Raw genomic sequence first — 101,176 nt, forward strand, 5'->3', positions numbered from 1 at the left:
GCATCCCAATTACATTGATTAATATCCTCCCAGGTGCCTAAAAGATAAAGGATATGGAGGCCTGTCGGCAAACATTAACTCAACCAATGAATCCCTTCACCAAACTAATTCTTAGCTCTAAAATGGCTCTATATCTTTAAGATGTTTTAAGCTTCATGTCTCTCACGGTTGGGGGGCTGTAAACAATTACAAGTTGTAAAAGAAGTCTCCAGCTGTCAGGCAAGTTAGAGAGCCATCAGAGGGATTTAAGCTGAGACATTCCTTTCATATGCAGGAGGTCAGTTGGAGGTCTAAGTTAACTTTTTCCAGAGAAAGGTGGTGGTATGTGGAAAGCACAGTACAATAAGGCAGGCAGACTCTGGTTTTGGGGGGTAGATGTTCAGGCAGAGGACCCCTTGAGACCTGACTTGCCTTGCTGGTCAGGTCTCTCCGCATGACCTTGTCATGGGTGGGATCTCCTGTGCTGGCTCCCAGCAGGGAAAGAAAAAAGGATTTGTGAAAGCCAAGAGTTGAGGGAGGGTGAGGCTGCACGTGGGAGTTTTTAGATGATGAAAGTATTCTGTACAGTACTGTGGATGTGGATACATGATTCTAGATATTTGTCAAGACTTCTATGGTAGTACACAAAGACTGAAGTTTCACTATATGCATATTTTACTCCCCAAATCTCAACTAGGATATCGGGGAGGGGGGTGTCTCAGGATGGAGTGAGGACTAGGATGTATAAATCTAACTGTATTATAGACGAATTACATAAACTCCCTGAGAGAGAGAGAGGAAAAAGGGAAAAGATGTAAGTAACTTCGGAAAATTGTTTTGTGTAGTGTAAATATCTTAGTCTGTTTGGGCTGCTATTAACAGAATACCATAGACTGGGGGGCTTATTAACAACAGAAATTTATTTTTCACAGTTCTGCAGGCTGGAAATCCAAAGGCATTCAGTATCTGTTGGGGGCTAGCTTCCTGTTTCACAGATGGCTATTTTCTCACTGTATCATCACATGGTGGAAGGGGTAAAGGAACTCTTTGGAAAGAGTGGAATAAAGGAATAGATGTGGAGTCTGAAAAAGGGAAAAAATATTCCCAAACAAGGCAACAAATTCAGCCGAAGCTGTGAGCTTTTATTTCTTGGAAAGGAAGTGTTCCAAGCCAAAGCTTCATGTGTGAAAGGCTGCCTTCCCAACAAGAAGTAATTAAGGTTAAATGAAGTCATAAGGGTGGGGCCCTAACCTGAAGAGAATGGTGTCTTTATAAGAGGAGGAGACACCAAAGAGTTCTCATTCTCTCTGCCATGTAAGGACACAGAAGGTGTTTATCGTGTTTATCTACAAGCCAGGAAGGGAACTCTCACCAGGAACTCAATCAGCTGCATCTTGAACTGGGGCTTCTAGACTCTAGAACTGTGAGAAAATACATTTCTGTTTTTTAGGCCACTCAACCCATGGTATTTTACTATGGCAGCCTTAGCAGATTAATACAGGTACCAAATACCTCTTCTAGTCACCTACCCTTGGCAGCATCCTCTCACTGTCCATGGTGTTTTGGAATAGGGTGGATGGTATCTAATGTGACAGCAGTCACTTATTTTGAACAATGGCTTGGTGGCTCTTGATGCCCAAATTTCATGCACCTGCTCAAAAGGAGGAAGCACAGGAACTGAATCAGGAGCTGACATGGGCTCAGAAGGGCTTATGCTGCAAGTTTCTGACATTGCGTTTCTGACTCTGTGTGACCCTGTGGGCTGTAGCCCACCAGGATCCTCTTTCCATGGGATTTTCCAGGCAGGAACGCTGGAGTGGGTTGGCATGCCCTCCTCCAGGGGCTCTCCCCTACCCAGGGATCGAACCTGCATCTCTTACATCTACCTGCACTGGCAGGCGAGTTCTTTACCACTAACACCATCTAGGAAGCCCCAGATCTGCTGGTGAATATCCCTCAAGTTAGCTGCATCAAAAACAGGCTTAATTTGCTTTTGTTTACCTAAATTTAGGCTCCACTCTTTGTTTTACTTAGAGAAATAAAGTTTAGTAACTTTAGCATCTAAACTATTTCTGCAGGTCAGTCAGAAATGACTAGGTCCTTTGGTTTCGTATCAAAAACACAAACCTATATTCTTATTTTTTTCACAGCTCAAAGTTTGATTATCATAAATTCAACATTTTGAAATTCCTTATGCTAGGTCATAATCTGAGATTAGGGAATTCAACAGAAAGAGATTTGGGATACTCTTCTAGGTACTTTTCATTTGTTTTCTCACTTTTTTTCTAAGAGCAGATAGTGTTGCACCTAATTTATAGTTGAGGAAACAAACTCAGAGAAGTTAAGTAATTTGTCTGGCCTGGCAATGCTAGGAAGAGACAAAGCTGTGAATTAGACTTATTCAGGCTAGGATCCAAAGTGCGTGTTTTTTTGTACAGTGGGATTCTGCCTTACACCCAACTAAACACAGAGTTCCAAAGAAGAGCAAGGAGAGACAAGAAGGCCTTCAATGAACAATGTATAAAAATAGAGGAAAACAACAGAAGGGGAATGACTAGAGATCTCTTCAGGAAGATTGGAAATATCAAGGGAAACTTTTGCCCGAAGATGGGCATAATGAAAGACAGAAATGGTAGAGAATTTGTAGAAGCAGAAGAGATCAAAAAGAGATGGAAAGAAAACATGGAAGAACTGTACAGAAAAGATCTTAATGAACTGGATAACCACGATGATATAGTCAGTCACCCAGAGCCAGACATTCTGGAGTGTGAAGTCAAATGGACCTTAGGAAGCATTGCTGTCAATAAAACTAGTGGATGTGATGGAATTCCAATAGAGCTATTCAAAACCCTAAAAGATGATGCTATCAGAGTGCTGCATTCAATATGTCAGAAATTCTGGAAGACCCAGCAGTAGCCATAATACTGGAAAACATCAATCTTCATCCCAATTCCCAAGAAGGGAAGCACTAAAGAACGTTCAAGCCATCGGACAATTGCACTCATCTCCCATGCTAGTAAAGTCATGCTTAAAATTGTGCATGCTAGGCTTCAACATTATGCAAACCAAGAACTTCCAGATATCCAAGCTGGGTTTAGACAAGGCAGAGGAACCATAGATCAAATTGCCAACATATGCTGGATCATAGAGAGAGCAAGGGAATTCCATAAAAACATCTACCTATGTTTCATCGACTATGCTAAAGCCTTTGACTGTGTGGATCATAACAAATTGTGGAAAGCTCTTAAAAGAGATGGGAACACCAGATCATCTTACCTGTCTCCTGAAAAACCTGTGTGCTGGCCAAGAAGCAACAGTTAGAACCCTGTATGGAACAATTGATTGATTCGGGATTGAGAAAGGGGTACAACAGGGCAACTGAACAACAACAGTTCAACAATTCTGCATTGGGAGTATGGTGACTTTGCCATCAGAGATCTTTTAAGAATCTAGTAGTGATGGACAGGCATCTCTGGTCCTTCCCACTCTTTTTCATGTCTGTAATAACTGTAAGATACTGTTGTTTTTAGTTGCTCAGTCGTGTCTCTTTGTGACCTCATGGACAGCAGCACTCCAGGCTTCCCTGTCCTTCATTATCTCCTGGAATTGCTCAAACTCGTGTCCATTGAGTTGGTGATGCCATCCAACCATCTCATCCCTTCTCTTCCTGCCCTCAATCGTTCCCAGCATCAGGGTCTTCTTTTTCAACGAGTTGGCTCTTTGTGTCAGGTGGCCAAAATATTGGAGCTTCAGTTTCAGTACACAGTCCTTCCAATGAATATTCAGGGTTGATTTCCTTAAGGATTTACTGGTTTTATCTCCTTGCTGTCCAAGGGACTCTCAAGAGTCTTCTCCAGCACCACAGTTCGAAAGCATCAGTTCTGTGGTGTTCAGCCCTCTTTATGATTCAACTCTCACATCGGTACATGACTAGTGGAAAAACCAGAACTTTGACTATACAGACCTTTGTCGGCAAAGTGATGTTTCTGCTTTTAATATGCTGTCTAGGTTTGTCATAGATTTTCTTCCAAGGAGCAAGTGTCTTTTAATTTCATGGCTGTAGTCACTGTCCACAGTGATTTTGGGGCCCAAGAAAATAAAATCTGTCACTGTTTCCACTTTTCCCCCATCTATTGGCCATGAAATGATGGGACCGGATGCCATGAACTTAGTTTTCTGACTGTTGAGTTTTAAGTCATCTTTTTCATTCTCCTCTTACCCCTTCATCAGGAAGCTCTTTAGTTCCTCTTCACTTTCTGCCATTAGGGTGGTGTCATCTGCATAGCTGAGGTTGTTAGCATTTCTCCCTACAATCTTGATTCCAGCTTGTGATTCATACAGCCTGGTATTTTGCATGATGTACTCTGCATTTAAGTTAAATAAGCAGGGTGACAACATATAGCTTTGAGATACTCCTTTCCCAATTTTGACACAGTCCGTTTTTCCATATCTGGTTCTCAGACTATAAAATATAAGATAACTCAAATGCCTTGGGGTTATGAGTGCCTGTGTGATTGGGGGTTAATAAAGATCACTAAGGTGGTCCAAAACCATCAGGAAGTCAGTATGTCCTGTTTAAGTGTTAATATTTGCCACTTGCCAGACAGCCAGACTGGGAAACACAGGTGGCAGGGAGTCCATGTATGGAACACAGGACTTAATCAGAGCAGAAGTCTATCACATTGGGCTGCAGATCCTTAGGCACAGAGGAAACAGAAATCACCTTTTATGAGTAGGAAAGGCTGACCTTCGAGAAAGAAGAATGAAATGGTTACTCCAGGAGAGGTTGCCTCGCGTAGAACCTTTTGTTTCAGTCATAGGGGTCACTCATGCATACAGGCCTCCCTTGAAAACTTCTGAATGAGCACATAGAGTCCATTGTGGTCAGTAAATGTCTAATATTTTGACCTTGAGACAACAGTCTGGGCAGTCTGCTTTTGGAGCCTGCCTTTTGCTGGGATGAACTTGGTTAACACCACAGCCCTGTGCTTCTAGCCCTGAGGAATACAGCGCAGCCCCGCCATCCCTTCAGGTTTCCTGAGCAATTGCTTCTGTCTTCGAAGTACTCCTTTCAGTTCCTGAATTTCACACAGTTGCTGTGGACGTTTTAAGGCTTAGAAGTGAAGTGAAGTGAAGTTGCTCAGTCGTGTCCGACTCTTTGCGACCCCATGGACTGTAGCATACTACGCTCCTCCGTCCATGAGATTTTCCAGGCAAGAGTACTGGAGTGGGTTGCTATTTTCTTCTCCAGGGGATCTTCCTGACCCAGGGATCGAACCCAGGTCTCTCACACTGTAGGCAGACGCTTTACCATCTGAGCCACTAGGGAAGTCCTTTAAGGCTTAGAAGAAAGTCCAAAATAGGATTAAGTGGTTTTTCGGTGGGGGTGGTGCTGGGTGGCCTTTTTGCTAGGTCACGTACAAGGAGAATAAAAGCAACGGGGTTGTTTTCAGATATAAGAAAACACGTCGACTAATTTCAAGTAAGGAAAGATTCAAGGACCAGCCTGTTCTGTGCTCGAGCTTGGCAGATCCGTGAAGGGAACAAAACATTGCGCCACTGAGAGGAAAGACGGCCCAAGTAGGGGCATCTCCAGTTGCTCCCTGGGACACTCTGATGTCCGAAGGCGACAGGATCCGGGTCCCGATAGTGGGCAGAGCTCAGATCAAAGGCGACAGCAGCAGGACGCCCTCGCTAGGGAGAAAAGTTGCAAGGGGTCAACTCTGCGTCTCGGCTCTGGGCAACGCTCCGCGATCCAAGGCTGCGGCTGTCAGTCAGCACCCTCGGCCCCGCCCCTCCCAGAGCTGGACCAATCGCAGCCGGGGGTCGGGGGTGAGGCGACGCAGCGGGGCCAGGAAGCCAGGGCCAGGCGGCCTGGTGCTGCGGCTCTTGAGCCGGTTGTCCCGGTCCCCGGCAGCTGGAGAGCGCCCGGCGGGAGGCCAGACCTGGATGGAGGTGAGTGCGGGCCTGCGGCTTGTGCTCCAGCGCCGGGATGGGCCCCTGCTGCCCGAGCGAACCACTGCCTGGCTCCTCACGGACGCCTCTCGGCTGCTAAGACCCTTTTCTCCGCGCTTTGGCTCCAGAGCTCCCGGCCCGATGCAGACGAGCTGCCGCCCCTGGGGTCATAGTTGGGGTACCTGAGTCTGGTACGCGAGCCTCCGGGCCAAGGCACGGCAGACTTGGAGCTGGTCCTGAGTAGCTCGAGCAGCAGCCGGTCCCGGGGCGGGGCAGGGCGCGAGCATCTCCATCCTCGGCTTTCTAGACTTGCCGCAATACCCGCGGGAGCAGCCGCAGCGCGGCGGAGCCCAGAGTTGGGGGCAGCTGAAGACCCTTCCCCCTGACACATTTTCTGAGCGAGTACCGAACACTTGGAGACGGCTCCCTCCTCAGCCTCTAACTCCAGTCTCATCGCTGCTTTGAGCCCCAGCTGCCTTTTGGCTGGGTGTCCTCTCAGGCGTTGGATTGTTCTGTTTTTACTATCGTTTGGGGACATCAGATTTAGGTCGCTTGGGTCGAGTGTGACTTTTACAAGGTGTGATGTGGAGACTCAGCCTGGCCTGTCTCTCGTCTCTACTCGATCAAAGACCACCAGGGTGGTGGTAAGAGGGATTCTTAGGCAGGATTTATACGAAATTTGTAATTGTAAAATTTCCCTTGTTTTCATTATTTACCCTAGAGGAGGATTGTTGCCGCATTTTCTAAAAATAAAGGAGCACACTTTTCTGATGGGTGCCGCTCCTTACTGTGGTTAATTATCTGTTGGAACATCAGCATGTGTTTGAAGCTGGCAGCACTCCCAGACCGTGATAATCAATTGTCTCAATACACAGAGTAAAACAGCACAATGTTCCTCCGTAGCGTTTGGGCTCCGCTTTCCTTTGACTGTGTTTAATACCTTCTTTGTGCCTGTTATCCTCGCAGTCTCTCTGGGCCTGATACAGTGCTATTATTTGTTTCTGAGAAAGGAAACGAAGGGACATATCACTGAAGTGGGGTTGGCTCTCCCCATTGCCCCAGAATCGAATTGTCCTGGAGGGATGATGTAAGTTACAATGGAAACATCATTTGAGAAAGGCCATCCCTGACCAATTTGTACAAATGACACCCTCTGGCCACTCTGTACCAGTGGTTCCCCTACCTGGCTGTGTATTATAATTATCTGCAGACCCTAAATAAAAAGCTGTTTCTCTGGCCCTGCTCCCATGAATTGTAATCCAGTTGATGGAGTGTTGTGCAGGCATTGGTATTTGTATAAGCTTCCAGATGATATTAATGGGCATGTGAGATTAAGGACTACCATGTTTTAATAGGGCACTAAAAACATGCCCTATTTTCTTCTTACAGCATATATAGCTTTGTGACTTATTTGATTTGTGTACTTCTCTATCCTGTGGTTACTCCCATCACCACCACCCCTCCGCATCCTACCTCCCCCCCGGGAGGAATTATGAAGGAATTAGTGTTGCTTTAAAAGGAGAACAGAAGGCCTAGGTGAATCAGCATTTTGGGCATGTGAGGTGGGGGTACGTGAAAGAGAAGGGGGTCTGTGGAATGAAATAAGGAAGCAAGTCCTGCAGATGTCTGTCCTTGTGCAGACTTCTGTCCCTGCTTCATTTTTGTTCGAGGATGATCTCATTTGGTTGACCCATTATTTTCATGGTCTCGGATGAGTCTCAGTTTTTTCTCTTTTTTCTCTTTCAAAGTCTTACTCAGTACCCTATGAAATACAGCTGCTCTTTGGAGAGTTTGAGCTAGGAGAATTCAAATATAGGTATATTCTGTATAAATTGTCTTTTATATGGGTGTCCTTGTATTCCAAATTCTAATTCCAGATACTTGCTCTGATAAGTACATTTAGGATGAGGACTGTCCCAGAAACTAGATGTGTGGTTTTTCAATAATATACTGTTTTTGTGAAATGGTTGTCTAAGAACATTTGCCCTCTAGAGTGTGGAGTTGCTGCCTCATTTTCTTTTTAGTACCAAACTCAAGTATTTTATTTGTGTGACTGATGATTGTAATTCCAAGTGAGATGGGAGTAGGAAGTCAGATGTCATTGTTGTTCAGTTGCCAAGTCATGTCTGACTTTGGGACCCATGGACTGCAGCACACCAGGCTTCCCTGTCCTTCACCATCTCTTGAAGCTTGCTCAGACTCATGTCCTTTGAGTTGGTGACGCCATCCAACCATCTCATCCTCTGTCATCCCCTTCTTGTCCTGCCTTCAGTCTTTCCCAGCATCAAGGTCTTTTCCAATGAATCAGCTTTTCCCATCAGGTGGCCAGATTACTGGAGCTTCAGCTTCAGCATCAGTCCTTCCAATGACTATTCAGGGTTGATTTCCTTCAAACCTGATCAAAACTGGTTTGATCTCCTTGCAGTCCAAGGGACTCTCAAGAATCTTTTCCAGCACCACAGTTTGAAAGCATCATTTCTTTGGTGCTCTGCCTTCTTTATGGTCTAACTCTCACGTACATACATGACTACTGGAAAGACCATGTTCCTGCTGCTGCTGCTAAGTCACTTCAGTCGCGTCTGACTCTGTGCGACCCCATGGACAGCAGCCCACCAGGCTCCTCTGTCCACGGGATTCTCTAGGCAAGAATACTGGAGTAGGTTGCCATTTCCTTCTCCCGGAAAGACCATATTCATGACTGTATGGACCTTTGTTGGTAAAGTAATGTCTCTGATTTTTAATACATGGTCTAGGTTTGTCATAGCTTTCCTTGCAAGAAGCAATCATCTTCTAAATTCTTGGCTGTAGTCACCATCTGCAAAAATTTTAGAGCCCAAGGAGAGGAAATCTGTTACTGCTTCCACCTTTTCTCCTTCTATTTGCCATGAAGTGATAGGGCCAGATACCTTGACCTTGGTTTTTTTAATATTGAGTTTTAAGCAGGCTTTTCACTAGGTTGGGCTTCTCTTGTGGCTCAGCTGGTAAAGAATCTGCCTGCAATGTGGGAGACCTGGGTTTGATCTCTGGGTTGGGAAGATCCCCTGGAGAAGGGAAAGGCTACCCACTCCAGTATTCTGGCCTTGAGAATTCCATGGACAGTCCATGGGGTTGCAAACGGTCAGACACGACTGAACGACTTTCAGTTTCACTTATTAGGTATCTGACTTCCTAAAGCGGAAGTGGAAGGAAGTCCAATACCTTGGACTAATGGCAGTCAGTATAGGTTTGCCACAGGTCATAAGGAATTTAGTTTGGCATGTAAACAGTCTTAATCAAAATTTGACAAAACAGACCCAGCAAATCATGGATTTTACTTTTTACTTGTTCTTTGAACAGAAATATGAAGCATGAGTAAGTGTGTTCTAACACTTCAGAGAGATTTGAAAACAAAAGTGCTGAAGTTGAGAGTCCTCATGGAGTGATCACAACTTTTAGATGTGTCCAGTACCTCTTGTTTTCGCTAGTGGGAGGATGGAGCATTGAAGTGCATGATTATTCTAATCTTTAAGAAAAATAAGGACCTGCTGTATAGCACAGGGAACTCAGTACTCTGTAATGAGTAAAGCCTATATGAGAATGTAAAGCCTATATATAGTCTAAAGCCTTTATGGGAAAAGAATCTTAAAAGGGGTGGGGGTGTATGTATAACTGATTCACTTTGCTGTTTACCCAAAACTAATATAACATGGTAGATACACTAATACTTCAATAAAATTTAAAAAAACACACAAAAACATATGAAGGTTTTATCTGTGATTTATATATTTTCTAATTATATTGCTATTTATAAGGTTTTGACCTTCAGCTCAGATCTGAGAATAGTTTGCTCTGTGTAAGTTTGTGAATATAAATAGCCAGGTCTTTTTTTTGTGTGTGCTAGGCAAGGAAATGTTCCTATCCTTACTCTACCCACTGCTTTGTCCTGAAATCTTTGTACATCTCTTGCTTTAAAATTGTATTCTTGATTTCAAATATATTTTCCTTTACTTCATTTTCAGTATCTTTAACCTGTGTTTCATGTACTTATCTCTGTTGCAGCAGAAAGAATGGTATAAAAATGAAAACCATCAACGTGTGCTTCAAATGTGACAAGAAAAGAATAAAGGCTATCATGATTGTTTGAGTTCAGACTTTACACTGAAGGAAAGTAAACCCTAATTTCTTAGTTTCAATAAGTAGCTCTTCTTGGGAACTGGAAATTTCCAAAAAAACAAAAAAAGGTAAATTAAACTCAATTATATATTTTTATTTTGGATTTGATCTTGGAAACTTTTTAGAGTCATTCCTATCTAGCACTATTGTTCTTACTCAATTCTAAGGCAATTTGAGATATCAAATAATATTTTCCTGTTCTCTTTGCAAATAGATTTCTTGTTATAATGCCTAGGTTTTATATTTGTAGGAAAACCCCAAAAATCTGTTAGAGATTTCTTTTTTCACTTTGGAATCTTTCATTTTAAATTTGTTTTCTTGTATCTGATTTAATGCCTTATTTCTCCTTATGGCTCCTTTTAAATTATTACTTTTAGAAACCAGCTTGATTCTTTATATTTGTGATTTATATTTCCTGGTGGAGATGAAGGAGAAAAACAAAACCTGCCCAAAGATGACAACTATCAACATTTTAGTATATGTCTTTTTAAAGAGAGGTCTGGCTAGTACACCTCAGGCTGTATCTACTTAGGTGTACAGATGGATCTTTCAGTCTCAGCATTCCACCTACTTGTAGCAGGAAGTAGGTCTTTTCCAGGCATGACCCTCCATGAGGATTTTCATCAGAAGTCCCTGCCTGTGAGGGGCTTCTTGCATATTTGCATTGCTGCCTGTAAGGCCTTTTGTTCCTTTAGCTCTGAGGTCTCCAGGCCTCACCATCCTTCTGCACCATTGCTGTGCTGCTTCTGACCAGCTTGAGCCATACAGACATCCTCTGGACTCCTGGCCTTCGTGCAGTACGTCAACCACGGCTACAATGGTACAGCTGAGCTTCTGTGCAGTATCATCTTTGGTCTTCTCCCTCCGGCCATCAGAGAAACCTATGGTTCTTATGGCCAACTCCTTGAGAAGGGTTTCTGCAGAAGAGCAGTTGGGGCCCTGGTGACAGAGTTATTTCCTTTATCTCACAGTCATTTCCTTCCTAGAATTTTCGGGCATTTCAGGGTGGGTAGGTAGCTGGATCTTGGAGAGGGGCCGGTGTTTTGGGGCCATGAAATGGTTAAGTGCAGTCTTTCACATTACCTGGCGTCTCTGTGGAGGTGGCCAGGAGTGGGAGATTTCTTTCTCTTTAATTTAGGAGGGAAATACCTTTTACCTAATATGAGTGTAAGCTTTGCCAGGAGGATTTTGGCACTTAGTATAGTGTGCAATACAGAGTTGTTGTTTAGTTGCTCAGTTGTGTCTGACTCTTTGTGACCTCATGACCTGTAGCCACCAGGTTCCTCTGTCCATGGGATTTCCCAGGCAAGAAAACTGGAGTGGGTTGCCATTTTCTTCTCTAGGGGATCTTCCTGACCCATGGATCAAACCCGTGACTCCTGCATTGGCAGGTGGATTCTTTACCACTGAGCTACCAGGGAAGCCCCAGGCCTCCGTAATTATTCATTGTGTGGATTGTTGAATCAACATATATCATGCAAAGAGCTGAGTACTGGGAAGGAATCCAAAAGTATGGTACATTGTTATCCTTAAGTCGCTTTTTTTTGATATATAGTTTTTTTTTTTAATATAATCTTTATTGGTATAGTTGGGGAGACTAGCTGCTGCTACTAAGTCACTTCAGCCGTGTCTGACTCTGTGTGACACCATAGACAGCAGCCCACCAGGCTCCCCCGTCCCTGGGATTTTCCGGGCAAGAACACTGGAGTGGGTTGCCATTTCCTTCTCCAGTGCATGAAAGTGAAAAGTCAAAGTGAAGTCACTCAGTCGTGTCCGACTCTTCGCGACCTCATGGACTGCAGCCAACCAGGCTCCTCCATCCATGGGATTTCCCAGGCAAGAGTACTGGAGTAGGGTGCCATCGCCTTCTCTGAAATACATACAAATATAGAGATCAGCTGAGAAGTGGAAAAAGTAAGTGCTGTGGGAATTCTCAGGATGGAAAGCATATAGGAATAGCTTAGCTTCATTTCCTTTATGATGCTGGGGTGAGGAAGGGTTGTTGTCTGTCCTTGTGGTGTGGGAATGGGAACAGATTAGATCAGAGGAGTAGGGGAGTAAGGGAAGAGGGGGCTTGCCAGGTCCAACACAAAATGGGGGAGTGTTGGTGCAGCTGAGGTATCCTGAGGCCCTCTGAACTGGAATTACGCACTCTCTTCATCTTGACCTCTCTACCCTGCTTTCCATGGAAATCGTTGCTGGGAACAAAATGCTAGCATCTTCACTGCTTACCTATATCGTAATAACAATGGGGGAGAGTATTTTTAAAATGATTACATGGAAGAATAGTAAGGAGCAGCCTACTCTCAAGTCCTCTGCCTTCAGCAGGTGTGATGAAGGATTAGGGTGACCTGTACTCCTCATTCTTAGCTTTCATCTCCTGTATCTTTAGGGCAGGTGTCTTTCCTCTTGTGCCTTGTTACTCAACTGAGGGGGCATCAGGGCTGCCTGTGGGGTAGGGAAGCCAGAAACCCAAAGGTGTTTGCTGTCTCTTGCCATACAGAGGGATGGCATTCCTGTTTTCCAGAGGTTATCAGAATGGTATGCACCTAATCCCAGAACTCCTTATAAAATTACAGATTTTCGTCTTGTTGTTATTGAGTCATTAAGTCATGTCCAACTCTTTGCAACCTCATGAACTGTAGCCTGCCAGGCTCCTCTGTCTATGGGATTTCCCAGACAAAGAACACTGAAGTGGGTTGCCATTTCCTTCACCAGGGGATCTTCCTAACCCAGGGATTGAATCCAGGTCTCCTCCATTAGCAGGCATATCCTTTACCACTGAGCCATGAAGGAAGCCCATAATTACCCTAGTAATTATCTAGTAATCTTGAGAGTCCCTTGGACTGCAAAGAGATCCAACCAGTCCATCCTAAAGGAGATCAGTCATGGATGTTCATTGGTAGGACTGATGTTGAAGCTGAAACTCTAATACTTTGGCCACCTGAAGTGAAGAGCTGACTCATTGGAAAAGACCCTGATGCTGGGAAAGGTTGAGGGCAGGAGGAGAAGGGGATGACAGAGGATGAGATGATTGGATGGCATCACCAACTCAATGGACATGGGTTTGGGTGGACTCCAGGAGTTGGTGATGGACAGGGAGGCCTGGCGTGCTGTGGTTCATGGGCTCACAAAGAGTCAGACACGACTGAGTGACTGAACTGACTGAATGTAATAAAATTTAAACTGTAAAGGAAGGGAAGTTATTTATTTAGACCTCTTTAGAAAATTAACACGTGAACTTTGTAATTTCTAAGAATCAGAAGATGTTCTTTTTTGCTTTCTTAAACGTTAAAACATAAATAGGAAGCAGGAGAAATATCTCTATTTACATGGAAACCTGGAGCTGGGTTTGAGTAAAGTGTCCAAATGTGGAGTAGTTCCTACTGTGCTCTGGCTCTTTGCTTTCTCTTATGACTCTGGGCCTTGGATAAGGTTAAGAAAGAGGAAATACAGTGTCTTTCCTTTTACTCCACCCTAAGCTGTCGTATAGATTCATGGGGTCGCAAAGAGTCAGACACGACTGAGTGACTGAACTGAACTGAACTGAAGCTGTTGTAATTGGTGATCTGTTTGCTCATCTCTCCTCTTTGAAGGAATCCTTCGGAGAAAAATGTGCTTTTTAAATCCATACCGGTTGCTCTTCTATACAAAGAACTCTTAATGAAACTAAACAGAAAAGAAGCAGATCAAACTGAAAGCTCATCTGCAGCTCAGAAAAGCAGACATAGAGTTTTTAAAAATTTTTTATTGAAGGATAATTGCTTTTCAGAATTTTGTTGTTTTCCTGCAAACCTCAACATGAATCGGCCATAGGTATACATATATCCCCTCCTTTTTGAACCTCCCTCCCGTCTCTCTCCCCATCCCACCCCTCTAGGTTGATACAGAGGCCCTGTTTGAGTTTCCTGAGCCATACAGCAAATTCCTGTTGGCTATCTAATTTACATATGGTAATGTAAGTTTCCATGTTACTTTTTCCATACATCTCACCCTCCCCTCTCCCCATGTCCATAAGTCTATTCTCCATGTCTGTTTCTCCATTGTTGCCCTGTAAAGAAATTGTTCAGTACCATTTTTCTAGATTCTGTATATATGCATTACAATACGATATTTATCTTTCTCTTTCTGATTGACTTCACTCTGTATGATAGGTTCTAGGTTCATCCACCTCATTAGAACTGACTCAAAGCTGTTCCTTTTTTGGCTGAGTAATGTTCCACTGTGTATATGCACCACGACTACCTCATCCATTCATCTGTCGGTGGACATCTAGGTTGCTTCCATGTTCTAGCTATTGTAAATAGTGCTGCAGTGAACAATGGGATACATGTGTCTTTTTCAATTTTGGTTTCCTCAGGATATAAGCCTAGGAGCCGGGTTGCTGGGTCATATGGTGGTTTTACTCCTAGTTTTTTAAGGAATCTCCGTACCGTCTTCCATAGGGGCTGTGTCAATTTACATCCCCACTGTCAGTGCAAGAGTGTCCCCTTTTCTCCACACCCTCTCCAGCATTTATTGTTTGTAGACTTTTTGATGAGGGCCATTCTGACTGGTGTGAGGTGATATCTCCTTGTAGTTTTGATTGGCATTTCTCTAATAATGAGCGATGTTGAGCATCTTTTCATGTGTTTGTTAGCCATCTGTAAAGACATGGAGTTTTGAGGAGTGAAAGAAGCCATGGGTCGGCCATGGGTGATCAAGACACAGCCAGACAATGTGGATCAACTTCTTCAAACTACGGCTGTTCTGCTGTCTGCTTGCAGTGTTGATGGTGGTGGTGCTGGTCGTCAATGTTACTCAGGTAGAGGTGAGTACTCAGCATGCTTCTTCATAACTAAGGGAACCACATCAGGGGATTTGGGGCTAATGAGTCTGGAAAATATTGATCATTGGGAAACTAATCCTGGTCACAGTTCTTGTTTTCATTTGTTTGGTAAGTATTTGAGTGCCTTCAGTGGTTATATACTGTGCTAGTCACCAAGGGTGCAGTGATTTCTTCACTAAGGAGTTCATATTCTAAATGTGCATGGGAGAAAATATGAGTTATAAGTAAGCATAAAATATAATAATAAATGATAATTAGAAATTGTGAGAAGTATTGTAGAGAAAAGAAAGTGGGTTACTGTGGTGGTGTTCAGTTGCTCAGTCATGGCCCACTCTTTGTGACCCCGTGGACTGCAGCATGGCAGGCTTCTCTGTCCTTCAGCATCTCCCAGAGCTTGCTTAAACTCGTGTCCATTGAGTCATTGATGCCATCCAACCATCTCATCCTCTGTCATCCCTTTCTCCTCCTGCCTTCAATCTTTCCCAGCATCAAGGTCTTTTCTAATGAGTCGGCTCTTCACATCAGGTGGCGAAAGCATTGGAGCTTCAGCTTCAGCATCAGTCCTTGCAGTGAATATTCAGGATTGGTTTCCTTTAGGATTGACTGGGTTAATCTCCTTGCAGTCCAAGGGACTCTCAGTAGCCTTCTCCAACATTACAGTTCAGTAGCTTTAGAACGATGAAAGAAAGCCTTTCAAGGAGGGGACCTTTCGTCTGACTCCTGTTAAAAAACTGAAGGAGATTTTCAGGGGAAGGAGTTCATGGTGAATGTTATAAAGACTGTGTGTGGCTCTCAAGGCGGGGACCACATATTATGGAACCCTTACAGTGCCTGGTGCCAAGAAGGTATTTAGTAATAGTCCCCTTTCCCCTTCTCTGCTAAAAATTCCCTTCATGAACTCACATATCACTGAAATTTATGGAATATTTCCCATCTAAAATGATGCTGTTCTTGTAATTTTGTTGGCTTGTGGTACTTTGCAGGTGGCAGGTCTAAGTTAATTCTGGTATCTCTTAGCTCTTTGGATTTTGCTGTGGACTGACTGGCCAACATCCTGGCCCTGTGGGAGTTCAGGTTATACTGTTCTCTTTTGTCCTTTCAGGTGTTTCTTTCCCCAGCCTCTAGGAGTTTGCTTACACACATATGCTCTTTAGTACTCTGCTGAATACTTATTTAGGACTCTCTGCAGATCTCCTGAATTCTCTTTGTGTGTAGCTCTCTTCTGTTACTGTCCTATGGATTCTAATCGGCTTTAAGACTCTCAGCTCCATCTCCTCAGTTTAGGGGGTTCCCCAGGCTCCTGCTGGGTTCTGTCCTTCTGCTGCAGCCTGGAGATGCTCTCAAGGCTGTCAGCAGAGGGCAAACACTCACAGGACTCATTTTCTGTATTTCCCATCTTTCAGGTTGTCAGCAAAGGGCAATCAATCATAGGAATCATTTCCTTTATTTCCCATCTTTCAGGCATCATTTCTTTCGTTGTCTAACGTGCTGTGTCTGGAGAACCACTGTTTCAGGTGGAAGAGTAAATCTCACCATTTCTCTGTCTTGGTTGCAAGCAGAAGTCTGGGAGACTTGAAACTGAAAGGAAAGACTTAATAGAGAAGCTGGAGAGAAGGTTTAATGGACAAAGGAGAGCTGGAGAGGATGGGACCTAGAGCACAGACGGAGCACATAATGATGTAGGATGAGGGGCACGTTTCATACGTGCGTTCTTGTTATCATCTTATTATTAGTTATGTAGGGGGAGGTGTGCTCCTTCCTCTGACGTAAGAGGGAAAATTGTCATAATGGGTGGTAATGTGGATACATCTACTGCTGGAAGGTGAGACATTGAGGGAGTTCTTGTCTAGACGGGAGGTGGAAGGTGGGAGAAAGGTGGTGCCCAGAAGACTGGTACAGATGGGCTTGAAAGAATGGGAGTGGGGGATGGAGGTTTATCCTGCAGGATGATAGAGGGACAGTGACTTTCCAGATCTCGTGTGTGTGGTGCTTATCTGCATTGGTTTGTGAGGGTATGTATTTTACTGCATTCAACAGTCTGGGTGTAAGAATAGAGAAGATGGTTGTGTATGTCTAGGAGGTCAAGGATGGCTGGGAGGTAGGAAAAGGGAGAAGGAGAGACTTGAGAGGGTAAGCCATTCATTCGTGGGTGCTCAGGCCTGTCCGACTCTCTGCGACCCCATGAGCTGCAACCCGCCAGGCTTCTCTGTCCATGGAATTTTCCAGGCAAGAATACTGGAATGGGTTGCTATTTCCTACTCCATGGGTAAGCCATAGTCCACATCATTAATGTTATTGCAGTCAGGAAGGAATATTAGGAATTATTGTTAGAAACCCTCTTAATAGTCCTGCTGTGTTTCTTAGAAACTTTTGGAGAGTGTCCACTAACAGCTCCAACTGTCTGCATAAACACAAACCAAACAATAATGAAGAAGGGAGGTGGCAAGTAAGAAATGATGCAGGACAGTTTTGATATTAAAAATTATATAAACAGATCTTTTTGTGGAGTGCGGTGAAAACACTTTGCCTTGTCTAAAGATGGCATCTAGTCCAGGCTGAGAATATTGTCATGACTTTTAAACCATTCAGTTTATGACTGTGACATTAATAAAGAAGCCTGGGGTGCGGGGTAGGGAGTGAGAAAGGCTTGGACCTTGGCCGTCTGCCATCCTTTAATCCCTGGTCCATGCTAGGCTTCCGATTGTGACTGTATTTTGCTTGCAATTAGAGTATCTGAGCATTTTCTAAAAAGTCCAGACTCAATTTTTATTTATTTATTTTTTTATTTTTAATGTTAAAATCTTTAATTCTTACCAGACTCAATTTTAATTAAAAATATCACATAAGAAAATTAGCCATTACAGTGATGAAGGGAGAAAAAGCATTTTCAAATGTGCCACATTCAGAGCTGGTTAAGATAAATGAAATAAACACTGACTGCAGCAAATGATCTTTCCATTGGTAACAGGTCTCCCTCATGGTTTTGTTTTTGCGTCTCACTCTCACGTTAGTCTCCTACATATTGTATATGTGGAGTGTTTTGCAATTTAAGAAAGAAGTACTTCCTTTGTCACAATTATTACACTTTTACTTATTTTTCCAACATGAAATGTGATTAGATACTTTAAACTCTTCCAACTTCTGAAACATTGATAAATAGTTATTGAATGAAAGTTGAATATCTTAAAAATAATTCATGGGGCTTTTGAAAAATGCAAATCCTAAGACTTCCTGTCTGCTCCATCTCAGGTGTATCACAACATAATCCCCACATTTCCTAAGATATCGTCAAATTCAGTTATATAAGTAAAGGAACAAATGAAATCCACAAACAAGAAAAACCCCTCTAGTTAGATGATTTTGAATAGAACAACTACTATAGTAAATTCACGGATTTCTGAATTTCTAAAAGTCTCTGAATGTCACATTGGTATAAATGGTAGGCTGAATAAGGCCCCCAAAGATGTCAGTGTTTGAATTTCCAGAACCTATGAATATGTTGTCTAATAAAAGGAACTTTGCAGACAAGTTGAAGTTAAGGATCTTGAGGTAGGGATATTATTCAGGATTATTTGGGTGGGCCCGATATAATCATGTGGATCTTTATAAGAGAGTGGCAGAAAGGTAGATATGGTATGATAGGTAGATACGATAATCTACCTGGATATTAGATATTAGAGTGATGTAGGTAGAAACCGTGCTCTCCTGGCAGAAAGGTAGGTATGATATGTATGATAGGTAGATATAATAATCTACCTGAATATTAGATATTAGAGTCGATATTCAGAGAAGGCAATGGCACCCCACCCCAGTACTCTTGCCTGGAAAATCCCATGGATAGAGGAGCCTGGAAGGCTGCAGGCCCTGGGGTCACTGAGGGTCAGATACAACCGAGCGACTTCACTTTCATGCATTGGAGAAGGAAATGGCAACCCACTCCAGTGTGCTTGCCTGGAGAATCCCAGGAACGGGGGAGCCTGGTGGGCTGCTGTCTATGGGATCACACAGAGTCGGACATGACTGAAGTGACTTAGCAGCAGCAGCAGCAGCAGCAGAGTGGATATTAGAGTGATGTAGGTAGAAACCATCCTCTCATATCATATATGAGAAAGAAGTATATGTTTTGATATCTAGTAGACGGTTGTAGGGAGAATTCCTTGTTATTCTTCTGATAAACTCTTATTGAGCATTGCCTATATTTATTTGTTTTTTCCTTATTTATTGATATTTTAAATATATATGTTTTCTGATTATGAAAACAATGCCAGTGTTTTAGGGCTTTTGGCTGCAAGTAAAGAAAGCTGATTCAATCTGGTTTTGATATTAAGGAATAATATTATAGAAGTCAGGAGGTAGGGTGGGCATAGTTTAGGCTCCATTTCTCTGTAGGTCTCTCAGCTGTGCCCTCCTTCATGCATTATCTTTGGCATCCACTTTCATGATTGGATTTTACGTTGCTACACAGCAGCAGGTAGTTGCTTTCTTACACGTGTCCAGCTTGAGATACAATTTTTTTCATTGGCAAGTAAAATCAGAGAGCTGTTCCCAGAGTGCTGGTGATTTGGGTGCATGTATCCCTCAGAATCCTCCAGCAGCTTTTCATAGAATACAGCTGGGTCACAGGCCCATTCCTGAATCAGTCACTTGGGATTATCCTTTGAACAGTCAGGCCCTGAACTGACAAGTCAGTAAAGAATAGTGAAACGAATGTGGGATGGGCAAGCATAGGGTTCACTCCAGTCCACACCTTACAGTGGCTCCAGGAATGACTGCTGGTGTTTCCTCTGGGCTGTGAATTTTAAAATATGGTAGACCTTGAAGTTGTCCTTGTCACTGACCTAAAATAGAGTTATCATTGGAAGGTTAAGCAAATTGACCTTTTCGCATTCTTTTGTGTTCATCCATTTTGGCCGCACTGGGTCGTAGTTGAGACTTGAGGGATCTTCAGTCTTCACTGTGGCATGTGGTATCTTTAGTTGTAGTCTGTGGGATCTAGTTCCCCGATGAGGGATTGAATCTGACCTCCCCTGCATTGGGAGCTTGGAGTCTTAGCCCCTGGACCACTAGAGAAGTCCCTCTTTTTAAGTAAAATCCAGGTGACTTGGGCTTCCCTGGTGGCTCAGACAGTAAGGAGTCTGCCTGCAATGCAGGAGACCCAGGAGTGATCCCTGGGTCAGGGGAGAAGGAAATGGCAACCCACTCCAGTATTCTTGCCTCGAGAATCCTATGGACAGAGGAGCCTGGCAGGCTACAGTCCATGAGGTCACAAGAGTTGTGCATGACTGAGTGACTAAGACTTTCACATTTCAGGTGAGTAGCACCAAGTGTATGCTGATTCTTGGATTGGGCTTCATGGGTCATTTTTCTGGTCTTGAATTGGTAGCCTGTGGCTACCCAGGCAACAAGAGTGACTGCAGGAGAGGAAAAGAGGAAGAACGGAGGAGAAGGGGGCGTGTTGTGAGCATACAGCACTTGGTTTGGTCCTTAGTGTTTTGTCATAGCCTCCCAAGGACTAAGAAGAAGAGGGAGGCTGGAATATTTCCTAAAAGATACTCAAAAGGTAAGGGAACTTTTCTTGTTTTTAAAAAGTTGAGATATGATTGGCAGACGAATGGATAAGAAAGCTGTGCTACATATACTCAATGGAATATTACTCAACTATTAAAAATAATGCATTTGAATCAGTTCTAAGGAGGTGCATGAAACTGGAGCCTATTATACAGAGTGAAGTAGGTCAGAAGGAAAAACACCAATACAGTATATTAAAGCATATATCTGGAATTTAGAAAGATGATAATGATGACCCTATATGGGAGACAGCAAAAGAGACACAGATATAAAGAACAGACTTTTGGACTCTGTGGAAGAAGGCAAGGGTGGGATGGTTTGAGAGAATAGCAGTGAAACGTTTATTATCATATATGAAATAGATCGCTAGTCCAGGTTCAATGCATGAAACAGGGCACTCAAAACCGGTGTACTGGGACAACCCAGAGGGATGGGATGGGGAGGGAAGTAGAAGGGTGGAGGGGACAGTTGGGACAGCCACACCTGTAGCTGATTCATGTCAATATATGGCAAAAACCACTACAATCTTATAAAGTAATTAGCCTCCAATTAAAATAAATAAATAAATTTAAAAAGAATAAAAGACCTGCAGTTTTAAAAATTGAGGTATAATTTACATATAATGTTGTGTAAGTTTAAGGTGTGCAATGTGTTGATTTGATACATTTGTATTTTGCAATATGATTATCACTACAGTGTTAGCTTGCACTTCTTTCATGTCACTTAATTACCATTTCTTTTAGGTTGAGAATAGTTGAGATCTTGTCTCTTAGCAGCTTTGAAGTTTATTACATAAACTTAATTATAGTGATACAGTAATACAGTTTTGTTGACTATAGTCACTATGCTGTGCCTTCCATGTCCAGGATTTATTTATATACCTGTTGCAAGTTTGTGCCCTAAAGCAATATCTACCCAATTTCCCCATTCCCTAACTTCTGGTAATCACCATTCTATTCTATGTTGTTATGAGTTCAGTTTTTATTGAAAACCCTTGATTCCATTCACACCCCCCACCCCCGCCACACTGCCTTACAGGATCTTAGTTCCCCAAGCAGGAATCAAACCCAGATTTCTGTTTAGAAATTCACTGAGAGCCAAATGGGCATTCTTTTATAGATTACAATTTTTTTTTCCTTTGGCTGCTTTTTTAGGATTTTCTTTTTATACTTATTTTTTGACAGTTTCACTATAATGTGTCTTGGAGAAGATATTTTTGCATAGAGATAATAGGGTGATCTATTAGATTTTTGAGTTTGGTTGTCCAGGTATATCTCTAGGTTTGGGAAGTTCTCAACTATTGTTTCTTTAAATAATCTCTGACCCCCTTTTCCCTCTCTCAAACCATGATTATTCTAATATTTGTACACATGGTGGCATCCCATAGAACATGTAGGCTTTCTGTGCTCTTTTTCATTCTTTTTTCTCTTGTGTTCTCTTCTGATTGGGCTATTTCAGAGTTCCTGTTCCCTTATTCAGTCTTCCATTTGATCTCTTCTGTTATAGATGCTCTTTATTGCATTTTTCATTTTATTCATTGAATTTTTCAGCTCCAGAATTTCCATTTGCTGCTTCTTTACGATTTCTTTCTCTGTAAATTTCTGACTTTATTCATGTATTTCTTTTGTCTTTGTTGTAATATAGCCCATTGAGTTTCCCTGAACAGCCATTTTGAATTCTTTATTTTATTTTATTTTATTTTATTTTATTTTATTTATTCTTGGCTGTGCTGGTCTTTGTTGCGGTGAGAGCTTTTCTCTAGTCGGGGAGAGTAGGGCCACTCTTTAGTTGTGGTGCGTGAGCTTCTCATTGCAGGGACTTCCCATGTTGCGGAGCACCTGCTCTTGGCATGCAGATTTCAGTAGTTGTAGCTCCTGGGCTCTAGAGAGCGCAGACTCAGAAGTTGTAGTGCACGGGCTTAGTTGCTCTGCAGCATGTGGGATCTTCCGGATCAGGGATCAAACCTGCATCTCCTGCATTGGCAGGCAGACTCCACTGAGCCACCAGGGAAGCCCAGCTATTTTGAATTCTTTATCAAAGGCTAAATTCTGTGCCTTGGAGCATGGTTATTGGAGGATGATTGTTACCTCTTTGTGATGACGTGTTTCCTTGATTCCTTACGTTCCTTGTACATTTGCATTGCTGCTTTCACGCTTGAAGTAGCAGACATCTGCTGCTGGTTCCCTTCAGATGGGGTAAAATGTTCATCAGTCCTGTTTTAGCTCTGTATTTTGCTTGCCCTCACATGGGTATACTTGCTTTCCACATCTTGCTTCTTGTGACACAATTCTTAAGCTTTTCTTAAGACCCACCAGGCTAGCCACTGTTAACCTTTTGTTTTCCAGAAAGAGGCAGGATAGCTTAAATTTGTATTTCTCTCTTGCTCAGAGAAACTGGTCTGTTTTTCTGATAGTGTTCTGTTTAGCAGAGTCTCACTTGCTGCCTCATTTGGCAGCATACACAAGGAGCTGCTGGCTCCAGAGTGTGCGGAGGTGTGGGTTTAGCACACAGGGCATTGGGGCTGCCTGTGGGCTCTGTTGCAAGATTGTTGGGTGAGGTATTAGGCTTGTGGGCGGACTTCCTGCCAAAGTCCTGAGCACACTTAGCAGGAACTGTGTCCCTTCAGTGACCTTTAATGTTCTTACCTGCCTCTTTCCTGAACCCTTCCCTCCCTGGGGTCATGGATGTCCCCCTTTAGTACTCGGGGAGCTGCTGAATTAAATGGGTTTCTCTCACAGCTGGGGTCAGTGGGCACTAACTGGTCACTCTCCTCATCCCTCTTGGATGAGGACGCTACTGGGTGCTATAGCCTTGGGCTTGTTATGTTGGGGGAGGGGCAGTGCTGGCAAAGTTCCTCTTACCCTCTCAGTTTCATGCAAACTTGTATTTTTTCTTTCTTTCTGGAATTTCTCCTTGGGAAGGCTGAATTTCTACAGATTCTTTCTCATCCATTGGTATTTTCCTGGGTCACCACTCTCCAAGTTCTCCCTGACTGTGGCCAAGAGGGACTGGGACAAGTTCACTGGCTGTGCTGACAGCACCGAGGTTTATCTGCCTGTTACTAGATACGCACATGGGCGAGACTGCACCTAGGGCCCTGCACATGTGGTGCTGGATCCCACAGTTCCCACAGAGGCAATTTTGTTTTTGGGTGGGTGCCACATTTGTTGTTAAAAAGGGGGACAAAAATGGAGGAATGTCTTATGCCATGTCATGATGCTGATATCAACTCTGCTAGGGAAACATTTTCTTGTTTTTTTTTGGGGGGGAAACATTTTCAAAGTCATTATTATCCTTTTTAATAAACAAATAATACTGTGTATTCTTTTAAAATGAAGGAGCCTAATGAAATTCTTCCAATTGAGTGTCTGCATGTACATGTAGAATGAAAGAGAAAAAGTACAGAATCCAAGAACATCATTAAAAACCCTTCTATATTTTGGGATTATTTTTACCTTGTTTGAGATTATGTTGACCTTGCATAGCATTTTGAAGTGGTTTGGCACAAATGGGGAGCCTGAGGGCTTGAGTGCTTTGTAATGGGTAATAGGTTGAGAGTAATTTTTGATTTTGTTTTCCTGTTTTCTGTTGCAATTTAACTTATTGCAGAACGTAAGAAGCAGTTTCCTGGATTAGGGACTAAAAAGGTTCTGCACCCAGTTTCCAATGTGTGTAGGGTACACGAGGCAACTCTTGGACACCAGCAGCATGACCTATAGTTCTAATCAGTTCTGACACTATAACTTAGCAGGACCCCATGGGGCCTTCCTGGACAGACCCCTCCACCTCATGTCCTCTGCCTACTTTGTGTTTGCAGAAAAGTTGTAGTCTTCCAGGCCTTCCATGAGTCGCAAAAGTCTGACCTAAGAATTAATGATTGAAAGGATGTGAACACATAGTGATAGAAGTAACTGCTGGGCCAGGAGAACTGATAATGGTTTAAACTGTAAATCAGCCACATGGCAGTCAAAGAATTTTTAGTTTCTCCCTGAAATACATGGATAAAATGTATAACAATCTGATAGGCATTCCTGAGTTGTTTTACAGACTGCTTAAAACCCCCACCAAATGGAAGAAGTTAACTATTTGATGACTTACTGGAGCCTGAAGATTGATAATGTTAGTCTCTGTGACACCACCCTGCTATCACACCATCAACCAAGCAGAGAATTTTGTATGATAACATACCCTGTGACTCCCTTCCCCCACTTTGCCTTTAAAAATTCTTCCCTGAAATCCATCTGGGAGTTGGGGTGTCTTTGAGTATTAGCTTCCCTGGACTCCTAGTCTGGCGCCTTACAATAAACACTGCATTTTCCTTCTCCACAATCTCATGGCAGTAGTTTGGCTTTACTGTGAGCAGGCGAGCGGGCCCCTGTTTGGTTTGGTATCAGCACCATCTGAAGATAGCATCAAATCCCACATGTTAAGGTCTTAGTCCTACGAGACTCTCCCTCCACCCCCTACTCAAGATGCCAGTCACCAGTCTAGGTGGTCGCCTGTGCTTCTAAATGACTAGCTGTAGATTAGAAATTCCAATGACTCCTGCCTTGGCTTCAGTTAATTTTGCTAGAGCAGGTCACAGAAATCTGAGAAACATTTTTTAAAATTAATTAATTTATTTTAATTGGAGGATAATTTCATTATAGTATTGTGGTGGTTTTGACACACATCGACATGCATCACCCACAGGTCCGCACACGTGTTTCCCCATCCTGAACCCCCCTCCCACCTTCCTCCCCACCCTACCCCTCTGGGTTGTCCTAGAGCACCAGCTTTGAGTGCCCTGCTTCATGCATCGCTTCATTACACTGGTCATCTATTTTACATATGGTAATATACATGTTTCAATGCTGTTCTCTCAAATCATCCCACCATCCCCTTCTCCCACATAGTCCAAAAGTCTGTTCTTTGCATCTGTGTCTCTTTTGTTGTCTCGCATATAGAATCATTGTTACCATCTTTTTAAATTCCTTATATATGCATTAATATACTGTATTGGTGTTTCTCTTTCTGACTTACTTCACTCTTTATAATAGGCTCCAGTTTCATCCACCTCATTAGAACTGACTCAAATCCATTCTTTTTTATAGCTGAGTAATATTCCATTGGGTATATGTACCAAAACATGCTTATCCATTCATTTGCCGGTGAACATCTAGGTTGCTTCCATGTCGTGGCTATTGTAAACTGTGCTGCACTGAACATTGGGATGCATGCATCTCTTTCAGTTTTTATTTCCTCAGTGTGTATGCCCAGCAGTGGGATTGCTGGGTCAAATGGCAGTTCTATTTCCAGTTTTTTAAGGAATCTCCACACTGTTGTCTATAATGTCTGTACCAGTTTGCATTTGCACCAGAAGTGTAAGAGGGTTCCCTTTTCTCCACATCCCCTTCAGCATTTATTGTTTGTAGACTTTTTGATGGTAGCCATTCTGACTGGCGTGAGATGATACTCTTTGTGGTTTTGATTTGCATTTCTCTAATAATCAGTGATGTTGAGCATCTTTTCATGTGTTTATTAGCCATCTGTATATCTTCTTTGGAGAAATGTCTGTTTAGTTCTTTGGCCCACTTTTTGATTGGGTTGTTCGTTTTTCTAGTACTGAGCTGCATGAGCTGCTTGTATATTTTGAAAATTAATTCTTTGCTAGTTGTTTTGTTTCCTGTTATTTTTTCCCATTCTGAAGGCTGCGTTTTCACCTTGCTTATAGTTTCCTTCATTGTGCAAAAACTTTTAAGTTTAATAAGGTCCCATTTATTTATTTTTGTTTTTATTTCCATTACTCTGGGTGGTGGGTCATAGAGGATCTTGCTATGATTTATGTCAGAGAGTGTTCTGCCTATATTTTCCTCTAAGAGTTTATTGTTTCTGGTCTTACATTTAGGTCTTTAATCCATTTTGAGTTTATTTTTGTGTATGGTGCTAGAAAGTGTTCTAGTTTCATTCTTTTACATGTAGTTGACTAGTTTCCGAGAAACATTTTACTCATTTTACTTACAGGATTACTGGTCTACTAAAGTAGATGAGTAGTTACCTAGGACTAGGTTGGGAGAATAGGTTTGTGAAAATGTGGATTGACCACTAATGTGAACAGCGTTTCTTTTGGGGGTATGAAAATACTATAACTGTGGTGATGACTGTCCAATTTATGAATATACAAAATTTCATGAATTGTTCACTTAAATAGGTGAATTGTATGGTATGTGAATTATACCTCAATTAAACTTAAAAATAGAACAGAAAAAGATTTCTGGTCTGTTATAAAAAACTGTAATTCAGAAACAGTCAGAGGAAGAGATATACAGGGCAAAGTGTATGGGAAGGGCCTAAAGGTGCCATCTTGGTCTGAATGTGCCATTCTCCTTGAATCTCCAAGTGTTCACTAACCTGGAAGCTCTCCAGACCCCATCCTTTTGGGTTTTTGTGAAGCTTCCTTCCATAGGCATGTTTGATTCATTTGTGACTGATTCATCCTCCAGCCACACTCCCTCTACTGGAGGTCCAGGGTGGAACTGAAAGTTCCAACCCTCTTATCACAGTCAGTTCTGACAATCAGTTCCCATCCTGAGGTATTTTCCAAAAGCCACCTCAGTAACATGAGCCCACTTGTGATGGAAAGGAACTCGTTAGGAGTAACAGGACACACATTTCCTTTTTATGACTCTAAAGTGTTTTTAGGAACTGAGGACACAAAGCCAAATATTATAGCAAAAAATGTTCCCATTTCTCTTATCATTAAAATTCTAAGGATTTTGGGGGCTGTGAGCCAGGAACTGTAGATGAAGACCAAATGTATATTCCTTATAAATCACAATATTGGAGGTACATAATTATTTTCCCTGTCCATTTGTTCAACCACCTTCTATTTATTAGGAAAATAATTAATGAAAAGTATAAAACACTCGAAAGAATAGGGAGTACGTAAGTACTTAAGTACATAATTGAAATTCCTCCCTAGTCTTCAGAGTCAGTGTAATTTCTTGGATGTAACTGCTTGTAATTGTGTGGGTGGTTAGCACTGATTACACACTGCATAGTTATATCTTGATTTGTCAGCTTTACACTACCTGCTGGCCTTTCCACATCAGGCAGTGCAGTATGGGTGGTTAAATAAAAACACAGACTGCAGTCAGATTGCTTGGGTTCTAGTCCAGGTTTGCTGTTTATAACCTGTGTGACCTTGGGCAAATTATCAAGTCATTCTTTGCTTCAGTTTCCTTGTCTATCAGATGGCCTAATAATAAGACTTACCTCATGGGATAATTTAAACATTGTATTAAAAGATAAGTCTTTAGAAAAGAGTACCTGGCACTTAGGTGCTTAGTAGCTGTTGGTTGATGTTGCTGTCCCTGTTAAAGATAATGAAAGATGAGGTCTTCTGCTGACTCACGCTTTCTGTCACTCTCTTTCTAAAATTTGTAAAATATATATTTTTTCTGTGTATTAAATAATGTACTTAGGCCTTTTCTTTCCCAAATAGTGTTAGATAGTATATCTTAATTCCCTCCTTTAAGTGAAGAGAGCACTTCTACATTATGCTACCTTTGACTTCTGTTAGCTATCGTATTCAGAGAAGGCAATGGCACCCCACTCCTGTACTTTTGCCTGGAAAATCCCATGGATGGAGGAGCCTGGTAGGTAGGCTGTAGTCCATGAGGTCACTAAGAGTCGGGCACGACTGAGCAACTTCCCTTTCACTTTTCAGTTTCATGCATTGGAGAAGGAAATGGCAACCCACTCCAGTATTCTTGCCTGGAGAATCCCAGGGATGGCGGAGTCTGGTGGGCTGCCGTCTATGGGGTCGCACAGAGTCGGACACGACTGAAGCGACTTAGCAGCAGTAGCAGCAGCTGTCATACACTCTTTATGGATTGATTCTTGTTCTTAAAACAAATATGGTGTTATTATGATCATGTAGATGTTACTCAGTATAGAACATGGTCCTTTGAAACCAAACCTTTATCTCTTGATGGAGACTGTCCCAAGCATCAAGGTCAAATGGATCCTTTTTACACAGTACATCAATTGCTTAATCATGCATTTTAATTTGCTTCACATTTTAACCATGACTTTCTTATACCTCTTCTTGCTTTCTCTGGAGTGCTAATTGCCTTTTTTTTTCCTGATAAGAGAAGATACCACCTCTATAGCATATCATGAGGATCTTCCTTCATATAATTTGTTGAATCCATTTGCTTCTTTAAGGCATTTTCTTTCCCCCCTCCGAGCCCTCTATCTTTCTGTTTCAATGTTCACTGATTATTGTCTTGACCTGTTGCCCAGGTGGTGTTCTGAGTTTGCTTTCCATTAAATTCCTGGCTCATGTCTTTCACTTCCTTGGATTTTTCTTTCCAATTTACTGGATTAAATCTTCAAATAATGTTTTTCTGAAAGGGCACATGGGAACTAAGCTTACATGTCTGAAATGGTCTTTATTTTACCTTCTTTTTTGATTTATATTTGGATTTAGAATGCTGTATTCAAAATCCTTTTCCCTTAGAACCTTACAACTTTGCTCCACTGTCTTCTAGTATCCTGTGGGGTAAAAGACAAGGCTAATGCCAATCTAATTTTTTTTTTTAATTTAGAAGTATTTATTGGTAATGTTCTTCTTTCTGGAAGACAAGAACTTTTTTCTTTATCTCTGAAATTTTATAAAGCTCTAACATGAGGTCTTTTTTTGGGTATAAAACTGTATTGTTAAACAGGCAGATCTGTTCACTAATAAGAAAACAGTTTAAACATCTGAAGTTTAGAGACAGAGTATAAAATTTTGAGATACAAAATATTAGAAAGCCATTGTATTGTACAGTATGTAGAGCAAAATGTCACAATATAAATAACAATTAATGTCCAAGCTAGAAAAGACTGAAGTGCTTTTAAGGTCTTGTCTTCTAAGCAGGAAGGCCAAAGTGAAGATTAAGAACCATTTCTAAGAGAGTGTAAATCATGGTCTTTCGGAAGCACTGGAGTTCTATTAAAGTACTTTCATGTATACTTGGGATAAATCCTACTTGGTCATGGTGTATAATTCATTGTACATATTGTTGGATTTTATTTGTTAATATTTTGTTGATGATTTTGCATCTATGTTTATGAGGAAATTTGTAGTTTTCTTATAGCGTCTTTGTCTAGTTTTTGTGTTAGGGTAATGCTGAAAAGAGTTAGGAAGTACTCCCTCTGCTTCTGTATTCTGACCTAGACTGTAGAGAATGGCTACAATTTCTTTCTTAAATATTTGATGGAATTTATCAGTGAACCCCACCTGGGTCTGGCAGTGTCTATTTTGAAAGGTCATTAATTATTGATCCATTTTCTTTTTTAGAGATTATAAGCCTGTTCCGATTATCTGTTTCTTCTTGCATGAATTTTAGCAGATTGTGTCTTTCAAGGAAAGACACAACTTTCATCTCAGTTATCAAATTTGTGAGTGTAGAGTTGTTTATAGTATTACTTGATTATCCTTCTAATGTGTATGGGATCTTTAGTAATGATAATAACGATTTGTGTCCTGTCTTTTTTCAGGCTTATCCATTTTATTGATCTTTTCAAGAAACTGGCTTTTGGTCCCATTGTCTTCTCTCTGTTGATTACCTGTTTTCAGTTTCATTGATCTCTACCCTCATTCGTAATTTCTTTTCTCCTGCTTGCTTTGGAGTTGATTTGCTTTTCTAGATTCCTAAGGTGGCTGTCTAAGTGTCTGATTTTAGATCTTCATTTCTAATAATGTGTATTCAGTGCTGTAAACTTCCCTCTAAGGCCTACTTTCACTGCATCCACAAATATTGAAAAGTTGTTTTTTCATTTTATTTTAGTTAAAAAGGTTTTAACTTTTTATTGATAGTTCTTCTTTGATCCTTGTGTTATTTAGAAATGTGTTGTTTAATCTCCGGGTATTTTGGAATTTTCCAGCTATCTTTCTGTTATCAAGTCCATCTTTCTTGTTTAATCCCATTGTAGTCTGAAGGCAGACATTGTATGATTTCTATTCTTCTCAGTTTTTTAATAGTATATTTTATAGGCCCAGAATGTGATCTATTTTGGTGAATGTTTCATGTGAGCTTGAAAAGAATGTGTCTTCTGTTGTTGGATAAGTAGTTTATAGATGTCCATCATATCTGGTTGATGGTGATGCTGTTGAGTTCAACTAAGTCTTTACTGACTTTCCGCTTATTGGCTCTATCCATTTCTATTTTTTGTTTGTGTTTTTGGTCATGCTCTGTGGCATGTGGGTTCTTAGTTCTCCAACCAGGGGATGGAACCCATGTTCCCTGCAGTGGAAGTACAGAGTCTTAACCACTGAACCACCAGGGAAGTCCCTGATCTATACATTTCTGATAGTGGGGTATTGAAATCTTTAATTATAACTCTGAATTCATCAATTTTTTCTTTCAGTTCTATTAGTGTTTACCCTACATATTTTGACTTTCTCTTGTTAGGTACAACATGTTAAAGATTGTTATGTCTTCTTGGAGAATTGACCTTTCTATTATTATATAAAATACCCTTTTTTTTTTAATTTATTTTTTGGTTGCATGGGGTCTTTGTTGCTGTGTGTGAGCTTTCTCTAGTTGTGGTGAGCAGGACCTACTCTTCATTTCTGTGTGCAGGCTTCTCACTGGTAGCTTCTTTTGTGGAGCACAGGCTCTAGGCGTATGACTTTCAAGTAGTAGTGGTGCACAGGCTTTAGTTATTCTGTGACATGTGGAATCTTCCCGGATCAGGGATTGATACGCTCGCTGCATTAGCAGGCAGATTCTTACCCACTGTATCACCAAGGAAGACTCTGTAATACCCTTGTTTATCTCTGACTTTCCTTGTTCTGAACTCTACTCTGAGGTTAATATAATTATTCTGATCTCTTTCGATTAGTGCTAGCATGGTATATCCGTATCCATCAACTTTCTTTTAATCTATATATGTCTTTATATTTAAAGTAGATTTCTTGTAGAGCAACGTATAGTTAAGTCTGATAATCTCTGTCTCCTAGTTGATGTATTTAGATCATTGATGTTTAAGGTGATTATTGATATAGTTGGATTAAAAGCTGTCATATTTGTTACTGTTTTCTCTTCATTGTCCTTGTTATTTGTTCCTGTTTTTACCTTCAGCTCTTCTTCTGACTTTTGTGGTTTTAATTTAGCATTGTATAGATTCCATTCTGTCTCCTTTCTTAGTGTGTCAATAACGCTTCTCATTTTACTTTAAGTGGTTGCATTAGAGTTTGCAATATGCACTTATAACTAGTCCAAGTCCACTATCAGATAATACTGTACTGCTTCATGGGTAGTTCAGTTCAGTTCAGTCACTCAGTCATGTCCGACTCTTTGCGACCCCATGAATCACAGCATGCCAGGCCTCCCTGTCCATCACCAACTCCCAGAGTTCACTCAGACTCACGTCCATCGAGTTGGTGATGCCATCCAGCCTTCTCATCCTCTGTCATCCCCTTTTCCTCCTACCCCCAATCCCTCCCAGCATCACAGTCTTTTCCAATGAGTCAACTCTTCGGGTGAGGTGGCCAAAGTACTGGAGTTTCAGCTTTAGCATCATTCCTTCCAAAAGAACACCCAGGGCTGATCTCCTTTAGAATGGACTGGTTGGATCTCCTTGCAGTCCAAGGGACTCTCAAGAGTCTTCTCCAACACCACAGTTCAAAAGTATCAATTCTTTGGCACTCAGCTTTCTTCACAGTCCAACTCTCACATCCATACATGACCACTGGAAAAACCATAGCCTTGACTAGATGGACATTTGTTGGCAAAGTAATATCTCTGCTTTTCAATATGCTATCTAGGTTGGTCATAAGTTTTCTTCCAAGGAGTAAGTGTCTTTTAATTTCATGGCTGTAGTCACCATTGGCAGTGATTTTGGATTAATAATAAAATATTATTAATTCCTCCCTCCTGTCCCTTGTATAATTGCTGTCATTCATTTCACTTGTAAATAAGCACACACACACACAACACACACACACACACACACAAGTGTACATGGTCAAATACACTGTTGCTGTTATTATTTTGAAGAAAATTGTTATCTGTTAGAGTTAAAAATAAGAAAATAGAAGTTTTTTATTTTACCTTCAGTTATTCCTTCTCTGATGCTCTTCCCCTCTTTGTGTAGATCTGAGTTTCTGACCAATATAATTTCCTTATCTCTGAAGCCCTTCTTTTAACATTTCTTGCTAGACAAGTCTACTGGCAACAGATTCTCTTAATTTTTGTTTGTCTGAAAAAGACTTTCTCTTTCACTTTTGAAGGATAATTTTTCTGGGTACAAAATTCTACGTTGATGACTTTTTTCTTTCAATGTGTGAAGTATTTTGCTCTACCCTCTTCTTGCTTGCCTGGTTTCTGAGAAGTTACATGTAATTTTTATATTTGCTTTGCTAAAAGTAAGATGGTTTTTTTTCCCTTTTGGTTTCTTTCAAGATATTTTATCTTTGATTTTCTACAGTTTGAATGCAGAATGCCTGGATATAGTTATATTTTGTATTTATCCTGCTTTATGTTCTCTGAGCTTTCTGGATCGTTGGTTTGGTAGCTCACTTTTTCTTTTCTTTTTTTTTTTTTTTTAAATATTGGCTCATGTGTTTATTAACCAGTATACCATCACTTGTCTTCAGTAGGTCAGACAACATTTGCCACAATAATGTCTGTCAAAATGACTGGCCATAAGAACTGCAGCACCACATTCATCAAGGGACACTCCTGGAGAAGGTGACTGATTTTGCCATTCTCATCCACATTATGGTATTTCAGAACAGCCAGCTTAACCTTCTTTCTCTTACTCTTATTCTTCTTGTGAGTGGTTTAAGACTTCCTCCTTTTCTTAGTGCTACCACAAAGTCTCAACACAAGAGGAAGAGTGGGCTCCTTTTGAATGTTGTAGTCAGACAAAGTACATCCATCTTCCAGTTGCTTGCCAGCAAAGATCAGTCTTTGGTGGTCAAGAAGAATTCCTTCCTTATCCTGGATCTTGGCCTTTACATTTACTATTGTATCCGAGGGCTTGACCTCAAGAGTGATGGTCTTCACTGTCAGGGTCTTCATGAAAATCTGCATCTTGGTGGTGGTTCCAAGGCAGATAGTGGATCCAAAAGGGTGTCTGACTTTAATTTGGGGAAATTTTCAGTCATTATTATTGCAAATATTTCTTCTGTTATGTTTTTCTGATCCTTTTAATATTCTTATTTGGTATATTCCACAGCTTTTGAGTATTCTGTTTTCATTTTAAATTATTTTTTTTTTTCTTTTTGCTTTTTAGCTTTGGAAGTTCCTATTGACATTTCCTCAAATTCAGAGATTCTCTCCTTAGCTGTGTCCATTCTACTAGTGAGCCTTTCAAAGACATCCTTCATTTCTATTACAGTGGTTTTACTATCTTGATTTATTTCTTTTCTTTTTTTTTTCAGTATGTGCTTTTCTTTCTTTTTTTCTTTCTTTCTTTTTTTTTTTTTTTATTGAGGGGAGGGCCTTGCTGTGTGTCTTCTTGAATCTTAGTTCCCCAACTAGGATTGAACCAGGGCCTTCAGCAGTGAAAGTGTGGAGTCATGACCATTGGACATCCAGGTAATTCCCTTGAATTTCTTTTAACTTCTATTTTTCAAAGAAAAGTTTTATATTTACAACAAAGTTGGGAGGGAGTGTTTTATATCTGGATCAGCCTATCAATAACCAGTGTTGTGACTGAACTGGCCCTTGTGGCTCTTATGATTACAGGATGCCCTAAGCATTAACCATCAGGAAACTGTGGGGAAAAAGGAGGAAGGTCCTGGAGGATACATGGTATGCCTGGGGCCACACACCTAGGTCATGGTAGAGAAAAAAAGAGAGAGCATGGGCCTGAGGTTGTTTTTATTGGGCTCAAGGGTGGGCACCTGGAGTTTCAAGGGTTTATTCTTTATCGGTGAACTTAAAACATGAATAGGAATTTAAAGCATGGGAAGAGAAAAACAAGTGGCCCAAAGGGCCATTTGTCTCAGTCAACCAGGATCCCTAAAACAAGCTGTGGGGGCACGGGAAGACCGTGGCTCTTTATATCTCATCATGTGAATGTCTTGACAATCAAAATTGAAGTCAGACACTTCCATTACAAAAAAAAAAATACAACTCTTGGGGCTTACACTGCAGGAAGATTACAGGTACTTGCCATACACCCTGTCTTTGGGTATGCATGGCCTACCCTATTATTATCATCTCTCACTGGAATGGCACTTCTTTTTAAATTTTAACCAAGGGTGAACCTACACTGACACATCATAATCACCCAAGGTCCATAGTTTATTTTAGGATTCACTATTAAGTTCAGTTCAGTCGCTCAGCCATGTCTGACTCTGTGACCCCATGGACTGCAGCATGCCAGGCCTCCCTGTCCATCACCAACTCCTGGAGCTTACTCAAACTCAGGTCCACTGAGTCGGTGATACCATCCAACCATCTCATCCTCTGTCATCCCCTTATCCTCCTGCCTTCAATCTTTCCCAGCATCAGGGTCTTTTCAAATGAGTCAGTTCTTCGCATCAGGTGTCCAAAGTATTGGAGTTTCAGCTTCAACATCAGTCCCTCCGATGAACACCCAGGACTGATCTCCTTTAGAATGGACTGGTTGGATCTCCTTGCAGTCCAAGGGAATCTCAAGAGTCTTCTCCAACACCACACTTCAAAAGCACTAATTCTGTGGTGCTCAGTTTTCTTTATAGTCCAACTCTCACATCCATACATGACCACTGGAAAAACCATAGTTTTGACTAGGTGGACCTTTGTTGGCAAAGTAATATCTCTGCTTTTTAATATGCTGTCTAGGTTGGTCATAACTTTTCTTCTAAGGAGCAAGCCTCTGTGAGTTTCATGGCTGCAGTCACCATCTTCAGTGATTTTGAACCCCCAAAAATATAGTCTGACACTGTTTCCATTGCTTCCCCATCTATTTGCCATGAAGTGATGGGGCCAGATGCCATGATCTTAGTTTTCTGAAGGTTGAGTTTTAAGCCAATTTATTCACTCTCCTCTTTCACTTTCATCAAGAGGCTTTTTAGTTCCTCTTCACTTTCTGCCATAAGGGTGGTGTCATCTGCATATCTGAGGTTATTGATACTTCTCCTGGCAATCTTGATTCCAGCTTGTGTTTCATCCACCCCAGCATTTCTCATGATGTACTCTGCATATAAGTTAAATAAGCAGGGTGACAATATACAGCCTTAACGTACTCCTTTCCCAATTTGGAACCAGTCTGTTCCATGTCCAGTTCTAACTGTTGCTTCCTGACCTGCATACAGATTTCTCAGGAGGCAGGTCAGGTGGTCTGGTATTTCCATCTCTTGAAGAATTTTCCACAGTTTGTTGTGATCCACACAGTCAAAGGCCTTGATGTAGTCAATAAAGCAGAAGTAATATGTTTTTCTGGAACTCTTTTGCTTTGTCAGTGATCCAGCAGATGTTGGCAATTTGATCTCTGGTTCCTCTGCCTTTTCTAAATCCAGCTTGAACATCTGGAAGTTCACAGTTCCTGTACTGTTGAAGCCTGGCTTGGAGAATTTTGAGCATTACTTTACTGGTGTGTGAGATGAGTGCAATTGTGTGGTAGTTTGAGCATTCTTTGGCATTTCCTTTCTTTGGGATTGGAATGAAAACTCACCTTTTCCAGTCCTGTGGCCACTGCTGAGTTTTCCAAATTTGCTGACATATTGAGTGCAGCACTTTTATAGCATCATCTTTAAGGATTTGAAATAGCTCAACTGGAATTCCATCACCTCCACTAGCTTTGTTCATAGTGATGCTTCCTAAGGCCCACTTGACTTTGCATTCTAGGATGTCTGGCTCTAGGTGAGTGATCACACCATCATGGTTATCTGGGTCATGAAGATCTTTTTTGTACAGTTCTTCTGTGTATTCTTGCCACCTCCTCTTCTTAATATCTTTTGGATTCACTCTTTGTGTTATACATTCTATCAGTTTGGACAAATGTATAAGAATGTCTTCCAATCATTATAATTTCAGCTAGAGTATGTTTCCTTACTTAAAAATCCTCACTGCTCTGTCTGGCTTTTTTTTTTTTTTTTTTTGATTCCTTCTTGGAATTTTCACCTCTTTCTTTACATTGTCCATTATTTCTTGCACATTGTTTCTTTTTCTATTAGAGCCCCTTAACATATTAATCATAGTTGTTTCAAATTCATTGTCTGATTATTCCAACATTCTTGCCATTTGTCAGTCTTGTTCTGATGCTTGATCTGTGTTTTCACACTGTGGGTTTTTTCCCTTTTATTATGTCTTGTAATTTTTTGCTGAAAGCCGGACATGAGGTACTGCCTAAAAGGAACTCTAGTAAGTAGACTTTTCATGATGTGGAGGTGAAATGTGGGGGAGGTGCAGCATGTTATAATCCTGTGATCCTCAGCCCTTTAATGAGTCTGTGAACCTCAGAGCTGTTTCTTAGTCTCACCCCTGCAACTCTTAAATTGGATGGAATGTATAGAATGGACTGGTGTTGGGTATGTCCTTTACCTCAGTTTGGTTGGGCTCTGGTAAAACCCCAGCAGGTTAGGCTGTGGTAAAATAGTTTCTCTTGAGGGCAGGTCTTGTTTAAAGAAAAAGAATAGAATACTCTGACACCCAGTAGTCCCCCATCCACAGTGTCACTTTCTATGGTTTCAGTTACCCCTGGTTAACTGTAATCTGAAAATATTAAATGCAAAAATTCCAGAAATAAACAAACTTACCCATATGAAATTGTGCATTGTCCTGAGTTGCACGATCAGCTGTTGTGCCATCCTGCTCCCTCCCACTCAGGATCCTCAACCACTGACATCATCGTGGCTCAATACAGGGTCACCTGAAGCAGATGGTCCTCCTTCTGACATTATTATCGTCAGAAGGTCAGTAGTGGCCTGATGCTGCATCACAGTGCTTTTGTCCTTCACCTCACCTCATCTCATCATGTAGGCATTTTAACCTTTTACCTCATCATGAGAAGACGGACAAGGACACCATGATCAGATATTTTGAGAGAGAGAGACCGCATTCATATAACTGTTATTACAGCAAATTATTATAATTATTAGTTTTATAATTTAGTTTTATTATTATTATATTAGTTATTGTTGTTTAAAGCTTCCATAGGGACTCAGATGGTAAAGAATGTGCCTGCAATGTGGGAGACCCAGGTTCAATCCCTGGTTTGGGAAGATCTACTGGAGAAGGGAATAACTACCCACTCTTACTGTGCCTAATTTATAAATTAAACTTTATCAAAGGTATATATGTATAGGAAAAAGCAGTATATACGGAGTTTGGTATTACCCACAGTTTCAGGCATCCACTGGGGGTCTTGGACATATCCCCTGAGGATAGAGAACTACTGTACTTCAGAATGATTCCTTTCCCCCTTCTCCTTCTGGAAGCACCAAAGGGATTTTTCTCTGATATTTGCTGTGAGACCCTTATAAAATTGGTGAGCTGTGGTTTTTTGAAACAATATCATCCCAATAAAGCTTTTTTTCTTTTTCCAAGTAAGTTTTATTAAAACTTAAACTGAAGCAGGGATTTATTTGGTTGACGTAAGAAGATTTGTCATAGCTATGATTTCTGTTGTTTGTCTTTCTCTTCAGTACTTGGACCATGAGACTGCTTCAGCCACATTCATAGACAGTGGTGGACAGTTTGTTTCTTCCCAGGTGATAAGAATCAGCCGGAATCCTTACTGCGGCTATGAGCGCCAGATTCTGTCCAGCCGGGAGCGCCTGGAGGAGGACTCCTTGTTGGCTGCCCTGCAGTGGCAGGAGCCTGACGTGGGCCCAGTCCCCTTTTTGAAGAGCACCGATCCTTCTTCCAGCTATTTTGTCATCTTGAACTCTGCAGCCTTCTTCAGGGTGGGAAGCCAGCTAGAGGTGCTGGTTCATGTGCAGGATTTTCAGAGAAAGCCCAAGAAATATGGTGGAGACTACCTGCAGGCCAGAATCCACTCCCCTAAGCTACAGGCGGGGGCCGTGGGCAGAGTGGTGGACTACCAGAATGGATTTTACAAGGTCTTTTTTACTCTGCTCTGGCCAGGTCAAGTTAAAGTGTCCATATCTCTGGTCCACCCCAGTGAAGGGATCCGAGTTCTTCAGTACCTGCAGGAAAAGAAACCAGATAGGGTCTATTTCAAGAGCCTCTTCCGGTCAGGGAGGATTTCTGAAACTACAGAGTGTAACGTGTGTCTTCCAGGGAGTCTTCCCCTGTGCAACTTCACAGACCTCTACACTGGAGAACCCTGGTTCTGCTTCAAACCAAAGAAGCTCCCTTGCAGTAGCAGAATTAACCATTTCAAAGGCGGATACCTGAAGGGCCTCCTAACTGCTACAGAGAATGCTTTCTTCCAGAGGTATGTGCTCCTTGTCCTAGGTGGGGATTGATAAGTCCCTTTCCGTTGTCTTTGTCCCACTTAGGAGACTTTATTTTGGTTATGTGCTTCTTACATCTCTCCAAACTTGCCAGTTCAGGAGAGGTGGTAAGAAAATAAACAAAGATTTATGCTTTGTGATTAGTATGTTTATTTCAGGGATTTCCTTGGTGGCTCAGATGGTAAGAAATCTGCCTGCAATGCAGGAGACATGGGTTCAATCCCTGGGTTGGGAAGATCCTCTGGAGAAGAGGATGGCTACCCACTAAAGTATTCTTGCTTGGAGAATCACATGGACAGAGGGGCCTGGTGGGCTACAGTCCATGGGATTGCAAAGAGTAGGACATGACTGGGCGACTAATATGCACACACACACACACACACACACACGCTTATTTCAGTTCAAATTAAATGCCTTAACTTTTTGTTCTTTTACCTTAACATCTTTTACTTCAGAACTACATAGCGTGTCTGTAGCTGTATAAGCAAGATCACTTATTCACAGAACAGATAAAAAAATTATCTAAGAACAGGGATACTAGAGGTCTTACAGTCAAGCTAATGCTTTAGCTTCATGTCTCAGAAACTGAAAAAGTCTTAAGTGTCACATTATTAGTTGTTAAAATCATATAAACATTTATTGATAGGAAAAGGTAGAAATATGGTAACATTGCTAGATTGATTTAATGATAAGCATGAAGATTGAAGGCAGGAGGAGAAAGGCATGACCGAGGATGAGATGTTTGGATGGTATCACCGACTCAATGAACATGAGTTTGAGCAAGTTCCAGGAGTTGGCGATGAACAGGGAAGCCTGGTGTGCTGCAGTCCATGGAGTCAAAAAGAGCTGGACACAACTGAACTACTGAACTGAACTGAACTGATGGGAAACCAGGAATACCACAACGAATTGTATTTTTCAAGTTAATAGCTATTGAAATTTTTGCATTATTGAGCATATATTCCTATTTTTGAACATAGGTATAAAACTTTTTCAGTATAATGATCAATATATGGCATAATATGCAGAAGGAAGTATATAGAACCAGTATGAGGTAAAATCTCCATTTTCTTCAACATTATATGTGTGCATGTGTGCATGCTCTGTTGCTTCAGTCATGTCTGACTTTTTTGTGACCCTATAGACAGGACTGTAGCCCCCAGGCTCCTCTGTCCGTGGGATTCTCCAGGCAAGAATACTGGCGTGGGTTGCCATGCCCTCCTCCAGGAGATCTTCCCGACCCAGGGATCAAACTCAAGTCTCTTACATCTCCTGCATTGGCAGACTGGTTCTTTATCACTAGTGCCTAAAATAAAACAACATTCTTAAGAAATAAAAAAGGTAGAAAAATTACATAGTCAGAAAGTATAATTATTTGAAAGAATGTAAAATGCTTTTTATTTTTAAATCATATATATACTTTAAAAATATTCCCTTGTAGAGATGGTTGTTGTTGTTTTAGTTGCTAAGTCGTATCCAACTATTTTGTGACCCCATGAACTGTAGCCTGCCAGGCTCCTCTGTCCATGGGACTCTGGGCAAGAATACTGGAGTTGATTGCCATGCCCTCCAGGAGATCTTCCCGACCAAAAATCAAACCCACATCTCCTGTTATCTCCTGTGTTGGCAGGCAGATTCTTTACCCCTGAGCCACCTAGGAAGTCCATGTAGTCTGCAGCAGCTTCTGAAATAAAGCTCTGGTTTTTTGTTTTTCCCATAGTCAGCTTTTGGTGACAAAACTTTAAATACATTGTTTGCTAGAATCATGCCATGCTTTCAAAATCCCAGCAGAGGGCGCACTACTCCCAGTATATTTACTGTACTAGTCTTCCTAGGGGTTTTTGTGTGTGTGTGTGCGGCTCAATACAAAAGGTTTTCAGTTTTACTCTTTAATTAGGCACATTATTGATCAATAGGACTCCCCAGGTGGCACTAGTGATAAAGAACCCACCTACCAATGCAGGAGACATAAGAGATGTAGGTTTGATCCCTGGGTTGGGAACATCTCCTGAAGGAGGGCATGACAACCCACACTAGTATTCTTGCCTGGAGAATCCCATGGACAGAGGAGCCTGGTGGGCTACAGTTTATAGAATCGCACAGAGTCAGATTTAGCATTTACACACATCATGAACAGATTATTTTCTTTCTGTGTACTTTTTGCCTCTGTGTGAAGAGTATTCAGTTACCCACTTTGAGGAGTGTGTTGTCAGTCTGCCTAGGGGCTTAGCAGAGTGGAAGAAGCATAGCTTGTAATTTACTGAAATGCCATGTGGGAAAAAAGTGGGGAAAAGGTCAGAGAACTAAGTTAGTGTAAAAATTTTAAATGTTCGTAACACCAAATCCTACTATTAAAACCAGAAGACACCTATGAATCCAGAAGGATAAAATAATGTCTGTCCTTGCCTTTACTTGCATATCTTGGATGAGGCTGGCTGATGTAGTAGAACCCGCCAGATCTGTAGTAGAATCTTTTAAAAAATTCTACTTACTTGTAAGTTTGCTGGGAAAGTGTGTGAGGTGGCATAGGTTTTTGAAAACAAAACATTTGACAAAATCCTGATATAGATTTTAATTTTTGGATTTTTACTCTGTTAAAAATCTGAAATTTTGCATTAGGCTAACTAAAAAGGAAAAGAGAAAGATTGACATTGATCATTTGAGGGATGGATGAGTCCCCAGTTAGGATTCCGCTCTAGGCAAGGCTTAAGGAATCTGACTTCATGCTCCATAGTCTTGCAGCCTGAAAACCAAGTAGTGACAAAGTAGACATTGTCATCAGTGTGAGCCATTCTCTTGAGTCCAAGGGATTAAGTGATTCAAACAGAATTTGTCATTTTGGAGTTTGCAAGCTAAAGGTGAAGCAGTGAAGAATTAAGAACCAGTTTAATTCTTATTCAGTTTGTGTCCATATAACCTGCTTATTATAAGATACCTAATTTATTAATTATCAATTGTATGAAATAATATTTATAAGGATACTTCCTCTTTAGAAAGCTCTTTGAAATCCCATCTATTTAAAAATTTTCAAATAAAGATACATGTCGAAAAATAGATGTTCCTAAATTTAAATAAATAAATTCATTCCTTAAATTTAAAAAAATTTGAGCTTGTACTCTTTTTATTCCTCTTTCAAGTGGTGTCAATATCAAAATGCCAATCAACTCCAGTGGACCTGATTGGGTGACTGTGATTCCCAGGAATATAAAAGGTAAAAGGAGCGAATGTGATGATTTGTTGTTTTTCCTGCTCAGTGTGTTGAGTCTCTGTAGTTTCACTGAAGAGATAAAGCCCCCCTTTAATTTGCCCTGGTTACTACTGGGCGTAGTTTGTGTTTTAACAAACCTTCCAGGTGATTCTGATCCATTGGTACAGGATAGTATTAAAAGTAAAAGAATGAAATTTAGAAGATGAAATGTATGTGTTTTGTTTTTTGCAGAATAGTTATAATGAGCTATAGTCACTTGTATAAAAGAAGGATAAACATTATTATTTTTTAAAAATTTATTTGGCTTTGTCGGGTCTTAGTTGAGGCATGTGAACTCTTAGTTGTGGCATGTGGGATCTAGTTCTCTGACCGGGGATTGATCCTGGGCCCCTTGCATTGGGAGCACAGAGTCTTAGCCACTGGACCAGCAGGGAAGTCCCAAGGATGAATATTATTAAGGAGCTTATATATTGGAAGGTGGTCACTTCTTGGCCTTTTGGCTAAGATCAAGTGCAGAGGGAAGATGAGGTCCTTTTAGCTATTGAAAGCATGTATGTAGTATCTCACAAAGCAGAGAGTGCAAACACTAATGCCACAGGGATGAGGTGTAGAATACACCTGAACCTAGCAGTGTGAGTATCGGCTATACACGCACCTTGTGTAAGTGGTGGGAAGGAACTGCAGATCAGGGACCGGCGAAAGGCGGCAGCCCCTCAGTCCCTACACATGGTTGATAGGCAACAATGTGGACCCAACACAGCCAGGTCAAAAGTTTTTTTTTTTTCCATCAAAAACCTGAAGTCTTAATTTTTGAATGTGCATCTCCAGATTTCAAAACATTGGCATCTTGTTAAAAACTTAAAAAAAAAATTGTGTGGACTAAATAAAACTTGTGGTCTAGATGCAGGCAGAACCCTGCCAGTCTGTATTTCTGGTGTTCACTGTCAGTTGCCACAAGCAATCCCCATCTTTTCCTAATGAAGAATTGTATTCGATTTACTTCAACCCAGTGAGTTCCTAATTTTAGATGATGCAAATGTGAAACATCATGAATGGAAATTGCTTGCCTTTTATCGGCCAGGCCCTCAATCCCACAGTCGAGATGTCAGTAAACATGGTACCCCCAGTATACTGTATCCCTTACACACTCACATCTGTCACTTCTGGAGGCTCTGATCACCAACACTTCTGACCCTCTGTTCCACAGCCCTGGTTGTCTAGCTCACTAGATTCAGTCACTAGTGAGGCTTTTGAGGGGTTTTTAGAATGAAAGAAACCATGAATCAGTAGGAGCAGGGTACCCTGGCTTGGATGGGTACCCTGTGATCCTGTGATGTCCCCAGTTGTCCAGTGGGATGGCCAGTGGGAGGAGCTTTAGATGGTTTGCTTGCACCTGACAGGTCTTAGAGTTCAGCCAGGAAGTGGTTGTGGCTTTGCACAAGGAACAATAGGAAGGTCTTAAATGAACAGTGCAAAGAAGCAGAGGAAAACAGTAGAATGGGAAAAACTAGAGATCTCTTCAAGAAAATTGGAGAGATCATGGGAATATTCCATGGAAGGATGGGCAAAATAAAGGACAGAAATGGTAAGTACCTAACAGAAGCAGAAGAGATTAAGAAGAGATGGCAAGAATACACAAAAGAACTATACAAAAAAGATCTTAATGACCTGGATAACTGCAATGGTGTGGTCACTCACCTAGTGAAGTGAGTGTGAAGTCAAAAGTGGGCTTTTGGAAGTATTACTACAGACAGAGCTAGTGGAGGTGATAGAATTCCAGCTGAGCTAGTTTAAATCCTAAAAGATGATGCTGTTAAAGTGCCGCACTCAATATGTCAACAAATTTGGAAAACTCAGCAGTGGCCACAGGACTGGAAAAGTTCAGTTTTCATTCCAGTCCCAAAGAAAGCCAGTGCCAAACAATGATCAAAATACCATACAATTGCCTCAGTCTGCTTGCTAGTAAGGTTATGCTCAAAATCCTTCAAGCTAGGCTTCTAACAGTACATGAACCGAGGACTTCCATATGTACATCTTGATATAGAATAGGCAGAAGAACCAGAGATCAAATTGCCCACACTTCTTGGATCATAGAGAAAGCAAGGGAATTCCAGAAAAACATCTACTTCTGCTTCATTGACTATGCTAAAGCCTTTGACTGTGTGGATCACAACAAATTGGAAAATTCTTAGAGATGGGAATACCAGACCATCTTCTCTGTTTCCTGAGAAACCTGTTATGTAGGTCAAGAAGCAACAGAACTGGACCTGGAACAATGGACTGGTTCAAAGTTGAGAAAGGAATAAGAGAAGGCTTTGTATTGTTCAGTTCAGTTCAGTCGCTCAGTCATGTCTGACTCTTTGTGACCCCCATGAATCGCAGCACACCAGGCCTCCCTGTCCATCACCAACTCCCGGAGTTCACTCAGACTCATGTCCATCGAGTCGGCCCATCCAGCCATCTCATCCTCTGTCGTCCCCTTCTCCTCCTGCCCCCAGTCCCTCCCAGCATCAGAGTCTTTTCCAATGAGTCAACTCTTTGCACAAAGTGGTCAAAGTACTGGAGTTTCAGTTTTCATTCCTTCCAAAGAACATCCAGGGCTGATCTTTAGAATGGACTGGTTGGATCTCCTTGCAGTCCAAGGGACTCTCAAGAGTCTTCTCCAACACCACAGTTCAAAAGCATCAATTCTTCGGTGCTCAGATTTCTTCACTACCAGGGTCCAGCCCCAGTTGGATCCAGGGTATCCGAAGTGTGACGGTGTCGGTGACTGAGATTTATTTAGAGATATAGAGAGAGATAAAGAAAGAATATTGCAGTTAAGAAAATAGAGGAGAGAAAGAGGCTGATATTCCTTGGTTTACACAGAAAGCCAATAAAGCCCCAGCATGGGACTTGCTCTGTTCATGTAGGCCACAGGTGCCCTCTCGAATTGCGGAAGATGCCCCACCTTGAGCACCTTCTCAAGTGAGTCTTAGAAGCCTGGGGGGAAAAAGTGAACTCAGAGGCCCCCTGTGCTCCAGGGAGTCAGCCTGAAAGGGAAGAGGAAGAAGGAAAGAACGACACGGGGTGACCAAGCTTTGGTGAGCAAGGCCCACAACTTTATTTTCAAAAGGAGCTTTTATACCCTAAGTTTTACATAGAGAATAATGGAAGATGCAGAGTCAGCAGTCCTGACCCTTATCGAGACCAGGCTTTCTTTCTGCATACCTAATCTGTATACACAGGTCTTAGGTGATTTACATCATCTTCTGGCCAGGAGGCCTATTAGCATTTTATCACCCTTTTCTGATAAGGGTCTGTCAACCAGAAAACTTATTTTCCCTAAAAGTGTTGTTTTTTCCAAAGTCTGGTGCCACTCTCAGAAAGCACTAAATAAAGTTACATTCCTATAGGGCAAAGGTGTAGTGGGCTATAACAAGGAAAGAATTTATTAACTCAAAGTTTAATGTTGTTAATATCAAGGCCGCTACTTATATTTCTATATATTAACTATGTTAATGCACACAATATGAAAACTTGGCAGCAAACATTGGCTCAACAGTGAGACCCTTCACCAGTACCACTCTAATAATTTTGACTCCTCGAAAGGCTTTATTTAAGCTTCTCGTGCCCCTTGTGGTTGGGAGGCTATAAACAATCACAAGCGTAGTTGTATAAGTCCAGATAAACCTGTCAGGCAAGTTAGAGAGCCATCAGAGGGGTTTGGATTGGAACACTCTATTATGCCCAGGAGATTTATAAACTAGAGCTCTAAGTTGATTTTCTTTAGAGAAAGGTGCTCGGGGATAGCCCCCTGCTGGTATCAGAGGAGTTAGTGAAAGACATAAAATAATAAGACAGACAGACTCTGGTTTTGGGGTAGATGCTCGAGCAGGTCCACGGGGTCCCTCGAGTCCTGATTTGCCTTGCCCCTCAGGTCTCTTCCTCATGACCTTTGCCATGGGTGGGATTGGCCTAGGGAGTCCCTTGAGTTCTGAAGCCTTGCTTGTCAGGTCTCCTTTGCATGACCTTGTCATGGGTGGGATCTCCCGTGCTGGCTCCCAGCACTTCACAGTCCAACTCTCACATCCATACATGACCACAGGAAAAACCATAGCCTTGACTAGATGGACCTTAGTCGGCAAAGTAATGTCTCCACTTTTTAATATGCTGTCTAGGTTGTCATAACTTTCCTTCCAAGGAGTAAGCGTCTTTTAATTTCATGGCTGCAGTCACCATCTGCAGTGATTTCGGAGCCCCCCAAAATAAAGTCTGACACTGTTTCCACTGTTTCTCCATCTATTTGCCATGAAGTGATGGGACCAGATGCCATGATCTTCGCTTTTCTGAATGTTGATCTTTAAGCCAACTTTTTCACTCTCTTCTTTCACTTTCATCAAGAGGCTATTTAGTTCCTCTTCACTTTCTGCCATAAGGGTGGTGTCATCTGCATATCTGAGGTTATTGATATTTCTCCCAGCAATCTTGATTCCAGCTTGTGCTTCATCCAGCTCAGTGTTTCTCATGATGTACTCTGCATATAAGTTAAATAAGCAGGGTGACAATATACAGCCTTGACCTACTCCTTTTCCTATTTGGAACCAGTCTGTTGTTCCATGTCCAGTTCTCACTGTTGTTTCCTGACCTGCATATAGGTTTCTCAAGAGGCAGGTCAGGTGGTCTGTATTCCCATCTCTTTCAGAATTTTCCACAGTTTATTGTGATCCACACAGTCAAAGGCTTTGGCATAGTCAATAAAGCACAAGTAGATGTTTTTCTGGAACTCTCTTGCTTTTTCGATGATCCAGCAGATGTTCGCAATTTGATCTCTGGTTCCTCTGCCTTTCTAAAACCAGCTTGAACATCTGGAAGTTCATGGTTCATGTATTGCTGAAGCAGATGCCCTAATGACAGAAAGTAAAGAGAAACTAAAGAGCGTCTTCATGAAGGTGAAAAAGGAGAGTGAACAAGCTGACTTAAAACTCAACATTCAGAAAAACTAACATCATGGCATCTGGTCCCATCACTTCATGGCAAATAGAAGGGGGAAAAGTGGAAGCAGTGACAGATTTTCTTTTCTTGTGCTCTGAAATCAGTGTTGATGGTGACTACAGCCATGAAATTAAAAGACACTTTTAATTTCATATTAAAAATTAGAGATATCACTTTGCCAACAAAGATGCATATAGTCAAAGCTATGGTTTTTCCAGTAGTCATGTATAGATATGAACTTGGACCATAAAGAAGGTTGAAGAATTGATAGCTTCGAATTATGGTTCTGGAGAAACTCAAGTATCACTTGGGCAGCAAGGAGATCAAACCAGTCAGTCCAAAAGGAAATCAACCCTGAATATTCATTGGAAGGACTGATGCTGAAACTGAAGCTCCAATCCTTTGGCCGCCTGATGTGAAGAGCCAACTCATTAGAAAGGACCCTGACACTGGGAAATATTGAAGGCAGGAGGAGAGGGGGATGACAGAGGATGAGATGATTGGATGGCATCACTGACTCAATGAAGATGAATTTGAGCCAACTCTGGGAGATAGTGAAGGACAAGGAAGGCTGGCATGCTGCAGTCTGTAGGGTTGCAAAGAGTGACATGACTGAGCCACTGGACAACTAAAATTTTGTTCAGAGAAAAGAAAAATTCAGTACCTAGTGAGGCTTTGATGGGTTTTTAGAGGAAGAAAGAAACCATAAGTCAGTAAGAGCAGGGTACGATGGGTTTGAGAAAACTGTTTCAGAGCAGGTAAACAATTGGAAAGAAAAGAGAAGGACAATTACTTTGTATAATAACAAAGAAGTCCAGCATGGGGGAATGTCATCGATGTTCAGCTTAGTGACCAGCAGAGGGCACTCAAAGATACTAAATGAACGGCTCCCATTCTTACTAGTTTCATTCCTTTTCCCTCCCTCCTTGCCTTCCTCCCTAATTCCGTCATTCCCTTTGTCCTCTTTTTAAAATGTCTTGTTTTCTGTTTATTTGAGATTTAAATAAGGGTTGTGGAAATAGTACAAAGTTCTTGTATAGACTTCACCCAGTTTCCCCTTAGACTAACTTCTTAAGTAATCACAGCGGTGCTTAGTCGCTTAGTCATATCTGACTCTGTGATCCCATGGACTGTAACCCTTCGGGCTTCTCGTCCATGAGGATTCTCCAGGCAAGAATACTAGAGTGGGTTGCCATTTCCTTTCCCAGGGGATCTTCCTGACCCAGGGATCGAACCCAGATCTCCCGCATTGCAGGTGGATTCTTTAGCATCTGAGCCACCAGGGAAGCCCAAGAATTCTGGAGTGGGTATCCTGTTCCTTCTCCAAGGGATCTTCCTGACCCAGGAATCGAACTTGGGCCTCCTGCATTGCAGGCAGATTCTTTACCAGCTGAGCTACCAGGGAAGCCCAAGAAATCACACAACACTTAACAAAAATAAGAATGGAACATCTGTGTAACATTATTAACTAAACTATTAGGTTTTATTTGGATTTCATCAGTTTTCTGACAGATGTCCATTTTTTGCTTCCAAAATGCAGTGCAGACCCCACATTGCATTTAATTGTACATTTCCTTAGTCTTTCCACTGTGACAGATCTTCAGACTCTTGCCTTCCATGACCTTGACACTTCAGAGGAGCACTGGTCAGATATTTCTTAGAATCTCTCTGAACTTGAGTTTGTTTGATGTTTTCTTATGAGTGGAATGAGGTTATGCATTTTTGGAAAGACTAGGACAAGAATGATGCTGTATCCTTTTGCGGAGGTACATGATGTCCAGATGTATTGCTGACGAAACCTTGATCACCTGGTTTAAGTGGTGTCTGCCAGGTTTTCCATTGTAAACTAATTATTTCCATCTTTGTATCTACATGATATTCTGGGGAGATACTTTGAGGCTGTGGTAGGCTAAATAATGGCCCCTAAAGATGTTGTTGTTCAGTTGCTCAGTCATGTCTGACTCTTTGTGACCCCATGTCCATTGAATCAGTGATGCCATCCAACCCTCTCATCTCCTCAGTCATCCCCTTCTCTGCTGTCAATCTTTCCCAGCATCAGGATCTTTTCCAGTGAGTCGACTCTTTACATTAGGTGGCCAGACTATTGGAGCTTCACCTTCAGCATCAGTCCTTCTAATGAATATTCAAGGTTGATTTCTTTTAGGTTGACTGGTTTGATCTCCTTGCAGCCAGCCCAAGGGACTCTCAAAATATCCAGATCTTAATCCCTCAAATTTGTGGATGTTATATGTTATATGGCTAAAGAAACTTTGCCAATATGACTAAGTGAAGGTTTTTGAGCTGGGGAGAGAGTATCTGGAATATCTGCTGCTGCTGCTAAGTCACTTCAGTCGTGTCCGACTCTGTGCGACCCCATAGACGGCAGCCCACCAGGCTCCGCTGTCCCTGGGATTCTCCAGGCAAGAACACTGGAGTGGGTTGCCATTTCCTTCTCCAATGCATGAAAGTGAAAAGTGAAAGTGAGGTCACTGAGTCATGTCCAACTCTCAGCGACCCCATGGACTGCAGCCCACCAGGCTCCTCTGTCCATGGGATTTTCCAGGCAAGAGTACTGGAGTGGGGTGCCATTGCCTTCTCCACTGGAATATCTGAGTGGGCCCTAAATGCAGTCGCAAGTGTCATTTTAAGAGGGAGGCAAAGGGAGGCTTCCTACAGAAGGCCATGTGAAGATGGAAGCAGAGAGAGATTTGAAGATGTCATGACCTTGGCTTTAGTAATGGAGAAAGGGACCATGAGCCACTGAATGCAGCTCTAGAAAAGGCAAGGAAACAGATTCTTCCCTAGAGCTTCCAGAGAGAGTGTGGCTCTGCCCACAGCTTAGTTTTGGCCCGATGATGCTGAATTTGGAGTTCTGGCCATCAGATCTGTAAGAGAATAAATTTGTATTGTTCTCAGCCACTAAATTTGTGGTGATTTGTTAACAGCAGCCACAGGAAATTAATAATACAGAAACTATGTAAAACATTCTGTTTTTGTTTAAACTTTCATCTACTAGCTTCAGCATTCATCACCCGATCTTCCTGTAGCAGTTACTTCTGTAGTGTTCTAATGATGACCTGCTCTTTCTCTCATTCTTAAGACATCTATTAATCGGAATTTTTTTTGTAAGGAAGAGTTGTCCATTCTTTATCATTTGTTAATTTCATCAGTATAGGCTAACGACCATTTTGACTATTTCTTTGAATTATAATCCAATTCGGTTGTTGTTCAGATTGTTCCAGTTTTGGTAATTGGGAACTTCTTTCACTTGGCTCTGTGCCCTTTTGACAATGCTTTCGTTCTTTTAATTAATTATTTCACTTTTTCTTGAGCTCTTCCTTACTTTCTGAAGGTACCACAAGGTATTTCAGGCCCATTGTGTATTTTCTTTGCCGAGGCCATGGAAGGGCTCATAGTCTTTCCACTTTTGTTATTTCCACCTATGAATCCTATACTTTGAAGATTTTATTTTCCCTTTGACATGTTGATATTTATTTATTTATTATTATTTTGACTGCGTTACAAGGCTTGTGGGATCTTTTTTCTTTTTTTCCTCTTTTGGTCCCACTGCACTGTGTGCAGAATCTTAGTTCCTGCACCAGAGGTCAAACCCTGGTCACAGAGTGAAAGCATCCTAACCACTGGACTGCCAGGGAATTTCTTCAACTATGTATGGAATTAACAATTCCTTAGTTAATTGATTTTCCTTCTCAAGCAGTCTCGTGGATTTGCTCTAGATTGCCAGTGCCACCCCCATGCATGGACATGATTTCAGCACAGAAACATAACTTTCAGTTAGACTAGACTACCTTATTAAAGCTAAGCATCTGATTTCTGACAGGCTTTCCCAGGGTCAGAATTATTGCTGGATTTTTATAAGCACCAACATTGTGGTCCTCAGACCACTAGCCTAATGTCTCAGCACTTTGATGGTTTCTAATCTCATCAATAACTAAACTAGAGCTCATGTGTTGGGGGGAGCTTAATGAAAGTTTAGTATATAACTAGATCTAATAACAATAGAATAAATATCAACATCTTTATAGCTTTCTGCTGTTTTTCTCTATTGAAATTTGTCTTATAGGCAGTAAAGCACACAGATACGAGGCATATAGTACAATGGAGTTTTACGTCTGTACATATCTTTGTAGGGTGACTCCCCAGTGATCCATGCCCTTCGACTGTATGACAAAGTTGACTTAAAAAAAGAGAGAGAGAGAGAGATGATCCTGGGTCGATCTGACCTAACCATATAGGTCCTTAACAGTGACCTGGTACTTCTAGAAGAAAGATTGAAAGTGTGAGAAGGATTTCAGGTGATGGAGATTCTTCATTGCTGGTTTTAAAGACGAAGGAGGCTACTGGGCCAGGACTGTAGGCAGCTTCTAGGAGCTGAAGGTCATTCCCTGATTGACAACCAGCAAGGAAATGAGAAACTCAGTCTGACAACTGAAAGGAACTGAATTTAGCTAACGATTTGAATGAACTTGGTAGCAGATTCTTCTCCAGAGCCTTCAGAAAGGAACACAGCCCTGCTGACATCCTGATTTCCATCTGAGATCCTGAGCAGGAACCCTGCCATACCGCAGCCCAGATTCCTGACATGCAGAACTGTGGGGAAACAAATAATCCTTGTTGTAAAATGTAATTATCAAATTTTTATTTACTTATTTTTTGGCTGTGCTGGGTCTTGGTTGCTGTGCATGGGCTTTCTCTAGTCGAGAGCAGGGGCTTCTCTTTGCTGCAGTGCCCGGGTGTCTCACTTTGGCAGCTTCTCTGGTTGCAGAGCACTGCCTGTAGGCGTGCAGGCTCAGTACTTGGGACACATTGGCTTAGTTGTTCCATGGCACGTGGAATCTTCCTGACAGAACCTGTGTCCCCTGCACTGGCAGGATTCTCACCCACTGTACCACCAGGGAAGTCTGCCTCTTATTTTTAAGCCAATAAGTTTGTATTGATTTCTTACATAGCAATAGGAAATGAATTAATCAGTTACTACCCAGATCAACATATAGAGTGTTTATAGAATGTCCAGCATATTTCTAGCACTCTAGTATAGCCCCTTACAGTGAAAAATGTACTTTTGCACATCATAATATTGAATTTTCACAACAACCCAGTAAACCAAGGTCCTCAGATGACTCCACCCTTATGGCAGAAAAGCGAAGAGGAACCAAAGAGCCTCTTGGAAAGTGAAAGAAGAGAGTGAAAAAGCTGGCTTAAACCTCAACATTCAAAAAATGAAGTTCATGGCATCTGGTCCCATCACTTCATGGCAAATAGATGGGAAAACAGTGGGAACAGTGACAGACTTTATTTTCTTGGGCTCAAATTCACTGCCGATGGTGACTGCAGCCATGAAATTAAAAGATGCTCCGCTTGCTCCTTGGGAGAAAAGCTATGGCCAACCTAGACAGCATATTAAAAAGCAGAGACACTACTTTGCCGACAAAGGTCTGTCTAGTCAAGGCTATGGTTTTTCCAGTAGTCATGTATGGATGTGAGAGTTGGACTATAAAGAAAGTTGAGCGTTGAAGAACTGATACTTTTGACTGTGGTGTTGGAGAACTCTTGAGAGTCCCTTGGACTGCAAGAAGATCCAACCAGTCCATCCTAAAGGAAATCAGTCCTGAATATTCACTGGAAGGACTGATGCTGAAGCTGAAGCTCCAATACTTTGGCCACCTGATGTGAAGAACTGACTCATTTGAAAAGACCCTGATGCTGGGAAAGATTAAAGGCAGGAACAGAAGGGGGCAACAGAGGATAAGATGGTTGGATGGCATCACCGACTTGATAGATGTGAGTCTGAGCAAGCTCCAGGAGTTGGTGAAGGATGGGGAAACCTGGTGTGCTGCAGTCCATGGGGTCACAAAGAGTCGGACATGACTGAGCGACTGAACTGAACTGAAACCAAGGTCCAGGTCCAGTTAACTTAGGAAATCAAAGGATTGGTATGCTACATGTTGTTTAGTCTCTACATTGTGTCTGACTATTTAGCAACCCCATGGACTCTATCCCACCAGGCTCCTCTGCCCATGGGATCATTTGGGGAAAGGAAGCCCACTCCTACCACCGTTTCAGTAACAAAATGTAAGTCTCTATAAATGGTTCCACCTCTGCCATCTCCCATCTCCTCAACTCCCTAAGAAACCTTGGCAAGTCACTGACTTGCTTTCTTTACCTTTAAGAGATATTTGGGCTAGCATTCTCTGAGGTCCCTTTCAACATTCTCTGAATCTACAGCTATTTCTACCTCAGATAGCATTTTTAGCCTTCCTGTGTAACATGCTTAGCTTTTAGGGAAAAGAAAGAAAAAAAAATTATCAAAGTTTTGTAGGGGGAATTCAAGGTTCAGTAAAAACTCAAACCACTGTGATCTCTAAGGATCTAGGCGCTCCTCGCGTTCCCAACACGGGACGGGGTGTGGCCGGACAGCTCGGCACACTGTCCTCATTCCTTACCTCCCGGAGGTGGCGCTCCTATGCTCACGTTCCTAGATAGGGAATTGATTGCCTCCATTTCTTCTTGGTCTTGTCCTTCTTTCCCCTCCTGAATTCTAATTCCCTGCCAGAAAAATAAAAGGACCCGTGTTGGTACATACACATCCCTACCCTTATTTCACACAGTGTCCCTCTCATACCACTCTTTCTAAATGGTTTAGGGAAATTTATCTCTGCCCATTTTTCTCATTTAGTCCCATTCGTGGCCCAAATAGCCCTTATTATGGCTAATGAATGATATGGAATGATGCTCTTTGGAGGAAAATTTAAGCTATGGGCTTTTAAAGAGAAGCCAAGACATTTTAGCGGAGAAGGCAATGGCAGCCCATTCCAGTACTCTTGCCTGGAAAATCCCATGGATGGAGGAGCCTGGTAGGCTGCAGTCCATAGGGTCGCTGAGGGTCGGACACGAGTGAGCAACTTCCCTTTCACTTTTCACTTTCATGCATTGGAGAAGGAAATGGCAACCCACTTCAGTGTTCTTGCCAGGAGAATCCCAGGGACGGGGGAGCCTTGTGGGCTACCGTCTATGGGGTCGCACAGAGTTGGACACGACTGATGTGACTTAGCAGCAACAGCAGCAGCAAGACATTTTAGAGAAGGCCCCTATGGACCTTACTTGCAAATAATCAAAACTATCCCTTCTGATTTTGCATAAAGATCTTTATGTCTGCTCTTACAACCACTGCCGTATAAATTTCCTTCACCATCAATGTTCAAGATAAACATAAAGTTGAGTAATGACTTGGTTATGTTTTTAAATTATTTTTATTCCGCTTATACAGTACAACTTACATCAAAATTCTTTCTGAGCTCCAAGAAACGCTGGCTTTTTAAACAGTTCAGACTGCTTGAAATTGTTAGTCGGGATATATTTTTGTCCCAGTTGACCATAAGAGGGCAGTGTAGGTATACATATTTCTCTTTAAAAATACCTTTTGTTATCTAGTGCTGCATGTTTAAAGAATTAATGTGAGGTTCAGTAATTGATTTGCTTTGCTTGACTTAACTCTGATAGTGAATATAATTAACATTTGAATGGAAATGGTAATTGTTTCCGGTGTGATATACATGTTTCTTTGTAACACTTACTTGACACAGAATAGCTGAGTGTACTAACTTAACCTAGCAAAAATTGTGACTTTAAAATCACTTTTGATTCCCATTCCAGTAGATATTTTCTCTGGGCCCCAGGTGTGTGCTCTGGCCTGTGCAACCTTTATGTGTTGATGTAATAAGGAACTTTGGGCAAGATGAGATGACATGGTTATGCCTCATTTAGTAGCATGTTGAGAAATTGCTTTTGAATAAGTCAAACAAATGTTTACCCTACCCCCCAGTTTTCTTTGATAATCACATTTGCCACAAAAGCATTTACAATGCTGTTTGCTTTTCAGTTGAGACCTTGAACCTGCAAAGAATTTGCAGATGCCTAAGAAAAAGGATTAAATATGCACCCTCTATCAAATAGGGCATCTTCTTTGAAGGGAATAAAACCAAAATAACTTTGAGTAATATAGATAATATCAAGAAGTCAAAGAAGGGGCCTCCCTGGTGGCTCGCTATGAAAGAGCCCGCCTACCAGTGCGGGAAGATCCCACATGCCACAGGGGTAGCTGAGCCTGTGTGCACAGAACTATGGAGCCTGTGCTCTAGAGTCCAGGAGCCACAACTAGAGAAAGGCCCCTGCGGCGGTGAAGGCCCAGCACTGCCATAAATAAAGAAAGAAAAGAAAAAATGAACTGGAGCAAGCAGACAGGCATTGGAAGGAGGTAGAATTTTTTTTTTTTTAAATAAAGAAATCAAAGAAGCTGAAAATAGTCATGAGTAGGAGACTTGCTTAAATTTCAATTTCTAAGTCATGTGAGCTCTTGGATTTTGAATTGTGGTTAGACAGGTGAGACTATAGCATTGATGGATTATGATCAAGATTTGAACCTTGGGGTGTGTAAGGGAGTGATACAAAATGATAGGTGGTTTTTGGAAGATTATAAACTTGAATAATAAGTGCTAGAAATGAATAAATGTACACTTTCCAGAAAAAAAGCCTAAAAGAAAATGGCCGGTATCCACAGACATCTTGTTTTGGGAAGTGATGTAGCGCAGTGGTTAAGAGCATGGCCGTGGGGGCTCACCTGCTTAGATTAGATCCTGGCTTTGCTACTTCCTGGCTCTGGAACTGAGGTCAAATTACTTAACTGTTTTGAAAGGTAGGACCTATCTTGAAGGGTTATTGTGAGCGTCCGATGAGATAATACATTTAATTGCTCAGAAGAGTGTCTGGTGCAGAGTAAACTTGCAGGAAATATTAGGCCTCCCTGTTGAAGCAAGTAAAATGCTCTGTTTCCACTGAAAAATTCCAGTGGCATTTTCTGAGGGAGGTGTTTGGTAAGAAGGGTGTTGACTGTCACTGTGAAAGGTGTCCTGATGCTTGTGTGATCATGTGTAACTACGCTACAAGCATGAGTACACACTGCTGATGCAATTTTTTTTAAATCTGGCCACATTGGATCTTAGTTGAGGCATGTGAGATCTAGATCTAGTTCCCTGACCAGGGATGGAACCCCAGCCCCCTGCACTGGGAGCACGGAGTCTTAGCCACTGGACCCCCAGAGAAGTCCCTGATGCAATTTTAATATTATTCATTGTGTATAAGGACTTTTGAACCTTTTGTGTTGTGGAGAGTAAGTCTGTAGATCTTGTGTCATTGGTTTGTTTTCTGTGTTCAGTGATGGTTTTCTGAGTTAATATTTGATTGTGGGACCCATTGATTGAAACTTTTGAATGAGCTGAGAAACAGTAAGGACTAATACTGCCATGCATATGTAAAATATTAATTTAAATTGTTACTTGCCTCACAGGCATTTGGGTGAGCCATAACCCCAGACAGCGCTTAGATCTACACATTTCCTTGGTTTTTGCCTGCTTTTATTTTGAGAAAAACATGCTTCATCAGAGGGAATGCTCAATGTCCCCTTTCCCCTTCTGTCCACAAACATCCTCACACCCATTTTAAATCTTATTTTTGTGCAAAGGAGAACTTTTTGTAGGAGAGGGAAAGTCTGGGATTTCTTTGAGATGTGACAGCCGGAAATGTCACCCATAACCAGCAGGCTAACAAACATAGGAGCATAATTGTGTTTTAACTTGAAACATTTCTTATGTATGACTTGTTGGAAGAGAATTTCAGAATATCTTTTTTTTTTTTCTTTCAGAAACCAACAGCCTAGAACTATCTCAAGGCTTAGGAACTTTTCCTTCTGGTTATTATTACAAAGATCAGTGGAGGCCCAGGAGGTTTAAGATGCGCCAGTTTAATGACCCTGACAACATTACAGAATGCTTACAGAGAAAAGTGGTGTATTTCTTTGGTGACTCAACAATCAGGCAGTGGTTTGAATACCTCACTACATTTGTTCCAGGTTGGTACTTTGCTTTTTGCTTCATAACTCCCATACATACAAGATCCAGCTCTGAAATAAGCAGACCCAGTCCAGTACCTGCAGAAAGGCACCAGGTGAGGGAAAACTGACTTCTCCAAAGGACTAAAGGTGGGTCCTAATGCTGGAGAGATGAGTGATAGTTTCTGACCAGTGGTGGGGCTGTCATGCGTCAATGAAAGTTCTGGCTGCCTGTTGCAGTTCACACCACTGACAAGACGTGTGACTCTGGACAAATCATCTGCTTCTCGGGGCTTCCTTTCTCCAAGTGTGTGATGAAGCGCTGGACACTCACTTCATAGGTGTCTTCCCTTCTGACATTCTAGGCTGGGAAATGGAAGTGAACATTTTCCGTTGTTTCTCTTCTAGTTCTGTTTGGTCCTACTCCAAGTTTATAATAGATTTAAGTGGAAGGAGACAGACAAACTGTAGTCCAGTTTACTGCATCCAGGCAACAGAGTGTCCCTGTGTCGCCCACTGGGCCGTCTGCTGTGTGACTCTGAGATGAGCTGCCTGTCACCAAGGGAGTCTGGCCAGTCCAGCCTTCTTAGCTTCCTGGTCTCACTGCTGGGCTCTGGGCAGCTCTTCAGACTTGGAACAAAACCCTGCTCATTGGAGGGCCGTCCCTTATTCTCAGGAGGCCTTTTCCTCTTCCCAGAAAGGGTGTGGATAGAGCGAGGAGGGGCGGATCCAGGGCAGCAAGACTGAAAACCCTGCTTAGAGTTTACAGAGCTGACCAACAGCTTTGTGGGAACTGGTTTTTTTTTTTTAATTTTAAATTAATTTTTATTACAATATAGTTAATTTACAATGTTGTGTTAGTTTCTACTGTACAACAAAGTGAATCAGCTATACATGTACGCATATCCCCTCTTTTTTAAGATTTCCCTCCCATTTAGGTAACCACAGAGTACTGAGTAGAGTTCCCTGTTATAATAAAATAGTTATCTATTTTATTATCTATTAAGTTTACTATTTTATTATCTATTATCACTAATTATCTATTTTACACAGGTAGTGTATATATGTCAATCCCAGTTTCCCAGTTCATTCCATTCCCCCATCCCTCCTTTTTTTTTTTGTTTGTTTTTAGTTTTTTATTTTTTAAATTTTAAAATCTTTAATTCTTACATGCTTTCCCAAACATAAACTCCCCTCCCACCTCCCTGCCCATAACATCTCTCTGGGTCATCCTCATGCACCAGCCCCAAGCATGCGGTATCCTGCGTCAGACATAGACTGGCGATTCAATTCTTACATGATAGTATACATGTTAGAATGCCATTCACCCAAATCATCCCACCCTCTCCCTCTCCCTCTGAGTCCAAAAGTCTGTTATACACATCTGTGTCTTTTTTCCTGTCTTGCATACAGGGTCGTCATTGCCATCTTCCTAAATTCCATATATATGTGTTAGTATACTGTATTGGTGTTTTTCTTTCTGGCTTACTTCACTCTGTATAATCGGCTCCAGTTTCATCCATCTCATCAGAACTGATTCAAATGAATTCTTTTTAACGGCTGAGTAATGCTCCATTGTGTATATGTACCACAGCTTTCTTATCCATTCATCTGCTGATGGACATCTAGGTTGTTTCCATGTCCTGGCTATTATAAACAGTGCTGCGATGAACATTGGGGTACAGGTGTCTCTTTCCATTCTGGTTTCCTTGGTGTGTATGCCCAGCAGTGGGATTGCTGGGTCATAAGGTAGTTCTATTTGCAATTTTTTAAGGAATCTCCCCACTGTTCTCCATAGTGGCTGTACTAGTTTGCATTCCCACCAACAGTGTAGGAGGGTTCCCTTTTCTCCACACCCTCTCCAGCATTTATTGCTTGCAGATTTTTGGATCACAGACATTCTGACTGGTGTGAAGTGGTACCTCATTGTGGTTTTGATTTGCATTTCTCTAATAATGAGTGATGTTGAGCATCTTCTCATGTGTTTGTTAGCCATTCGTATGTCTTCTTTGGAGAAATGTCTATTTAGTTCTTTGGCCCATTTTTTGATTGGGTCGTTTCCATCCCTCCTTAATATCTGTATGTTTGTTCTCTAACAGCTGTGTTTCTATTTCTACTTTGCAAATAAGTTCATCTGTACCATTTTGTGAGAACTATTTTTGATGGCTGTTTATGGACAGGACTTTTCACAAAACAAAATTCCACAGTTGTGAGTGGTTGTGTGTGGTGTTTTTTATTTTTCTCTTCTGTTTATTATATCAACTTAGTTTCATTTGAAGGAAATCAGGAAGTAAATATGACCCCCAAAACTAGAAAATTAATTATGATTTTGATTTGCTTTAAAAAAAATGGAAACAGACATAGCAGAGTTCTAGTTGATAAAAGACAAGTTAAGCAGGAGAAGGGAAACCATTTGTATGGCATGATGCTAGGCAGAGTTTGGTGCTGACCAGGCAGGGCCTTCTAGCAGTTGGTATTTGCTTGGTTCTTAAGTTCTAATGAGCTCGGTATTTCCTTTAATAGCAGTGATCACATTGAGTGTCTTGTTCATTTTCCACCGTAGCCTTTGCAGACAGATTTTTGCCTGATAAAGCCTTGTGTCAGTGCTTGATCTTAATCTGAAGAAAGAATGGTAAATTGAACTTTTATGCAATTTAATTGGGGCCAAATGCTAAGTATAATGAGAGTGAGAATTAGGTATGAGAATCTAGAAAAGCCTGGGTGGGACTTCATGGAAAAAAAAGTGAAACCTTAACTTTAACTCTTAAAAGTAAATAATATGGGACAATTATAGTTTGATGTTAATTCTTCAAAAATGACTATAAACTCCTTGAGGGCAAGGACTGTGACTTTCCCATCTGAGCATTGCTGACTTTTTTTTTTTAAGCTAGGAAACTAATTCATTAATTACTTTTTTTTTCTTTTTGGCCATGCCATGTAACATGTGGGATCTTAGTTCCGCCACCAGGGATAGAACTCCTATCTCCTTCGGTGGAAGGGAGGAATCTTAATCACTGGACCACCAGGGAAGTCCTGCCTCACTGGCTTATAACACATCAGTGCTGGCACAGAATAGATGCTTAGGCAATGTTAATTCAGTTGGGTTGCCAATGGCTATTTAATCTGGTCTGTGTAAGGCACTTGTAGGACTCTTTAGGGATATGAGACAAATCCTCTTTCCTCATGGGGTCAATGTTCAGCTGTGAATTATACAGCTTTTTTTAGGGGTAATAAGGGAGGATCATCACTGATTCCTGGAATCAACAGAGGAGCTGGACTTGGAAACCCAACTTAGATAAAGGGGAAGGAGTGAAGGGAATTCTAATTTGTGCTGCTGTCTTTGTTACAACACAGAGAGAAGTTTTCTAAGACATTAACAGAGTTTTCCATGCATAAGGTGAAATTGAAAGTCAGAAGAAGCAAGGTTGCTTCTTTTTTTTTGCTTATTATAAAAAGAGGTATTTGGTTACTGTTATGTGTTTGTTAAAAAGCCGAAGTTATAGTTTTTGACCTGGAAGAAATATTTGTCTGTTAGAACAATAATGTGTAAATGTCAAATTGATGTTTAGATATTCAACAATCAGTCAATGCAGATAGGAAGATTTCTTGGCCTAACAGTTAGACGCAAACTGGTTATTTTGCTTCTGAGGTCTAGAATCTATTGCTGATGATATTACTTGTAATTTCATGCTTATGGAGTGACTTAATAAATATATTAGAATAAAGGTCCATTGAAGCTGGGGGTGGGGGGTGGGGGGTGGGGTGCCAAGGTGAAGTGAAATAAGTGTTTTCATTTGTACCTTTTTGTTATTTTACTTTTTAAAATATTTCGTTTTAATTGAAGGATAGTTGCTTTATAAAATTCTGTTGGTTTCTGCCAAACATCAACATGAATGAGCCACAGGTATACAGATGTCCCCTCCCATCTCTCTCCCCATTGTTGTTTTACTTTTATTTTAAAAAATTGTTCTTTGAAGCCACTAACTAAAGAATAATATAGGTATATGGCTTTGTTTAACCATGCTTATGAGTCTGACTTTTCCTTGTTTCAGATTTAGTGGAGTTTAACTTGGGTAGCCCCAAGAATGTGGGTCCATTCCTGGCAGTGGACCAGAAGCACAACATCCTTCTCAAATACCGCTGCCACGGTCCACCCATCCGCTTCACGACCGTCTTTAGCAGTGACCTCCGTTATGTGGCCAATGAGCTGAATGGCATCGTGGGAGGGAAGAACACAGTGGTTGCCATAGCCGTGTGGTCTCATTTCAGCACCTTCCCCTTGGAAGTGTATATCCGGCGGCTCAGGAACATCCGTCGGGCTGTGGTCCAGCTCCTGGACCGCAGCCCTAAGACTGTGGTAGTCATCCGGACAGCCAATGTCCAGGAGCTGGGACCTGAGATTAGCCTTTTCAACAGCGACTGGTATAACTTTCAGCTGGACACCATCCTTCGGAAGATGTTCTCAGGGGTTGGAGTATATCTTGTTGATGCCTGGGAGATGACCCTGGCCCATTATCTACCCCACAAGTTACATCCAGATGAAGTTATTGTGAAGAACCAAGTGGACATGTTCTTGTCCTTTGTGTGCCCCTTGGAGACCTAGCCTGCCAGAGGGAACTGGAGGAATCACTTTTCAGTGACCTTCTCTTTCACCTGCACTACAAAAAGATAAACTTTTTTACATAGGTGGCCCTATGCAGAGATGGCTTCTATGTGTATTTAAAATTTAGAAAGGAGCTGGACTTTATATAATCATTGTAAGGAGCTTGGAAAATGCAGATTACACTTATATCTACCTATAGGATTTTTTTCCTATCTTGACTTAGCCACGGGTGAACCATTATTAACAGCATATACACATTATACTGCCCTTGTAACCAAAGATACTAATGAGTGTGTCTGAACTAGCTTTTCTTGGCAGGGGATATTACTGTGCTATAAAGTGTGAAAAATGTTCTGACCTAAGTGGAAGGGGCAAGTTTGGTTGGCAGTGGAGTGTTTGTAGTTTATCTGGTAAAGGAGCATGTTTGCATGAATAGCATAATTGGTCCATCTTCAGTGGAGGTGAATTTAACCCAAGGCTTGCAGTCAGTGGCTCCTGTAACACACTGAAGACAGCTGTGTCTCAAGAGTTTCTTTTGATGATCCAGTTTTTTTCTGAATTACCTGAAAAGGCCAGTATCCTTGGTCAGAACTTTCTAATGAGAATATTTATAGTGTCCTACTTTAATCTGGAAAAGAAGCAAAAGGGAAAGATGAAAGCAGTATATATAAAATTGATATTTGCATTGGGTGATTGTTACTTATTTGATTCAGCTAAAGATGAATACTTATTCTAAAATAACCACTTTTGGAACTGAAAGGGAAAATATATAAAGGCAGCTTTATTTTTGTGTTCTGAAGTTTGAGGGTTTTAAGAATTGACTTTTATGTAAAGATTGCTATTGTTTGTTATAAAGTTGTGCAAATTATTTCCAGCAATACTGAGTGTTTCTTTTTTGGTTGTTATTTTGAATTGCACACTCAAATTAGAAATTAAAATCTAATTAAAAATTAAATTTAGATATTGAAACCTGTGAAGGGTTGATTTGGGCATAAGGTAATGCTTATGCTTGGAAGTAAAAGGTGCTATTCTTACTGGCTACCTTAAAATAATTGAATTATCAATTTTACCTGATTGTCTTTATCTTATTAATTTTAAATAAGTTTAAGTTAATTTGTGACCACTTAGTCCTCTTTTCTTTTTGAGCCACATAGAGTCTAGTTTTATTTATCCCTAAAGGAACATGTGATGGACATGACTTTGGGTAAACTCCAGGAGATAGTGAGGGACAGGGAAGCCTGGTGTGCTGCAGTCCATGGGGTTGTGAAGAGTTAAACACGACTTGGCGACTGAACACAACAACAACAACAACAAAGGAACCTGTGAAGAAACTGGGGAGGCTTCAGAAATGAAGAAAAATGCCTAATGCATGAAAATATGCGCTCAGAAGAATGGGTCAAAGAATCTGAGTTTTTAACTTAAAACAGAGATACGGAGATCTTCCTTTCCTAGCCTTGAGGGCCAGCTTCAAGTTTATAAAATAAGTAAAGATAATTTTAAATTATTTTGTGAGTCTGAAGTAGACCAGGTAGTTAAATATATTAATATAGTTGAATTTTAATGGTCTTTAGGCTTTAGAGTGTTTAATGATCATTTATTTGATCAAAATGCAGAAAATTGTGGAGTCAGCCTTAGTGGCAGACATCCGAGGATCCTGATGCAATGGTGGTATTCTACATTTTGAGAAACACTAAGGGAAGAGGGAAGATAGAACTAAGGAAATAATATTTTTTTGTCTTATTTTAGGGGCTTTTCCCATAACATTTAATTCTGATCAGGATCTAATACTGCAGGCAATATTAGCTCCATTTTATAGATGAAGAACTTGAGTTTGGATTTGAACTAAGGTGCATGAGAGTCCATAGCCCTTTTCAACAGGAACTTTTTGGACTTTGTAAAGTTTTATTTTTCATGAAAGAACTTTGGAGCATTTTCTCAAGTGTCACTGGGGAAGGCTAAGTCATGTCTTCCTAGGAGAATTTCAATTTCCACTGCCCCTCCGGAGCTTTGGAGTGATGCTACTTGTTTGTATAAATGATTTCATGTGACCTCATCTAGTTATTTTTTGATTTAGTGATATTATGTACTAAAGATTTGATGACACAGTTTCTTAAAGTATGCTCATTCATTCTGTCCTTCTTCTAATTTGTCTTTCTACACTCAAGTGGAAATTTAAAAAAAATGCCTAAATGGGGAGATTGGAATATTACCTAGGCCATTTCTAGATACAATATTTTAATTTCTTCTAAAAACTTTAACTTAAGCCAATACCACAGAGTTGTGACTGTTAGCATGCCAATCAAATAATATAGTTTATTTTAAATATATATTTTCCATTGTAAGTATAAAGGATGTTAAATATTGAGTTGGCCATGGAAAAACCTGAACAAACATTTTAGCTAACCCAATATAAGAACGCATGTAAGAATTAAAGATTTTAAAATTAAAAAAATAAATAAAAAATAAAATTAAAAAAAAATTATGAAATCTAGAAGAAGAAAACCTATGGATAGGGTCCATAATTCTATCATCTGAATGCAATGAGCATTAGCAATTTGGTTTGATTTCTTTTAGTTTTTTAAAATCACATAGCTGTAATCACAGAGAACATATGATTTGTAAATGTTTTAAAATTTAACACAAATATTTTCCATGTTTTCATGACTTAATTATAAAAGTGTATCTAACAGTTTAGCTGAGTGATATCATCATATACATAGCTTGGCCATTCAGGTTTATAATAAAATATTAAAACAGTGGTTTATATATAGTTTATGTATATGTATGTGCTTAGTTGCTCAGTTGTGTCTGACTCTTTGCGACCCCAAGGACACTAGCCCGCCAGGCTTCTCTGTCCATGAGGATTCTATGGGCAGGAATACTGGAGTGGGTTGCCATGACCTCCTCCAGATAATATATGTGGCTTATATATATATATGGGGCTTATATAGACACAGTAGGTTAAAATACTGATTTTTATTTTGGAACAACAGTGTTAACTTCATTTAGTGGATGTTCTTATATTCTAGAACTCAAATGATTGACTCCATGCTACTTGTGAAAGGGAGGCTCCATAATAAAGCCTTTCTATGCAAATTATCAGAGAAGACAATGGCACCCCACTCCAGTACTCTTGCCTGGAAAATCCCATGGACGGAGGAGCCTGGAAGACTGCAGTTCATGGGGTTGCTGAGGGTCAGACATGTCTGAGCAACTTCACTTTCACTTTTTACTTTCATGCATTGGAGAAGAAAATGGCAACCCACTCCAGTGTTCTTGCCTCGAGAATCCCAGGGACGGGGGAGCCTGGTCGGCTGCTGTCTATGGGGTCGCACAGAGTAAGACATGACTGAATCGACTTAGCAGCAGCAGCAGCAACATGCAAGTTATATCCTATGGAAGTTAAGAGTAACTTTTCACCAGGCAAATATGTTTGATGTTCCAATATGATCCATTTTTTTACCATTCTGAACAACCATCATTTTATTAAATACCAATTGACTGATACTTCCCAGCTTCAGGTACTAAGTGATACATCAGGGTGCTTGACAAGCACGTAGAAGGTAAGCCTTTATATCTGTGTGTTACATGCCAGAGGTTAGTCTGTTTCCTGGCTATATTAAAGGAAATAGCAGTTACCCAGAAAGTATTTGGAAATAAATACCCAAGGGAAACAACAGAAATAAGACCTGCCCCTTCTGAGCCTGAGGTCCTCCCTGCCCCCCCCAAAAGCTGTTCATCGTTAGCATTATCTTCGTAGATCTAGCTTGTTGCTCATGCCGTAAATCTACTTTTAAGTGTATTATTTCTCTTGTTTTAAGCAGTATTCTCTCCAGGGTTTATGCCTACAGTGGAGTGCATTTGTCTGACTGCTCAGTGTGCAATAAATAAATAAATAAGATATGGAAGGTGCTTTTTTTCTTCTTTGAAAGTAAAACTATAGTCCCAGAGTACAAGGGGTGCGTAGGAACCCTGGGGGAGGTAGGGGGTGGTAGAAAACAAGAGGGTGGTCCAGGGCAGCGGTTTGAGGGATCAGCAGGTACAAGGGAACAAAATAACACTTCAATTTCACTTTGTCTCAAAAGTGCACTTACCGTTTAACTTTTTAAAGTGTGAACTTAAGTGTGTTATATTTTGCTTTTTCTTCCCAGTGGTAAAGAATCCCCCTGCTGATGCAGTAGACAGTTTGATCCTTGACTGGGAAAGATCGCCTGGAGGAGGAAATGGCAACCCACACCGGTATTCTTGCCTGGGAAATCCCATGGACAGAGGAGCCTGGAGAGCTGAAGTCCATGGGATTACAAAAGAGTCTGACACGGCTGAGCAACTGAGTGCACTCGTGTCCACACACACACACACACACACACACACACACACACACTTACACATTCTTCCTGAGATGAGAGGAAGTCAGGCTTCTTTCAAGCTCTGCTGTCTTAAAGTTTTGAGGACCTTCTGGAGTTTAGGTCTAGATGCCCATTCCTGTTGGAGAACCAGACATTTCCTGTCTGATTCTAACGCTGGATTGTAACACTGCAGAGGCGGGGGGGGGGGGGGGGGGGGGGGGGGGGGGGGGGGGGAGCTGGCAATACAGAGATGACAGTAGAAAGTATCCCTAAAGAAAAAAAGCCACAGTGAAACCAAACGTCCTAGAAGAAATCCTTTCAGAGTTGCCTAATAGTTCATTCTCTGTTTAAATTCATTCCACATAAAAATTTTCGTGTTAGAGGAACTCTGTTTTACTTACATCTCAGATTCCTTGTCCTTTAGTTTGTCAGTGAAGGCACACAATAAGGACACTGCTTTCTGACTGCCGGGTTTGAAGAGCTAGGTTGTAGAAAGCACCCCCGTTCCCCCCACCCCTGGCCCATTTAGGGGGCTGTTCAGAAAAAGCCAAAGAAAAAGAGAAGGTGGATTTAAGGAGGTAACTCTAATGTCTGGCTGTAACTTCACTGAGATGTTTTCAAAAGGCATCCCCAAGAAAAACGTTTTATTCATAGATCTGTTTCTGATTCCTCTGCGTAGTTCCAGTCCAGGTCTTGGAGCCTGCCCTTGAGGGGAATGTCCGTGACTTGGGTCAGTACCTTTCTGGCCTGGGAATTTCCAGGGTGCAGAGAAAAAAGTCCACGAACTGAGTCCTTGCTGCTCCCTTCCTGCCTCCTCTGCCCCTCCTCTGTGCCCACGCAGCCCCTTTCGAGTGAGAGTTTGACCGTGTTCTGTATTTTAGAAAACTGCTCCTTAGCTTCCCCCGCCCCCATGCCTTTCTAGAGCAGTGAGTAGCAAGCCAACGCTATAAAGGGGACCGGTAGAGGGGCTGGCTTCCTCCAGCCAAGAGGTCAGACACCGAGTTCTTAGAGAAAAAGGCTGTTTAACTGCTGCTGCTGCTGCTTATCATGTAACCTCAAAAGGAAACTGATCATCTTTCTCATGCCCTCACGTACTTGGGTTATTATCGCTGATTACAGCTGGAAACAGTTGATTTGCCTTTACGTATTTGTATGACTTGACTCTTCAAACACAAAGGTATATTTTTATTATTTGATATTTAGTATGAAAAAGTCTCTTAAATGATGATTTTTTTTTCTTTTTCTCATATCCAGATTCTTTACTTTGGAGTCACTTTCTGATACTTTTTGGGGGCAAAATACTAGGGGGCAGGTATTTTGGGGAAGGACAATCTGGGATGTCTTTTTAGTTTGGTGATGACTATGAATTGTGTCTGTTCTTCCTGAAGCCAGGAAAGACTAAGATGCTGATGGAGAAGGTGGATAGAAGGTGATGAAAGTATCGTAAAACTAACGTACAAACAGCCAGTGAAGTACAACTATGATACTATGATACTTCTGGGGAGCAGTCTCCCAGGAGGTTTGAGTGTGGGTTTAGTGGTGTATTTCTCACCAAGGGTAGGCATAGAGCTATATCTTTATGGAAAAATTTTTCTGAATAGGTCAAAATGTTGTATAGTGTGTAATTCTTAAGTTACCTTTGTAAAATAAAAGACATGCATTACCCATTTTATGAATGAAGGAAACCTTGAAATCTGATAACTTGGCGGTTCCTTCAGATCTATTACACTCTGGGATTTTGTATGAAAAAAATGAATTTCTAGGTAGGATGGATTGAGAGTCTCTCCATGAGGATTAGTGAACTGGCTGGCCATCATCGGGTGGGGATGTTTCAGAGGATGACATTTATTACATAAATTTTAAGCACTTGGTAATATATATTCCCTTACTTTAAATCTGGCATCTAAAAAAATACATTATTGATCAGGCTGGATAAATTTTTGTTTTGGGTGTTTTGTTTTTTTTTTTGCCTCTCTTGTCAGTAAGTTTTTTAGACAGTAAAAGGAGAGAAAAATTTCCGAGGCTTATTTACCACCCTCCACAATCCTTGATAGAGGAGATCAGCCACACAGATCATCTAAACATTCAGATAACCCTAAAGTCTTTTTATTTGGCTTCAGAGCACAGTGTCTGGTCCACTCCCCCCACCCCATTATAGTATCATTTTGCTTTGGCTAAAGACACAGTTGGTTAGGGTACAGATGCTGTGGAAGAGACAGTCTGGGAAGAGTTAGCACAAGAAGTGGCCCACAGGGGTTCCCTGGTGGCCTAGTGGTTAGGATTCCAGGCTTTTAATGCCAGGGGATTGGGGGGGGGGAGCCTCAATTTGATTCCTGGTGGAGGAACTGAGATCCCTTAAGGTGCACAACACAGTGGAAAAAGGGGGAAAAAAAGAAGTGGGCACACAGCAAAACATCATGGTCAGCAATCAGCACTAATCTGTCCTGGCAGGGAGGTGATGACTGTGCTCGGCACAAGTTAGTGGTCCAACTTCCGACCTTTCCTTATTGAGGCAAACCTCTATCATTCTGTTTTGTCCTGAAAGGAGTCCAGAAACAAAAAGTCTTCTCAGATGTTAAAGACCTGCGGAGAACCCTGCTGAGAGGGAAGATTTTCGAATGATTCTGGGATCCAGGGTGAACTGCTCCTGAGAAAGCCATTTCCCTTTGGCTCTAAGCTGACACTGATCTGGTGGCCTCTTGATTTTCTCCCCAGGTTAACAGGAGGATCAGGAAGCTGGCTTCACCTTTTGGCTTTCTTGGCCTGATGCTGAACTCCTGATGGTGAGAAAGGTGGATATTCCTCATTCCAGATGCTACCTGGGTCTTGACTGATGTAGTCAAAGTGGGCAGTGGGATGTTTTCTAAAGTTTCTGTGATTCTTGGATTTTTGAACTTGCCTCAAAGTTATTATGAACTTTTTAGGCGTTTTACTGTGATTTCTTGTGAACTAAGATTTTTTTTTTTTTTGGTGGTTCAGCTTCTTTTTAACCAATTTGAATTTCCACTATTTTCCATGAGAGGAGGACGCATGCATATATCTAAGAGGGGAATTCAGCTCTCTGATGACTGGCAGTTTCGGGGTTATGTAATCTCACAGACTCAGAGAGTAGCATGCTCCATACAGTTTTGGTGAAGCCCGTCATTAGAGCTAGCATACGTGGTTTCTGATTAAAGCATTTCCTGTTCCTTTAATTTGGGACAGACTGTGAGGTAAAACACTTTCCTTCCAAACTAAGTGAATGAAAGTATTTTACCGCTTCTTGGGGGCGGTTCGTGGATAGGGAATTAACATTTATTAAACACTCATTTAGGGAGATGACCAACAAGGTCTCATTCAGTTGTCACGATGGCATCTGAGGTAGCATCAGTACCCTTATTTTATAGATGAGGAAAGCGAGGCTCAGAGGGATGGCCCATGGGATCCTAAATGGCAGAGCTTGAGCTAAATCTGAGGGGCCTTGTCCCACAGCCAAGGCACCAGGCCACTGGGATATTAGTGGAGGAGCAATGGAAAGACATCAACCTCTTTTCAGAGTCCTGACTTCCAAGGGTCCTTCCTTTTCCTTCATTCATACCTGGCTGCCGTCCACTCCCTGTTCAGATCTAACTGCTCATTAGTTATGGTAGTTGATAACCGCCATGGCCCTTTATGTTTTAAGAAGACCACAGGAAAATCTTTCAGACCTCAAAGAGCAAAGCAATAGGGTAGAACTGATGGAAGTGGTTGGACTACAGTTTGGAGAGAGGCAGCATCTTGCTTATTGAGCCGTTTTTGGACACAGCAGCTGGAACTATAAGGGAAGTGGAATCCAGCTGCTTGTTCACGTTGCTCCTCTCAGGATGTTCCGTGCCCTGCTTGGAAAGCTAAGGCTTGGAGGAGCATTCCTAGTCATACCTCTGGTGAAGGGCCCTCTGCTGCTGCTGCTTCTGAAGACAGAAGCTGCAGGTACCCGGCAAATCGATTCACCTGCTCTCTACCATCCCTGCTATCACAGAGTGAGTTAACTACCTGAACTGACTTTTTTGTATGTGGGGGTAGCCCCCAGGATGGAAAATTCCATGCTTTGTATCTGTTTTTTCTTTTTTAATTTTTTTGCATGATTCTTTTCTAGTTTGCCTTTTCTATAGGCTCCATAGTATAGGATATTTGGTTGCATGCTAAGTTGCTTCAGTTGTGTCCTATTCTTTGCAACCCTTTGGACTGTAGCCCACCAGGCTCCACTGTCCATGAGATTCCCCAGGCAAGAATACTGTTGTGGGTTGCCATGCCCTCCTTCAAGGGATCTTCCCGAACCAGGGATCAAACCTGCATCTCTTATGTCTCCTGCATTGGCAGGCAGGTTCTTTACCACTAGTGCTACCTGGGAAGCTATAAGTATAGGATGAGTGGAGTAAAAAATAAATCTACTTGGGTGGTTAAAAAATAAAATGCTGTGATTAATGGAGGAGGAATTTCAATACCTGTCTTTTAAGGCAGTGTTTCTCAAACTTTAATGGTGTGTAAGAATTACCATGCGGTCTCACTGAACTATAGATTCTGTTTCAGGAGGTCTGGGGTGGAGCTTGTAATTCTGCATTTTTTAAAAGTGTGGAGTACAGTTGTTTTACAATGTGTTTTAGTTTCTATTGTACAAAAAAGTGAATAAGTCACATGTACATATGTATCGCCTCTTCCTTTATTTCCTTCCCATTTAGGTCATCACAGAGAACTGAGTAGAGTTCCCTGTGCTATACAGTAGGTTCTCATTAGTTATCTATTGTAGACATGGTAGTGAATATAAATTAATCCCAATCTCCCAATCCGCACCCCCTCCCCCCTTGGTATCCATATGTTTGTTCTCCATGTATGTGCCTAATTCTGCATTTTAATAAACTTCCATGTGATGCTGAGGTTGCAGGTTCCACACTCTGAGTTGCAAAATTATAAGACTCCTTAAATTACAGGTAATAGAAAAATTATGGAGTTTTTCTATAAAATCTACATATGTCATTTTACCATGTATAAAAATAAATTATTTCATGGTTATGCTAAACAACAATGGTAATGTGACATTCTCTGTGCATGATACGAAATATCTGAATTAAACTTCCCAAAATCCTGTTAATCAATTAGATGTTATATCATCTATACAATGGCAATTTCCAGATATTCGGAGACATTGAAAATGAATTTCTCACTTTTTGCTTAGACGTTTAGTAGCACTCGTATGTTGCATTCCCAGCCCTCTGACTATTTCAGTCAAATTTGCTGTTTGTTATGGCACCCATTTTTTAGAGTGGCTAACACTGCAATTATGCCTCTTCAAAGAGGGTGATGTTATATACAAGAGGGTAAAATAGATTTTTGTGGGGAATATTTCAGGTATCAAAATGGTTTGTGACCATTGTTCATAAACAGATAGAGAGTTTACTTGTGGTTTTAAACTTTCATCAAGAGACAATTAGGGCAAAAATATCTACAAGTTTCCATAGTGGGTGTGATAAGGAAAGAAAGGTTGAGACACAGAGCTGTTAATGCTCTTACACATACTTATTCAATTGAGGTAAACGAAGATTTTCCCCCTGCCCTCTTGTCTGTTTGTGTCTGCATCAGTGCCACAGAGTTTTAAGGCGCCAGCTTCCAGAAAAGAGATGATTCCTTTTTTTCATATTTATTTATTTCAAGAGCATTTTCTTTTATTATATCATTAAATGTTTTTAATATTTTAAGAAATCATGATAAACTATATGTAACAAAGTTTATAATCTTATCCATTTTTAAGTGTACAATTCAATGGCATTAAGTACACTTACATTGTTATACAATCATCTCTGCTATTCATCTTTAGAAATTTTTCATCTTCTCAAACTGAAACTTCATATGCATCGAACAATGACTCCCCATTTGCCGTCCCTCCCCCAGCCCTTGGCAACCTCTATTCTACTTTCTGTCTCTATGAAATTAACAACTTTAGATACTTAATATAAGTGGGATCATACAATATTTGTCCTTTTGTGACTTGCTAATTTCACTTCCTAATATCCTTAAGGTTCATCCAAATTGCAGCCAGAAATGCCTTTTTTTTTAAATTTAAATTTTTATTTTTACTTTATTTTACTTTACAATACTGTATTGATTTTGCCATACATTGACATGAATCTGCCACGGGTGTACATGAGTTCCCAAACACGACCCCCCCTCTCACCTCCCATGCCATATCCTTGTAAGGCTGAATGATGTTCCATTTTATGTACATAGGCTATTTAGTGTATCCATTCTTCCCTGATGGACACTTGGGTTACTTCCATGTTTTGGTTACTGTGAATAATGCTGCAGTGAACATAGGCATATAAATAATCTGTTTTTAGTCTTTGCTTTCAATTATTTTGGGTGCATACCCAGGAGTGGAATTACTGGATCATATGCTAATTCTGTTTAATATGACCATTTTCTATAGCAGCAGTACCAGGATGCTTTTTAACTCATGTTGTGCAATGTTTGGCCAAGTGCAGTGAATATGACAGAAAGGGATATGAAGTTCAGAGTAAATAATCTTCAGAATAATTTGGCATCATGACAAATTACATCAACCTCTCCAACACACTCACCCTTGCATGTTCACATATTACAGTGTGTGTGCTTACAAACAAGTGCATGGTTGGGGATTTAATACATATGGATCAGATCTTTTTGCAAATGTAGACCACTTAAGTGGAATCCTATGTTTAAAAGAAACCTCAGAAGGCTTGTGGGAGATTTAAAAGGATCAGAGCTACAAAGGCAATCTACAGATGTGAATGGAGACTAACCTAACTGAGAGCAGGAATTATAGGAATTTGGATTTTCATTCTCCTTTCCTTTCTTCCATCTCCTTCTCTTACCTCTGCAGCATATGTGTGCAGCCACTCCATGAATTTTGGTTGAACAAATAAACCAGAATGGAAAGAAAAATGAAGAAATTATTTGTTTTCTAACCTGTAAAAAACTATTTTGAAGGCTGTAAGAACTTGCTATTTTATACCTCTGTCCAGGGTAAAGGAGGTGGGTTTAATTAGGGGTGGAAGACAAGGGTTGGAGATATGGAAAATGAGCCCTAGGCAAGGCTGCTGAATTTACCCTTGGCATCTCTAGTGGCAGGACAGAGGAACTAGAACTATCTGAAGGATGGCAGATGCTGATGTATCTAATGTCAAATTCTAGGGATGGCCCCAGATTGCAGTGAATATGTTTGTAGCCGAAGGAGGTAGAATGTGTGATGACAATACTTGCTAAAGAATATGCGGTCTTCATCCCGTTCCTCACTTACATGTTTGTCAATTGTCTGGGTTTCATGTCATTCATCTTGTGGGAGAGCTTTCTTAAAATGAAGATAGCCTTTTTAAGAAAGGTTACTGTTTATATCTTAGTGTAGATTAATTTTGAAATCCCTTTTTGAAATTTTACTGGAAGAGGAGGGCCCCGAGACTGCCCTGATCAGATTGCAGATATGGGGTGAGATGCAGCGGCAGGAGAACATTCACTCCGATGTTCTCAGGTGGCATCCTGTCCTCTAGGATAGGGCTCCAAGTTTGATTCCATGAGTCTCCTCCTCCATATTCTCTTCAAGTTGTGCTGGTGGTACAAACAGGCCACCAGCCTATCATTGATTGAATGATAACCAATCAATGGAGCTTTGGAGCTTTGAAAAATGGGTATCAACTACAACTGTCACAATTGAACGTATGCTATGTGCCAAGAGTTGTGCTAGGCATGTCATGTATACTACCTCATTTAACCTACATGCTGACTGAATTCAGTGATGTACCCACTTTATGGATGAGAAAACAGAGTCATAGAGAAGTTAATTAAAGCTTCGTGGCTATTAGGTAAATGAAGCTGGGATTTGAACCCAGGTTTGTTTGACTTGTGCTTTTAAGCAAGGGGTGAAAAATATCACAGGCAAGATTTCTAGCTTGGATAAAAGTCTGGGATGAATTAGTGTGCTGTTTCCCGGCATCATTTGTAAGGACTGCATGTTGAGTAGTAGATAGATATATGAACAGATAGTGCGCATTAGTCTGTTTGGGCTGCCGTAACAATACTACATCCTGGGCAGCTTAAATAACAGAAATTTATTTGCTCACAGTTCTGGAGGCTAGAAGTCCAAGATCAACGTGCCAGCGGGTTTCTCCTGAAGCCTCTCTCCTTGGCTGGCAGATGGCTGCCTTCTCATGTTTGTGTGTATGGCCTTTCCTCTGCACACATGTCCCTGGTGTCTCTTTCTCTTTTAACAAGGACTTCGGTCAAATTTGGATTAAGGCACATACTAATGGCTTCATTTTAACTTAATTATCCCTTTAAAGGCCCTTATCTCCAAATATAATCACACTCTGAGGTCCTGGGGTGGGGGCTTCAGCATAAGAATTTGGGAAGTACATAATTCAGCCCATAACAGATCTGATGCAGCTGGATTGTGAAGGGGATGAAAACCAGGCCTAGGGATTTGGTTTTGGTGTGGGAGGTCATGGGGTCCAATTGTGGTTGAGCAGGGCTTTCCCAGACACATTTCCAGCTGCTCTTCAATGTGATACTTGTGAGGATGAGGACTATAGGATATGTGGGGAATATTTGGAGAATGAACTATTGGTACTTTTTTTTTTTTTTTTTTTACAGTGGAATGAAGGAGTGGAAAGAGTTGAAATATTAAGTCCTCTAGATGTTTCCAGAAAACTGATGAGAGTCTTGGTGAGGGCTAAAGGAGCCAAGTAGGGAGCTAGGTTGGTTTTAGTTTTGTTGATTTTACTTTTGGCATCATGGATTTAGAACTCAGAGAAGAAGTTGGAGCTGGAGTTAGGAACCCAGAGTTTTTAATACAGGTCAGTGTTGACCTGTGGAGTGGGGAATCTTGCTCAGAGTTCAAGACAGACAGGAGACAAGAACTCTCAGATCTCAAACTGCTTTGCTGTCACATAGATTTGGAGGATAATACAGAAGTTTTCCAGGACTTCTTTGGCTAAAATAGCATCTCTAGCTCTCTCCCTTTGCCTTGCTATGTTTTTCTTCATAGCCCATTATCACAGTCTGGCTTATTTTTCAATTTTTTCTTTTTTGGTTGTGCCACATGGCTTGTGGGACCTTAGTTCCCTGACCAGGATATAACCCTGGCCCCCAGCAATGGAAGCTTGGAGTCCTAACCACTGGACAGCCAGGGAATTCCCCTTTATATTTATATAGCTGTTTTATTATTGTCTGTCTTTTCCAGTAGAATGTAAGCTCCATGAGACCATAGGCTATTTTTGTCCAGGACTGAATTCTTAGTACCTGGAAGAGGGTTCAGAACATTGTAGGTGCCCAATAAATATTTGCTGAAAGAAGCTATAACTAAGTTACTTTTCATGTCTAATGTAATTTAAATTGATGACAGATTGCTAAATATTGTCTTTTTATCTTTTCTCAAAATATTTTTCCTTAACAAGTATCTTTAGATAAATGAACACACTGGTACATACATTTGAGAATCTTGAAATATACAGTTTACAATTTTAGTTTTGTTTCTGTTTGTGTTTATCTTTAAATTCTACTTTCCCCAAATCATGATCACGTAGTTCCTTCTCTGCAGTGGCATCCCTTTATGAGAAAGTAGGTGTGACTTTTTAAAAAAAATCCAAGGGTTTCAGCAGTCTGGTTACTCTTATCAGATTATCTGTTTGCATCTACTCTCTCTCTGTGGTAATTTTCATAGAAGGTTGCTTGTGGAGTCTTTGGCTTCTGTCATCATTTCTTTTCCTTTTACTCATCACACCTGTATGTAAAGAGTCACCTCTCGGTGTACCTATGTAGGTGCCAACAGTCTGTTCAAACTCAAGTCTATTGCCTTTCTCTACAATTTTCTCCAGAAGGGCTGCTGTTTTACAGTATTGTGTCTCATAAAATATAGGTCAGCTAGGCATTTAAACCAAGCTCAGCCTACCTCTCTTTTCTAAGAAATCATAAATCAAAGGTCCCTGAATGTTCTTGTATTTTATACAGATGTGAAGTCGCTCAGTCATGTCCGACCCTTTGCGACCCCATGGACTGTAGCCTACCAGGCTCCTCTATCCATGGGATTTTCCAGGCAAGAGTACTGGAGTGGGTTGCCACTTCCTTCTCCCGGGGATCTTCCCAACCCAGGGATTGAACCCAGGTCTCCCGCATTGCGGACAGACGCTTTACCGTCTGATCCACCAGGGAAGTCTTATAAAGTCTAGTTCCTCTTTTTTAGGGAGTCTGAGTGGCATAAATGGCACTAGAATTATTGGGTAAAGTAATTTAGAGTGACAATTCTCCAACAAGTCAGGAATTCTTCCTTAATGGTCTATCAAAATCACTAGGGAGATGTTTTCAAGGGCCATATAACCCTATTTTGAAGACTAGTTTTCAGAGAACACGTTACTGGTGGGAGTATATCCTACCTCTCAGGTGTGCTGGGAAAGGAAGGGGTAGAGAATAAAAGATTCTGAGGGGGAAAACATTCAATAATAGTAGTTACTCTTAATCTTATCAGTATTTAAAAGTATTACTATATTGGGTCTATGATTATTTTTTATTTAGAAGGGTAAGGATGTCTTTCCCTGACACAATCTAGGTTAAAGTCTCCTTCTCAGTACTTAAACATTTTTATAATTAGTCTTTCTATCTGGTACATACTATTGTCCTTGTTAAAGAAATTCAAAATAAATCCCTATAAACGTATGTGAAAAAAACCAAGCCCCTAACTCTTTTCCCTCCCCAAAGCCCCCAAACTTTAAGTTTTAAATTCTGAATCAAGAGTTCTAAAAGTAAAATTCTTCTTGATAAAATTCTTCCTCATAGAAGACCCTAATCTAATTTGACAGATACGTGTCTCCTGTGTTTAAAAGGGAAGAGAAGATTATGCCATGAAAATTTTAAAAAGATAAGTCAACATATAAATCAATCTAGTCAACATGTTTATTAAACAGCTATGTACTGAGCACTTAGAAGTATGGTATTCTATTTCTCTATTAACAAGGCATTATTAAGCTCAAATTAACTCACCTTTCAAATTTAACCTTTTCTTCTAGGAAAAGAGAAAGTTTAAATCGTTACCTAAAAAAAAGTGGAATAATATTTGGGAGTTTCTTAGCTTCACATCTTTGCAGATTCACATGGGCCAATACCTTATACAAAGGAAGAATGAAGGGTTTTTCTCTCAAAAGTCTTCTTTGCTTAATGACTTCAGATTCCAAAATTCAACTACGAAACATTCAGTTCTTTGGGCTGAATTATCTTCAGATCTTTTTTTCTCTTGAAAAAGTAATTATTCCCACAAAAGGAAACAAAGTTATTTATTTATATTACAATGTGAATCAGTTTATCAGGATATATTTTAAACAATTTTTACTTTATACTGAAGTACCATTGGTGGCTCAGATGGTAAAGAATTGGCTTGCAATGAGGGAGACCTGGGTTCAATCCCTGTGTTGGGAAGATGCCCTGAAGAGGGGAATGGCTACCCACTCCAGTATTATTGCTTGGAGAATTCCATGGACAGAGGAGCTTGGTAGGCTTCATGGGGTCGCAAAGAATCAGGCATGACTGAGCGAATTTCACTTTACTTCATCGTTGATGAACAATGTTGTGTTAGTTTCAGGTGTACAGCAAAGTGATTCAGTTATCAGCATTTTCTTTTTAAAAAATATTTATTTTACTTTTGGCTGTCATGAGTCCTTATTGCCTCGTGGGCTTCTCTCTGGCTGCAGAAAGTGGAGGGCCACTCTGTAGCTGCAGTGGGCTTCTCACTGTGGTGGCCTCCCCTGTTGCGCAGCATGGGCTCTAGGGCCTGTGAGCCTCTGTAGCTGCGGCATGTGGGCTCAGCAGCTGCAGCCTCTGGAGCACAGGCTCAGCAGTAGTTGAGCAAGGGCTCACTTACTCCTGGGCATGTGGGATCCTCCCAGACCAGGGATGGAAACCACGCATCCTACCCTGGCAGGCAGATTCTTCTCTACTGAGCCACCAGGGAAGTCCAGTCTTTTGTTCTTATAAGCTGAGCTAACTTCCCAGAGGATGGAAAGTGTTGTTGTTGTTGTTGTTTTTAATAGTAGGAGGATGTATAGGGAAGGATAATTCTGGACTATGTGTTACTGTCTGGAGTCTATAGATTTGTGCAGGAAAAGAGTAGCAAAAAGGAAAATTGAGAGGAAAAAGGGGAGTTTGGTGAAGACTTCTTTCTTCATCATTCTGTTTCAGGCAGTTCAGATTTTAGTAACTTTAAAGCAGGCGAGAATGGACAATAGTCCTACATCCACTGTATATGATGGTGGTTTCTTTCATATATGTGGAAATGAAATATCTGAGTTGTTGACAAGGCAGAGAAAGCAGAAGCAACCATAGAACTGGTAATTCTCTGTCCTTTTAGACAAGGCATACCTTATATTTCTATTTTGGATAAGTTCTATGCTCTGTGTCTATTTTGGATAAAGTTGATTACTATAAACAGAAACCAGGAAGCACCCTCATAAACTGAGAACAATTTACTCCACAGGTGAATTCTAGGAGAGTGCACTTGTATTATGTGAGTCTAGATCATTACTTATTAGATATTATAGTATATCAGGTGAGCCCTTCAGACCAATACTGAGTGTTACTCCATCAAACAGCAGATAATTTTGCACGAATCATACATACATTTATAGCATGTGAATATCTCCTCAAATTCAATGGAAAAACATTTCATTTCTTTGGAAATGAAGTGTTAAAGGGGAAGACAAACTTGTTTCATCTTCCAGTTTACATACTGGAATTTCACTCTGTTGCTGGACTGGAAGGCATTTCAGGATATTGTAGCACTGCTGTGATTCAGCCTCTGATACAGGTGTCTAAATTGGCTGAGATGTTTAGCTGTGTGGCCTGGCTTTGCACAAGTAGCCTCTTCTGCCCATCTATCAGAGACCAGGCCTTGGGTACTCATTGGAAAGCAGTAGAGTTACTTTATATCATGGACATCATAAGTGCTCAGAAAATATTTATGAGACAAAGTGGAACATGGCACCTTTTATATATACTTTATGTAAGAGAAAGCCCCAGAGAGATGTCTCCAGGGACACTCCAGCATTAATTTTTCCTTGACACAATCAGTATAATATGCAAAATTGTGTGTACTGCACATACGGTACTTAGAGGTGTTCCAGATTCATTCCGTCAGCACTGAGGAGTGTTCCAAGATATGCAAATGTTTCACTAATTCATCCTCATGATAACTAGGTTACTAGGCAGGTAGATTTGCCTGCTTTGAGAAGTTCCTCAAAGGAAATATAAAGGTGTACTATGCTTTGCTATCAGATGTTAATAATTTGCTGCAAACAGGATCCAGGAAATTATCTTCAGAGCCAATTTTTTCATCTTCCCAGGCCAAAAGACACAAAATAGTGTTACATCATTTGTGAGGAAGCAGCTTGTGGCTCTCCATAACTCTAGCTTTCTGGGCCATAGCCTGATAGGTCAGATGCTATGAGTGATCTATTGGGAAGTATTATGAGTCTCAGTAGAACTGAGTATATGTATCTCAGTAATAGTATCTGGGTATATGATATTACCAGATAGAATGTTCATGTTTCTGGATATAAGCTCCATCAAGACAGGACTTTTTGTTTGACACACCCAGTGCCTAGAAAAGTACCTCCCACTTAGAAGGCAGTATCATATTGAAGAATAAATGAAAATATAAAATATATGGTCTAATTTACTCCTCAGCATTAAAAAATCTATTGAATACCCAGAAATTTAGATGTTTCTTGAGATGTTCAAAAGTGTTTTACATTGATACAGAGATAATACATTGCTATTTTTCAGAGAAATCATAAAAAAATCACCATATTAGATAACATGATATCAGTTTTGAAAACTCCTAAAAACATTTTATATTCTTTACAAAGTTGATATGAACCAAAGAATCCTGGGCTAAGACAGCTGAGTTTTTTAAATTTGGAAGATACATGAAATAGTTTTATAGTAATCCAGGTGCTGAGAATGAAGGGGCCAAAGCATCTATTTTGATGTCTGTGATATTTTTGGAAGCACTTACATTTGTTTCTACCAATCAATTAATGTATTATGTAACAGGCTGTTGGCTGCTTACAAGGGATACACGTCCTAGGAATTTATAGTGGAACAGAAGGGACAGACTCACCCAAATGGATGATTTCAGAACAGCTTAAGAGCTGTGATGTAGCTCTATGTGGGGATGCAGAATAGGGGTCTTTATGCCAGTCTGGGAGTGGGAGTGAGAGTGAGGGTGGTAAGGACGGAAGGTCAAGGAAGGCTCCAGGGGTGTTGGATATTGATCTGAGTGTTGGCAAAGGTGAGTATGAGTTGGCCAGGTGAGGAAGAGTAGAGCATTTCTGCAGAAGGGACAGAGGAAGCAAAGTCCCAGATCTGTGAGCAACTGTATTCAGTTTGGGGCTTCGCAGGTTGGCTCAGTGGTCAAGAATCTGCCTGCCAATGCTAGAGCATTAGACACTCAGTTGTGTCTGACGCTTTGTGACTCCATGGACTGTAGCCTGCCAAGCTCCTCTGTCCATGGGATTCTCCCGGCAAGTATACTGGAGTGGCCAATGCAGGAGATGCAGGTTCCATCCCTGGGTTGAGAAGATCCCCTGGGGTAGGAAATGGCAACCCACTCCAGTATTCTTACCTGGGAAATCCCATGAGGAAATCCCAGACAGAGGAGTCTGGTGGGTTATTGTCCATGGGGGTCACAAAAGAGTTGGACACAACTTTGCAACTAAACAACAACAACAACAAATATTCAGTTTGGGAATGCTGCAAGTAAAGAGGAAGAGGAGACTTGTGAGCAAGGCAGGGCTTGGACAGCTGCCATCCTAAGAAGACTCAACTCAATGCTAAAGATGACTGGGAGCCATCTGAAGCATCCTTAAGTGGAATAAAGAAATTTTTAGATTTGGGTGTTATATGGCATGCTGATGGCAGTCTGGAGGATGGATTTTAGGTGGACAAGGCTCATTTGGCTCAGGTGAGAGACAAAGTCCTGTCTTGGCCAGTTTAAATAGAGATGAAGAAGAGAGGAATGTTCCAGAGTCAGGTGTTCAACAATTATTTGTTCAATATGGAACTATTAGTTTGAATGATATATTGCCTACATCCTAACAAAAACCTTTACTTACTAATTTATGTTAAAAACTATAATTTCTATACTAGAAAAAATAGTATTTTAAAAAAGTATTTATTTATTTGACTTTTGGTTGTATTGGGTCTTCACTGCAGTACACGGGCTTCTCATTATGGTGGCTTCTCGTTGCAGAGCATGGGCTGCAGTGTGCGTGGGTTCAGTGGCTGTAGCTGGTGGGCTCCAGAGCACCAGCTCACAAGTGGTGGCACAGGGGCTTAGTTGCCCCATGGCATGTGGGATCTTCCTGGACCAGGGATCGAACCCATGTCTCCCGCATTGGCAGGTGGATTCTTAACTACTGGACCACCAGGGAATTCCCAGAAAAGCAGTATTGTTTTCCATTTTTGTAAATCTCTTTAAGGTCTGACTTTACAGAAGACAGAGTCTCATAGCTTTCTGCAGTTATAGAAAGGAAATTTGTCCTCATACAGCTATGTAGTTGGAAAAGGAAGAAATGTTTTAATAGTCATTTCAGGTAATTGTAGATATTCTTTTTTAATATTATACCAAAATAAGTGGTAACTCCTTAAAGGATAAATGCAATGTGGAATCTGAAGCCATATCATGAACCTTTTGTACTCTGATACAATTAATATCCATTGGTCTTTCTTTCACCTTGAGTCGATCTTTTACCCATGTGTGATTTTGTAATGATAACTTCCATTGTTCATTTGTAAATATTAGTGTATTGAGTTACACAAATTTTGTAACATTGCCACCTTTCATTATGTAATACAGAAAACATTTTATTTGTTAATAACATATCACTATTGACCTCATCAAAAATGTCTTCAAATATTGGGAAGTTCTCAAGCTCAGGTTGTTAGAAGTTTCCCAAGTTCTAATTTTCATTTGAAGGCTTGAATTTTATCACTGGGAAAAAATACTGTCAGTTGTTTCTTGACAGTCTTGCTTTGTTCATAAAGAAAAAATCTGACAAATACTCAAATCTCAATAACCTGTTTGTCAGTCAAGAAAAATTGGTGTTCCATGTAAAACAGTGACTAATTAGCTCTCAACTCAAACAATATTTGATTAGAATCAATGGCAATGTCATATCGTTTCATTCAACCTAACAGACCAAATGCCTTTCCAGACAACTGTCATAAAGTATTAAGGATACATGTATTTCAAGGGTCAAGTTTAGTTTTTTTTTCCATGATCTTTTAAAATTTAACATACATAGTACATGATGTAAACGACTAGCATAAAATTCATAAAAATCCAATTACCCTATGCATTATCAGTTTACTCCTGATACATTCTTTCATTTTCTCCTTAGTATCATTGTCCTATTTTAACACTACACTGTTTCTGCTAAGCACTTTAAGAGGCTTATCTTTTTTTGGGGATACTGCCCTAGTCTTTTTTTTTTTCTTTCTTAATGTCATAACAATAGCTATTTTTATCACTGTCTTGCCCATCCTAACCTTCCTCACACTAAAGCAAAAATATTTTTAAATGCTAAAAATGCATAAAATATTGAGCTGTAATACTGTTTGTCATGTATATCGAACCTACTACTACTCTGTGTTGCCATAAAAGATATTTATAACCTACTGCACCAGCTGCTACAGATGTGATCAAGGCCAAGTGTGCAGTGTAGCCCAGGGCATCTGTTCTAAACTGACTGGGCTACAACATAATCATAGCTTGCTGGTGGAGCTACATGAATAAACACTGATATGAAAGGAGTCTTCTGAAAACAAAAACAAAAACAAACTAATTTGACTAGTTTTATCTTTTCCCAGCATATAAAACAGTTATAACACTATTTTAATGTTTTTCCTATGTGAAATTTCAAATAATTACATGTAAACTTACTTGGAAGGGAATTATTTAAAGGTAGGAAAAATAGAGGATAAGTTTAAAAGTAAAATTTAAAAAAAGTAGTAACTGCTGGATGTACAAAATACATTTATGGGAGAAACAATGGGAAATAAAGCAGAGCACACACTTTCCCTCTTCTCGCCCAAGGTTTAATAAAGTTAGTATTTATTACTGTTTCATCTATGACTCCTTAAGTGAAACTGGCTTCTCCCCCCTGCCCCTTTTTTTCTTTCTCTCTGCAAATGGGTAGTGGTGAAGAATACAGTGATGACTAGTTCATTTTGTTGTAAGGCACCATGAATTTTACCCACCATTGCTTTTGTACCATCAGTCCAAATGTCAACACAAATGTTCCAGGATAAATGATGAAATTAAAAAATTATCATATACTTCAAATGACTCAGCACCTCATGTTTGTTGTCATCACATGTTCATATGAAAGATCTTTGATGATTAACTGGTGCTGATTCCCGAGGAATACATTCAAGATAGCAAGTCCAGACAGTTGGCAGATCTGTCCATTTCTAAGACAAAAATGCAGTTCTGCAGAAAAGGATCAGTCTACAGCCAGATCTTTAATTTGATGTTACTATAACATTGGAAAGTGGCTGTGCCATCGTTTCTTTTGCTGACTTCTCATCTAGAAGGCACTCAGCAAGCTAAACTCCACCAGGCTTTATTGTTCTCTCGCTTATTCAGCCAGTGCAGTTACAATTACTTACTCTGTAAGATACTTCACTGGCTTTTTCTCTTCAGGTTTGAAGAGCTGTACCAAATAATTTTTGGCTTTTCAAAAGTTTATTACATCCACATTTAAAAAGTCAGTGCCTCTTTTTAAAACCCTGAATGTCTGGTCTAAAAATAGTAGTACAACTTAACTGGCACCACATTACTATGCAGAATGCTCTATCGTAAAGACACAATAAGGTAAATTATTAACATCTATAAAGTCAAAGAAAAGACAGCACCATCAAGTTTTTTTTTTTTAACTTACAGGTCCTTCCAATTGCTTTGGAATAGATTTCTCCTTCTGTGAGAAAGGGAACTCTCTGATCTGTCATTTTCATCTTTTTCTATATCTTCAGATGTAGACAGTGCATCTGAGCCTTGAGGAAATGTCCTCTGATCTCCCTTTCTAAAGCAAAAGATGGGCTCCAGACTCAGATATAAGATTTTGATCTTTTCTCCACCTATGATGAGTGGTATAAACTAGGCAAATTCTCAAGGGCTCATTTTTCAAATATTGTTTCTGTGGTCAGGAATCTGGGAGTGGCTTTGAAAGAGGGGTTTCTGACTTGAGGTTACTCATACAACTACCTTCAAGATGTTGGTCAGTGCTGTGGTCATCTGAAGGCCAGACATGAGCTGGAGGATCTGCTTGTAGAATGGCCTACTCACATAGCTAGCAAGTTAGCACGCTGGCTCTTGGCCTCAGTGGACTTTCCCAGAAAGTTCTCGTATGTATCATGGATGGCCATCTTCAGAGTGCATGCTCCACTGTATTTGATCAGAACAGTGGCAGTGTCATATAACTCAACCTGATAGACTAAACTTGAGTTTATATTTCAACATTTAAATAAGCATTTAAAGTTAATTTCTGTAGTGATGTTAACAAATAACCATTCTTGATTGTGTGTTGGAGGTTGTGGTCTTTTAAAAAAAATTATTATTTATCATTAATATTGATTTGGCTGCACTGGGTCTTTGTTGCTGTGTCTGTGCTCTCTCTAGTTGTGGTGAGTGGGGGCTACTCTTTGTTGCCCTGCGTGGGCTTCTCTTGTTGTGGAACACAGGCTCTAGGGTGTGCGGGCTTCAGTAGTTGCAGCATGTGGCCTCAGGAGTTGTGGTGCAGGGGCTTAGTTGCATGGAAGCGTGTGGAATCCTCCTGAACTAGGCATTGAACCTGGATAGTGGTCTCTTTAAGCAGTATGATTGCTTTGATATTTCACAGAAAACTTTGAACATTGATTTTGAAACATTATTTTGAACATTATTTTGAAACATTTGAAAATATGGTCTACTGACCATATTTATCTATATTTCCCCAGAGGCCATGATTTTGAAGCTCAAATTTTTATATACCAAGTGAAATGGGAAATAATTTCAAGGGGAGAAACAATTTTGTAAAAAAAATTGCCATGAATTTATTTGGATGGCATTTATGGCCTTTGTCATGCATAAAATTTTAGTTGGAAGGAAAAAAAACTGAAGCATTTTATTGAGAAAGTCTAATATCTCATTTGAAACATCTTTTAAGTGATTTTGATCTTTGAGGAACTGCAGTTACTGGAGCCTTGTATTTTCTGCAGCTACATCAAGGGAGTTGTTTCCTTTTGATTTTTTAAAAAAATTTACCAAAACCCCAAAATTGGCAGGAGAGAAAGGCAGCAAGAAGTTCCTCTCAGCCATTAAAAAGAATACATTTGAATCTGTTCTAATGAGGTGGATGAAATTGGAGCCTATTATATTGAGTGAAGTAAGCCAGAAAGAAAAACACCAACACAGTATACTAACGCATATATATGGAATTTAGAAAGATGGTAACGATGACCCTGTATGCGAGACAGCAAAAGAGACACAGATGTATAGAACAGTCTTTTGGACTCTGTGGGAGAAGGCAAAGGTGGGATGATTTGGGAGAATAGCATTGAAACATGTATATTATCATATGTGAAATGAATCGCCAGTCTAGGTTCGATGCAGGATACAGGATGCTTGGGGCTGGTGCACTGGGATGACCCAGAGGGATGGTATGGGGAGGGAGGAGGGAGGGGGGTTCAGGAGGGGGAACACGTGTGCACCCGTGGTGGATTCATGTTGATGTATGGCAAAACCAATACAATATTGTAATTAGCCTCCAATTAAAATAAATAAATTTATATTAAAAAAAGGAATACTGAGAGAATGCCAAACAATATTAATGTACTCCATTATGACTTTGACTATATTTTACAACTTGAAAAATTTTCATTTTTATGGTGCCATCAGCCTGCTACTTAATAGAAAATGTTTTACTGACATTTATGTTCTTTACCTAATGATGTGTATTTAAATGATGGCTGCCATCTTCATTAGCAGTGACTGATGAAAGATGAGTAAGAGAATAGACAAAACTGGTTTCATTCTAGTTGTGCAAACTGAGAATATAACCCTGGGCTGAACAGTTTACCAGTTTGGCTACAGAGTTTAATTTAAATACCATCATGCTCCAACACTGTATGATTGTTTTAATTGTGAATTATTATTTTAAAAAATGTCCATATTGTCTATTTGTTCTTAAAAATAAACATACTAATTAATTATTTAAAGAAAAAAAGGTTCCTGGAACAATGCAACATCCTCGAGAAGCAAGGAAATGTTTACTTTGGAGCCCCCACCAGGTCTTACAGCAATTCAACAATTGAGTTCAACAACAATTCAACAATTGAGTTCAACAACAATTCAAGCTCAGTGTCTCCCTCTTCCCCTGCCTCACTCACTTCTTCCTTCTGGGACCCTAACATCCTACTTTCCCTGTGATCTGAAGCTGGCATCTCTTCTCGCCCCAAACCATAGCCTGACTGGGGACCCCGTCATTGCTGCCCATCTCCAAACAGGTCCAACCTGTGCCTTCTGCCCTAGTAATGCTGCCTTGCTCTGTTTTCTTTCCATCTACTTTTCTTCTTTCTCACTGCTTCTGCGCCAGGGTCAGGCTGGTTCTCTCTCGGGCCATTACAGCGGTTTCTAATAGCCTCTGGGCCCCTGAGTCTCACCTCCTCTGACCTGCTTCTGGATTAATTTTGCCCGCCCCAAATTCTTTCACGTTCACTCAATGTTTATTAAATAAAGACCAGGTGTGCCAGTCTGTCACTGGAGGAGCACCACCCAAAGGCACCAAGTTACCTTTTACATTTAATGTTATGATCTTCCCTTGACTACCGTAGAAGGGACTCTTTTTTTCATCTGATTTATTTTCTTAATTCTTTGCTCCTGTTGTTCCCTCTTCCAAGAAATGCTGTGAGTTGAAACCTCACTCATTTTTGGGGGTCTATCTCAGATGTCACCTTCTTTGCAAAGATTTTCCTGATTACCTCACTTTTCCCTTCACTAGATATTGTCTTGCTTTTTAGGATACTCACTGAACTGAACTTTGTATCCCTCATGATATTTAATCATAATCGGTTTCTTTTAATATAGTGTGTACTTACCTTATCATTCTTTTAGGATTATAATGTGCTTGAAAGGACAGACACAATCACTCATCTTTTGTTCCCACTAAGGCCTAGCCACGGTTTTAGCAAGTAATTGGGACTTCAATTAAAAAAAAAAAATTGGGCTTCCCTGGTGGCTCAGTCGGTACAGAATCTGCCTGCAATGCGGGAGACCTGGGTTCAGTTCCTGGGTTGGGTAGATTCCCCTGGAGGAGGAATAGGTTGCCCACTCCAGTATTCTTGGGCTTCCTGGGTGGCTCCGTTGGTAAAGAATCCACCTGTGATGAGGGAGACCTGGGTTCAATCGCTGGGTTGGGAAGAGCCACTAGAGAAGGGAACGGCTACCCACTCCAGCATTCTTGTCTGGGGAATCCCCATGGACAGAGGAGCATGGTGGGCTGCAGTCCATAGAGTCCCAAAGAGTCAGCCACGACTGAGTGACTAAGCACAGCACACAAAAAAGCTGTGTTAACTCCACTGAAGTATTTTAAGACAGCAAAGAGCAAAGTTCCTGTATTTATCCGACACAGGGAACACTTACGCAGCATAAACCTAAATACAGACATAAACGTACAAACACATACATGCATGTATATTTATCACTCTGCTAAGACGTCTTTGTCTCAATATTGAAGGATTCTGGGGTGTAGGCCAATGCTTTTTATTCCCAGTTGGCACCAAAAATGTTGCCCAGATTATAATTTGAGGACCAAAAAATGGCTTCAACATCTCTTTCAGTTTGGGATTTGAGACCCGGCCAAAAGGCATGTTGGCAAACGCTTACTAAGTTGAACAAAGACTGGCCCGTATGAGCCTCCCGGAGACGCCGGGGTTGGGGTTGGCGAGGAGTCGGGCGCTGGGCGGCGGGAGGGCTGCGTGGCGCGGATCTTCCAGCACTTCCTACTCCGCGGAACCGGGCCGACCAGTTCCCACCGCCGCCTCCTGCCTCTTGGCCCCACTTTGCGGGCCATGCCCACGCAGCGCGCCCTCCTCCCCGGCGCCGAGGCCGGGCTGGGGGTGCGCCGAAGCAGAGCCGGTTCGGGCATCTTTCGGCGGGCGGCCGGGGCGGGGATCCCAGGGCAGGGGACGAGGGCCGAAAGCCGGGGGGCCGCCCTCCGGCTGGGTTTCTAGGTGAAGGGCAGGAAAACAACCGGCGGGTCTGGGCGGGGCGAGGGCGGAGGGCACACATTGCTTCATCCTGTACATTTTACTGGAAACTGGGCGCATCCGGAGGAGGGGCCGGGAGGCGGTCCCGACGCCGTCAATGGCCCAGCAGGGCGCGGGGGAGGCCGGCGAGGCGGTGGCCCCTTCTCTCCGCCCCTGGTCTCGAACGCCGGTTAAATAGTCGGGCACTCCGGGTCCGCGCCCGTGCCCGCGCCGTCCTCCCGCCGATACCCTGAGCCCATCAGAGCTGGTGCCATAGCCACAACCGGGAGGCAGCCGCGCGCAGTGAGCCGGGGGCACAGCTGTCTGGAGTCCCCGAGCGCCGAGCCCGGGAGCATGATCGTGGACAAGCTGCTGGACGATAGCCGCGGCGGAGAGGGGCTGCTGGACGCGGCCGGCGACTGCGGCCTCATGACCAGCCCGCTCAACCTGGCCTACTTCTACGGCGCGTCGCCGCCTGCCGCCGCCCCCGGCGCCTGCGACGGGGGCTGCTCGGCGTCTGGGCCCTCGGCGCCAGGCTCGCCCGGCTCTGACTCCTCCGACTTCTCCTCCGCCTCGTCCGTGTCCTCCTGCGGGGCGGTCGAGTCCCGGCCGAGAGGCGGCGCCCGTGCTGAGCGGCTGCAAGGTACCCAGCGGCCCCAGCGGGGCGACCCCGGGACCCCCGGACTCCCGTGGGCCCACGCTCGGGGAGGCGGGTGGTCTGGGCTGCCCAGATGTGAAGTACCTCGGCCAGGTTTTAGGAGGATTCTGCGCCTGCCTTAGCGGCGGTACATAATCACACTGGTCGTCATATTAGGCCACGACTGGATGCCTTGCCCTGTGCTGGGCGTTTAGTATCACTCGATGCCCTTTGACCGTCTGTGAAATCCGGGTGCCATCGGCTGGCCTGTTAGCTGGAAACACACGGCTCTGATTGGGGAGGGGGGGGCGGGCGGGGAGAAGTGGACCACGTTGGCTTTTCTCTTCGTTTTCTTTTAAAAAACGCCTTTATTAACTATAATCCACACACTATGGCGAGGTTTTGGAGCCGATGTAGGTGTACCTTTTTCTCGTGGCTGTTTTAGTGAAAGGCTGCAGCGGGCGATAAGGGTTTGAGTACAAGGTTGAAGGTCATTATTTCTTCCTAAGTACGTATTTGTGAAAATTTTTACGTAGAAGGACTTTATAAAGAAAAGAAACGGATATTATCAAGATGTGAGATGAAGCTGTACTGAAAACCAACGTATACCTTGAGTTTGATTTTCCGAAGTCTGCCCCGAATTTCTGCGGTCTTGTTTTTGTTTTCTGTGCTTTAGAGTGGTTGGGCTGTATGTGGCAGAGAAAGGCGTAATGTTTCCGGTCTTCCGCTGTGAATTGTTAGTTTTTTTTCTTAATGAACGGAGTTGCATAATTTGGGGGAAAACAGGATGCCACTGTGGGTAAACCAAAGAACGTCTAGATAATCTCACATTTTGGAAAATGTAATCAGCATGATTTTAAAGAACGTTCTTCCAGGTGTTCCCCACTGCTAGCCATTCCTGTTTTGGTTGCGTTTTAAAGTGTGATTTGTCATTTTCATTTAAAAAAGTGATTCAAACAGTTCCACTCTGTAAACGCTTTCTGTATCTTGAGTGTGCAGTAAATGCCAAAATTGTGTGTGTTTATCTAAACCATTTCCCCCCCCCTCCTCATTTGGCCTTCATCTGGCTGAAACTATTTTACTAGTTCTTTGGTTTACCATAGGGGATTTCTGAAACTGAATTTTTCTCCTTGTGACGTTGAATTATTAACTGCTGTCATTCCAGAGAAATGCTGTGTTAGATTCTGGCAAGATATTTCTAAATGACTTAAATGTAAAACTAGCTGTTTAATTTGCCCTATCATTGAGTTGTTTCTCTCATATGTTTGATTATAAGTACATATATATATATGTTTAAATTATGCCTTGGTTTTTGTCCTATCTTATTTTTTCCTACTCTCAATGGAATTGCTGAATTATTCATTTCCTGACTGTGTGTGTTTACTCTGTGTTCAACTCATCCCAAGAGGTTGTGACATGTTAGTGGTCAGAGTGGAATGCTGTACTCATGTACTATGTTTTAAAGTGTATTTTAAAGCTTAAATATGAAATGAGATTATTTCCTTTTTACTTAGAAGGCCTATATGAGCAATTCCGTAAACAGTCGGTGAGGGGAAATCCTGTGTGTGTGTGTGGAAATGTGTTTAAGCTTAGTGAATTTAAAGCAGCTTTCTCGGCATAGCTCAACTGAGGGAAATAATAAACTAAGACATTATTAATTATTAGGCTTTGGTACATTGTTTTGTGCCTTCTTCGGTGAGTGGAATTGATAAGACTTTACAATTTCTGTGTGGACAGAAACCCTTTGGTTTGGAAAGCTAAAAATTCATCATTTAGCAATTGCTCTCCCAGGTTTTTAAAGAGTCTAGAATAATTATAGATTTATGAGAGTCAGGATGGCAAAATCTGCAGTCCTCTCTCTTGCCGTATTTAGGGCTGAGAGAGAACTAATTTGGGTTTATCCCTTGTTTCTGGGGCTCCCTGAAATGACTTTTTATGAGCTTTAATTCCTTAGGGTGCCTGGTGGGGAAAGGTATCAGGCAAGGTAGAATCCTTAAGTAGGGCTGGGGACTGACGTGCAAGGTCATCGGCCGGGGTGAGTTGAAGAGGCTTTGTGGCCAGTTGGGAACTTTATCACGTTGGACAGCTGTGCTTTCGAAGTTACTAATATTCATGTCTTTGAAGACACTCACTTGGGATATGTTTTTGTTTTTTGTTTTTGAACAGTTGAGCCCCATATGGGGGCTGTAAGGCAGCAGAGAGGACCCTTTCAAGGTGTTCGTGTGAAGAACTCGGTGAAAGAACTCCTATTGCACATCCGAAGTCATAAACAGAAGGCTTCCGGACAAGCTGTCGATGATTTTAAGGTGGCACCTAACTGATTTGTTTTGGGTTGGGTGGCAGGGAGGTTAGTCTGTTAGGGTTATTACTCTCATAGACCACAGAGTACAAAGGACAGAGAGCATATTTGTCCTGCTGTCTGCTAGATTCTTGTCGCTGGGCCCAGTGCTGGGCGCTTGGCAGTGTGCAAGAGAAATTTAATGAATGAGTAAACGAAGGCAAGTTGGGGGCAAGGAAATTAATGTGGTTCAGCTCAATGGAACATTTTGATTAGAAAGGAAAAGCTCAAGTTGCCTTATTAATTTTACCTTGACCCAAGTTGAATGAGGTGAAAATGCAAATGGGGGAAGTTGTAAGGTAGGATGGAAATGAACATAGAAAATAAATACTGTTAGAATGGTATATCATATGTTCATGGCAAACTACAAAGAATGGTAGAGATATCTGTTTACTGATAAATGTTAATCAGGAAACCATTTATCACACACTAAATTGGAAACTTTTTTTTCCTTATAGACACAAGGTGTGAACAGAGAGCAATTCACAGGTAAGGGTTACCTCTATTTATAATATTATGGGAGCTCTAGGGTAAAATATTGCGCTGTGATTAGGGGCAAAATTTTGTGAAGTAAAATGATCACAGATTCCATTTTCCTTTCTCGGGTATAGAATTGAAGAACACAGTATCATATAGTGGGAAAAGGAAAGGCTCTGATTCATTGTCTGATGGACCAGCTTGCAAAAGATCAGCTTTGTTACATACCCAGTTTTTGGTATGTATCTCACTATTTTCTCTGAATACCCTTTGGAAATTATTTTTAGAATAATTTTGGAAGAGAATGTGCAACTTCCTTTTTCTTCCTTTCCAGACACCACCTCAAACACCCACACCCGCGGAGAGCATGGAAGATGTCCATCACAATGAATCCAAACAGGACAGCTGTGCCGATCTGCTTCAGAACATTATCAACATTAAGAATGAATGCAGCCCGGTTTCCCTGAACACTGTCCAAGTTAGCTGGATGAGCCCTGGGGAGGCCCCTCAGGGCTCCCCCCATGAGCAGTGTCAGGACCTCCACAGAGGGCAGGTCTTCTCTCCACCTCAGAAATACCAGCCCTTCCAAGTCAGCAGCTCCCCACACATGATGGATCAGGCTTCCGTGTACCAGTATTCACCACAGAATCAGAGCATGCAGCCGCCGCCACAGCACTACACCCACAGTCCAGCCCTGGAGTACAGCCCTTATTCCAGAACTTCCCAGTCCCCCAGCTATGAGCCACACTTGTTTGGTCGAGAACCACAGTTCTGCCCAGACCAGAGTTTTGCATCCCTTTTAAGTGATCCCCGGGAATCTGAGAATATTGCTGTTCCCCCTCAGACTGCTGCCAGCGTTCAGCAGCAAATTGACACCCATCTACAGAACTTCAACCTGATGCCACCAGATGCCTGTGAGGCCCTGGCAAGGCCAGATGCAGGCTCTACCCCTTTAAGCACGCCGCTGCCCTTCCCGAACCTTGGCGGAAATCCAATGAACACCACACAGTTAGGGAAATCTTTTTTTCAGTGGCAAGTAGAGCAGGAAGAAAACAAATTGGCAAATATCTCCCAAGACCAGTTTCTTTCAAAGGATGCAGATGGTGACACGTAAGTATATCCTTTTATGTCATTAACCTAATTTGGTAAGCCATGGTTGTTGGCCACGGTGGGCACAGGGTATGCCAACTTAGATCTGAGTAAGTGATTGACTAATCTAGATGACTAGTGGAGGCAGAATGATAGCTAGTATTTCAGAGAAGAGTTTTCTTTTTTTTTTTCTGGGTGAACAAATTACCTGTTCCAAATTAATGAAAATGTATTTGGCCTCTTTGAATAATTGGTTTTGAAAGATTAGCACAGATTATGTCTGTAGAGCAAAATCAGTTAGATCATAGTTGGTTGGTCGTGATCAACCATGAGTTGATTTGTAGATTGATTACGGATCTGTCCTCAAATCTTTGTGAACCTGGGCAAATTGTTAACCTCTCTGTACTTTAGTTTCTGGGCATGTAAAATGGTACTATCTCCCTCATTGGGTTTTTATGAACATTAAAAACATTAGATTTAATGCAGTCAACATGGTACTTGGCGTACTTCTTTCTGGTAACCTACTTGATCTTGTAACACAGATGGGTATTGTCAGCATAGCAGAAAAGACAAATTATGCTCTGTACTGTTTCATTTTTCATACTGTTTATGGGGTTCAGGAGATAGTGAAGGATAGACAAGCCTGGCAAGCTGCTGTCCATGGGGTCACAAAGAGTCGGACACAACTTAGCAACTGAACAACAATAGCGGCAGCTGTTTGATTTGAGTATACCAGCACATCAAGAAAAGGGCTAAAGGAAGAATTTTTTTTTAAAAGATGAACTTAGTGAAATCAGAAATAATTTACCTCTTTTCCTTTTCTTTCCCCCAGGTTCCTACATATTGCTGTTGCCCAAGGGAGAAGGGCACTTTCCTATGTCCTTGCAAGAAAAATGAATGCACTTCACATGCTAGATATTAAAGAGCACAATGGACAGGTGAGGATTTTTTATTTTAATTAATTTTTTAATTGGAGGAAAATGGCTTTCAATGTACTGAAGTCTTTACAGGAGGCTTCGGTACTTCTTGAGCCTTCCTCCCCTACCCCAGGTGAGGATCTTGACATAGGGAAATGGCAAAGGTGTGGTTAAGACGATAGCTGGTCTCATATTCGAGTGTAGATTATTTCAGAGTTCCAGACCAAAAGAGTTTGGTTAATATTAACTTTGGGATGTTGACTCTGTCACTGCCAACCTTGAAGTTATTAACGTTAACTTTGTAGTCATTTGACCAAAGACTAATGGGGTGTAATAAAGCCTCACCCTAAGCTTTTTATAGTTTCCTTGTATTACAGTATCTTACAACTTATTAATAGGATTCATTTTTTCTATGTGGGTTTTTCCCCCCTCAGTCTTAGTTTAGGTTCATATTCCTTGTTAGGATAGTTTTATAGTTTTCAAAATATATATATTTTTTCCTCTGCATGTCCACAGAGTGCCTTCCAGGTGGCCGTGGCTGCCAATCAGCACCTCATCGTGCAGGACCTAGTGACCCTCGGGGCCCAGGTGAACACCACTGACTGCTGGGGAAGAACGCCCCTGCATGTGTGTGCAGAGAAGGGCCACTCCCAGGTGCTTCAGGTAAGAGGCAGCAAGCCAGGCTCCCGTTACTACAGGGCCACAGGATAGGGCTTAGAAATTAGCAGTTGGGTGCAGGTTGCCTTTTGCAATACTCTCTTCTGAGTTGACTTATTCCTTTCTTGGGACACTTGTAGATAAGTATTTGGCAGAGCTTGTCTTGTGCTGAGTAAATGTCTACTTTTAAATCCTGCAGGCAATTCAGAAGGGAGCAGCAGGGAGCAACCAGTTTGTGGACCTGGAGGCAACTAACTATGATGGTAAGCAGTGGACATATTATTGGGTGAAGAAGCATTCAGAGAGAGGGGCCCTTTAGTTCCAAGGGCATTAAGTTCAATACCAAGAAGAAAAGGAGTTAATTAAAGCTAAAATATTCTGTAGATAAAGTTAGTGCTAAGACCCAATGGAGGAAATCTTCAGGTTTCCTTAGTGGTTCTTGTGGAGCCCATACGTAGGTCACATAGATGCTACCCCCAAGGTCTGTAATTATAGAACAACGGAAAGAGTTGATGGGAGGCTTGATTTCTGCTTTCTTATACTTTTTTCTAGGCCTGACCCCTCTACACTGTGCAGTTTTGGCCCACAATGCTGTGGTGCACGAACTCCAGAGAAATCAACAGCCCCATTCACCTGAAGTTCAGGAGCTTTTACTGAAGAATAAAAGTCTAGTTGATACAATTAAGTGTCTGATTCAAATGGGAGCAACAGTGGAAGCTAAGGTAAATTCACAGAAGAGTTTAGACATGGAATGTGGGAGAGAAGTGGTTATAGCAGAAGAGCTTGTTCCCCAGTAGAGATTAAAACTTTCTCCTCTTTTAATTTTATTGCCCCCCCCCTTTTAAAAAATTAATGGAGTGAGTAGCAATGTATGGATAGTTAAGGAGCTTAGATTTTAAAAGATCACCTCATTTGCTTTCTTGATTTGTGTTTAATCTATGGCTTATTATTCTGAAGATCATTCAGCTGTAAAATGAATTAGTCTTTATTTGAAAGGAAAAGAATATGCTTGAAACTGATATTTTCATTTTGGTTTCAGTTGTCATACACAGATAATAAAGGCACTGCATTTCATAAGGATTTCTTCATTGTTGTAGAATCTGGACTTAATCTTCTGTTTTTTTAAACTGGAAAATATTTTGTTATCTTTAAATCTGAGGTTTCTTTACTGAATATATGCTGTGTGCCAGGCACTGAGTTAGGGGTTCTATGGGAAAGATGCCTAAATCATAAGCCCCTTGGGTCCTTGGGGAGCTTACAGTCTAGTAGAAATGGTGAGAGAGATAGCTAACTGTCAGTCTACAGGATGGCCACCAAGTCTGGAAACACAGGCGGATAGACAATAAATGGTTTCTTGTACTATATTACAGCCCTCAATAAAACAGTGTAGTCTATTTCTACATTTTATGGCCACCTGGTGTATAAGGGTAGATGTGATAAGAGGCATGCAGGCAAATGAAAAGGGAATTTCAAAGGAGAAATGAGATTTCATGGAGCTTGGGATGAAAGAAGGGTTTGTGAAGAAGGGGGCACTTCAAGTGAGTCTCCACTGGTGAGTCAGACATAGGCGAGGCTGGGTGAGCAGCGTATGTCTAGGGCGTGGTCTCAGATGTTCACTGTCTTCTCCCTCTTGCCTTTGACAAGGATCGTAAAAGTGGCCGCACAGCCCTGCATCTGGCAGCAGAAGAAGCAAACCTGGAACTCATTCGCCTCTTTTTGGAACTGCCCAGTTGCCTGTCTTTTGTGAATGCAAAGGTACTTTTAGGAATACCCGAGAACTGCACGAGAGTTGGAATGACCTTCTTTATACCTTCTTCAAGCTTTTGAGCTGCTTTTGTGAAAGTCTCCTATCCTCACGGGTGTCATTTTCTCTTGGTCTTCAGGCGTACAATGGAAACACCGCCCTCCATGTTGCTGCTAGCCTGCAATATCGGGTGACGCAGCTGGATGCAGTCCGCCTGTTGATGAGGAAGGGAGCAGACCCAAGTACTCGGAACTTGGAGAACGAGCAGCCAGTGCATTTGGTTCCTGATGGCCCTGTGGGAGAACAGGTGAGGGCCACGGAAGGGAAAGACATGCTTTCAGGCCTTGTCCTGAAACGTAAGAGTGGTGGGTCAGCTGGCACTCTTCAGGTGGGCTCTGTCGGCTCAGATGGCCTCTGTCAGCATATGTGTCTCAGCAGTTGTCATTGTTGCCCTTTGGAGTCAATTGTTGTGTTTCCAAAGGAGGAGTAAGACATTTAAGGCTGTATCCGTGGACCCCAAATGGTTAGAAGTCAGGCAGTCCTTCCTTTTCTTCCAAGGTAACAAGCTTAGGTTTGAACTAAGTCAGAATGGTTTGACATTTGGCAGTTGATGAAAGAGGAGGAAGCAAGGTTCCTGTAGACACTAAGGAAACAGAATCTAGTTTTGTGAGTAAGTGATGAACCTTCAAATAGTGTGGGTATTAGATGAGTGAGTATCTGTAGAGTGTTCAGAATACTTCCAGACACCTGAGTGCTCAGTCAACGTTAGCTGTTACCAATGATTTCTGTCTGCTAACTGATCCTAAGTAAAAAGTGGGGAAAGTTATTTATGTAACTTTGAACCTAGAAATAGTTTATACTTTAAATAGAATTATGCTTTTCTTATCATATGATTCTATATTACATTTGGAGATTGAACAGTTTGATATGATTAAACTTTTCCTGATAATAAGAGCTGACTCTTTAAGAACTTAAACGATTTTTAATGAAACTTTTTCCCTGGAGGAAATGAGGTGATTGTGGCTATAGGTCATTATATAGTGTAATAATCACAAAATAAAATATATGGAATGCAGTTTAGCCTTTTCTTTGATTTACAGCCCTCATTGTGGCCACAATGTTATAGTAACTCACATTTGTAGATTTCTTGATAGCTGAAAACAAATCTCTTGGTAACTTGTAGTGGTATATTATACCACTTAATAGTTAGGAAAACTTCTCAGGATGAAGGTTAAACTGGAAAGACTGAGATTCAGAGTGGTTCCAGGCACAGGAACCATCGTTAAATAGTAAATGACAGAGTCATTTCTTCTGCTTCACTGTTTGTGGTGTGCATTCATAGAGTGAGGTTCTCAGGGAGTATCGAGCACAGAGAGTTGCTTAACTCCTTGCTAAATAAGTGTTCTCAGATTATTCTTCTTTCTGCTTTTGTATTTTTGTTTCTCTCTGTTTGGAAGGAGGATCTTTCCCTTTGCTTTTATTGTCAGACTATAGTCATTGTGTCTCCTTTTGGTAGCTATCAGTTACATCCCTGACTCCAATCTCCTTTCTTTTAACTTGTTGCTTCTAATCTCTGTGGGCTGAGAGACATGATAAAATTTGTCAGGCTGAGATATAAAATCAATGACTCAGCTCTCAGTGAGCCTGGGGGCTTTGCTGTGATCCATGCAGTCATGCACAATGCTTTCATTCTTGGATATCTTGATAGCTATCTTGACTCGAAGGGCATTATAATTTATTTATATCTATAAGAAAGACTCTGGGTTCTTAGTTGAGGCTGACATCAAGGTAGGTGAGATATGTATAATCATGATTACTGCCTTGTTTTACATGTTCTCACAAATAACAGAAGATTAGGAAAGGAATAAAGGTCTTGGTTAAACAGTTGGAGATGTTCAGCTTCAGATAATTTTTTTCATGGAGATGCTTTACTTTCTTGTACTCAAAGATCACTACAGGAGAGCTGTAGTAAACCTTAAAAGAAGTTGTAGTTTTTTTTTTTTTTTTTCAAGTCCCCTTAAAATCTTGACACATACTGTTGTGTATTTCTTCATACGCTTACTTATAAGTAGGCAGGAATTACGTATAGAAGAAAGAAACTCTGAAGAGGTGGTACTTTGATTGTAAAAAAGAAACCTCACAAATCCTGTTGGTTTCCTTTCCAGATCCGACGTATCCTGAAGGGAAAGTCCATTCAGCAGAGAGCTCCACCGTATTAGCTCCATGGGTTTGGAGCCTGGTCGGCAATACTCACTGTCAGTTAGGCAGTCCTATTGTATCTGTACATAGACCATTTGCTTTGTATTGGCAAATGTAAGTTGTTTCTATGAAACAAACATATTTAGTTCACTATTATATAGTGGATTATGTTAAAAGAAAAGGAGAAAAATACCTAATTCCTCTTGGCAGATTTTAATATTTCATGCCCAGGTATCTGGGATCTAGACATCTGAATTTAATCTGAGTGGTAAAATCGACTTCAATTAACAGTAGCTTTTTGGCTTTGATTTGTGGTATCAGGTACTGCTCATGTAGCTATCGCCAGTTTAAAAGGAGGTGAATCGTTGACTGTTTTTTGAAGAAAAAATGAAAGCATTTGAAAGTTAAAAAATAAATCTGGACATAGCCTTGAGGCTTCATTTGGCCTGATACATTCAGTAGCTGATAGTTACCAGTGCTAGAAGGTCTCTGTAGTAACTGGACTGAATGAAAGGTACCATGGTTAAAGTTCGATCTTTGCAAACTGTATATAATTGTTATTTTTGTCTTTTAAAATATTTTTACATATATGGTCATTAACATGACCACATTTGAAATGTATAGATCAATAAAATAGAAAAGAACAAGTGGATTTTCACTGTTTTTAAAAATTATATGCCTTCAAAGGAACTGTGTAAGCACCACCTCTGTAGATGAAACAGATGGAGAGCTGTTCCCTTAGTGGCTGGCAGAGCTCTGACTTGTAAATACGCTTTCAGATGAGATATTATTATTTGTAGGGAATTGCATACTATTAAAGAGGACACCTCTTTAAGACACACTTTCTAGAATTTTGATTTCCTGCTCTGTTGGAATTTTTATTTTGACTTTATAAGAACAACAGAAAGTCAATATTGAAACATGTTTTACTTGTTTTCTGTTGTCAGATAATGATAATGCACCAAGATGTTCTATATTACCATTCAGAAAAAACATGTTTTTTAGTAACTTTAATTATATTAATATTATTTTGCTTATCTCTTGCATACTCTGAGGAACATATTTGACTTTGATTGCACATCAATTCTTTGTAATAAATTTGATTTATGAAAAACCTCTGTCTTCTTTTCTTTTAAATGAGAAGTGTCATAAGCAATTGACTGACTAATCATCTTTGTAGTTAAGTACTTAAATCTTTTAAAAATAGATAACCTTTGGATCGATCACATTGTTTGACCCAGTATGTCTTGTGGACAAAAGTTAGTTACGGTTATTTGGTATCTAAAAGTATGGCTGTTATGTGAATCTGTCTATTCACAATGGAAAAACTGATGCATTGCTTTAAATAAACATTAATTGAATAATACTGTTCTTAAGGATGTGAAGTTTCTTTTCCTAGACCTTATATATATTTCTCAAGGTTGAAAAGATCTGTTAATCACTAATCTAAAACCTTTAAATTAGCCAATATATATTAATTTGGGTTTTTTTTTTCAGAGGGTGTTTCCTAGTTAGTTATAGGATCTTTAACATGAAAAAGCTCTTTGTTAAGTTCATTAGTAGAGATTTACTAGGTTCTGAAAATATCATGGATGTTTACTAGATACTGTTGATCATTTAGACATTTACGTGCTAAAAAATATAAGTCTTTATGACTGTTTTTAATACTTTATTTTGTGGGAACATAGGAAAAACGATTTGGAGATTACCAGGATCATTCTGAGGGAAGTAAACATGGGGACAGTAGTAAATGGGGTCCCTCCCTTTTCCAACATGTCATTTTGATACGTGAGAACAAACACAGCAGTGTCTGTCAACATCAGTCAATCACTGCACATACATTCTAGATCCAGTAACCTTTGAGAATATGATGTGCATGTACACACTAATTAACCGAAACAGCACTTAGCAAGCATGTGATTGTGTATCTGTGTGTACAAAGCTGTCTGATAGATAATAAGAGGTATTCAAAGACATATTTCTTAATTAAGATACGTATGTAGGAGACATGGCGTGTACTTGATTAGCAAAAAGAGGAAGAAATATAAAGATTACAAAGAGAAAAACTTTATATCTGAATGGGGAGAACTAGGGAGACTTGAAGGTAGAACATTTGAGCTGTATTTTCAGAAGAGCTGAATTTGAATGTTCATGCAAGTGAAAAGGGAGGAGAATGAAACAGAAAACTACATGAACCAAGACAGTCATGTTTGGGGGAACCACAAGTGAGTGATTCAGTGTAGCTTGGCTAGCCAAGCTATTTGGATGGCCAATAAGTTTCATCTTGTGTTCTACCTCTAACTGGTAATATGAATAGCATATTGAGAAAGATCTCCAGGCAGTCTAGGGGCTTTGGCAGGAGAGGGTGCTGTAGTTGATTATCGAATATCGGCTGTATGGGTGTAGAGGGTGGTTCTTGATGGAATGTTCCTTAAAGAGTGACCCCCATGGAAGCCAAGACTACGGGCTCATCGCTGCAACCTCAGTGCCCAGCAAAGTGCCTGGCATAGAGCAGGAACTTACACTGGTTAAATGAGTGAATGAAGGTGTGTCAGTCCTGCTTGGGATCATGGGTTTTGGGAGGAACTGGTGTTTCAAGCCAGACATAAAGTACTAACATAAAATACTAATGAGTTAATGACTATCACAGTTCCAACTTAACTCAGCCATATAATATAACAATGATATCAATAAGTTAATGAAAAATGACAGCTGGCACTCTTTAAAAAAAAAAATCAGGCAGTCCTGTGCAAAGAATTAATTCTAATACTCTAGTTTGGTGTTTCACTAAGGAATTCCCTGAAGTATCAAAGACCAAATCTTCTAGCTCTATTTGTTAATCAAATCAGTCACATTTAATATCCTTTCTATATTTTTACTTAATCAGGAGTGGAGAATTTTC

The 101,176-nt window shown here is 41.1% G+C and overlaps 2 protein-coding genes, 1 long non-coding RNA gene and 1 pseudogene across 13 annotated transcripts; 2 read left to right on the plus strand and 2 right to left on the minus strand.

Annotated features, from left to right (window-relative positions):
* Nucleotides 1–1,077: 1,077 nt before the first annotated feature.
* Nucleotides 1,078–62,437, plus strand: NXPE3 (neurexophilin and PC-esterase domain family member 3). Of its 8 annotated transcripts, XM_042233197.2 has the most exons (7): nucleotides 9,971–10,154; nucleotides 13,967–14,039; nucleotides 14,726–14,896; nucleotides 38,097–38,851; nucleotides 42,008–42,081; nucleotides 56,771–56,977; nucleotides 61,009–62,437. In XM_042233197.2, the coding sequence occupies exons 3-7, from the start codon at nucleotides 14,804–14,806 to the stop codon at nucleotides 61,557–61,559; spliced, it is 1,680 nt and encodes a 559-aa protein (XP_042089131.1). In that variant the 5' UTR covers nucleotides 9,971–10,154; nucleotides 13,967–14,039; nucleotides 14,726–14,803; the 3' UTR covers nucleotides 61,560–62,437. The 8 variants fall into 8 exon arrangements, with proteins under 8 accessions (XP_060272974.1, XP_060272980.1, XP_004002940.1 ...); XM_004002891.5 differs by lacking the exons at nucleotides 9,971–10,154; nucleotides 13,967–14,039 and adding an exon at nucleotides 5,814–5,934; XM_042233243.2 differs by lacking the exons at nucleotides 9,971–10,154; nucleotides 13,967–14,039 and adding an exon at nucleotides 5,814–5,934 and having other exon boundaries at nucleotides 38,163–38,851.
* LOC105611797 (ubiquitin-ribosomal protein eS31 fusion protein-like) lies at nucleotides 33,110–33,552 on the minus strand (annotated as a pseudogene).
* A 1,800-nt stretch (nucleotides 62,438–64,237) lies between the features above and the next one.
* LOC132659953 (uncharacterized) lies at nucleotides 64,238–66,094 on the minus strand. The gene is made up of 2 exons (XR_009601042.1): nucleotides 65,945–66,094; nucleotides 64,238–65,842 (listed from the first exon to the last, which is right to left on the minus strand). It is a non-coding gene; the product is annotated as an uncharacterized LOC132659953 (long non-coding RNA).
* Nucleotides 66,095–66,881: 787 nt separating this feature from the next.
* NFKBIZ (NFKB inhibitor zeta) lies at nucleotides 66,882–99,640 on the plus strand. 4 transcript variants are annotated; one of them, XM_060409835.1, is made up of 12 exons: nucleotides 66,882–67,082; nucleotides 68,621–68,697; nucleotides 91,020–91,159; nucleotides 91,650–91,680; nucleotides 91,803–91,906; nucleotides 92,003–92,778; nucleotides 93,590–93,695; nucleotides 94,191–94,337; nucleotides 94,531–94,594; nucleotides 94,884–95,053; nucleotides 95,976–96,086; nucleotides 96,215–99,640. In XM_060409835.1, the coding sequence occupies exons 3-12, from the start codon at nucleotides 91,031–91,033 to the stop codon at nucleotides 96,563–96,565; spliced, it is 1,989 nt and encodes a 662-aa protein (XP_060265818.1). In that variant the 5' UTR covers nucleotides 66,882–67,082; nucleotides 68,621–68,697; nucleotides 91,020–91,030; the 3' UTR covers nucleotides 96,566–99,640. The 4 variants fall into 4 exon arrangements, with proteins under 4 accessions (XP_060265818.1, XP_060265866.1, XP_060265773.1 ...); XM_060409883.1 differs by having other exon boundaries at nucleotides 68,621–68,688; NM_001306117.1 differs by lacking the exons at nucleotides 66,882–67,082; nucleotides 68,621–68,697 and adding an exon at nucleotides 88,571–88,859 and having other exon boundaries at nucleotides 96,215–96,382; nucleotides 98,241–98,528.
* The last annotated feature ends 1,536 nt before the right edge of the window (nucleotides 99,641–101,176 follow it).

Source organism: Ovis aries, chromosome 1, assembly GCF_016772045.2.
Source record: "Ovis aries strain OAR_USU_Benz2616 breed Rambouillet chromosome 1, ARS-UI_Ramb_v3.0, whole genome shotgun sequence".
In the NCBI taxonomy this organism is placed as follows: Eukaryota; Metazoa; Chordata; class Mammalia; order Artiodactyla; family Bovidae; genus Ovis; species Ovis aries.

What these genes read in the sequence shown, in the direction of transcription:
- NFKBIZ (XM_060409790.1), top strand. Translation starts at nt 88,571, where the DNA reads ATGATCGTGGACAAGCTGCTGGACGATAGCCGCGGCGGAGAGGGGCTG. An exon ending in TGTTACATACCCAGTTTTTG is followed by an intron (nt 91,907 to 92,002) that starts GTATGTATCTCA and finishes CTTCCTTTCCAG; the next exon opens with ACACCACCTCAAACACCCAC. An exon ending in TTAAAGAGCACAATGGACAG is followed by an intron (nt 93,696 to 94,190) that starts GTGAGGATTTTT and finishes GCATGTCCACAG; the next exon opens with AGTGCCTTCCAGGTGGCCGT.
- NXPE3 (XM_060416991.1), top strand. Translation starts at nt 5,596, where the DNA reads ATGTCCGAAGGCGACAGGATCCGGGTCCCGATAGTGGGCAGAGCTCAG. An exon ending in GAGAATGCTTTCTTCCAGAG is followed by an intron (nt 38,852 to 42,007) that starts GTATGTGCTCCT and finishes TCCTCTTTCAAG; the next exon opens with TGGTGTCAATATCAAAATGC. An exon ending in GATTCCCAGGAATATAAAAG is followed by an intron (nt 42,082 to 56,770) that starts GTAAAAGGAGCG and finishes TTTTTCTTTCAG; the next exon opens with AAACCAACAGCCTAGAACTA.